Here is a 144,179-nt window from a genome sequence, read left to right as displayed (position 1 = left end):
TCTAGGACTTCCGAGGAACTGGGCCTGAGCCAGGAACTCTGTAGGTCTGGGCATGAATCTGGGACCTCAGAGGGAGTAGGCCTGAGCCAGGACCTCTGTGCCTGTGGGCATTGGTCTGGGATGGCAAAGGGAATAGGCAGGAACCAGAAACCTCTACAGGTCTGAGCATGAGTCTGGGACCTCTAAGGGAATAAGTCTGAGCCAGGTCTTCTGTGGGTCAGTGCACACCCATGTCTGGGAACTCCAAAGGATTAGACAGGAGCCAGAGGCCTTTACAGGACCAATCTCAAGTCAGGGACCTCTGCAGGAACAGATCCAGACTAGGGACATTTACAGAAACAAGTCTGAGCCACCATCCTAGGCTAGAGCAGGCCTGAGACAGAAAACTCCCAAGGGAGTGGATCAAAGCTTGGGAGTGCTGAGTGACCTCCAGGAACATGGTGTGAACAATGGGGTACTAGAACTGTTGCACTGACTGTACCATGAGGAACAACTATCTGAGCCTTGGATTCTCTGGCACCTAGAAGATTAATCAACAGAATTACAAGACAGCACCAACCACACCTATTAGAGGAAATGATGAGCAGAAAAGGTAAGAACACACACAACACCACAAAGAGCAACACGACACCAGTAAAACCTAAAGACCCCACAACAGCAAGACCTGAGCAACAAAATATAGATGAAGCAGAAGAAAATGACCTAAAAGTAACTCCAGGAGAACGAAATTCTTAAAGAGGAAATGAGAAATTCCCTCAAAGAAATGGAGGAAAAGACAAACAAAACAATTAGAAGACATCAGCAAATCCCTTAAAGAAAACCAAGAAAAAGCAATCAAACATATGAAAGAAACTCTTCAAGACTTGAAAACTGAAATAGAGACAATAAAGAAAACACATCAAGTGAATTATAGAAATAGAAATCATGAGAAAATGATCAGGAACTACAAACGCAAGCATGAACAGCAGAATAAAAGAGATGGAAGGGAGAATCTCAAGCGCTGAAGATACAATAGAGGAAGTAGACTCATTAGTCAAAGAAAACATTAAATCTAACAAAAGCTTAACCCAAAATATCCAGGAAATATGGGACATCATGAAAAGGCCAAACCTAAGAACAGCAGGTATAGAAGAAGGAGAAGAAGTTCAACTCAAAAGCACAAAAAAATATATTTAACAAAATCATAGAAGGAAAGTTTCCCAACCTAAAGAAAGATATACCTATGAAAACAGAAGAAGCTTACAGAACACCAAATAGACTGGATTAAAAAAAAAGTCCCCTCCCTACATAATAATCAAAACATTAAACATACAGAGTAAAGAAAGAATATTAAGAGCTGCGAAGGAAAAAGGCCAAGTAACATATAAAGGTAGACCTATCAGAATTACACCTGACTTTTCTCTGGAGACAATGAAAGCCAGAAGGTCATGGCAAAGTGTTGGGGGCCTTTTGTTGTCTGGGTTTCTGTCCTGCCTGGTTTCTGTCCTCCCACCAGGTCTCACAGCTGGTTAGCCCCAAAGAAATCACACAGAGGACTATATTAATGATAAACTGATTGGCCCATTAGCTCAGGCTTCTTATTAACTCTTATAACGTATATTGGTCCATTATTCTAGTATATGTTAGCCAAATGGCTCAGTACCTTTTTCAGCACGGCAGGTCACATCTTGCTTCTTCCTTGTCTGGACAGGACTGGGGAGGAATGGGCTTCTTTCTTTCCAGAACTCTGCTGTTCTCACTGACCTAACTCTACTTCCTGTCTGGTTGTCCTGCCTATACTTCCTGCCTAGCTACTGACCAAGCAGTGTTTATTTAAAACATAATTGACAGAATACAGAGTTGTCCCACATCAGCCAAGTGTCATGCAGACATTAAGAGACCACTAGATCCCAGCCCAGACTACTATACTCAGCAAAACTTTCAATCACCACAGAAAGACAAAACAAGATAGTCTATGACAAAACCAGATTTAACCAATACCTAGCCACAAACCCAGCCCTACACAAAATACTAGAAGGAAAACTTCAACCCAAGGAAGTTGGCCACATCAACAAAAACAAAGACAATTGATGGTCTCATAGCAGCAGATCCCAAAAAGGGAAAAACACATAAATTAACATCACCAACAATGCAAACTAAATTAACAGGAGGGAGCAATCACTGGTCATTAATATCCCTGAATATAAATGGACTCAACTCACCTATAAAAAGGCACAGGCTTTTTATATCTGTTTTGGTTACAAAAACAGAATCCATCCTTTTTCTGCACACAAGAAAACACTTGAACCTCAAAAAAAGACATTGAAGGATTGGGAAAAATAGTCTAATCAAATGGACCTAAAAAACAAGCGGGTGTGGGATAAATCTGGACTAGCTGAACATAGCGGACAATGAGGAATACTGAGAACTCAAGAACAATGGCAGTGGGTTTTTTAATCCTACTGCACATACTGGCTTTGGGGGAGCCTAGTCAGTTTGGATGCTCACCTTACTAGACCTGGATAGAGGTGGGCGGTCCTTGGACTTCCCACAGGTCAGGGAACCCTGATTGCTCTTCGAGCAGATGAGGAAGGGGGACTTGATCAGGGGAGGGGGAGGGAAATGGGAAGCGGTGGCGGAACGGAGGCAGAAATCCTTAATAAATAAATAAATTTAAAAAAATAAAAAATAAAAAAAATATTAAAAAAACAAGCGGGTGTAGCTATCCTAATATCTAACAAAATAGACTTCAAACTAAAGTCAATCAAAACAGATAAAGAAGGTCATTTCATATTAGTCACAGGAAAAATCCATCAAGAGGAAATCTCAGTACTGACCATCTATACCCCAAATACAAGGGCACCCTCATATGTAAAGGAAAGACTTCTAAAGCTTAAATCATACATTAAACCCCACATGCTAATAGTGGGAGACTTCAACACTCCACCCTCACCACTGGACAGGTCAGTCAGACAAAAAATGAACAGAGAAATAAGGGAATTAACAGATGTTATGATTCAAATGGACTTAATAGACATCTATAGAATATTCCATCCAAACATAACAGAATATACCTTCTTCTCAGCATCTCATGGAACCTTCTCAAAAATTGACCACATACTTGGTAACAAAACAAACCTCAACAAAGACCAAAAAAAATGGAATAACCCCACGTATCTTATCAAATCACCATGGTTTAAACCTAGAAGTCAACAGCAATACTAATTCCAGAAAGCCCACAAATACATGGAAATTAAACAATGCTCACCTAAATCATCAATGGAGAAATTAAAGACTTCCTAAAACTCAATGAAAATGACCACACAACATACCCAAATTTATGGGACACAATGAAAACAGTGTTAAGAGGAAAGTTCACAGGACTAAATGCCTACATAAAGAAGCCGGAAAACTCCCACACTAGTGAATTAATAGAACATTTGAAAACTTTAGAAGAAAAAGAAGCAAACTCACCTGAGAGAACTAGACAGCAGGAAATAGTCAAATTGAGAGCAGAAATCAACAAAATAGAAACAAAGCAAACAATACAACGAATCAATGAGACAAAGAGTTGGTTTTTGAGCAAATCCAGAAAATAGATAAACCTTTATCCAAACTAATCAAAAGGCAGAGAGAGAGAGAGAGAGAGAGAGAGAGAGAGAGAGAGAATATCCAAATTAACAAAATCAGAAATGAAAAGGAGGACATAACAACAGACACAGAGGAAATCCAGAGAATCATCAGGTCATACTTTAAAAACCTGTACTCCACAAAATTGGAAAACTTAAAGGAAATGGATAACTTTCCGGATAAATATCACTGAACAAAATTAAATCAAGACCAGATAAACAAATTAAACAGACCTATAACTGCTGAAGAAACAGAAACAGTCATCAAAGGTCTCCCAACCAAAAAAAGCCAAGGACCAGATGGTTTCAGCTAAGAATTCTACAAGACTTTCAAAGAAGAACTATTACCAATATTCCTCAAGTTATTCTACACAATAGAAACAGAAGGAACATTGCCAAACTCTTTATATGAGGCTACAATCACCCTGATACCCAAACCACAGAAAAACATTACTAAGAAAGAGAACTACAGACCAATAACACTCATGAACATTGATGCAAAAATACTAAATAAAATACTGGCAAATAGAATCCAAGAACACATCAGAACTATCATCCACCATGATCAAGTCGGCTTCATCCCACAGATGCAAGGATGGTTCAACATACAAAAATCTGTCAATGTAATACACCATATAAACAAACTGAAAAGTAAAAACCACATGATCATCTCATTAGATGCTGAAAAAGCTTTTGACAAAATACAACATGCCTTCATGATAAAGGTCTTGGAGACAGCAGGGATACAAGGAACATACTAAACATAATAAAGGCATTATACGGCAAGCCAACAGCCAACATCAAACTAAATGGAGAGAAACTTGCAGCAATCCCAATGAAAGCAGGAATGAGACAAAGTTGTCCACTCTCTCCATATCTATTCAATATAGTTCTTGAGGTCCTAGCTAGAGCAATGAGACATCAAAAGGAGATCAAGGGGATACAAATCAGAAAAGAAGTCAAACTCTCACTATTTGCTGATGATAGGATAGTTTACATAAGCAACCCCAAAAATTCTACCAAGGAACTTTTACAACTAACTCATAAACACTTTCAGTAATGTAGCAGGATACAAGATTAACTCAAAAAAATCAGTAGCCCTCTTGTACAGAGATGAAAAATGAGATGAGACAGAAATCATAAAAACATCACCCTTCACAATCGCCACAAGTAGCATAAAATATCTCGGCATAACTCTAACCAAAGAAGTGGAAGACTTGTATGACAAGAACTTTAAATCTTTGAAGAAAGAAATTGAAGAAGACACCAGAAAATGGAATGATCCCCCATGCTCTTGCGTAGGTAGAATTAACATAAAAATTTTACCAAAAGCAATCTACAGATTCAATGCAATGCCCATCAAAATCCCAGCAAAATTCTTCACAAACCTCAAAAGAATGGTACTCAACTTCAGATGGAAAAGCAAAAAAACCAAAGATAGCTGAAACAATCCTGTACAATAAAAGAACTTCTGGAAGCATCACAATCCCTGACTTCAAACTCTACTACAGACCTACAGTACTGAAAACAGCCTGGTATTGGCATAAAAACAGATAGGAAGAACAATGGAACTGAATTGAAGGCCCAGATATTAATCCACACACCTTCAAACACATGATTTTTGACAAAGAAGCAAAAAATATCAAATGGAAAAAAGAAAGCATATTTTAACAAATGGTTCTGGCATAACTGGATATCAACATGTAGAAGATTGAAAATAGAACCATATCTATCACCATGCACAAAACTCAAGTCCAAATGGATCAAAGACCTCAATATAAAGCCAGCCACACTGAACCCGTATATAGGAGAATGCTGTAGGACATCTTACAGCTTGTGGTTACCCGCCTACTGGGGCATGGCCTCTTATAATATATATGTTGATGCAGAGCATGTCTCTGTTCTCTTTCCTGGCCTCTCCCTCTGTTTGCAGATTTCAGTTTCTGATCACTGTTCCAGTAGAGGATTCTGATTTGTGAGTTTACCCCTAAACAAACAACCATCTATTTCTCAATTCTGAGCTAGTGTGCGATTTCTTTTAAGCTACTGTCCTCAGGAGAAAGTGTGAGGTACACTTGAATGCATGGGCACAGGAGAACACGTCTTAATTTTAACCCCAGCAGCACAGACACTGAGAGAAACATTTAATAAATGGGACCTCCTGAAGCTGAAAAGCTTCTGTAAAGTAAAGGACACAGTTAACAAGACAAGATGACACCCTACAGAATGGAAAAAGAACTTCACTAACCCCACATCAGATAGAGGTCTGATCTCCAAAATGTACAAAGAACTCAAGAGATTGGTCATCAAAAGAACAAATAATCCAATAAAAAAAAATGGAGTACAGACCTAAACAGAGAACTCTCAACAGAGGACTCTAAGTTGGCTGAAAGACACTTAAGAAAATGTTCAACATCCTTAGCCATCAGAGAAATGCAAATCAAAACAACTCTGTGATTCCATCTTAAACCTATAAAAATGGCCAAGATCAAAAACATTGATGACAACTTATGCTGGAGAGGTTGTGGTGGTAAAGGGAACACTTCTGCATTGCTGGTGGGAATGCAAGCTGGTACAGCCCCTTTGGATGTCAGTATGGCAATTTATCAGAAAATTAGGAAACAACCTTCCTCAAGACCCAGCAATACCACTTTTGGGTATATATCCAAAGGAGGCTCAATCATACCATAGGTCATGTGCTCAACTATATTCATAGCAGCTTTGTTTCTCATAGCCAGAACCTGGAAACAACTTAAATGGCCCTCAATCAAAGAATGGATAAAAAAAATATGGTATATTTACACAATGGAGTACTATACAGCAGAAAAAATAATGTCATTTTGAATTTTGAAGAAAAATGGATGGAACTAAGAAACATCATTTTGACTGAGGTAACCCAGACCCAGAAAGACCATTATCACATGTACTCACACACAAGTGGTTTTTTAAACATAAAGCAAAGAAAACCAGTCAACAAATCACAATCCCAGAGAACCTAGACAACAATGAGGACCCTAAGAGAGACATCCATGGATCTAATCTACAAGGGTAGTAGAAAAAGACTAGATCTCCTGAATAAATGGGGAGAATGGGGATCTTGGGAGAGAGTTGAAGAGAAGGGGAGAAGCAGAGAGGGGAGCAGAGAAAAAATGTAGAGCTCAATAAAAATCAATAAAAGAAAAATTTAAAAAATTAAAACAAAAAAACCCAAAATATCACAGTGGTGCATTATATTGATGACATTATGCTGATTGCATCAAGCGATCAGGAGATAGTAACCACTTTGAACTCATTGGTAACACATATTTATACCAGAGGATAGGGTGGCCGTGGCAGCTAGGGATGCTATTTGGAGTCTTTGCAGGCCCCTACATGTGAATCACAGAGGAGACCTTTGGGATTTTGGAGCAAGGCTCTGCCATTACCTGCAGACAATTAGTCTCCCTTTGAAAGGCAGCTCTTGGCCTGCTATTGGGCCTTAGTGGAAACTGAATATTTGACAATGGGACAACAATTTATCATCCAACCTGAATTGCCCATCAAAAGCTGGGTGATTTAAGCACACTAAGTCATAAAGTAGGGCATGCAGAGCATCAGTTTTATCAAATGGGAGTCATATATACGAGATTGGGCTCAGGCAGGTAGGTCCTGAAGACAAAAAAGTTAAGTATTGCAGGCTATTTGATCACACTGTAAAGCCTGAGATTGAACTAGAAATACATGTTTCTAGTTGGATTGTGGCTCAGCCCTAGCACACACCTTTAATCCAAGAGCTTTCTGCTTTAATATTTTAAGCAGGATTAAGTAAAGTCAACCATAGATTAAGAGGCAGAGCAAGCAACAAGTTGACAGGAAGTGAACATGATTACTAAGAAAAAACAGAGTAAAATGGAGTCAGGAGGATGGATAGAGAGACACACAGGAAGTAGAAGGGAGGGACACTGAGTTTGAAGAGATTTGTTTTAGATGGGAAAGAGGAGAAGCACTGGAGAGGTCTGTGGAGGAGGAAGGTCTGCTGGGTGCTTTCTCTGCCTCTCAGAACTAGCAAGTTTTCACCCCAGCATCTTGCTCCCAAACCTTTATTGGTAAAAGGCAACAATTAAGATTTTGATACAAACAACATTTGACACTCCACTGCACGGCACAACCACAGGGTCAGAGAAATCATGCCAGCTGCAGACAAACTGAGAAGCCATCAGATGTGGTAAGACACTTTGGAAGTCGTTAAGAAGAGACTTAAGTAATATTAAAAGGAAAAACCTTTCCCATGTTAAGGATGGGAAATATCATAACACCAGGTGTTAGTATACAGCATAGTGCTACTTTAGGTGAAAATAGAAGAAGAATATGAAAAACTAAAAGACTTATCTGAGATTGACATAATACCAATTATAATTACTGTCAGTCTGGTAATTCATTTTATCTTCAATAGCCATAGTGGGGTTTTTGTACCAACCATGAAAAGTGGATTGTGTCAAATATGAAAAGTGGACAGATAAGATACAAGCCTTAGAAAGCCTTATAAGTGTTTTGCTATAAATATGTCCTAATTTCTCCAAGTGGCTCCCCCTTTGTTCGCAGCCCTGGGGCTTTGCCATAGGCTCTCCGGATCACTGAGCACACAATGCTTGGCTGAGCACAGCATTGTTATGTAACAGCATCTCTGGCTTTGCTCATCAGAGCTTGTCAGCCTCTTGCCTCACTCTCCTCTCCTCATGACATGGTGTAAACTTTGGGATCTTGGTCTTGTCTGCTCTCAGTGGACTACATTTGCTTTTGTCCATGGCCCCCTTCCGGGCATCTATCTGGACTTGGGTCCTCCTGGGAGGTTCTCTCTGGCTATCTGTGCTCTGGGTACTGTTGTGCCCTGTCTGTTCCCATAGCCCGCCAAAATGGCGCTTCACTACCTCTGAAGTTGTGATTCCCAGGAAGGTCCCCCAGGGGATGGGTAGAAGTGATATGCCAGCCGAGATCACCTACAGCATGCGCTTCAGGGGACAAAGACACGTGGTCCACATGAAGCTCAAGAAGAACATGATTCCTGAAAATTTTCCTGTATACACTACTAACGACCAAGGAGCCGAGCAGGAGGACTACCCATTTGTTCCTCGAGACTGTTACTTCTACAGCTACCTGGAAGGGGTCCCTGGGTCCCAGGCCACACTAGACACCTGCAATGGAGGTCTCAATGGCATGCTACAGGTGGATGACTTCACTTATGAAATCAAACCACTGGCATCTTCTTCCAAATTTGAGCACGTAATTTCTCTGCTTGTGGTGGAAGAAAGATCACGTGAGTCTAAAAGGTGTAGAAACAAAGAGCAGGTGGCAGAGGCAGATAAGTCCCTTGAAGAGACGAAGCTTGTTGGGAGTCCCAGAGCAGCTCCAGTCTACTTGTGGCGCGTGCATGTGAAAGTACTACGAGTCCACTACACGATGACTTCTACATTAGCTAAGGCAATCAACAACTTTACCCGTTCGCTTGAGTTTATATTGGTTATGAACAGCCTATCAGACACCATTTACAAGCTAAGTGGCATAGCTGTCTATGTACGCGCTGTATGTATTTGGCAAACACATGACCAAATGAATATTGAACATAATAAGCATAATGATAGGGCCCTTGTGGTAGCATTTGGCACTTTTAGAGGAAATTTTCATAATCAGATGAAGGCATCCCTTTCAGTTCTTATAACAGGAAGGAAAATTGGAAATTCTGAATACCTGGGCTATCAGTCCGCACTGTGCAAGCAAAACCAGGCAGTGTCATATGTAAATGCTGCAAGCCGCCATGTGTTTCTGGCAGCAGTTGTTATGTCTCACGCAAACGGTCACGTTATTGGTTTAAAGCATGATGATGAAAGCTGTTATTGTTTCAGAAGAAGCAACTGTCTCATGCATGAATATCCTGTTCTCGTGGATATGTTAAGTAATTGCTCCCAAGCTGCAGTACATAAGAGGATCCATGAATGGGACGAATGCCTGAGTGAAAATCGTGTTCAATATGACAATTTTAAATATGTAGTTCCTCGCTGTGGAGATAAGAAGGTGGATGAGAATGAGGAATGTGACTGCGGCTCCTTGAAAGAGTGTGCCTTCAACAAGTGCTGTACAACCACTTGCATCTTTACTCAGGGCACTACTTGTAATATAGGAGGTTGCTGTAAGGAGTGTACATTTGCACCCATAGGAACTTTGTGCAGAGACAAACTTGGCATTTGCGATCTTCCAGAATACTGTGATGGAACCTCCCAGGATTGCCCAGAAAATTTTTACATCCAGGACGGAACTCCCTGCTCACCACTAGCAGTTTGCATGTCAGGAAATTGCAGTGATCGTAATTTGCAGTGCCAAGCTCTTTTTGGATATGAAGTTAGGGATGCTTCACCAGCATGCTATAAATTAAATATCAAAGGTGACCGATTTGGAAACTGTGGAGTAAAGAAACAGCGAGGCGGAAGCCAACCTCTCCCATGTCAAGATGACGGTATTTTTTGTGGACTGCTACATTGTGATGGTGTCAGTCATGTTCCTGGTGGTGGTGAGCACACTACATTTCATCACATAAAGGTACAAGACATCAAGGAAGAGCAGTGCTTTGGGTATGATGCGCACCACGGGACAGAAGTTCCGGAAATGGGGCTTGTAGTGGACGGTGCAACCTGTGGCCCTGGGAAATACTGTAAAGACAAAGCCTGTGTTTTTCATCAAACCTTGAATTTTACATGCAACATCAGCCACTGTAATTTCAGAGGGGTATGTAACAACAGAGGCAATTGTCACTGTGTGCAAGGTTGGCGGCCACCAAACTGTGAACACGTAGGAGCAGGTGGCAGTTTAGACAGTGGACCTACATTTACTCCAGAGCAAATGTTTCGAGCCAAAATACGTGTGAGTGTGAACAGGATATTACTTGTCTTATTTACTCGTATGGCTCTTATCTTGGTGTCACTTCTTTTTGGTGGAATTTCAAGAGCAATAATAACTACAGACACCAGAGGGAAATAATCTCCTATAAAAAAATTAATTGATTTCATTCCATACGAACTGGAGTCACACCATGAACAAAATCATGTCGATCGCTACAAGAAATGATCAATGATTTCCTCTGACAGCCATGTACTTTCCCAAGTCTGAGATTTTCATCATGAAATAAAATCACTGAGGAGTTAAAATTCTGCCTCTATGTTTAAATTTGCGCTTTATAATTGTTTCTTAAAATCTCACTTCCTCTCTCCTCTCCTTTCCCTCCCTCCATCCTCATTTCTTCTCTGCCCCCTCTACTTGTAAATGTGGGTGCAGATGCTTGTGGAGGCCAGAGTCACAGTTCTTGGAGCCAGAGTTGCAGGTGACTGTGGGTAACCCATCGTGGATGCTGAGAACCAAACTCTGGGTCTCTGCAAGAGCAGTAAACGTTCTTAACTGTTGAGTCTTAATATCACATAATTTATCATGTCTGAGGTTTTGTTTGGAGTTTAATTGTTTTTGTCTTGTTTGGTGGTGCTGAGCAGCACAGTCAAGAACCCCGAGCCTTACCCAAGCCAGGTAAATGCCCCGCCACTCTACTGTGCCCCAACATTTGGTCACATTCTTTTTACTCCTATATGTAAATCCATCTTTCAGATCATTTTTCATGAAAAAAGAAAACATTTTTATGATGTTCATGTTAAAAGTTTCCTAGATGCCTGTGTCAAATATGGGCTGCTTTAGTGCGTGCTACTGTGAGCATTGCCCTGGTCTGCTTGCAACTCTAGTAGATAATTCTCTGTTTTGTTGTTAATAGAAAATTAGTCTCAAGAGGGACATTTGTGAATTAAATGGATGCATGAATGAAAGAAACATTCACGTTTTTAGACATCAGAATTTATGTAGCGGTGCTGAACTTTGCTATGTGACAATGGGAAAATTCTTTGTTTTGTCAAATACCCAGGGATTGCACTCAGCATCTAAGATGAGATACACTCCCTCAAAAGTGTCAAAGTTGATGCAGTACCTTCAATAATGCTGGAGTAGTTTATGTGCTGAATATACACACTAGCTCCTACCATTGTCTTTAGGTTGTACAACGCCAAGAGCTATAGTTGCAGGGGAGTGTGTAACAAGAACGAGTCCTGTCGTTGTAGGTGTGGTTGGAAACCACCAACAGAGAGGATGGGGTGTAACATGAGGGCTGGCTTGTTGGGGTTTCCGTCCCGCCCAGTACCCCACAGCCGGCAAGTCCCAAGAAAATCACACACAGGTCTACATAATTTATAAACTGATTGGCCCATTAGCTCAGGTTACTTATTAGCTCTTATCACTTATATTAACCCATTATTCTGATCTATATTAGCCATGTGGCTCAGTATCTCTCTCAGCCGGGTAGATTACATCTTGCTTCTTGGTGGTCTTGGCAGAACTCAGAGGAATGGGCTTCCTCCTTCCTGGTATTCTCCTGTTCTCATCTCCCCACCTATACTTCCTGCCTGGCCAATCAGCATTACTTAAAACATGATTGACAGAATACAGACAATTCTCCCGCACCAATTGGGTAGTAGTGAAGATGGGGGCCTTCCACCTTATAGGCAAAAGGTTGAGAACCAGGATATCCATGCATCAGGCACTTATTCTGACACTTACTCACTTTGTTGTTTTTAAGGTTTCAGTGCCTGCCTGCTGACCTTTCTAAAGGAAAAGGCGGCCTTGTGGGAGAGAGGAAAACATCAAAAGGAGAATTTGAAATTAGTAATTCTTGTAACACACCAGAGGAAGTAACATTATGGAGGAAATCACTGTCTGCTACAGGAAGGAGTCATCGTGATTCCTGTGACAATCTCATACTCTCCAAGAAGCCTGGCCTTTTCATCTTGAAATGAACTCATGGTGGGCTTAGAAAATGGGCTTCCATATTTAAACTTCTCTCAAACATAATTTCTGACGGTTATTCTGTTTTCTTTGTTTTGCTTGGCTTTCTTTATACTGGACTATCCCGTGTCGTACTTCAATGCCTGCTTATGCTTCATTTGTGCATAGATAAGAGACAGCTTCCAAAGTCACAAGAGAAACTGCACACATTCTAAGGCCAGTCCTCCCAGTTTCCAGAGAATCCCTCACTGAATTTAAAAGGATTAGCACCTACCAATATTAATACTGCCATGGTATTTAAAATTGACGGTATTAGAGTTTTATACTTCTTCATTTTACTGCTAGTCTAAACTGGTAAGCATTTGGAAGGACGTATTCCAGTGATGTAGGGAGAAGCATGAAAGCATTTTTGTCTTAGGCATCTGGAATTTCAACAGTAGATCTGAACCTTGCTATGCAGCTACCTAGTCATATTTTCAGGCCTTGGAGGACAATATTATTATTCCTAGATAAATATACTTCAGCTACATGTTCCTGAAATAAAGACCACAAGTAAGGAAATGATGGAACATTCTAGGGACTGAATACACAGCCGTGTCTAGGCTACCTTCTCACTCTCATTCCTGGTCTGTGCTAACTGTGTCTATCCCACATTCAGTCTTTGACATTTTTACTGTTATGCCAGCACACAAGGAATCAGCAGGTATGATTTTCAATTATTTAATTACTTCCTGAAACTTCTCACGTTTGAAATCATAGGATCACATATGTCAATTCCCAAAATTACATAAACAGAGGGTGTGTAAATTCAATTTGCATGGCTATATGAAGTTTACAGATAAAATTTTGGTGGAAGAGTTTAGGACGAATCACTTCAGAAATAGTTTCACAGAATATATGATGGGCAATGAGAAGCCTATTCCCGCCTTTGAAGTCAAAGTCTTCAAGCAAATGCATTTTCTGAATCAGAGCTCTACTTTGGGGTTGCCATCAGAAGAGAAAGAAGGGTTAAGAAGCAAGAGAACCACTGTGGTTGACACTTGGGACAGTCGTTTTTAATCACCAACTTGAAACAATCTATAATCGGTTGGGATGGGCATCTCAGTGAGGGATTGTCTAGATTAGGTTGGCCTGTGGGCATGTGTGTGGATTATCTTAGTTTTGTTAATTGATGCGGGAAGACACATCCACTGTGGGTGGCACCCTTCCCTAGGAAGTGGGTTTCAAACTCTGTGGAGTGTAGAAGATGATCAGATACTAGCTAGTACTCCTGCACCAGCGCCCTGCTCTCTGCTCCAGACTGTGGACATCATATGATTCAATGCTTCCAGTTCTTGCTACCTTGACTTTCCTGCAGAGATGGACCATAGCCTGGAATTGTGAGCCACGCCAGCACTTAGGTTGCTTTCCCCAGGATTTCTTATCATAGCAGCAGGAAAGGAAGCTGAGACCATTTACAGCATTATAGCTTGTCCATTTTCTATCGGGCTCTGTGAGCTGCAACCTTTTGCTTGAGTGGCTCATGTGGAAGAAGAGTCATCTGTGTTTTCACTGAAGATACTCAAACATTAGTAACTGGGTTTGTGCCTGACACTGCTAGCTACAGAAACCAAGACAGGGTGGCCCTTTACCAACAAGACTGTATCCGCTTGATGCAGTGTTAGCTACTGAAACCACAGTGTAGCTACCTAGGAAGTGGTCATTTTGTCTGTGTTTGAGCAGGCTGTTGCTCAAGTGTCATAACCATAGCCCCTGAAACCATAAGTTTTGATGTGGGAGTCTGCTGTTTTGTGTTGATTTCATTGGTTAAATAAAGAGACTGCCTTGGCCCTTTAAGAGGACAGAAAATTAGGTAGGCGGAGTAGACTGAACAGAATTCTGGGAGAAAGAATCAGATTCAGGAGTTGCCATGATTCTCTCACTCCAGACAGATGCAGGTTAAGATCTTCCCTGGTAAGCCACCTTGTGGACTACACAGATTATTAAAAATGGGTTAGATCTGATGGAGGAAGGTCATTGGCTAATAAAGGAACTGCCTTGGCCCATTTTTTTTTTTTGGTTGGAAGATAGGTAGGGTAGGTGGAGTAAACAGAACAAAATGCTGGGAGGAAGAGGAAGTGAGGTCAGACTACACAGCTCTCCTCTCAGGAGCAGACGCCTGAGAGAGACGCCATGCCCCGCTCCCGGGATGAAGCTCCGACCCAGGATGGACATAGGCTAGAATCTTCCTGGTAAGCGCACCTTGGGGTGCCATACACAGATGATTAGAAATGGGCTAAATTAATATGTGAGAATTAGCCTAGAAGAGAATGGGCCAAGCAGTGTTTAAATGAATACAGTTTGTGTGTTGTTATTTTGGGGCATAAGCTAGCCGAGCAGGTGTCCGGGGTGTTGGGGACGCAGCCCCGCCGACCCTATTTACTACATAGATCAATATGTAAGCGCTAGCCAATAAGAGGATAAAACTAATGGGCCAGGCAGTGTTTAAAAGAATACAGTTTCCGTGTAATTATTTTGGGTATAAAGCTAGCCGTGCGGGCAGCCGGGTGCCGGGAAAGCAGCCCCGCCACTCATATTTCAACAAAGTTTCAGTTTCCCTCTTTTATAATAGGTGCTTACACTATTACTGAGCTGTCTTGTATTTGTGAAGGAGTTTTGGTTCCCTGAAGCTGGCTGTCTTCCTAGAGTTCTGATAGAGCTGTAAGCTTAAGTGTGCACGTTTTTCTGGTCTATTCAATATTATTATCTTAGAAATAGTGGAGTAACTAATGTCAGGCAGGATGTAATGTATTGAATGGTATTCAAACCCACAATCTATAGTCTCTCTTCATCTTCACCGTTCCACTGTTTCCAGAACTTTGATGCCTTCATGGGACTAATCTGTTTGGTATGTAATTTAGAATTTTTAAATTATTTTCTGCTTGGTACATCTGAGGATTGGACTGGGGACATCATGCACACTAGTGGCCTGACACTGAGCCATATTCTCAACACACAGTGTGTGTGCAGTGAATGGCAGAGCCTGCAAGGTGAAACTGCTCATGCCCCTCAAAACTCAGATGACTATGAGTGGGTCCCAGATGTCAAGCACTGAACATTTTATACTGTTGAAGTCTGGCTTGCTTTGATTTGATTGTGACTATGCTCTTATTATTCCCTTTGAAGTATGAGAGCACTTAATTTAGCTTTAATTTTTTTTAACTTTTCAACAATTTTAAAACAAACCAGTAAAAACCATGAAGCTTACACACTTTTTATTATGACACAAAATATTGATTACCTCAAGTCTTCATTTAAAATAAGCACAGGATAGCTGAATGTGTTAAGAAGCAAATCTGTTACTTGTGTATAAAAAACTCATCGTAGTTTTAAAGATAAGCTCACATTAACATGAAAGGATGGGAAAAAGTAGTCTAAGAAAATGAGATCAAGATACACATAGGTATTGCCATATTCATACCTGACAAAATAGACCTCAAGCTAAAACCAATTACAAAAAAAAATGAAGAGCACTTATAATAAAGGGATCAGGGAGAGGACAGAGTACTGGCGACTGAACCCAGGGAGGCACACGTGCTAATAGGTGCTCTACCACTAAGACAGGTAAAATAGACTTTTATGTCTCTGAGATTCACCGATATTTCCATGGCTGGACACAATAGGCATAAAGAACCCTCAAAGCCTAAATTGAGATTCTTCATAATCCACGCAGGGTTCACAAATGAGATGGCTCCCAAGTGACTCTTCTAGTCAAGGCCAACAACCACCCCCACCCCCCAACCCCTCGTCCAGAAGAGATGGCTGAGAATTTCCTGGGAGTCTAGGAAGAAAGCAGTGACTTTGCTTTGGGCAGTGCTATGGGTGCTGTGCTCTCCTCTCTTCTTTAAGTATTGGATGGGAGAAGACGGCCTCTCGTGTATCTTAGGCCAATGAGTGGGTTCCCAAGGAACTCCCTAGAGACTACTATGCGGCACTAGTGTTTGGGAGGACTCACATCTGGAAACCGGTAGCACAGAAGATTAGGGTGGGGCAGGATTTCAAGCTGTGGTGGGAGAAAGGATAGAGCGTCCTATGGATCAGAGCCTCTACAAGAAAGCTTTCACCGCAGGCACGCACTCATGCACACACGCACACACGCACACATGCACGCATGCCCTGACAGTACCATCTGGAAGGGTGAAAAGTGGCTTCAACAAATAGTGGACCAGGGCTTCCGGCTCCGCTTCCAGCGACTAGGCTCCCTTCCTGATTGCGAAGAGGGCTGTTGTCTGGGACGGTGATCTACACCCTAGAGCAGCATTCCATTTGCCCTAGATCTTGTCCAAGTGCTCTTCTCCAGACACAGGCAGACACAGGCAGCAGCGGCAGACAAAGGCAGCGGCAGATTCAGGCCCCAGGCGGCGGGGACCAGTGGGGACCAGCACTGCGGCAGATGTAGGCAGAGGGGACTGGCGGGGACTGGCGTGGTGGCAGGCACAGGCGGTGGGGACCGGGCGCAACACCAAGAGCAGATCGCCCCACTACAATTAAATCAAAGAGGTAGGCCTTTTGTTGGTGAGGTCCCTGGCAAACGGAGAGCCTGGTCCTGTGCCTGAAGACCCTTCTGAGGGGTGAGAGGGATCTTGGCTCCCGGCAGGAGCCAGGAAACAGAGCGAGGGCATTTTGTAAGCAAAACACCTGGCCAGCAGGGAAACATAATCCGGTTTTAAAGGACCCATTAGATAGCATAGATAGGAGGAGATGGGCAGGCGCCAAGGCAAGAATTCACCCAATAATCTGAAAAACAACATGAAAACACCAGAACCCAATGATCTTACAAGAGAAGGTCTTCAACACATTTACACAGAAGAAGTGGAGAAAAATTGACTTTATGAAAGCAATAGAGTCCCTTAAACAACATGTAAAAAATGCCCTTATAGAAATGGATGAGAAGTATAACAAAAAGTTTGAAGAAATGAGTAAATATGTACATAATACCCTGGGAAACCAAGAAAGAACGATCAAACAGGTAGTGGAAACAGTTCAAGAATTGAAAACTGAAATGGAAGCAAGGAAAAAAACACAAACTGAGGACCAGCTGGATATGGAAAATCTAGGTCAACGAGTAGAGTCTACAGAAACAAGCATAATCAATAGAATACAATAGATGGAAGAAAGAATCTCAGATTCTGAGGACACCATAGAGAAAATAAACGCTCTGATCAAAGAAAACTGCAAAGTCAACAAATTCTAACACAAAACATTCAGGAAATATGGGACACAATAAAAAGACTAAACCTAAGAATAATAGGAATAGAAGAAGGAGACGAGTCACAGATCAAAGGCCCAGAAAATATTTGGAACAAAATTATGGAAGAAAACTTTCCCAACATAAAGAAATATATTCCTTTGAATATTCAAGAAGCATACAGAACACCAAACAGACTGGATCAAAGAAAAACATCCCCTCACCATATAATAATCAAAACACAAAATATACAGGTTAAAGAAAGAATATTAAGAGCTACAAAGGAAAAAGGCCAAGTAACTTATAAAGGTAAACCGATCAGACTTACACCTGACTTCTCTATGGAAACCATGAAAGCCAGAAGGTCCTGGATAGAGGTACTTTAGAAACTAAGAGACCTTGGATGCAAATCCAAACTACTATACCCAGCCAAGCTATTGTTCACTATCAATGGAGAAAACAAGACATTTCAGGATAAGAACAAATTTAAACAATACGTAGCCACGAATCCAGCCCTACAGAAAGTAATAGAAGGAAAATCGCAACCCAAGGAATCCAACATAGCCAACACTGCCTACAATAACTGAGGCATCTAGCGACCCTTCACCAGCACAACTCAAAGAAGGGAGACACACAAACTCTACTACCAAAAACAATAAGAATAACCGGAGTAAACGACCACTGGTAATTAATATCACTTAATATTAATGGGCTGAGTTCACCTATAAAAAAGGCACAGGCAAAGAGATTGGATACGAAAACAGGATCTAACATTCTGCTGTTTGCAAGAAACACATCTCAACCACAAAGACAGGCATCTACTCAGATAAAGGGTTGGGAAAAGGTCTTTCAAGCAAATGGTCCTAAGAAAAAAACAGGTGTGGCCATACTAATTTCTAACAAAACTGACTTCAAACTAAAATCAATCAGAAGAGATCAAGATGGACACTTTATACTCATAATAGGAACAATTCATCAGGATGAAGTCTCAATCCTGAATATCTATGCCCCTAATATAGAAGCACCCACTTATGTAAAAGAAATATTACTAGAACTCAAGGCCGACATCAAACCACACACACTAGTAGTAGGAGACTTCAACACACCTCTCTCAGGAATGGACAGGTCAATCAGACAGAAACCTAATAGAGAATTAAGAGAACTACTGGAGGTAATGAAGCAAATGGACTTAACAGACATCTATAGAACATTTCACCAAAATAGGAAAGAATATACTTCTTCTCTGCAGCTCATGGAACCTTCTTGAAAATTGACCACATACTCGGAAACAAAGGAAACCCCACAGATACAAAAAAAATATCAGTGTCCACCTGTGTCTTATCAGATCACCATGGATTAAAGTCAGAAGGCAACAACAATGCTACCCCCAGAAAGCCGACAAACTCATGGAAACTGAACACTCAACTACTGAACCACACCTGGGTCAAGGAAGAAATCAAGAAAGAAATTAAAGTCTTCCTTGAATTTAATGAGAATAAAGAGACAACATACTCAAACCTATGGGACACGATGAAAACAGTGCTAAGAGGAAAGTTCATAGCACAAAGTGCTTAAAGAAAACGGAGAATGCATACATTGGGGACTTAACAGCACACCTGAAAGCCCTAGAAAAAAAAGAAGCAGACATGCCCAGGAGGAGTAGAAGACTGGAAATAATCAAACTGAGGGCAGAAATCAACAAAACAGAAACACAGAAAACAGTCCAAAGAATCAATGAAACAAAAAGTTGGCTCTTGGAGAAAATCAACAAGATCGACAAACCCCTATCCAAATTAATTAAACGACAGAGAGAGAACACACAAATAAATAAGATCAGAAATGAAAAGGGGGACATAACCACAGACACAGAGGTAATTCAGAGACTCATTAGATCTTACTACAAAAGCCTGTATGCCACAAAACTGGAAAATACAAAAGAAATGGACATTTTTTTAGATAAGTACCATATACCAAAGCTAAACCAAGACCAGGTGAATGATCTAAATAGACCTGTTAGTCGCCAAGAATTAGAAACTGTTATCAAAAATCTCCCTTCGAAAAAAAGCCCAGAACCAGATAGTTTCAATGCAGAATTCTACCAGAACTTCCAAGAAGAGCTAATACCTATACTCCTTAATGTATTTCACAATATAGAAACAGAAGAATCATTGCCAAATTCCTTTGATGAAGCTACAGTTACCCTGATACCAAAACCACACAAAGACCCAACCAAGAAAGAGAATTACAGGCCTATCTCACTCATGAACATCGACGCAAAAATTCTCAATAAAATACTGGCAAACCAAGAACACATTAGAAAAATTATCCATTATGATGAAGTAGGCTTCATCCCAGAGATGCAGGGCTGGTTCAACATACACAAATCTATCAATGTAATCCACCATATAAATAAACTGAAAGTAAAAAACCATATGATCATTTCATAAGATGCTGAAAAAGCATTCAACAAAATTCAACACCCCTTTATGATAAAGGTCTTGGAGAGATTAGGGACACAAGGGTCATACCTAAATATAATAAAAGCTATTTACAGCAAGCCGACAGCTAACATTAAATTAAACGGAGAAAAACTCAAAGCCATCCCACTAAAATCTGGAACACGACAAGGCTGTCCACTCTCTCCATATCTCTTCAATATAGTGCTTGAAGTTCTAGCAATAGCAATAAGACAACATAAGGGGATCAAGGGGATTGGTATTGGAAAAGAAGAGGTTAAGCTTTCATTATTATCAGATGATATGATAGTATATATAAGCGACCCCAAAAATTCCACCAAAAAACTCCTACAACTGATAAACACCTTTAGTAATGTGGCAGGATACAAGATCAACTCCAAAAAAATCAGTTGCCTTCCTATACACTAAGGATAAGGAAACAGAGAGGGAAATCAAAGAAGCATCACTTTTCACGATAGCCACAAATAGCATAAAATATCTTGGGCTAACTCTGACCAAGGATGTGAAAGATCTATTTGACAAGAACTTTAAGTCTTTGAAGAAAGAAATTGAAGAGGACACCAGAAAATGGAAGGATCTCCCTTGCTCCTGGATTGGGAGGATCAACATAGTAAAAAATGGCAATTCTACCAAAAGCAATCTATAGATTCAATGCAATCCCCATCAAAATCCCATCAAAATTCTTCACAGATCTGGAGAATACAATAATCAACTTTATATGGAAGAACAAAAAACCCAGGATAGCCAAAACAATCTTATACAACAAAGGATCGTCTGGAGGCATTACCATCCCTGACTTCAGACTCTACTACAGAGCTACAGTATTGAAAACAGCTTGGTATTGGCATAAAAAAAGAGAAGTTGACCCAATGGAATAGAATTGAAGACCCTGACTTTAACCCCCAAACCTATGAACACCTGATTTTCGATAAAGGAGCTAAAAGTATACAATGGAAAAAAGAGAGCATCTTCAACAAATTGTGCTGGAAAAACTGGATGTCAACCTGTAGAAGAATGAAAATAGATCCATATCTATCACCATGCACAAAACTCAAGTCCAAATAGATTAAAGACCTCAATATCAGTCCGAATACACTGAACCTGATAGAAGAGAAAGTGGGAAGTACTCTATAACACATGGGCACAGGAGACCACTTCCTACATATAACCCCAGCAGCACAGACATTAAGGACCTCATTGAATAAATGGGACCTCCTGAGACTGAGAAGCTTCTGTAAAGCAAAGGACACTGTCACTAAAACAAAAAGGAAACCCACTGACTGGGAGAAGATCTTCACCATCCCTGCAACTGACAAAGGTCTGATCTCCAAAATATTTGAAGAACTCAAGAAACTAGACTGTAAAAGGCTAATCAACCCAATTATAAAATGGCACACTGAGCTGAACAAAGAATTCTCAACAGAAGATCTTCAAATGGCCAAAAGACACTTAAGGTCATGCTCAACTTCCTTAGCGATCAGGGAAATGCAAATCAAGACAACTTTAAGATACCATCTTACACCTGTCAGAATGGCTAAAATAAAAAACACCAATGATAGCCTTTGCTGGAGAAGTTGTGGAGAAAGGGGTACACTCATCCATTGCTGGTGGGAATGCAAACTGGTGCAACCACTTTGGAAATCAGTGTGGTGGTTTCTCAGGAAATTCGGGATCAACCTACCCCTGGACCCAGCAATACCACTCTTGGGAATATACCCAAGAGAGGCCCTATCATACAACAAAAGTATTTGCTCTACTATGTTCATAGCAGCATTGTTTGTAATAGCCAGAACATGGAAACAACCTAGATGCCCTTCAATGGAAGAATGGATGAAGAAAGTATGGAATATATACATATTAGAGTACTACTCAGCAGTAAAAAAAACAAGGACTTCTTGAATTTTGCATGCAAATGAACGGAAATAGAAAACACTATCCTGAGTGAGGTAAGCCAGACCCAAAAAAAGGACCATGGGATGTACTCACTCATATTTGGTTTCTAGCCATAAATAAAGGACATTGAGCCTATAATTAGGGATCCTAGAGAAGCTAAATAAGAAGGATAACCTAAAGAAAAACATATAGGCATCCTCCTGAATATTAACCTTCATCAGGCGATGAAAGGAGACAAGACAGAGACACACATTGGAGCACTGGACAGAAATCTCAAGGTCCAAATCAGGAGCAGAAGGAGAGAGAGCATGAGCAAGGAACTCAGGACCGCAAGGGGGGCACCCACACACTGAGATAATGGGGATGTTCTATCGGGAACTCACCAAGGCCAGCTGGCCTGGGTCTGAAAAAAGCATGGGATAAAACCAGACTTGCTGAACATAGCGGACAATGAGGACTACTGTGAACTTGAGAACAATGGCAATGGGTTTTTGATCCTACTGCACGTACTGGCTTTGTGGGAGCCTAGTCAGTTTGGATGCTCACCTTACTAAACCTGGATGGAGGTGGGTGGTCCTTGGACTTCCCACAGGGCAGGGAACCCTGATTTCTCTTTGGGCTGATGAGGGAGGGGGAGGGAAATGGGAGGCAGTGGCAGGGAAGAGACAGAAATCTTTAATAAATAAATAAATAGAAAAAAAATAAAATAAAGGGATCAGGAAATCAGGAAAATTTAACACAGCTAAACACATGTGCACCAAATTCTGGTGCGCCTAACTTTAAAAAATCATGCTAATGGAGATAAAAACACAGATTAACACAAACTAACAATAGGTGAATTCAATATCACATTTTCTCCAATAGAGAGGTTATCAGTTGGTGGAGACTGCTCGTTTGTTCCCAGCTGCCCAGACTCAAATAATTACTCAGAAACTGTATTACTTGCAACACTGCTTGGCCAATAGTTGAAGCGCATTTCTAGCTAGTTCTTACATCCTAAATTCACCCATTTCTATTAATCTGTGCATTACCACAAGGTCATGGCCTACCAGCAAGGTTCCAACATCTATTTCCTCTGGTGATTACATGGCATTTCTCCCTACCTCTGCTTACTCTCTTCTCTATCTTCTTGGAACTCCCTCCGTGCCCTATTCTGCACTGCAATAGGCCCAAAGCAGCTTCTTTATTAACCATTGGTATTCATCGGATACAAAGGGAAAATACAACATCATCTCCCTTTTATGACTAAATAAAAAGGAAGGTTTTAACTTAAACATAGAAAGATTACATACAACAAAGCAGTAAGCAAAAAACAGAAATATACACATAACAAAATTGACCTTAAATTTGTATCAAAATATCATTTCAAAGTGTCCATCTCTATAGCATATCCCTCTGTAAATGTAAACAAACATTTATAAACAACCATTTAGGGAATTTGGGTATAGTTCTCTCCAAAACGTTTCCTGCTTTTTATTGGACAAAGTAATTTTAGGGGTTTACAGAGACCTTTCAGGGTCTTGATTTATCAAATTACACTAGTCTGGAAGGAATCCAGAGGTCCTCATTCTCTGGGGAAACAAAACTTCTTTTCCAAAGCAACATACCCTTAGACCCAAATTTTAAAGTCAAGATACCTTTAAAGTATGTATGTTGTTTTAGCTTAGCAGTCTGTACAATGAAATGTTTTTCTGTACTTAGTTCATTCACAGTAAAAAATAAAAAATAAAAAAGACAATAATATATATAATCCAGACTCTCCATGTATTTTCCATTTCTATGTGGCTTATTTTTTTCACTCCTTTAATCTATGAGTGCCTGTGTTCTGTCTCTTTAAAGACTTTGCTTTATTTTTTAACCCTATTTCTTTTTATAACTGTCTATACTCTTTTTCTTCTCTCTCCCAAGCTTATGCACATTTATCCAACACTGTGACCATTTAGAGGTCTTTATTTTAATCTGAATCTGTCTTTATTGTGATCTGTAATTATTTTCTGAGTAGAAGCATTTTTTTCTTAAATTTTAAGCAGACATGGCTAGGGCCAACTCCACGGTCCTTCCTCTAGGCTCTGCCCAGTCTAACATGATGGAGGCATGTTCACTGCCTCTGAGAGCCATGCATGTTGGCCCAGCTCCAGGAGTGCATCAGGTCTATGTCACAATTAAGCAACTAGTAGCACACTGCTCACAAACCCCATTTAAGAGCTCCTGAAAGGGTCAGAGTTCATGCTGCCAGCATGAACCAGGAAGCCTCTGTTTTTTATGTCGAGTCAGTAAGCCTTCTGTTAAAGGAGCTGCAATACCCCTGCTCACCACCAGTAAACAGAGCCTATCTGGAAAAAAAATGTGGCTACTAACAAGCTCCAATTGACTCCCATTTCTGTGAGTCTAGAAGCCTTTTTTTCTTAAGCTTTTTCAGGTCTTATGTGGATCTATGCCCCAGATGATGGGTGCCATTCTGTTGGCCAAGGCTGCTTGTTTGTTTCCTGGCTGCCCAGACCCAAAATAATCACTCAGAAACTATATTAATTGCAGTACTGTTTGGCCAATAGCTTAAGCATATTTCTAGCTCGCTCTTACATCCTAAATTAACTCACTTCTATTAATTTGTGCATCACCACAAGGTCATGACCATTTAGAGGTCTTTTAATCAGCAAGGTTCCAGCACCTGTCTCATCCAGTGGCTACATGGAGTCTGTCTGACTCCACCAATTCTCTCCTCCTCTATCTGCTTGGAAATCCTGCCTTGCCCTGTTCTGCACTGCAATAGGCCCAAAGCAGCTTCTTTATTAACCAGTGGTATTCAGCATACAGAGGGGAATTCCACATCAGTTATCTGGACAAACACAGAGAAATCTCAAAATTAGATGACATCTTACATGTAATGTACCTAACATATCTGCAGAATATTGTTCCTGCTTTAGCCAAAATTCTATTGCTGTGAAGAAACACCATGACCATGGCAGCTCTCTTATACAGGAAAGCATTTAGTTGCAGCTGGCTTAGTTGCGGCTGGCTTATACTGATTACATTATTTAATCATGGCAGGAAACATGGTGGCATAGAGGCAGACACAGTATTGTAGAGGTAGTTAAAAATTCTACATTCAGATCCACAGGCAGAAGGAAGAGAAACAAACACTGTGCCTGGCTTGAACATGTGAAACCTCAAAGCTCAACCCCAGTGACCCACTTTCTTCAAAGGCCATAACTACCCCCAACAAGGCAACAGTTCTTAATCCTTTCAAATAATGTCACTATCTATGAGCATAGAAAGGGATATTTTCATTCAAACCACTGAATTCCACTCTCTGGCCCCCTTAGGCTTGTATTTATACCATAATGCAAAACTATTTAGTCCAACATCAAAAGTCCCCAAAGTCTCAACACTGTTTAAAAGTCCAAAGTTCAAAGTCTCTTCTGAGACTCATGATAATCCCTTAATATAATCCCCATTTAAAATCAAGCAAAAAAAGGCAGATCACATACTTCAACATACAATGGCACAGAATATACCATTTTAAAAACGAGAAAAGGTAATGGAGTTAGGAAATGCTGGATCAAAGCAAGACCAAAAGCCAGGTAGGAAAATTCCAAACTCTGCACCTCCATGTCTGATGTCAAAGAACTCTTCAGATCTCCAACTCCTTTCCCTACTGTTGACTGCAGCACGTCTACCTCTCCTGGCTTTGTTCCACACCTGGTTAGCAGCTCTCCTTGGCAGGTGTCCCACAACTCTGGCATATTCCACATCTTGGGTTCTCTAAGGCAACCCAGGTTTCACCTTCACAGCTTTGTGGAAAGGTCCCTCTACCCAACACCAAAGAATATAAATGCTACTCGGCAGAACATGGAAACTTCTCAAAAATAGACTGTATGCTTGGCTACAAAGCAAACTTTAACTCTGATGGCTATTCTTGGTTGTCAGCTGGACTGCATCTGGAATTAACTAAAACTCAAATGGTAGAGGACACCTGTGAAGGATGTTTTCTCTTAAGTCATTTGAAGTGGGAAGACTCATTTCTAATCTGGACCTTTGAGCTGACAAGAGCCTCTTTTATCTGGGCCACACGTTCATTTGGCAGCCTATGGCAATGCCATGGAAGAAGGAAGCTCTCTCTCCTTTTGCCTGCTTGCTCTCACTCTCAGCCTCACCTCACAGGCTGAACGACTACTGGGTTCTTGGCGCTTTCATTGGTAGACAGCTATTGTTGGAGTAGCAGGACCAGAGCCTGTAAACCATTCTAATAAATAGATATTCATCCTATAAGTTCTGTACCTCTTAGCAGTGATTCCCTCCCTGTAGGTTGTTCCCACTTCAGGGGTCACATATCAGATAGCCTGCATATCAGCTATTTACATTATGCTTCGTAACAGTGGCAAAATTACAGGTATGAAGTAGTAATTAAATTCTTTTATGGTTGAGGGTCACCACCATATGAGGAACTGTATTAGAAGATTGTGGCATTGGCAAGATTGAGAACCACTGCTCTAGAGAGCCCCAACTAATATAGATTTGGGTACCAGAAGTAGTTATAGAGCAACAGAAGCATGAGGATGAATTTTTTAATTAATTGGAATAGGCATTCTAATTTTCCAACACCTACAGTTTCTAAGGCTCTATAGCTATTAAAGCTTCTCCCAAGGAGCTCAGAAAACACAGAAAGACCATGATGAGAATTATTTTACAAACTTAAGGAGACAAATTAGTTTGATTATCCTGATTCACAAATTGTAAGAGGCAACTTATTGGGTGATTTTCTATACAAAACTTTTAACAATTTGTAGAAAAAATAGGAAAACAATAATTGTCATTTCCTTCTGGCATCTCTGGATAATCAGACAAGGAAAAGACTGAGCACCCTCCGTGATCAAATGAACAACTTCTGGAATCTTCAAATATACTGAAGGACATTTAACACAGTGGTTGAATTGGTCAGCTCTACATGGGCATAAACAGTCGATCAAAACAGTTGAACGATTCCCAAATTCACAAGAGAGGAACTCAAGAGAGCAGGCCCAAGACAGGGACATCCACAGAAACAGGCCTGAGCCAGTGATCTCCACCAAAGCAGGTGGAGCCAGCGCCCTCTGCCAGAACAGGTACAAAGGGATCTGCCCAAGCCAAAGACCTCTATGGGAACTGGCCCAAGCCAGAGACCTCCATGGGAGCAGGTCTGAGCCAGGGACATCTACAAGAACAGGCCAGAGCAAGAGACCTCCATGGGAACATGACCTCCGGCAAAGACACTGCCTGCATCAATTACAGAAAGAAACGGGTAGGCCCCAATGAAAGGACACATTCAACAACCTAAAGAGCAATATAAAATACCAAAACCTAGTTGTCCTACAACAGGAAAACCTGAACATCCTAACCCAGAAGAAGCAGAAGAAAATGACTTAAATATAACTTTATGAAGATGATAGAGACCCATAAAGTGGAAATAAAAAATTCCCTTAAAGAAATGAAGGAAAAGACAACAAACATTGGAATAAATCAATAAATCTCTTTAAAAAGCCAGGAAACCCAAGGGTAAAAAAAAACCAAATAGGTGAAGCAAAAACTTCAAACAGTTCAAGACTTGAAAACTGAAATAGAATCAATTTTTTTAAAAACAGCACAAGCTGAGAAAATTGTGGAAATGAAGAATCTGGGTAAATGTACAGGAACTACAGACGCAAGCATAACCAACAGAATACAAGAAACACAAGAATCTCAGGAATTAAAGATATCTACATTCATTGGTCAAAGAAAACATTAAATCCAACAAATTCATAACACAAAACATCCAGAAAATCTGGGACACCATGAAAAGACAAAGAATACCTAAGAATAGTAGGGATAGAAGAAGGATAACTCTTGCTAAAAGGCACAGAAAATACACTTAACAAAATTATAGAAGAAAACTTTCCCAACATGAAGAAGGATATGCCATTGAAGGTATGAGAAGCTTACAGAACACCAAAAAGACTGGACCAAAAAAGTTCTTTTGTCATATAATAATCAAAACACTAAACATACAGAATAAAGGATTTTAAGAGATGCAAAGGAAAAAGGTCAAGAAACACATAAAGGCAGACCTATCAGAATTACACCAGAATTCTCAATGGAAACTCTAAACACCAGAAGGTCCCGGACAGATGTGTTGCAGATACAAGAGACCACAAATACAAGCCCAGACTACTATACCCAGAAAAGCTTTTGATCACCATCGATGGAGAAAACAACATTCCATGACAAAACTGTATTTAAACAATACCTATCCACAAATTCAGTCGTACAGAAAGTTCTAGAAGGAAAACTCCAATCCGAGGAAGCTAAGTGCACCCACATAAACACAGGCAACAGATAACCGTACACCAGCAAATCCTAAGGGAAACACACAAACACTACCACCAAAAAATAACAGGAATTAGCAATCACTGGTCATTAATATCTCTTAATATCAGTGGACTCAATTCACCTAGAAAAAAGACGCAGGTTAAGAGAATGGATACAAAAGCAGGATCCATCCTTCGGATGTTTACAAGAAACACTCCTCAACCTCAAAGACAGACATTTCCTCAGAGTAAAGGGTTGAGAAAAGAGTTTCCAATCAAATGTATCTAAAGAAACAAGCTGGTGTAGCTATGCTAATATCTAACAAAATAGACTTCAAACTAAAATCAACAGAAAAGATGGAGAAGGACACTTTATACTCATCACAGGAACAACCCATCAAGTTCAAGTCTCAATTCTGAACATCTATGCCCCAGATAAAACAGCACCGACATATAAAGGAAACATTACTAGACCTCTGCGGGTCCAGGCATGAGTCTTGGACCTCCAGGGGAGTAGGCCTAAGCCAGGACTGTGGGAAGTATACTTGAACGCATTGGCACAAGAGACCACTTCCTAAATATAACCCCAGCAGCACAGACACTGAGAGAAACATTTAATAAATGAGACCTCCTGAAACTGAAAAGCTTCTGTAAAGCAAACAACATGCTCAACAAGACAAAACAGCAGCCTACAGAATGGGAAAAGATCTTCACTAACCCCACATTAGACAGAGGTCTGATCTCCAAAATATAAAAAGAACTCAAGAAATTGGTCATCAAAAGAACAAATAATCCAATAAAAAATGGAGTACAGACCTAAATAGAGATCTCTCAACAGAGGAATCTAAAATGGCCAAAAGACACTTAAGGAAATGCTCAATATCCTTAGCCATCAGAGAAATGCAAATCAAAACAACTGTGAGATTCTATCTTACACCTGTAAGAATGGCCAAGATCAATCACACTGATGACAACTTATGCTGGAGAGGGCATGGGGTAGAAGGAACACTCCTGCATTGCTGGTGGGAGTGCAAGCTGGTACAGCCCCTTTGGATGTCAGTATGGTGATTTCTCAAAAAAATAGGAAACAACCTTCCTCAAGACCCACTTTTGGGTATATGTTCAAAAAATGTTCAATCGTACCACAAGGACATGTGTTCAACTATGTTCATAACAGCATTGTTTGTCATAGTCAGAACCTGGAAACAACCTAAATGCCCCTCAACCAAAGGATGGATGAAGAAAATGTGGTACATTTACAAAATGGAGTACTACACAGCAGAAAAGTGATGACATCTTGAAATTTTGTAGGTAAATGGATGGATCTAGAAGACATCCTATTAAGTGAGGTAACCGAGACCCAGAAAGACAATTACCACATGTACTCACTCATAAGTGATTTTTAAACATAAAGCAAACAAAACCAGCCTACAAATCACAATCTCAGAGAACCCAGACAAAATGAGGACCCTAAGAGAGACATACATGGATCTAATCTACATGGGAAGTAGAAAAAGACAAGATCTCCTAAGTAAATTGGGAGCATGGGGACCTTGGGAGAGGGATTGAAGGAGAGGGGAGAGGAATGGAGGGAAGCAGAGAAAAATGTATAGCTCAACAAAATCAATAAAAAAGAAACATTACAAAAGCTTAAATCGCACATCAAACCCCACCCCACTCCCCCACTCTAATAAGATGATCATGTGGTTTCTGTTTTTTAGTCAGTATGTGGTGGAATACATTTCTTGACTTATGTATGCTGATCCATCCCTCCATCACTGGAATGAAGCTGACTTGATCATGGAGAATCTTTTTGATGTGTTCTTGAATTCTGTTGGCAAGTACTATATTGAAAAATTCTTGCAGCTCTGTTCATCGGAGATATTGGCATATACTTTTTTGTGTTAGGATAAAAGCAAGTCTTTTTCTGATTTTGCTATCAGGGTAATACTAGTGACTAAGACCTTACATATGGGCCTTTTGGAGACTATGCATCCTGAGATGGTTGGTTTTAATATCAAGTCACCAAAAATAGGCTTCATCAGAGTAGGAGCCTCACCTAAAGAACTGTCGTGCCTGCCTTGATTAAAAGGACAAGGTCTACCTTTTGGTAGCAGCCCAGATCAAAGATCAAAGTTGGCAAGGAGATTGACCATCTTTTGTTCATTTGCCTTTCTCACTTGCCATGAAGTTTGTCATGGTGCTACTTCTGTTGCTGAGTCCATCATTGATGGAGCCAGCACTTCCAAGCTTTCATTGTGGACTAGCTAACAGCAGCTCGCCAGGAATCTTCTTGGTTTCTGGTGCCAGATTAGGACTACTGGAGCACCCTGCCTTGTGGATTGAGTAACTACCTATTGTTACCCCCAACCCCTCGCAAGACACGGCTAGCTTGGGACTACTCTGTCAAGGCACCCAGCCTCAAGGACCAAGTAACTACAGGTTTCTCAGCTTCTCAGTGATTTAGCAGTTATCATTTTTAAAGCAGACCATACATATGTGTGTATGTTCATATGTAATATGTATATATAATATGTTCCTCTGGAGAACCCTGACTAAAATACTCTGATCACAAGACTTACTGTTAGGTAAGTAGAGATGAGGCAGAAGGGTAGAAATGCATGACAAACAAAAGAAGTGTGGAAAAACCTATTAGAACTCTGCTGACATTGCACACACAAACCCCAAAACAAAACAAGATAGAAATCTGTAAGACTGAAGGAGAGAAGGGGGAAAACTAAATGATCATAAGTAACCCACTGAAGAATTAACCTGGTCTCGTCTCTTGTACTTGACCAGCTGTGAGTCTTTGTATTCCTGTTCATCTAATGTAAAAAGAAGCTTCACTGATGGGGGTTGGAAGATCCACTAATCTATAGTCAAAGATAAGAATTTAAAGAAAAGTTTATTACTATGCCTACTTAGTAAAATAGTATTAGACACCACCCTAGGGGCTAGTCAGTCTTGGGGTTTTCACCCAGTTAGTGGTTCCAGGCATAAGTTCTGTTTTGTGTAGTAGGCTTTAAATCCACACATAAGTTGTGAAGGAAAAGAGGAGGGGGATGGGGAGTAGGGAAGAATTTAGAAGGCTGGATTTGATCAAAACATATGCAGGTATGGAATTCTCAAAAAATAAAAATTTGGGGCAATTAACCCAGGTATATTTCCTCACACAGCACTGAACTATGCTGAAGAGCAAAATCACCATAAGCCCATAATGAATGTCAGGTAGAGGCTTTTCACAGAGGTACAGGTTACCGACTGCAAAACCTCCTAGGGTTAAGCAAAAGTATCATACTTCATGACAACCAGAGCTCCTCTCATCCATACAAAGAGAGGCAGAGCCAGAGTAGAGCTCATTTAGAGGGCTTGTCTAGCATCATGGCCCAGGGTACAATCTGCAACACCACATTGTAACATGAGGGCCGGCTTGTTGGGGTTTTTGTCCGGCCCAATTCCCCATAGCCAGCATGCCCCAAAGAAAATAACACAGAGGACTCCATAAGATTATTAACTGATTGGCCCATTAGCTCAGGCTTGTTATTAGCTCTTATCACTTATATTAACCCATTATTCTTATCTATGTTAGCCATGTGGCTCAGTACGTTTTTCAGCCAGGCAGATTACATGTTGCTTCTTCAGAGTCTGGGCAGGAGTGGGAGGAATCAACTTCCTCCTTCCCAGAATTCTCCAGTTCTCATTGCATCATTTCTACTTCCTAACTGATTTTCCCACCTATACTTCCTGCCTGGCCAATCAGTGTTTATTTAAAACATGATTGACAGAATACAAGAATACAAACAATTCTCCCATACCACTTCCCCCTCTTTAAAAAAAAAAAAAGGAAACTATCCATAGTCCATTTTTTGGGAATGTGGGCGTAGTATTCCAGGATACTTCCTGCTGGTTGGGGGCGCTGATAATCTTATGGGGACCTAAAGAAAATTTAGAGTTATTATCAAGTCCTGTGAGTCATGATCATCTCAGGCAGCAGTGTTGAACCTGTTCTGGATGAAGAACTCAGACATCTGGGCCACCTATCCTGCTGGAGATTTCTCAGGTGGTCTTCCTTGATCAAACTGGATTTTTCTTAACTCAGAATGAATCCACAGCCTCTCATTTTCTGTGGAAACAAAAGCAAAATCTCTTCTCCAAAGTAACATATCTTTTGACTTCAATTTGGAAGTCAAGGTATTTTCAAAATACCCATCTTGGATTAATTCAGCAGCATTTATAAGCAAATATCTTTTAGCAGCTGATGCTCCTTCCTCAGCATTCAAACAATTCAAAGAGAGCATAATAGCATACAGTATCAAGATTCTCTGTGTATTTTCCATCTTTGTGCGGCCTTATTTTAACCTCTATTTCTTTTATTTTTACTTTTATTTTTTGAGACAGGTTCTCTGTACATCTTTGTCCTGGAATTAGCTCTGTAGACCAGGCTGTCCTTGAACTCACAGAGACCCCATCCATCTCTGACTCCCCAGTGCTGGGATTAAAGGTGTCTGCCACCACACCTTAAATTTACAGAGGTCTGTGTGCCTCTGCCTCCTAGGCTTTGGGATTAAAAGCATGTGCTACCACACCTTGAACTCACAGAGATCTGTCTGCCTCTGCCTCCCAGGCATTGGGGTTATAGATGTGTACCACCATACCTTTTTTTTCACTTTAAGAATTTTAACCTTTAGCCTGCATATATTTTTAACACACTATAAGCCATTTAGAGGTTTTCTTCATCTTTGAATCCCTCTTTACTGTATATCTCTCTTTTCCTGACCACATGAGTATTTATGAAGAGGATTAAAGCCGTGGCTTTGATGGTTGGATCCAGCCCATTCCTTAGCTTTCTAGCCTCGTGGTGGAGGTACCGGCTATAGCCATGTTTATCGCCACAACTCTATGGCATTTCAAGGTCCCTGCCAGCAAGCAAGCTGCAACAGTATGTCCACAGACAACACTCAAGTCCTCTCTGTAGCTGGCCCTCCTGCCTCAAAGAGTCAAGAGTTTTCACTGGCAGGACAGCCCAGAAAGCTGGCATTTTTAAACGGTGCAGCTTTTTTTCCTGCTATGGCTAAAAACTGAAAAGCATGCCTTCAGCTTTTCATCAACACCACTTAAGTGTTTTGTGGCAGGACCTCTTAAAAGAGCTGCAGGGTTTTGCAGCTAAAGCTGAGTCAGGAAGCCTCTCTTAGATGAGAGTGCTTGCTTGCCTCTAGCAAGCAGAGCAGACCCGGGGAGTTGCTGCTACCAAGAAAACATGCTTTACTCTATCCTTTCCCAAGCTTTCTCAGGCTTTCTGTGGAAGCAGTTATCCATGTGGGCGCCATTCTCCACATACACTCAAGGTCATCTTTAGCTAGTTTGAAGTCAGTCTGTAATGCATGAGACATTATTTCAAAAAACAAACAAACAAAAAACCAAAACAACAACAAAAACAAAAGAATAAAAAAGAGTGAAGTCTTGAGACTTACTTTAAATCTGTGAGGTATGAGTGTGAACTGATGCTAACTTTTAATCCACACTGAATAGACAGCTATCAATGTATGTGAGAATATGCTTTTTCTAAATGTGTCTCATATGTGTATATGTGCATGTGTTGTCATATCAGCTGAGGCCTAGAAGCAGTGAAACTCCAGTAGCAACAAACATACATCATGATTTCCAAATGCTAGTCTCCAAACAATATATCTCCTTCACGAAACGGCTGTTGTCAAGGTTGGGAAGAATGGAATATAAACATCTTTCGGTGCTAGAAAGCGAGGAAAGCTCCCAATGCGAACCTGCACAGCAGAAATCTCAGGGATCAGCTCCCAGTGGCTAAAGTGACACAGCTTTAGCAGCAATGTATGGGCTCCGAAAGATTCCCAATGATAATAGCATAGCACTTGAAGAGGCTATTTATAGCAGAAAACCAACAAAGAACAACAGGATTGCAAAGTCATTTAGGTTCCATCCTAGAAAAAAGGTAAGAACTTCCGCTAAAGGCTAACTTGTGGCTAGATGTTTGAGGAATAACAAGAATTATTTACAAAACCTCACAATATAACTTAAAGGGGTTGGAAAGATGACTCTGGATAAAACATTTGCTTAGCAAGTATGATGGCCTGAGTTCAAACCCTCAGCACCCACATAAATGTTAAGTATGGCTAAATATGAGTGTATGCCTGTAACCCCAGCATTGCAGGAAAAGGTGGGGGTGGTAGGCCTTGGAGCTTGAGGTCAGTCAGCCTAGTCAAACAACCTTAGGAAGCTTCCATGTCTCAAGGGAATAATGAAGAACAGTACAGAAGACAGCCTGTTTTGCACATGGGTACACTTACCTGAACACAAAAGTGCACACACAAGCAGATACCATCACCCACTAATTCAAACACAAATAAAAATATAATGTATAAATGGAGATGTGTAGTGGAGTAACCTGATGAGCTTGCCCTTAACTAAGTGATCAACATTATTCTGAGACAGATGGGTGGCCATGGCACAAAACATCCTTCGTGTGGAACTTCTGTAAAACAGGCATGAACTAAATAGGAATATATTGCACACAGTGACACTAAACAAAATAACTGGCCTATACTCTTTAAATATTGAGCTCATGAAAAACAAAACCCTTAGGGCTGGGAAGGAGACAGTGGTGGAGTGCTCATGCAGCATTCAGGAGGCTCTAGGCTCAATCCCCATGATCATCAAGGAAAAAAAGGAAAGAAGGAAATAAAGAAAAGGAAGGAAAGAGAGAGAGGGAGAAAAAAGCAAGCAAGCGTAAAGGATGAGTCAAGATGAAAAAAGTAGGCAACTAAGGAGATATGGCAATTAGAATTTTGTTTTGCTGTAAATAACATTATTGGTGCTATGGAGATCAGAATAAGACGCTAGTTTAATTTTCATTGATTTTTTTGGAGAGAAACATACTAAAGTACTTGGAGAAATGGGCATATATGTCTTATATTTTTCTCACTGCTAAAACCAAAGTACTTCAAGAGAACTGTGCAAGCAATGGAAACAGAGAGGAAGAGCACCTTCATCTCAGGGTAGAGGGAAACAGGCAGGAGGGATACAAGTAAAGCTGAAGTAAGTAGATCCCTGAGGAACTTGCCCCCAGAGACCTACTCCTTCCATCTAGACCTCACCTCAAGCTTTTTTCCAGAACCTTCCAATATAGTACCAAACTTTCAATACATGACACTTTATATCCAAAGCATAGCGGCATGAGTATAAATGGATCAAAAATAAAAGGGATGTAAATGTGTGTGAATACCACACAGGCACACAGAGAAGCACTGACAGGGAAGGGGCAGAAAACATAAGCGTTACATATGAGGGGTTGGTATATAAAGGAGCTCTGTGCTTGTTTTACAAGTTCCCTGTACATCTGAAACTCTATCAAAACTAACAGAAAGAACAAACATCTCAAAGAAAACCAAATGCTTCAAAAAAGCAGAAACAAAGACATGAAATTTGTCTTGCCACTTTAAATAATAAGACACTTTCTACGGCTTAACTAGCAGTAGAACATTTAAGTGACAAACTTGGTGACAGAGACTGAAGAACACAGTACTTCACACTTTGTACTTAGATGATGAACTAAATAAAGACCACATTCCTGGAGGAAAACAACCTGATAAGACAGAATAAGAGCCCCAAGGATGTGGAGGGTGCAGTGACCCAGTCTACAGACCATGCATATGGTATTATAACACAAACAAGGTCACTGCAGCCTTTATATAAAATACAGAAAACTGGGAAAACTCCAGCACAGAAGTATTTAAGAAAACTGAGCTATAAATCTCAGTAATAATACTCAATACACTAGTAAACACCGGCAAGTGCTCATAACAGAATAACACAATAAAGAAAAAAATGTGAGAAAACTATTTAAAAAAGAAAACAAAGCAAACTGACAAGAGTCCATGGGATGATGATATCAATGAGCTCTCAATTATTCAATAAATATGTTATTGTAATACAGAGCAATATCCAAATACTACAAGACATGCTCAGTTACTGCATTGACATTTCTCCTCTCAGAGACAAGGAAAAGGCAGGATGAGTAATATATACAAATAACTTTATTGTTTTTAAGGATCTATATTGGTGTATCTGTGAGTTAGGTGCTCTGCCCATATCCAGTAGAGGAAAGGTTACAAAAGATACGTAAGAAATATTCACATAGAAATCCTGGGAGGAAGAACGTCCTTTTGGAAAAAACAAGTGCTCCACATAAATAAGAGGGCTGCGATAGTGTTTTAAGACTCAAGAGCCTCCCACGGTGCTGAGGTATAGTGACTGACAAGGAGCTTGCCAGCTTCTTTCGTGTCCGCTATTCACTGAAGTCTCATTCGTTTCTCAGGGGGACCTTTAGTGCTCACAGTCTGCTGAGCATTCTTCGTGCTCTCCTTCTCCTCGGATTTCACAGTTTCTGGTAGAGGCTCTGCCTCTTTCTTTGTCTGATCCACTAGCCATCAAAAGCAGTATTTGACAAAACGAAGGTGGAAGGAGAAATAAACACTGGTCAGTACTTACGGTTTACTCTTTTAAATTCATTTTGAATTGCTTATAAAGTTGAATATTTAGTTGTTTTCTCAGGCAAGCATATTTTAAAATTAATTTATAAGCCTAAATATTAATTAAATAATGCTAGCCAAACACATAGTATTAAAATAAGACATCATGTGTGAACAAGCCACAAAACCCGACTCTACGGCAACTTATCAGACAGCTCAACACCTGTTATTGATGATGAAACCTACCATCAAGTCACTGCGGCTTCTTTGCCCTTCCCCTTCTACCTAAACTCTACTTTTAAATGCTAGTATCGCTACCACAGAAACACTAAGTGCTAGCAATTCAAAGGAGTTCAAAGGTTAGGGGTGACAAACAATAACGGAACAGCCTAAAAAGACAAAGTAGCCACAGCTCATCTCACAGGCAGTTGCTGTTAGAACATTACACAGGCTGCTTGATCTCACTTCAAGTTCAGTAAGAACAGCAGATGAACCATACCTGGGACAGGCTTTTCTCCAGACTTTTGCTAGGATTTGAAAAACAGGAAATGGGGGAAGGAGAAGGAAAAGTCAAGTTAATGTTTCTTCTGAATTGTATAGTTTTAAATGACATACTTATGTAACTGCATAGTAAAATGACTTCATAAAGGACAATTATCATTTCCCTTGTTCTATCTTCAAGAACAGTTTATGAAATTTCTCTAAGCTAGCTGGGCAGTGGTGGCACACACCTTTAATCCCAGCACTTGGGAGGCAGAGGCAGGTGGATCTTTGTGAGTTTGAGGCCAGCCTGGACTACAAGAGCTAGTTCCAGGACAGGCTCCAAAGCTACAGAGAAACCCTGTCTCAGAAGACAAAAAAAAAAAAAAAAAAAAAAAAAAATTTCTCCAAGCTAACTTTCTGATCTCATATTCCAACATTTGCCTCTTCACCTCTTCACGATCACATAAGCATTATTATAGTAACATCCTTCACTACCTTTAAAATTCCCTCAATCCTTCATAACAATAATCAACACGTCTATGAAAATATACATTTCCACAAAGGAATTCTAAATTCCAGAATAACTGACATTAACATGGCCATGCATTCCATTTCCCAGTTGCTTGACTTCAAAAGCTCACGTGGTAGAATGGCAGGTGGATCTGCTACTAGACTACTTCTAAATCACTAAGTGGCATTACAGACTTTTAACACAGTGATAAGAGAACTCTATTACTACCTCAGCTTCCTCTCCTGACCATGCCAAACCCTCTACCACTTTCTATTCCTTCCGCTCATAGTCTTAACCCATTAACCTTTAAGAGCCTACATGTGATATATATTAGGCTGGGAATGCAGCAAGCAGAATAGAGAGCATGAGTTTCATATATGAGGTTTGTTACAACCAATTATTCTTTCAGCAACCTATGGATGAGAATATGATCTAAACACAGACCTCAATGCTCATATAGATTCAATAAGGAACAGAGAACAATGCTAAATGCATTCCTTTTACCCATTATCTCCATTAAGTCTTTTTAAACAATTCCTTCAGGGGTAATTCTTTTGCTAATAAAAAAAACCAATAGTTTAAAATTATACTTAAAAGACTTTCCAATTAAAAATGTGTCAAATCAAAATTCATAACACATTCTTATTACCTGAACAAATCTGGGAGGGAATTTTTGTCTGAGGTCAACAAGTAAAGCATCCACACGCTGTCTCTGAAAAATAGAGCTCGGTTCTTCTTTCCTTTTGGCTTTAGGTTTGACTTTATCTAATGAAATATAAAATCCAAATCAACATACTGAAATACTCAAACCATTATTTTAATAACACCTTTACTAAGACAACTCTTCAAATAAAACACAGCAAATATAAAAAAGAAGTTCCTAACTCTCCTTTACAAATGATGTTAAATTCTCATATTTCAAAAGCTGACATACCCCTCTCTTTTCGGTATTCAAGACAAGGTTTCTCTGTCACTTTGGAGCCTGTCCTGGAACTCCAGGCTGACCTTGAACTCACAGAGATCTGCCTTTCTCTGCCTCCAAGTACTGGGATTACAGGTGTGCAACACACTGACATGGGAGGTGATGTATGCTATGAGTATGTTTTATTGCCATTACTTAATAAAGAAGGAGCTATGGGCCAATGGCTTAACGGAGTAAAGCCAGGCTGAAAGAGATATATAGAGAGAGTAGGCAGAGTCAGGGAGAAGCCATGTAGCTGTCACAGGAGACAGACGCATCTGCCGGAACCCATAGAAACTTTGCCAGTAGGCCGTGACCTCATGGCGATGTACAGATTAATGAAAATGGGTTAGTTTAGGATATAAGAGCTAGCTAGAAATACGCTTAAGCTATTGGTCAAACAATATTGCAAATAATATAGTTTCTGTGTGATTATTTGGGGTCTGAGCAACCAGGAAGGAAGGAACAGTGGCTTCCGACCACACCACCGCCTGGCCACACCTGTCTCGTAAAAGATATTTCAGTTTCAGTATTTAACACTAACATTTAACACTGAAGGACAAACAGTTCTGAGGTTAGCATTCTTCATAATTACCTAAATAACAATACATACTGGCTTGAATGAGTATTTTAAGTGTACTGAATGATTTGCTGTGCAATCTACTAAGGACAAATAGAAAAGACAGGTTTTAGTTACTATGCTCTGTTATAAAGACAGTAATTAAACCAAACAAGAGAACTAGGAGTTAAAGGTCATCCTTAGCTATATAGCAAGCTCAAGGTTGACCTGCCTAGACTACACAAGGTCTGCCTCAAAAGACTGCAATTAGCTAGGGATGGTGATGCATATCTTTGTTCATCTTAGCACTTGGGAAGACGAGACCAGGAGAATTAAGGGTTCAAGGATACCCTGGGCTCCATAGGGAGAGATTTTCTAAAACACATTCATTTATTCATTCCCATTCTCTCTATGAAAAAAGCTAAACATTGTACTGAAAGGGAAAATTAGAAAACAAGATCATGAAGGCAAGCATAAAAAAGAATAATGATAGGGGGCTGGAGAGATGGCTCAGTGGTTAAGAGCACTGCCTGCTCTTCCAGAGGTCCTGAGTTCAATTCCCGGCAACCACATGGTGGCTCACAACCATCTGTAATGAGGTCTGGTGCCCTCTTCTGGCTTGCAGATGTACATACAGACAGAATATTGTGTGCACAATAAATAAATAAATAAATAAATAAATAAATAAATAAATAAAATTTTTTTAAAAAAAGAATATGAAAGAAATTCTGAAGTTACATGTGTCATCTGCTCTGGCAGAGAGAACAGGGGTAGGGGGTGGATGTAGGGACTGTCTTTACATGAAGGATTCCAAGTGACCATGCTCTAGACATCATAAGGTGGGTATAATTGCCCCTGGGTCAACTTTACTCCATTAAGGCACACTTTCCTACAACAAACAGTACTGCCTATACCCAATATTAAGAATCAAAGTAACTGTATCTGAAGGCCACTACACAGCTCTGAATACTACATAAAGGCCATCTTTCCTACACTTTATTATTCTCAAAAAAAGAAAATAAACTGATACAAACACATTTCTGGGCATAGGATTTTGGTAAAAACAGGGCAAAAGAACAGTCATTGATTAGTATTCATAAGAACTAAAGAACCTAGGGTTATGACAGGTGCTAACATCCAAGAATTAGAAAGTCACCTAGGGTCAGTGAGAGATACAGTGGACAAGGCACTGTACCTGAGACCTGAGTTTAATCCCAAAACACACATTAAAGGTAGATGTAGCATGAATTTTAATTGGTATTAACAATAAAAATCCAGAGTCAGATATAGGGGTTAATGCTAAAAGATCAGAGAAGCAGAGCTAGTTCTTACCTCTACCAAATCCTCAGACTGAATAGGTGATCCTGTCCCTAGGAATTCTCAGATGGAATGCTGTCTCTACGAAACCTCAGACTGAATGCTCTGAGCTCCTGTCTCCTCTCACCTCCTCCTGCCTTATATTCCTCTCTGCCCAGCCATATCACTTCTGTCTCCACCTCCCTAGTGCTATGTCCTAAGGCCTATGATCCAAAGTACTGGGATAAAAAGGTATGAGCTCTCTGTTCCTCTTTGAAACTGGATCAATCTAGTGTAGCCCAGGGTGGCTTTGAACTCAAGAGATCTGTCTGCCTCTGCCTCCCAAGTGCTGGAATTAAAGATGTGTGCCACCGTTGCCTAGACTCTATGGCTAAACTAGTGATTTAGTGCTGTGAGAATCCATTCAGCCAATAGCTGTTTGGGTACCAGCCCACTAGGGTGTGGGCTGAGGTAGTATAAACACAGACGGAAAGCAAAAAGTGTGTCGTCTCTCTCTGTCTCTCTCTCAGCTGGTGGTCCGTTCACAGCTCCCAGCATCCACAGAACAGAGGACCATAGCATCTTTCTTATTTTGAGTGTTCCCTAATAAACATTTGTTATCCTTTATTATGGGCTCTTGGGGACCTCGAACACCTACAGCTTAGCTCTGCACTCTGATCTTCAGGCAAGCTTTATTTGTTAGATCACAAACAAAATATCACCACAGGTGGATACAGAAAACCAACTACAGAGTTGTCCAATATCCACACATGGAACACAAGCTTACAGGCACATCACACACTTACTCACACACACAGATACACGCAATGTCAAAAGACAATCAGCAAACTCCCTGATCAAACAGGGATATAACTTGGGAGTAAGTGCTTGCCTAGCATGCTTAAGACCCTGGGCTTAATCCTTAAAACAAAAAGGAAAAAGAAGGGAGGGGGAGAAAAGGAGAGAACACAGTCTGGCCATCTGAAGAAAGGGCACCAAGAATAGTATCTCATCTCCTGACTTTGAAGACTAGAGGGCTCAACGGTTCCAAATTCCAAGGCAAACCAAGAAGTAAAAAATACCTTTGCTCACTCATCACCAGTTTCTCCTCGTTATGTGCCAAATATTTGAAAACTTTACATCTTTTACAAAGCTTATGGACATGTGACCTCATGGGCAAAACTAACAACTGTTCTGATGTCACTATCACTGCACCTATGACATGAACACAGGGGCAGTAATGCCATCATCTGAGAGATTAAAGCCTATCTCAGTAATGTCGGCGCAAACTGTTTTGGGGGGGCCTAGGCACTCTACTTACCTTGCTCTTCATGATCTTTGAAGTGCCACCAATACCCTTTGGAAGGATGATAGCGACAGTATGACATAGCTTCATCAAAAGCTGACTGAATACCATGTACTGCAGTGAGCTTGGAAAACAAAACAACAACCAACAAATTCTAAATCTCTCATGAGGTCGAGTAAAATGTCCTAAGTAAATATAAAATATTACATATGCAAAGCTAATAATTCCGTTTTCAGAATCTAGATTACCATTTGACTGGAGTTGTAAATAGCCATATCCCTTATATAAAATAATTAGCATTTCTATGTAAACTATGAATTCTCCAATAGTCTTTAAATCACCTCTAGATTACTTACAAGCATAAGTACTGTACAAATAGCTGTTACAATGTATTGTTTAGGGAATAATAAAAAGGGCAACAAAAATAATAGCAGAGGTGCAGTTTTCTTCCAAGTGTTTTTATGCATATTACTAATGATGTGGAGCCTACAGCTCTTCAGACTCTATGTATTATCATTGACTTGACCCAGAGTAAGTGCTCAAAACCCTCTAACAGTCAACATTTTATACCAGCTTACACAAAGCAGAATAGGGTATCTCGTTTAGAAGTTTGCATTCATGTCCAAAGAATGTAGAAAAAAATAACCAACGTGTACAGGCACACATCTGGAATCTTAGGACTTAAAAGATGGAGGCAGTAGGACCAGGGGTTTAAGGCCATCTTTGGACACATAATGAGTCCAAGGCTACTGTCTTAAAGAAAAAGATAAAATAAGGGAAGGGAAGGCAAAGGAAAAGAAAGGAAGGGAAAGGAAGGGAGGAGGAAGGAAGGGGAAGAGAGGGAGGAGAGAGGAAGGGAAGAAGAAAAGGAAGGAAGGCAAAGGAAAGGGTGAGGAAGAATAGGCAGGAAGGCAGGTAGGCAGATAGATGTGCAGGTAGGTGAAGACACGTACCACTCTGGAGTTGATCACTGATCCCAAGTCTGGTGCCTGATAGATGACTCCAGCAATGATATAGTAATCAGCCAGTGGGATAACTGAAGCAGCAGGAAAAAATGCTTAGAAACACATCTTGGACACAAACTGCTAAAAAATGGTATTTTCATAGAACAAACTAAACTTTGGCACTTTACTATATGGAACTTTAAGGGAAGACCTTGCAATTTCTCTCCAAGTACACAGTATGGGAAAACAGTCATACTGTTCTTATGTTACCTAGGATTGTTAACAGTTGAGTAGTTCCATGCAGTTCCACCCACAAAGCCTAAAGAGTTTACTCTCTGCACTTCACAGAAAACATACAGGACTTCTCAAATCCCAGGCACATCTGAATCAAGTTTAATCAGTTCAATGCATCTTAAGATTATTAAAATGAGATTATTACTAGGTCCATGTATAGATACATAGCACATTTTAGCAAAGCCAATGCTGTCAGTCAACCAAACCGGGACATAAGACTGAAGAACATGAGAGACTTAAAGACCAGAATGACGATATCTGATGTATACACTTGCCTCCGAGTCCCAGGACTAAGTCCTAAGGACAAAGACAGCTCTACTGAGCTTGATACCATCTTGTGTCATCACTATATCCTGAATGTTCTCAAGGAGCCTTGCTTATTATCTACAGTTCTGTTTTTCCCTATAGAGACTCTATACCTTCCATTTGGAAGGAAGACTTGAATTCTGAACTGTAACTTCTTTGGCAAGTTACTCTCTGGTATCAAAAGGACCCAGGGAAAAGGATGTCCCCCAAGTGTCTTTATGTACAGTATCTACTTGAGAGATGTCTCTCAGCAATACCACCTTGCTTTTCTACTTTGAATAATCTGTTCTGCAGTGAGACTCTTTTAAAAATCTTGAAGTGCCCATCATCACTAAAGTATATGCCTCAGCTCTGATTCAAAAGCAAATCTGAACACATTTACTCTTCAATATTGTTTCCTAAGCAAATATTCATTTGGTAGTAAAACCCAGGTAAGATTTTTGGTTGAATGTGTCATTTGAAGATACTCAGTAGATCCTCTATGGATTTAATAAAACTATATAGGCCATGTCTTTTATAAAGTATTAACTCAGAGACTGAGAGGAAATGAAAGTTATTCAGGAAGCTCAAGGTCCAGTGGAAACTCAACAACCGTGCTCACAGGAAGAGCTGAACTATCTGACTTCCAGTGCTAATAGAGCTTTTGATATACTTCTTAATTGTAGCTACACCTGCATGCCCAACTAAAACATATACCATGAATATGGTGGGAAACTGTTTCCTACTAGGAGTCTTCAATTCTAGTGGGCAGAAAATGCCTAAGTGATCAGTCCTCAAAAAAAGCCTTAGGCTCACAATTTCTAATGGCTTCCTGTTATAGAAATATGTATGATGTATGTAGGTGTATACGTATATGTATGTATAGAATCATCTTATGCTGACTAAAAAGCACGTTTGCTATGGATCCTCAAGAGATATTGACTCCTACAAAGTCTTTTCCTGTAGTTTATCTACTGTGTAGCCTTACCAGGCAACCATAATGAATTCTGGCCATGAGTACAATAGATACTGAGTCTGATGAGTACACCCCTACAAGTACTGGATATATATGTAGTTTATGGGACCTACAGAAACGGAACTCAGTGCAAAAAACAAACAAACAAAAAAGGCCTAACATACCAATTCCTGAATGGTACACCAAAATAAAATAAACCCCTTCTTTAAAAACAAAATAAAGCACACAGGTCAAAAAGTAAACAAACTGTAGTGTCTTGTACCTTGAGCAGGGGACTGCCGCTGTTGCTTCCGAATGATGAAAAGAATGGGCTCTTGGGCATGTAAAAGGATGTATTCAACTCCAACCATCTGACTGAAATGGAGACACAAAGAGATCTATGAATGATTCCTAAAACTTTGTAGGATACTTAAATTACCAAATAAATTACAACAGCAGTGTAAAAAGGGGACTAAAATTGCTTATGATTAATGTTAATAGTTGGCTATTGAATAAAACCAGCTATTTTCCTAGAGAGTTTGATGTGAGAGTCCCCTCTGTATGTTCTGAATATGTTTTATTACCATTGGTTAATAAAGAAGCTGCTTCGGCATATAGCAGGGTAGAATAAAGTCAGGCAGGAAATCCGAACAGAGATATATAAAGTAGGCGGAATCAAGGAGAAAGACACCCGCCAGAACCTTACCTTACTAGTAGGCCACAATCTTGTGGAGATACAGATTAATAGAAATGGGCTAATTTAAGATGTAAGCGTTAGTTAATAAAAAGCTTGACCTAATAGGCCAAACAGTGTTGTAATCAATAAAGTTTCTGTGTGATTATTCGGATCTAGGCGGCCAGGAAACATAAGAGCAGCCTCCGTCTACAACAGTTGGTATATAAACTAAAATGTGGGTTTTTATACAAATTTATACATTTATAAAATCCATAAAAATTCAGGAATTTAAATTTGGTTTAGTAACAATATGCTTAAAACTACAATAAGTTACCTTTAACAGCTATAATTACAGTATAGCAAGAGTTATTTAAAATATAGTAACTAAACATTATAAAACCACTGAGCCATCTCCCCAGCCTAAAACTTTTGGTTTTCCTTCCAAAGGTTTAACAGTGTCTGTCACCAATCACCACACACAGGTAAAATGACCAATCACTGCAAAATCTCTAGTTGGCAAAGGTGTTACCTTCTTAAAACAACTTACTTCAAGTGCTCTAATGTTAGCCTCTGCATCTTGACCACTTCATTATTACACGTCCTGTCATAAAAAGGATTGCTTCTTTCTGAAAAGTAATCTAGAACACTACCACTGTTCAAAATGGGGATCCAAGAGCTATCAACCCAAGAGATTCCCAGCAGGTTATCTACAGGAAAGAAACAAAAGAATTAGAAACAATGAATAACCTAATACAATGAATATCTACTATGTGTTATGAATTAATGATATAGACTCTGCCCTACGTACTCATAGTTTTGGCTGTGAGCCTAGCCTTTAACAGGTGAGCCATCTCTCCAGCCCAGGCCTATATACTCAACAGTCTAACAGAAGACAGAAACATGAAAAAAAGAACACAGTAAGGACTATAGTAAAGTTAGGTATAGACTAATTGTAAAAAGGCAAATGGAGGAACAAAAACACTTTCCAGAGGAAATGAAAATTACTTTTTCATGGGGCAGGAGGTGGCTTCTGCATTGTCTTAAAGAAGAGAGGCTCACCATGAAGAAATGGAGGGTAAACTATTTCCCAGTAGAGAAAACTCATACAAAGTACAAAATGATAAAAAATATATTGTTTATATATTTTGATTTTGAATAGTTTGATTGGGTAACAAAATGTTAAGATCTAGATGTTAAGACTAGAAATCTCCAAAGATTTTTTTTTTTTTTTTTTTTTTGGTTTTTCGAGACAGGGTTTCTCTGTGGTTTTGGAGCCTGTCCTGGAACTAGCTCTTGTAGACCAGGCTGGTCTCGAACTCACAGAGATCCGCCTGCCTCTGCCTCCCGAGTGCTGGGATTAAAGGCGTGCGCCACCACCGCAATGACTCAAAATTTTCCAAACACACCCACAACCACCAGTTTAAAGATCCTTCCATTGGCAAGCAAAGAATGTTACTTCTACAATGGACAAGAGGTGAAGGATTTAAAAGTTAAGAGGCAAATGGTGAGTAAAATCCCCTTTTCATAGCCATAATGTTTCAGATTCAGAGTAGAATTAAATCTTAATTTTTAAAAAGACATGGTTAGAACCAGAAACAGTGAAGACCTTCAGGTCATAGCACTCTAGGAGGCTAAGACAGAAGGATCAGGAGACTGAGGCCAGCTTGGGCTGTATATGATCCTGTCTCAAGAGACACAGTGAGTTAATTTTCTATAACTAAGGAGTTTTATTGTACACTGGCTATGATGATGATGTTTCATATCAGTACCTACAAAACATCACTAGAGTTAAGTTATAAACATCATAATGCTTATATAATACCGGTTGAAAAGCTTCACCTCTTCTATACTGCTACCCTGGGCATCTCTGAAGAAGTCAGATCTAACTTAAGGTGACAAGTAATTCTGTGCAAAATGAATCAAATGTAAAAAAGTTGTGACATGTAAAAAAAATTTAAAAAAAAATAAATTGTGCTTTATGTGTTCTAAAATAAAGGAGACAAACAGATGATGTATGCTAACGATTAAACCAACCATCTATATCTGAATATAGATATAGAAATATATACACATATATATATGTTACAAACATATGTATATAAAGATATATAGTCATAGTCAAAATATACAAAAACAGAAACGGTTTTCAGAAAAAGATATCTCTTCTAATGAAAAGAAACAAAGGGAAACCATGACTAAGATTTTAATTCTCTAGTTCTAACAATTTTATTTACTGTAAAACATCTATTTCTTTTAGCTATTTTAGGAGATTGACTTTTTTCCCTTAAAAATCTTTCTTATGCCTTATTTTTCTACCATTTACCAGGCAGAAGCCATTTCATACCCATATCTATTAACTAACAGTCGATAGGGAAGATCTTTAATTACACATACAACATTATGTGTTAGATGCCGGGCACACTGTAACCCGATAAATGTTAACTGTGACAGTGGTAGTGGTGATCTTTTCTCTGCTCTCATGGCAATTTTAATACACTGTTATTACTAATTCTTGTATCATAACCAGAAACTCAGAAATGTGCTCCCACTAAGTTGTAAGTTTTTATTCAGCAGGAAAATACTCATCAAATGCTTACAATTCACGACTGAAGGCCAAGACAAGTATGATTTACTCTATTAATCAATTTTTGTTGTTGTTGTTGTGTACCCCCTGCTCTGCTTTCCATCAGCAGCTGTCTTAGGAGACTGAATCTTGGAAGACTGTTCTGTAGACGGATGGACAGTTTATACCTTCAGGTCCATGAATGCTTTGGGAGTCTATGAATGTCTGGAATCCTACTGCCAAAATTGGATGCGTTCATACATGTTATGTAAAGGGAAGTAGGGGGTTTGTAGACTACAATAAACCTTCAAAGCAGCCCAGTTAATCACAGATCATTATCAATCAGTTTAAACAGCATCCTGTATCCAAGGACATTCACCTACAAAATACTTAACTGGAATGAAAAGTAAAGTCTTCGACTGGAAAAAAAAAATGTATTTGTCACACGTCAAGATAACCTGTGATCACAAGTTAATAAATATAACTACTACCAAATCAAACGGATTCAGTCACTTCTCACAAATGTAGTTTTCCAAACTATTTGCAATTTTAATCCATTCCAGGAAAGTCTTTTTAAGTTTTTTAATCTCTACCCTTGCCCCTGTACACTATTCTCCGCAGAGAAAATGATCTAATAAATACATACATAAATTAAAAGAAAGACAGATAGAACATGTCATCCCCATTTGATCAAAACTTTGCAGTGACTATGTCTTACTCAGAGGAGATAAACTTTACCCTACCCTACAATACTTCTCTAATTTGTCTTCCCACACCTTCTCACTCTACTTCTGGTGATCCCAGCTTCTCTGCCTTTCCTGTAAACAGCAAACATATTATAATGATGCTAACAAATCCAAATAATAAGTAAAACATTAAAAATTATAAATGATCAAATATGGGATCATAGACTACATTTTTCTCCTTTCATTTATTAGCAAGACAGCTACCAGCTTAGCATTCAGCAATATTCCACTGATAAACTTAAAACCTGAAATTCTTCACAACGGAAGACAGGTAAAACTGTGGTCCAGAAATACACATAACCACTACTTAAGTAACTACACATAAGCTAGTTGGAGCCTGAGTTCACCTAAGATAGCATGAGATATCTCAAAAGATATTTCATTTAAAAAACGAAACATACCGGGCGGTGGTGGCGCACGCCTTTAATCCCAGCACTCGGGAAGCAGAGGCAGGAGGATCTCTGTGAGTTCGAGGCCAGACTGGTCTACAAGAGCTAGTTCCAGGACAGGCTGCAAAGCTACAGAGAAACCCTGTCTCGAAAAACCAAAAGAAAAAGAAAAAAGAAAAATAAATAAACGAAACATGCTGATTCCAGTAACTCTAATTAATTAAACTCAATAAACATACAGACCATGGAAGTAGGTAGTGAACTTGCTTGTTGGGAAGAAAGGGTTCAGCGGGAGTGGGGAGGCTAAAAGAGGGTCATGGGTGGTTTATATGATCAAAACGCAGTATATGAATGTATAAAATTGTCAAGAAAAAAAAACCCAAAATATATACGAACAAAGCAAACATGCTACCCGAGAACAAGAAGCAATGAAGACGTTCCATCTCAATTTATTTATTCTCTGACTCAACAAAAATGACAATACCGCTACAGCCTGCCGAAGATAACTCCCGAATGATAAATGAAAAGTATTATAGGCTAAAAATTCAAACATTAATACGAAGACTTGGGGTTTTCTGTCCGGGGATCCGTACCTTATTCCACTTCTCTCTTCCCAAAAGCTATCCCTTCACCCCGATAACGCCCCAGCATCGTGGTAGATAAGGCCAAAACTGCTTCTAACGCTTCCGTTTCGACTCTTTTAACGAGACTCGTCAGAATACGGAAAAACTTAGACAACTTTTCGTCAAATTAGAGCCTTACGTTGTCCAGAAGCCACTCAAAAGGACTTGCGAGACCTCATAAAAGGGTGTGAAGCTGACCTCGGCGAGCTATAAAGCCCCAGTAGAATAAATTACCTCGGATATCGACCGCCGCCATAATTCCAAACGCGCTCGTAGAGCTTCCTTCCGGCGCACCGTAACGGTAATGAGTGCCGCGACGGAAGCAGCGGGTTGACGACCGTACGGGAAGCAAGGAGGGCAAATTTATTCTCTCGAGCGTGGGGACGGGTGTGGGAGGGAGTAGGAGCTAGTGAAAGGAGCCGAATTAAAGTTTTGCTATTGGACACCTACGAAGAGGAGAAAAGCGAAGCAACCGGTGGCGACAGAGAGATGGAAGAGGTGGGGCCCACAGAAGAGAGCCAGGAAGAAGGGAAGGGCAGGACCTGTAGACCCTAGTAGATCCTTACTAGAGAACGGAGGAGGGTAGCGTTGCAGTGCCTGCCAAGCTGGAACCCGCTGAGTCTGGAGGGACAGAAAGACGAGGAAAAACAAAAAAGTAGGCAAAGCGTCAGGACAGAACAGCGGGGAAAGTAATTCTATTAAGACATAAAGAGATTGAACAGAGTCCCGCCTCATGCACACCGCTGATATTCTAAAATTCTCCTGTAAACCGAGTCTAAGAGCCAAGTGGATAGCAAATTTGGAGCCAGCTTGGATTACATAGACAGTATTTTCAAAATAATAAAAACACCTCATGTGTATATAAACAAGCCGTTATTTAACAAAGAATTCAAAAGTCTTTGGCTTGCCTTTTTGGTTGAGCCCATTAAAAACCTAAACCAAGCCGGGCGGTGGTGGCGCATGCCTTTAATCCCAGCACTCGGGAGGCAGAGGCAGGCGGATCTCTGTGAGTTCGAGACCAGCCTGGTCTACAAAGTTAGTTCCAGGACAGGCTCCAAAGCCACAGAGAAACCCTGTCTCGAAAAACCAAAAAAAAAAAAACCTAAACCAATGAAAAACCTGAATTAATTTATGACTAAATTTTGCAAAATAGGAAGTGCTTCTGAGGTAAACTATTAAGAAGATTAAGGGAAAAGGAATGCCCCGAGTAGTGTCTGCTTTCCAGGTGGTCTGAAACAGGCAGGGAACAATTCTGTGTTGTGGAGACAGCATGGAAAACAATAGAAGGACTTTCTGTGTCTAATGTGACTTTGTAAAAGCAAAATGACGGAGATGCCTGCAAACAAGACAGACTCCCAAAATCTGAAGGAAGGAGCCTATATTTTCAAAACTAAGTACTACCAAGCTCCCACTCCCAGCATTTAACCATAACCAACAAGTAAGCCGGGGGGCTACTCATTTAATTGGGATTTTTCCACTTATAGACCAAAAAATAGCCCATTTTAAATCTCAGTGTAATAAAAGCATATTTCTTGTTCGCTTCCATTTTTTTTTTTCCAAGACAGGGTTTCATGGAGCCAGTCCTGGAAATAGCTCTTGTAGACCAGGCTAGCCTCGAATTCACAGAGATCCGCCTGCCTCTGCCTGGGATTAAAGGCGTGCGCCACCACTGCCCAACTCACTTCCATTTTTGAACTTGGAGTTTATCTGTGAAATGATGTGGAGGAAATTTCACTGATCTTGTTTCCTTGTGTCCTTCGAAGCAGATTAGGAGAAGCTGTGACAAAACACTGGGGAAGGTGGTAAACCAGATTCAATCAGACTCAGGAAGACCACTGGGTTTTGCAGACACTGGAAGAAATGTGATTGAACTTCCAGCTTAGAAAGATGCTTTAAAGAGGGTGAGTTAGAAGTGTTCTAAGACTCAAATCAGGGAATCTATTTAGGAGGTCATTGGAAACCAAAAGAGAGTGACTCCCGCAACCCAGTAGAACTGGCCCTGGAGGTGTATGTGTGGGCATGAAAGCAGGAGAACCGGCCCCACCCCTTCCTGCTTGCTGCTCCAGCCTAGGCAGTGCTGGAGAGCTCACCCTGGTGGTAAGGACTGGTAGTGAGGACAGAGCTGGTGGGCTGCCAGAACCAGGGCTATGAGGTGGCCACCCCATCACCCATTCCATCTATGATCTGATGGAGCATGTGAAGGGACCAGTCGTGCAGACCCAAAACTTCAGAATCACCACAACACAGGACAATAACAGGATATCCAAGAGGAGTCCCAGTGAGGGCCCAGCATCAATGGTGTAGCAGAATCCAGAGGCCTCAAACCAGACCATGATTCATAGCAATGAGCACTTGCAAGTAAAGATACACACACAGACTAACGTATATACTGTGTGATTCACTGTGTCACACTACAGCTTCTATGGGGAGATTTTCTTTTTTTTTTTTAACTTTTACTTCATCTTATTTGGGTGGGGTTTAGGGGCAAAGGGTGGGTGTGAGAGGAGAGGAAGATGGGTAGGTTCGAGATGCATGCTGTGAGAGCCACAAGGAAAAAAGGAAAAGAGAAAAAAAAAAACTCCTAAGATCTCTCCTGACCAGAGAACAATGCAGAACACACAACAAAAGCTCCCTTTAGGCTAATGTTCTAAAGAAAAAGGAAGACACATGGCTGTGTTCCATACGATATCCTTGAGAAAATGTTCTAGAAAGCCTGAAGTCTGTGTGAGATGTTTTTTCCTATTATGAGGAGGAATTTCAGGTATTTCGTAATATAAATGAAGACATGAAATAACCTCAGGATTGTAGCGGCAACACCTCTGAAAAGTCGTTCTGAAATCTCTGGGAGGGGGTCCAGTGACTCAGGGAGAGACCAGGTATCAAGATGGTTTGTGTGTTCCCAGAACATTCATCACTCATACACGCCATGCAGTACAGGACATTACTTCTGGAAAGAGCTGTTCACCTAGAGGCGGGAGCTGTAACTGTGAAATAATCCAGTCACTAGAGCTTTAACCTGTAACCCTACAATCCCAAATAAAATAAACCCAGTCCAGCCAGGCGGTGGTGGCGCACGCCTTTAATCCCAGCACTTGGGAGGCAGAGGCAGACGGATCTCTGTGAGTTCAAGACCAGCCTGGTCTACAAGAGCTAGTTCCAGGACAGGCTTCAAAACCACACAGAAACCCTGTCTCGAAAAACAAAACAAAATAAAATAAAATAATCCCAGTCCAGAAGGAACAGAATCACCGGCACCTAATGGGTGTCATTATTCTTCTCACTACAGAACATTCATCAGATATCTGTGAGGTTGGACGGCACTAAACTTCCAAGACCCCCATGAGGCAACTAAAAGCACCAGCAATGGCAAACTCGGTATTCAGAATCCCACACCACAGTAGACAATCCCAAACCACCATCCTGTTCCTTGCGATCAAGGTCTCTGGGTTGTGTAACTGAGTTTGGAGTTAGGGAGTGTCCTACTCATCTGTCAAGCGGGAGTCCAAAGTCAAATAGCTGTGTGTCAAGTGACAATCGCAGGAGGTAGCAATAACATGCAAACCTACAATAAACCCTTCTTAAGAACCTGTGAGTAGATGATTAGGCAGTTTTCTAAATAAGACTATCAAGGAGGGGGATGTAGTTCATGAAAAGTTTTTACAGCCCGATAAACCTCTCTGCCGACAATGCAATAATCCAGATCACACCAAATCAAACTGAATTAGAAAAAGCCCAGGTTTAATGAATGCCAGTGCTCCTGAGTGGGCTTCCAGTCCCCCAGCAAGGAGACGTGAAGAAAGACCAGAAACCACGTGTTTGTTCTCTGGGTTGCTGTTTAAATACCCTGTGGGAGTGGTCTTGAGTATCTCTGAGGAGGGGGTCATCATTTGGCAGGCTTTCTTGGGGGTGGAGTCTGGACTGAGGCAACTCCCAGTGGAGGGGCTTGGGATGGAACTTTCTACCCAAACATTCCAGACTTTTTTGGTTTTAGGGGTGCCAGGGGCTTGGTTGAAGCCTTAACCCAAACAGTTCAGTGGTAGGTGCTTCCCCTAGCATGGGCAAGACCCTGGGGTGCATCTCTAGCATTCGAAAGAAGTTGTAGCTAGGTGTGGTGGCTCACATTTGTAATCCCAGCACTTGTGAGACAGAGGCAGGAAGATCACTGCAAGTTCGAGGCCAGTCTGCTCTAGAGAGTGAGTTCTGGCCCAGCCAGGGCTACATACTGAGATACTATTTCAAAACCTCCCTTCCAAAAAAACTCCCTAGATTTAATTAATAATACATTTAATTGATCCTAATATTCTTATTGTCATTTTAACCTGGGTCTTATCTACATGTGGGTCTCACTGTTAGTCATATTTATTTCATCTTTTTCATGATTAAAATCACCAAAGATTTATCTAATTTGATTATATTTCTTTAAAAAAATCAATTCTTACCTTAGTGAATTCTAGTGTGGTTGTTTTTTCTCTTTCATTTATTTCTGCTCTTAATCCTGTTCTTTCTAATTCTTGTGACTTTTCCCCCTAATTTTAAAAAAATCAAAATTATCTCATTATTGCTCTTTTAATCATTTATTGCTGTAACTTTTCCTTAAGGAAACACTTTGTTATATACCTTGAGTTTGGTGCAGTGTTTCCCTTTTCATTTTATTTTGAGTGGTTTTTTTTTTTTTTGTTTAAGTCTTGACTCATTTTTTTAACCCTGAGTTTTTAAAAGAAAAAAAAACTTGTGTTTTTTAAAAATTTACAAATGTATGTAATTTTTAGTTTTATCTTTTTGTTATTCTACTTGCCTTGCTCTCAGAAAATATTTTCTGTGCAATACCTATCCTTAATATTCGCTAACTTTGCTTTGCCTCCTATGTGATTATGTTACAACTGTGTTTTGAAATAAGATTTTGCTGTATAGCTCAGGCTTGCTGTGTGGACCAGATTGACATGGCACTGGCTCAGCCCCCTCACTGCTGTATGGTGACGCCATCCCTGAGACATCTAAACTTCAGTGAGTACCATTCTCCTCTTCCTGCCATGACACATGCAGTCCAGTCCATGAGAGCAAACGTGTATGTGGGTGAGTAAGCGGGCGCGCATACACACGAGCACACAGGAAGAAACCACGAACATTTGCCTAGAATGTTCTACTCGTGTGTCAGCAAGAGTAAAACAAAGGACCAAAGTTAAAACAAAAAGGTTTACAGGTCTGCAGATGCTGACTGAAATAAATGTAACTTTAGTCAGAGAAGACTACGTGGGTAGGGAGAAAGCAGGAAACAGCGTCTGGGGACAGATGCTCCCCCTAGCAACTCTCCAGTGATATGTGAGAAAATTATAGTATGCTCATTCCCACCACTTCTTAGTAGTGGAAATGCCCAGGCATTCCCATTTTCCTGTTACTTTCTCTGGCTTGGTTGCCCGGTAACTCTGGCCCACCTTCCTAGTAATTGCATTTTACACCCTCCAGTCACCACCTCCTGCTGAGTTTCCTGCAGTTCAGATTTTTTATTTCTAAACCGAGGCTGTGTGGATGTAAGGAAGTCATGTTCTGTTCTCAGAACCATGCATAGACTGTGTTGATATAAGAATATTTACCAAGTATTTACTGATAGAAGGAAACTTATGGATTCATATTCAATTTCCTGCTGCTGGAGGCAGCCCATTTCCTCCGCAGATGTCTGTCTCTATGAATGGCTTTATGTGAGCTTGACATAAAATGCAAACTCATTGTGTATTTTCTCATAGCTGTCAAGAGCAAGATTCAGTGTTACTTCACAGGGTTTAGTTAAAAGATTGACCCTTGATAACAGAAGGGAATCGTGTTGAAGTGATAGACTTGGTGATAGAGCCCATTTTCTCATCCAATTATTTCCACGTTAGATGCAGATAGGAGTACCGATGCATATAATTTCCAGATAGGTAGTGTACTGTGTAAAATATAAAACCATTCTCTATATGTGCTATTACAAGCTAAGAATCCCCATCTGATTAATGGCCTAGTCACTGGAAGAAATGCAGTTCTCTTCCTTGGTCTTTCTTTATTCCCGAAACTGTTAGTTGTGATTTGGTATAAAATGGCCATGTAAATATTGTAATAAAAATGGCTATGTACATATTGTAATAAGAAGTAAAATGATTTAAGAGATATTGTGAGGATACAGGGGATCAGTCAACTATAAGACCCTTGAAGAAGTCAAGCATCTAGTCAACGTCCTAGTCAGCATCTGCTGTGGTGGATTCCATCCTCAGTCTGGTCTTTCCTTGCTCTCCTCCAATCCATCCTTTTTGGGCAGGGAAGGTTTATTCTGTACCCTTGTATATTTGAAGCAGATGACTTTTTAAAACATTCTATAGTGACTCACAGTTAAGAGATTGCCTTGAGCCTCAGAAGAGAATTTGGATTTTGGACTTCTGAACAACGTGGGGACTTTTGGAGATGGGCTAAGTATGCTTTGCATTGTAAGATGAATATGAAACACTTTTGGGTGAGGGGGGGATGTTTTCATTTAGACCAAAGAATGTATTTGTGTATCAAGTTGACAAGGGGTGGAGTATGTCAACCTTACTGGATTGAGAATCACTAGGGAGCCACACCTCTGGGCATATTTATGAGTGTACGAAGAGAGTTTAACTGAAGAATGAAGGAAGATCCCCCCTGAATATGGGCTGCACCATCCAATGGGGGAGGTCCTGGACTTTGATGCACCAGCACTCCTCCCTCTCAGCTGCCTACCTGCATGGCAGTGTAACCATGTGGCTTATGCACCTGCTGCAGAGTCCCTTGCATGGTGAACTATACACTCAAAGTGTGAGCCAGAGCAAACCCGTCCATCCTAAAGTTGCATTTTTTATAGACATTTAGTCACATGATCAAGAAAAGTAACCATAGGCATAGCAGACTTCGGTACAAAGATTTTGCAAAGGTGATGTCTTTATCTGCTGAACACTAAGAATATCTGAATAAACTTTAAGGACTCCCTAAATAGAAAAGCTTGTCCTGGCATTGGTGAGATGACTCAGTGGGTGAAACATTTGCTTTAAAGCCTGACAACCTGTATTCAGTTTCTAGAACCTCATAAAGGCAGAAGGAGAGAACTTAACCCACAAAGTTACCATCTGAGTTCCACACATGGGCCAACACATTCCATCATACATACACAATAACTAATAATAATAATAAAAGACATTTTTATCAAAAATCTTTATCATGACCTAGTAGTCCTTTGTTTGCTTTTTCTCGAGATAGGGTTTCTTTGTATAGTTTTGGCTGTCCTGAAACTTAACTCTACAGACCAGACTAGCCTCAAACTCAGAGATCCACCTGCCTCTGCCTCCTGAATGCTGGGATTAAAGGCGTGTGCCACCACTGCCTGGACATAGTTCTTGATAGAAAGAAGGATTCAAGGATTACTGCCACATCACTTCAGTATGTCTTGCTTGATCACACTCCATGAGATGAAATTGTGATAAACACTTAGGAATAAACAGACGAGGCTCGATAATGATGTTCCCTTGGCCATTCAGTATATATACTTGAGCTAATATAATTTTAGACATGAAAGTCAGTTAGTATAAAATATAACAACACTAAAATACAACTATATTGAAAAATATCAGCAAAAATGTAAATAATAGTAGATGCTTCCATATTTCATACTTAGGCCAGACACAGTCCTAAGCACAATGATGAATCTTTGCATCTAACTTCCCAACAACTTGATGAGACAGTCATTTTAAGTAGTCATCTTACACATGAAGAAATGGAAGTTTAAGAAAGTTACATAAAGTTGGGCGGTGGTGGCGCACGCCTTTAATCCCAGCACTCGGGAGGCAGAGGCAGGCGGATCTCTGTGAGTTCGAGGCCAGCCTGGTCTACAAGAGCTAGTTCCAGGACAGGCTCTAAAACTACAGCAAAACCGTCTCTCGAAAAAAAAAGGAAAGAAAGAAAGAAAGAAAGAAAGAAAAAGTTACACAAGTCAAGGACATCAATAATGGAGCCTACGTCTCCCAAAATCCTAACTCCTCCCCATTCTGTTATTTTGCATTTAGTACATTAAACACAACTGAAATCTGAACAGGTGGTGGCACACGCCTTTAATCCCAGCACTCAGGAGGCAGAGGCAGGCGGATCTCTGTGAGTTCTAGGCCAGCCTAGTCTATGAGAGCTAGCTCCAGGACAGCTAGAAGAATTGTTACACAGAGAAATCCTGTCTCAAAAAAAAAAGTTAATCAAAACTTGAGTATGATTTTCCTTGAGGAGTAAGGGGAATGAGCACATTGCTTCAGCTGGGAACATAGTCACAAACGTGAGAGGGATCATCTTCAAAGAGGACTAAACTTGTGGCGTTAGTGGGAGTGCTGAGACACGGTATGCATGATCCAGCTCATTTCAAACTGATTGGCATAGAAATTTTAACATGTTCCAGAAGGCCCTGGTTCATCAGTAGGGGACTATATTACAGAATGAGAATTCAAATGTCAATATGAATTGGATAGAATATATTAGATAGATATAGATATATTAGATATATATCAACTAAGAGTTCTTTTTTTTTTTTTTTTTTTTTTTTGGTTTTTCGCGACAGGATGTCTCTGTAGCTTTGGAGCCTGTCCTGGAACTAGCTCTTGTAGACCAGGCTGGCCTTGAACTCACAGAGATCCGTCTGCCTCTTAACTAAGAGTTCTTAACAATAGAGGTTAACAGAGACAATCAAGCAAAGACCTTGTTGTGAAGCAGGAGGGGATTGCTCCGTCCTGTCTGGATATGATCAGAAGAATGACCCATAATGGATGATGCCTTGGGGACCTGTGAGAGAGGCTCCAGGAAAAAAGGCAGAGGGCCTTTTTCCACAGGTGCATTTGGTTCCCTGGATTGTTCTTGGACATGATGTCATGCCTCCTGTGACTAATATTTATTCATATTCATATTCATATGAAGACATATTCATTCTTGTTGAATGTCAGAACATAGCTCTAGAGCCAAATTGGTTGGTGTACCCTGGATCTGGATGTCTGTCCTGCTTTTATGCTTTCCCAGATATAATCTATAGTAAATGTCAGGAAACTGTGTTTAAATTGGTCTGTCCTGAGAAAGTTCTGGGAAAGGGGCTGCTCTGTTAATACGCGGTATGTATGTGCTTACTGATGTTTATTTGCATGCTTTTCTGATCATGCATTTCTGAACTCAGCCTTCCTTGGATCATTGCTTTCTTTGTTCCATTCATGTATAAAAGCACACTGAAACTGAAGTGTGGCTGTCTGCAGCAATGAGCTATAGTCTGCCTGTTCTCCAGGTCCTCGAATCCCAGGTCTGCAGCAATGGGCTATAGTCCGCCTGTTCTCCAGGTCCTCGAATCCCAGGTCTTGCAGACACAGATCTGCACAGATCAGCCAAAGTTGACACCTTCCTTGCCAAGGCCCACAAGTGACTGTTGGGTATATGCAGAAGAAAAGACTCAGGAAAGGGAGGCTATCCTGACTTTTCACACATAAGATTTCCTCCCATGGCTTATGGATTAGTAACTCAGATGGGGAATCATCAATTCTGACTTCAGAAGAAAGATGAATGGTAAAATTCATTAGGTTTCCTGAATTAAAAAGAAAGAGTAATGTCTTCCAAGAAAATAATTAAACCACCATGGGTCTCATCTGTATGATTTAAAACTACGAAGTAGGTCATTACTTGGTGTCCTGAGATTAGGGTACATCTAGCTACTTGACAATCACAACCCATCTGTCCAAAATTAGTCAAATTGTTCTGCACACCTGGAATGAAAAAGCATTCATTTCATTTTAGGGTTGTCAATGTATTGTTGTTGGGTGTAATTCATGTGCATCTTGATTATTCATTCTGATTTTCCAAAAATGCTTGAAAAGAGAAAGGAATATACAAAATGTGTAATAAAGGTTCTCATTCAAGAGTTCAACGTCATAGAAAGAGGGGATTTGGATAGTGCTATGGTTTGATCTGAACACATAACCGCAGTCAGAGCCCCATCCCTAAAGGCTGTGGCAACTTTAGGAGGTGGCATCTAGAAGGAGTGCATGGGTTCCTGACTCACACTGTGCTCCCAGGTCTAACCACCATGTGAATAAATCTGCTGTATTCTCTGTCCCTGGGGTGATGCTCCACCTTCTCCACTGTGAGGGACTGAAATCCTGAGCCCAAATAAACCCTTCCTTCTTTCAGTGGTTCCTATCAGTTTATCACAACAACCAGACAACTAATGAGTTCAAATAGAACATTGTTGTCTCTACTTATAAAACAGGGAAAACAAACAGACATGTGACAAGCTGCCAGGTGTTGAGGAGGACAACAAGCAAAATGGAAAGTAACCATCAAATCTCTTGAATATATTTTCTGCATTTGTGCAGGCAGGGGGCAGAAAAGGAAGAAACTGGCTCCTAAGGGTTCCATTTTCAGAATGGCAGTGTGAAATGGAAGCACAGATGGAGAAATTGCCTTACTGCCAAATGTCCCTGAGTAAAAGGCTCCTAATGTTTCTTATTGATTTGTGGGGCAACAGGAAGGAAAAGGAAAGACTAGAAGTGAACAAGCACTGAGTCAGAATAAAGGACACCTGCCTCCAAAAACCCTCAGTAGCAAGGTCTTGGCAAAGGTACCAGGGAGTGTCTCAAACAGTATTCCAGTAGAGATGCCTCCAGATGCTGGACCTGATCTGTAAAATGCAGCTATTCACACTTCTGTCAATGCTGCATTAAGGAATAAAAAAGATTCTTCCTCTTGGAGTAGTTGAAACCAAGACCTAATCCAAGTTCAAATTCTCCACTTCTCTCCCTATGTCCTCCATCTGTCCTATTGTCTGTGTTCTGTCAACTGTCTGTTGAGTATGTCTGTCTGTCTGCCCCTAAGTAAGGGCTTTGTGCTCACAAACACATGGAAATTAAACAAAGTTCACCTGAATCATCAATGGATCAAGGAAAAAAAACAAAGGGAGAAATTAAAGAATTTCTAAAATTCAATGAAAATGACCACACAACATACCCAAATTTATGGGACACAATGAAAGCCAGTGTTAAGAGGAAAGGTCATAGCACTAAACGCCTACATAAAGAAGCTGGAAAAATCTAGTGAAGACTAGTGAATTAACAGAACATTTGAAAACTTTAGAACAAAAAGGAGCAAACTCACCTAAGAGAACTAGGCAGCAGGAAATAATCAAATTGAGAGATGAAATCAACAAAATAGAAACAAAGAAAACAATACAAAGAATCAATGAGACAAAGAGTTGGTTCTTCAAGAAAATCAACAAAACAGACAAACCTTTATCCAAACCAACCAAAAGGTAGAGAGAGAATATCCAAATTAACAAAATCAGAAATGAAAAGGAGGACATAACAACAGACATGGAGAAAATACAGAGAATCATCAGGTCATATTTCGAAAACCTGTACTCCACAAACTTGGAAAACATAAAGGAAATGAATAACTTTCTGGATAAACACAACTTACCAAAATTAAATCAAGACCAGATAAGCAAACGAAACAGACCTATAACTGATGAAGAAACAGTCATCAAAAGTCTCCCAACCAAAATAAATAAATAAATAAAGCCCAGGATCAGATGGTTTCAGCACAGAATTCTACAAGATTTTCCAAGAAGAACTATTACCAATACTCCTCAAATTATTCCACACAATAGAAACAGAAGGAACATTGCCAAACTCTTTATATGAGGCTACAATTACCCTGATACCCAAACCACAGAAAGACATTACTAAGAAATAGAACTACAGACCAATAACACTCATGAACATTGATGCAAAAATACTAAATAAAATACTGGCAAATAGAATCCAAGAACACATCAGAACCATCATCCACCATGATCAAGTCAGCTTCATCCCACAGATGCAAGGATGGTTCAACATACGAAAATCTGTCAACGTAATACACCATATAAACAAACTGAAAAATAAAAACCACATGATCACCTCACTAGATGCTGAAAAAGCTTTTGACAAAATACAACATGCCTTCATGATAAAGGTCTTGGAGAGAGCAAGGATACAAGGAACATACCTAAACACAATAAAGACAATATATGGCAAGCCAACAGCCAACATCAAACTAAATGGAGAGAAACTCCTTGCGATCTCACTGAAATCAGAAACGAGACAAGGTAGTCCACTCTCTCCATATCTATTCAATATAGATCTTGAGGTCCTAGCTAGAGCAATAAGACATCAAAAGGAGATCAAGGGGAAACAAATCAGAAAAAAAGAAATCAAGCTTTCACTGTTTGCTGATGATAGTTTACATAAGCGATCCCAAAAATTCTACCAAGGAACTTCTATAGCTCATAAACACTTTCAGTAATGTATCAGGATACAAGATTAACTAAAAAAAAATCAGTAGCCCTCCTGTACACAAATGATAAAAGGGCTGGGAAAGAAATCAGAGAAACATCACCCTTCACAATTGCCACAAATAGCATAAAATATCTTGGCGGAGAGAGAGGAGAAGCCTGGAGGGGAGCAGAGAAAAATTCAGAGCTCAATAAAAATATAAAAAAATATATAATATATAAAACATAAAAGAAATGGCTTTGTGCTATATTTATTGAATAGCACAGAAAAATGGAATGGGAAAAATGAGGGTTTTTTTAATTTAACTTTTTTTGAGACAGGGTCTCTCTGTAACCCTGGCTTTCTGTAACTCACTATGTAGACCAGTCTGGTTTCAAACTCACAGAGATCTGCCTGCCTCTGCCTTCCAAGTGCTGGGATTAAAAGTGTTTTCTTTTTTACAGAAAATTTTAACAGTTTTACAGAGGAAGAAGTTGCTTCCCTGACACAGAACAGCACTTAAAGCTGCGAGCAGACGCTATCAACCTATATCCACACGTTGCTTTCAGCGTTTATGGTGACTATTGTTTTCTTTAAGATGAAGGTCAGTTTACTGGCTTCTTTCAGTAAACGATTGCCACAACACAGACACACATACACACAAACACACACCATGCATTTGCATACATTATTCTGGGTTGGGGTATAAAAGAGTACATCACTTTAAGATTAAAGCTATGGGTTTAGATTAAGCTGTAAAAGCCATGCATTGTGAAAAGACATCATAAAAATCAGACTTTTATAAAAGGGTACCTTTTTTGGAATTTTATGCAATTACTAGGGGCAGTTGTTGATTTTCATTTATTTATATTATACTTTAGAAGGACAAAGACTAGACACAGCCTGGATAAAGAAAGAAGAAACTTACCGATTACCAACTCTACTGACTTCTCACACAATTGACTTTGAGAAAAGAGGGAAAGGGAAAAAAGAATGGGGATCTGAAAAATACTTGACCACCCTCAGTCTTCTGAACTTTGATATGTCTGCTTTCTCCACACCAGACCTCAGCATCTCCTCGACGATCAACCCTGGAAGGAGGCTCCTACGGGCTGGAATGATACTCATATGCCAACACTCCTACAAACCGTCTCTCTAATTTCCATTCTCATTACCTCTCACTAAGAGTATTGTCATAGACCTGCACTTACCATTCCTGCCTCTGGCTTATCGTCCCACTCAAATATCTGGTAAGTAATGAAGAATACAGCGCAGGGCACCTTTGAAAGTTAGATGCGGACAGTCAGTAACTGAGCCCATGGGAGAACAGTGTCTAGTGGCATAGCCTTTTAAAAAAATTGTTTATAATTTTTATTTTATGTGTATTAGTGTTTTGCCTGCGTGCATGTCTGTGTGACAGTGGCAGATCTTGGAGTTACAGACAGTTGTGAGCTGCCATGTGGGTGCTGGGAATTGAATCCAGGTCCTCTGGAAGAGCAGCCAGTCAGGGCTCTCAACCACTGAGCCATCTCTCCAGCTCTGTGATAGAGCCTTTCAAAAAGCCAAGCTCATCCATGAATTAATTAGGGAAAAAGAACACTCCGCTTCTTTATCCACTTCTTCAATAGGTAATTATGATTAATAACTATTAGTATGTATATTTACTATATCTGGAGTTGAAAATATTCTTCCTAATAATAAAAATGGGGGTATTGAAAGAGGAATTTCAGTGAGCATTTCACACAGATGGCATCCAGTGACTGGAAAGGGCAAAGAGGTGTTTTCTAGATGCAGGAAGAAGGGAGAGAGAGAGAAGGAAGAGGAAAGGAGATATATAGGCAAGACACACCCTGCACGTTCCACCAAGGTAGAAACCAAGAACCATTACCCAAGATTGACTTCTGACCTCCACACAAGTCCTGTAGCACATGGCACACACACGCACTTGTACTCACGAAAATATACATACATGCATGCAAGCATACAGAGAGATACAGAGGGAAAGGGGGGGAGGGAAAGAGAATACCCCGAATAGAAAGAAATACAGATACGGGCTCAAACATCAGCTGAGATGCTAGCTCAGCACAGCTGTTTCAAACCTACAGTGAGCTGACTCATCCAAACCCAAACACATGCTTGGCACTTTCTATAGACCATAAGCATTTGGCGTCATAACTTATCCTCATGATATGATTTCACTTCTGTCTACATCTCTAGCCAATTCCCAGAACCCTCGTGTTTCTAGCTGCAGAGACCTGTTTCACTTCCAAAAAGACCCAGTTACCCTCTGCAAGTTTTCCTCACAAGTCAGTCAATCACCCAACTTTACATCCTCATCCCACGCACGCACGCATGCACGCACGCACGGCCTCCAAACATAGGACGGAATCAGTGGATATGAGCTGAGTGGCTGAATGAGACTGAAGTAACTCTGAGTTCTCTGTTGCTTCTCATGTTGCCATCCCAACTCTTTTCCAAGCCCGGGAGAGCTCCGACTGAGAGCCTCTGACGCTCCTCAGTGGGTCCCTTTAAAGGCAGAGATGCAGGTAAAAGAATCCAGACCGCTCCTTTTTAGGGTCAGGTTCTTCCATTTACAAAGTAGCACTCGTCAGGAAATTGCATTGCTCCCTATTTAAACTCACGCAGAGTCACTTGTAGCCGGCTTCTGGGGGTGGCAGTAGCAATTAAAACCAATTACGCAAAGGCCTAATTTTGATAATCTTGTATTGTCAACAGATGACTCACAGTTTGGGCATCTGCAGCTGGGTAGGAGCAGTTTATGGAAAGACCGTCACCTTGGACCATGTGTTCTCGTTGGAGGCAGTGGAAATTGGCTCTCAGGGACGCACAAAGACTTGGGAAATCATTGTGCCCTCGTTACGTTTGAATCAGAGATGTCATGTGCTATAGGCACAAACATTCAGTATATAAATAATGTTGAAGTTTCATGAGAACCACGTTATGTGATTCTTTTTATGCAAAATATTCAAACCAGGCAAATCTACAGAGGTAGGAAGTAGCCTGGTGATCATCCTGCTGGGGAAGAGAGCTATGGGCTGTTGGGAATTCTCTGTACGGTGGTGTTTGCTTGGGGGAGCAGTAGAAATGGTCTAAACTTCAATTTAAGTTCATATAGTTCTCCCTTGCAGCCAGTTTCTGGGAGTTGGGTAAGATCTGCACTCTGTAAATATGCTAAAAAAGCTTTTGATTTCACACTATGGGTGGATTGAATGGTTTGGGATTTCTCTAAAAATGCCTATTAAAGCCGGGCGGTGGTGGCGCACGCCTTTAATCCCAGCACTCGGGAGGCAGAGGCAGTCGGATCTCTGTGAGTTCGAGGCCAGCCTGGTCTAGAAAGAGCTAGTGCCAGGACAGGAACCAAAAGCTACGGAGAAACCCTGTCTCGAAAAATCAAAAAGAAAATGCCTATTAAAATGCTTTCCTACTCTTTTTGTTCATTTGTTTGTTTTTTCGAGACAGGGTTTCCCTATAGCTTTGGAGCCTGTCCTGGAACTAGCTCTTGTAGACTAGGCTGGTCTTGAACTCACAAAGATCCGCCGGCCTCTGCCTCCCAAGTGCTGGGATTAAAGGCATGCGCCACCACCACCCAGCTTGTTCATTTGTTTTTTTAAGACAGGATTTCTCTGTGTAGCCCTGGCTGGCCTGGAACTCGCTCTCTAGACCAGGTTGGCCTCAAACTCAGAGATACACCTGCCTCTGCCTCCCAATTAAAGGTGTGTGCTACCACCACCCAGCTCTTCCCTTCTTTAAAAAAAAAAAATTAGGTTTTCTGTGTCTGAATCTAAGTCTATGCACCATGAGCACACAGCGCCTTCGGAAGGCAAAAGAGGGAACTGGATCCCCTGGAACTGGAGTCATAGGTGGGTGTGAGCTACCAGGTGGGTGTTGGGAATGGAACCAGGGTCCTCTTGAAGAACAGCCAGTGCTCTTAACCATAGAGTCATTTCTCCAGCCCCTTAAGAAGAATGTTTCCTTTCTTAAAAGAAGAAAAAAAAAAGGAGGAGGCGCAGACAAGGAGAGCAATTGGAAGGAATATAACTCAAGAGACCGGCAACAACAAAATCAGAAATAGTTCCTTGAACTAAAAAACCTAAAATTTCATTTAAAGCTTTTTTTATTTGTGTATTTGTTAATTTATGTATGTGTGTATATGTATGTAATGTGTGTGTGTACATGTTCGCACACTGGCACATGCATGTACTATGATATATGTGTAGAAGTCAGGACAACAGCGTTTAGGTCACAGATATCAAACTCAAGTCATTAGGTTCTAAATAGCAACCACCATTATTTTCTTACAGGTTCTGAAATTTCATTTTTAACCTTGATATTCCCAGTCCAAACATCATGGTGACTGCTCACTCTCCAGAATTGTCTAGGTTAATCTTCCCCAAACTAACCAGTGCCCTAAGGGCCTCACCTCTGCCAGCAGATGGAGTCTGAGTTGGTTTCTCTGCCCAAACCTGGTTGCTGTGACTAGGCAGGCGTGCCTTATAGGAGTCAGGACTCATTAGAAACTGTTTCCTAGTGCTGGCAGTGTAGCTGAGTGGCCCTGGGAATGTTCTGTCACCAGTACACATTCATAGCCCCCACCACCAATTAGACACTATCTCCTTACAGCTGCAAGCTTGAGGCCACAGAAGGGTCCCTAAGTACAAACGCACTAACTCAGCCATGTGGGCGAACCCTCAGGAAGACAGCCTGTTTGGTGTTTAGTAAGCACAGCATTCTTAGAGCTGCTCCTGCGAGTAAGGGTTAGGGTATGGCGGATTCACGTTAAAGGCTACATCGGACGAACAATGTGCTCAAGGGTAGCGCCTGCACTACGGGACGGTTCAAGAGCCAGGCAAGGGGCTGGAGATTGAAACACACAGAGACAGGGGCCGTCCTTGAAACAAAATACTGACTTTATTGTGCTCCGGGGGAGCTTATACAGGGATCCTTAACTGCTATCCACGCCCCAGCTCTTGGGATTTTCAGCTGTAAACCCACCAGAAACCACTCCCCTGCCATTAGGTACTCATGAGGGTCTCGTGCTCAGAGCAGCTGCAGACACAGGAAAACAAGCTGTTTGCTCAGTTAACTCCAAGGGCAAAGGGTCACAGAAAGTCAAGGGTCTGAGGGTCTGCAGCCCCAACATTCAAGCATCCCCTAGAGATGGTCCCCTGTGAAATGTCTCTGTGAAGGGACTAAGTCCTTTATTCTTGAAGGGGTGTGGGGGTGACTCATCCTAACATCTATCCTGATCAGCATTTCAGAAGTCAGGTGCTATATTGAAAAGTACCAACAGCGGCTCGTGGGATGCTTTGGTTGCTGTAATTGGACTACAGAAATTTACGTTCCAAGTAGATTCATTATTTTTTTCAACCTCAGAGCCACACAGAATGAGTCTCTACAGAATTATATTGCTTATGTCACTAACACATGTATCACACTTTATATTACAATTATAAGGTAAAATGCATGAGCCAGCCATCATCATATAAAATATTCATCAAAGTTAAGGCATTTAGATAATGGTGCCAATGTTGTGCCTTTCGACACTATGTGACTATGATACGGGTAGGAGGGGCCTCCATGACCTAGTGTCCACCCTGACGCAGTCTCTGACAAGCCAGGAATTAAAACCCTGAGGACAAAGGAGCCACCAGAGAACATAAAACCACAATCATAAAAACAAAAAACCTCAGCTTTTGACACCCAGAGTGATTGCGGTAGGTTGGAACAGTGGGGAGGGGAAGTTAGGGGGTGGAGCAGGCAGCGGGCTACAAAGATCACCATAGCAACAGGAATAGGCAGACCCCTTTGACAGCTCTTCCCTGATTGGTCCTTATTCTCATCTTATTTGCATACCCATATTCCGTTATCCAGAGCCAGCTGGTGCACCATAAATTTGAACGCTCTCGGGCCGCAGACGCAGAACATGCCAAGAACTTGATGGAAAAAGAGAAGGAAAACTGCCAGGGACAGATTTGGAAGCTCTCCACACCTGAGGCCCCTTCCCCTGGGCAGGGCGCAAGTCCTAGCTAGCCTCCAGGACTCTACCAGCAGCAGGAAGTAGGTAGACTCCTTCCTGCCTCAGCCTCCACGACCCTCCACCCCAGCTGCAGATGGGAACTCCTTCTCGAAACCTGCTTTTAGCCTTCCAGGCCTGCCAGAGATGAGGGGATGGGAGCCCTTCTGCTCCTGTTGCTCCTGTCTGTGACAGGCTTTCTGCCGGGGACTGTTCTTGATTGACACCTCGAGGCCTTCCAGAGCTTCCTGGATTTGTAACCCTCCTCCAAGCGTTGACAGGTCTCTGCTAGCACTCCATTGCTATAAAGACTTCGAGCTTGTCTTATTCGAATTGTCCATTCCCATATGGCAGTTTGTTTAAAGTTATCTTTGGGGGCTGGAGAGATGGCTCAGCAGTTAAGAGCACTGGTTTCTCTTGCACAGGACCCTGGTTCAGTTTCCTGCACCGGTTATCAGTCATCTCACACTGCCTGTAACTCTACCTGTAGGGGACCCAATACCCTCCTCTGGCCTGCATGGGCACCTGCACATACACACACAGATACAAATAAAAGTCATAATAAAGTAAGCCTTTATGGGGCTAGAGAGATGGCTCAGTGGTTAAGAGAACTGACTGCTCTTCCAGAGGACCCGGGTTCAATTCCCAGCATCCACATGGCAGCTAACAACTGTCTGCAACTCCCAAGATTTCACACTCTCACACATACATGCAGACAAAACACCAATGCAAATAAAATGAAAATATTTTTAAAAATAAGCCTTTCAAAATTAAGTTACCTAACCCATTTAAGGTTATTAATTCCCAGTTAATGATCAAGCTCCTGTTGTCTAAACATTCTTCACTGTCTGCCCACCCCATTCTTGGAGGGAAAACAGAGGGGAACCCAACTGGAGACAGAAGACGGTCTCTGCTGATCAATTCACTGGTGTGAAATTCATGTTATTTGACCTGAAACTGCTGGTGACTTGATCTTAAAATTCCCAGCCTCGAGAACCAGGGGAAATACATTTCTGTTCTTCATCAATTACTGCACATGTTACATCTTTAGGAATGGACTTCCTTGGAAATTAGCATCAAGAAGTGGGATACTGCTGTAACAAATACCTCAAAATACAACAGTGGTTTTGGAAGTAGGTAGCAGATGGTTTAGGGGACCATTAGAGATAAGGCCCAGGTGTCATGCACAGCCGCTGGGGGGCTCAAAGCACTAGAGAGAAAACCTGAAGCTCCTCCCAGGTATTGCACACATGCTAGTAAACATTTATGATCTTGTTAGAAATATGGGCAATTCTTATAAAGCCTCAGGAGGAAATGAAGACAAAGACATTGGAAACTAGAGGAAAAGGCCATCCTGCTACAAAGTGGCAAAAAACTCAGCTCAATTGTGTCCGAGTAGTTTGTGGGAGGCAGAACCTGGGCCTGATAAGTAGGCTATTTGGCAGAAGAACTCTCTAAGCAAAATGTTCAGAATATTCCTTGGCTTCTTCTAGTTACTTAGAGTAAAACAAGGAATATGTATGTGTGTGTGGGGGGGGTGAAATGTATAATCAAAAGGGAAATAGAATGCAAAGATCTGGAAATTTCATAGCTTGGCAGGAGAATTAAAAATAAAATATTTAAAAGAAAAACACCTAGGGCATAGTCGAGCAACTTTTTTCTGATGTTATTATGGTACCAGGTGCTATGCATCAGGACGACAGAAAATTCCTACTGACAGCTTTTCTGGAGACTGTTGTGACTGTCTCAGCCATCACCATCCCCAGATGTCAGGGCCTGAAGAACAGATCAGTTTCAGCTGGGTGGTGGTAGCCCACACCTTTAATCCCAGCACTTGGGGGCAGAGGCAGGCGGACCTCTGTGAGTACAAGGGCAGCCTGGTCTACAAGAGCTAGTTTCAGGACAGGCGCCAAAGCTACAGAGAAACCCTGCCTCGAAAAATAATAATTAAAAAAACAAAAACAAAAACAAAAAAAAACCAAAAAGATCTGTTTCCAATGAAAGGCCCTGGGTACCCACAGGACCTCACTGCTTGCTGCCCAGGGCCACCTGCAGTTTCTGCTCCATGCTTTCAGGTGCAGGTCTCTTTGGTCACCCCAGTCGCACCTCACCTGTGATGAGACACATCTCTGATGCCTTTCTGGAAGGCACAAGCAGTAAACTTGTCAGTCATTCAGTATCAATTCAGTACCCGGGCACAGCACAAGAATCTAGACGCAGTCTGCCTCTGAATGAACGCACCATGGGGGTCTCCTAGAGCCTGTTTAGAGGAGACTCTATGCTTTAGACTGAATGAGTGATTTGGTGTTTGTTGGGATGTAATGAATGCATTCTGCTTGTGAAAAGGATTTGGAAGATCAGGGACACAAATGATGCTCTGGTTTGAATGCCTTCAAAACTCTTCTGTTGCATTTAATCACCAGTATTACAGTATTAAGAGGAGGGGTCTTGGGGTATCATATAGCCATTTCCCTTCACAAGACTCAGGAAGTAAATTAAACTTACAAGTCCAGAAAGCCAAAACCTAGAAAATTCTCTAGCCCCTTCTCTTGAAGGTTTTTGTTTGTTTGTTTGGTTGGTTGGTTGGTTTGGTTTTTGTTGGGTATTTTTTGTTTGTCTAAGTTGTCAGGCCCTAAGCAGAGCAGAGTGGAAACACATCCATCCCCTTGCCATCCATGGGTCAAAGCAGCCCGACCACTATCACATTGCATGGGTTACATATTAACAGAGGTCCACTCCCCAACCCAGAGAGTGATCCCTGTCAGACAGGCTAAGTCATATCCTCCAGCAGTGGCCACATAGCACAGTCCACGTATTAACCACGTATGCTTCCTTGTAGTGCAAGACCTTGCCCGTCCTCAAAAGCATTTGAGATTGGACCCTTGTTTTGTGTGGTGGGACTGAAGCTGTGTTTTTCAGATCTCTGCTGTCTGTTGCCTGAAAGATGAGTTGACTTAGCACCCTGGCTTCCCTGCCCTCTCAACCCTTCTATCCGCTTCTCCTGCCTTCCCTAAAACAGGTTATATAAGCAGTAGCAATTGCTGAGAGGAGACTCTCCTACCAGCTGAGCTGCCTGCAGTAGACTTTCTGACTGACTGGGCTGCCTGAAAATTGGGGAGGAACTCCAGGGAGGCAGCCTTCGTGAGTCATCACCCTTGCTGGGGTAGGCTTTTCAGGGATGCGGCTGCCCCGAGTCATCCGTGCTTCCTGTAGATGAGCACAATCAATTCACCGGTTCCCTAAACTAGACCTGTACTTTCCCCGTCTGTCCTCAGTGCCCCGTCTGGGGTGAGTAAATGTTGGCCTGGCACACAGCAGGAGGTGCAGAGCCTTCCTTAAAGGGATTGGTGAAAAGGCTTCAGGATGCTGTTTGGTACTCTTTTGTCATGTAGAGGTGTCCAAGCAAGGCACCATCTTCTGCACGGAGCAGGTCTTTGTCACCACGTGCCAAACCTTTAGGTGTCTTGATCTTAGAATTCCAGCCACCATAACTGTGGGAATTTGGAGTTTATAAGTTACCCAGTCTATATTTGTTCGTTTGTTAAATTACCCAGTCTATATTTGTTCGTTTGTTTTAGTTTTTGGTGGTAGCAACAGATACCTTACAGTATAAGGAAGTGTCGGAAAGAATGAAAATAAATGAACCAACATGGCAGGTATCTCAGAGGTGGGATTGACAAGAACTGGGGCGACGCATGCAATGAATCTAGTTTGTTAGCTACTTTGCTGAGACACAAAAAACAGGTATGTAAGAATCTGGCGGGAGAGTCGGGTCTTGGGTGTGCTGTGTTTGAAGTGGACGTGGATCATCTACACGATGATGTCATCCAGAGACCTTCGTCTAAGAAAACTCCACACATGAGCTTCATGCTCTAGCAGCCCTTGGCCGTCCAATGGAGCACCAGAGTCATGAAAATAAACACAAGAGAAGGCTATCTTTCATCAAAGGGTGCATATCCTTCACCATCCTAGAATGGATATGAGCTGACTGCGTGCGTCATTCTGACTTCCCAGCCCGCCAGGCTGATGCAGAACTCCTCAAGCCTAGGGTGTTTGTTATGGAGAAAATTCCAGTTTCTAACCCACCCTGGCTCGCTTTCATTCTAGCCGGCTCACTGTTCCACGAAGAGTCCTCAGTACGATCACTACTCAGGCTACGTTCGCAGCTACGTTCGCAGATATTTGGACTACAGCGCTACATAAGTCCGTCCTTCCTTTCTTTCCAGCTGCCTCGGACACACACACACACACACACACACACACACACACTGTGGAAGGAAAGGCTCCCCGCCCCGAGGCCAGTGACTAGAATGGTGGTAATCCTTGGCCTAAATGTTGTCTGGTATTTAAAATTGTCTTAGACACTTACATTCAACTTTAGTGGGTGTACTTCAAATTTAACTACTATGAAACAACCCAGCCCCCTTTAGAGAGTACTAAAGGGCTCTTTCATTCGGCAACAAACCTCTCCCTATCACAACTGTGACTGAATATTACAGCCTCCCACTTGACAAGCATAAGTTCAGACAGTGTTGTTCATGCGGGCCTCACAACGACCCTGTCAGAAGATACAAGACCATAAGGCATCAACACTGATTTGTTTATTAATTAATTATTTATTATGCCACAGAAATTTCAATAGATACAATTCACTAACAATTTATTCAACACAACGTAATAAAAAGGATTTTGGCGTGATATCTTCCTTATAGTGTACCAGGCTTATTTTTAGGCCACCAGCCAGCTCCCAAGTCATGACACAGAGACTTCTTATTAGTTATGAATTCTCTGCCTTAGCTTAGGCCCATTTCTTGCTAACTCTTATAACTTAACCTGTTTCTCTTCCTCTACTTTTTGCCTTGGGGCTCGTTAACTTTTCTTTCTTTTTTTTTTTTTACTCAGATATTATTTATTTATTTATTATATATGCAATATTCTGTCTGTGTGTATGTCTGCAGGCCAAAAGAGGGCACCAGACCTCATTACAGATGGTTGTGAGCCACATGTGGTTGCTGGGAATTGAACTCAGGACCTTTGGAAGAGCAGGCAATGCTCTTAACCACTGAGCCATCTCTCCAGCCCTAACTTTTCTTTCTGTATGCCACACTTTTCCTGCTTCTTCCCCGTCTGTCTGGTGGCTGCCTGGCTGCTGACCCCAGGGCTGCTGGTCCCTCTCTTTCTCCCTCATCTTCTTCTTCTCTCTTGAGCCAAGGGTTTTCCTATTTAGTCTCTCTCCCTGCCAGCCTCACCCATCCCTCTCCTGCCTAGCTATTAGTCATTTGGCTCTTCATTAGACCAATCAGGTGCCCTAGGCAGGCAAGGTGAAACAGCAAGACATCTTTACATAATTAAACACATCTTTGCCTAGTTAAAATGATATTCTACAACATAACAGTTTATGAATTAAGTACTATTGGCATGTGCGTGTGTGCATGTGCATACAGTGGGTATGCATGTGGCCATGTGTGAATATTGGAGTGGAGGCAGGAGGTTGGCATTGGGTACTTTCCTTAGTCACTCTGCCTTATTTTTTGAGAAGGGTCTCTCACTGAACCTGAAGCTGGCTGATTTGGTAGATTGGCCAGTGAGCTCCCACAACCCACCTATTTCCATGCCATATGCCCTTGAGTGTTGGGTTACACCTCAATTGTTGGGAGCACTGAGGACCCGGCCTCAGGTTGTTATGTTTGTATAGCAAGTGCTTTACCCACCGAGCCGTCTCATCACGGCCCCCACCCCCATCCCCACCCCCTTACTTTCAGCACAGAAAACATTGGAATCGTAAAGATAAATGTTAGCTGCTGAATGCACACAGGTGCTTAATGGTACGCACAGTCAGGATTTGAACATGAATTAAAAAAATGCTTTTGGAGACCTCACTCAGCGTTAATCACCATGCCTCAGTTGGTGGCTGCTGAAGTCCCCCTTCCAAGCCTGCCACCCATTCGAAGATTCATCCATTTGTATGTGTTCCGTGGACTTAACGCATTTCACTACCTATAAACAATTAAAATTATGGGGCCAGGAGAGGGTTGGGGGAGTGTAGAGTGCCTGCCACGTGCCAGACAAGCATGAGGATCATAGTTCAAATCCCAGAATCCACGTAAATGCTGCGGTATGCGGTAACCCACCCGTAATCCCAGCAGTCCAGAGGTGAAGACAGGATCGTGGCTAACAAGACTAATAGAATCAATGAGCCCCAGATTCAGTGAGAGACTCTTCCTCAACAAGCAAGTTGGAGGGTGATTGAACAAGACACCTAGCATCAACCTCTAGCCTCCATAAACACACACACACAATATGTATAAATACATACACACACACACAGAGATGTGTGTGTGTGTGTGTGTGTGTGTGTGTGTATACAGTTTCAAATGCTTATGCTGCTTTTGTCTTTAGGATATTTAATCTTGGGAACTTTTATCATCTACCAAATTTCTTGTCAAGGCTCAACATTGGAAGCAGGTGGGGAGGGGAAGTAAACACATGCAGCTGCAGGCTGGGCCAGGCTCCCACTGCATAATCCAGTGACTCCTGAGTAGCAGAAGGTGCTCTTGTGAGGAGCTTCAGATGCATGAGGCAATATCTTCTTTGTCCCTTCTTTGGGCTCTTAGAAGCACGCCAAAAACCGAACCATCATCTTAGGGCTCAGGAGAAACTTCAGATTTACCAGGACAAAACTTAAAATGCCCCCCACCTCCCTTGGTCAGATCATAAAGGAGATAACCGTAGTGAAATAATAAGATGAAGGCATCTTAAGGAATCCTAAATGGACTGCCCAGTCAACAAGTCTCCATGCTAGCAGGTGAGAGACTTGGAGAGTAACACACTTGCTTTTCTTTTTTACGTGTCCTTTCTCTTAGGCCTCAGTACTGCCAATGACTTTGAACCAAGGCCCAGTGCATTCATACAGAGTCTGCACGCTGCTCTGGGCCTTCCCCTGTTCTCCACACGAATACGGGGTCTACTAACGCAGCACCTTAAATAACAGCCATATGAGAACAGGGCAGCACCTTTTCTTCCCAGTGCAGATGGTGTTTGGTGAAGACAGAGCAAATCTACCAACCCCAGTGCAAATTACTGGAGAGAGGTGAAGAAAGAAGGGAAGTAACTAATACATCCTCCTTAGGAGTGCAGGATAGGAAAGCTGTGGCCAGAGACCTTGTGGGAGAATGTGTACTTTCCCATATTTCTTATGCAGTATTAGCCTTAGGAATCTTATCGGAGAGCCTGAAGACTGCTTTATTGGAGAAATTCAGAGAACCCCAGAGTTCTAGTCTTGACGAGTCAAGTATTTTACACCCCGATAGAAACCTGTCTGGTTTGTGGGCATTTCTTGCCCCTGTCTTTCCCACCCTCAAACCCCAGTATCTCTCTCTCAGATGCACTCTGCAGTGCTGGGTCTACAGCAGCTTGGCGGCATAGATGGGGCGGATGATGATTGGCTATAAGGTAGGGAGATGATGGACTTGGCCAGGAGCTGTGCAGCAGCAGCACCACCACCACCACCACCAGCAGCAGCAGCAGCAGCAGAGCCTGCAGGCATCCAGATGCACTTTTGCAGCTCTGAAGAGATGTTAGATTTAAGAAAAGATAAATCAAGTCTGCCCTTCTCTGGGAGCACCACGGTTAGGAGAACACATGCCATTGTCATCTCAGGACAAGAATGACCCTTGTGATTCAAGCATTTGTGGTCAGTATGATTTGAGGCCCAGTCCCTCTCACTGAGTCTGAAATGCTTCATCAGTACCTTAGCCTGCCAGTCCCAATTTCATGCCACCAAAGGAAGTATGTGGTACCTGCCAGGCACTAGGAAGTACAGCGATATCAGCAAATGCTACATTGGCAAACTGTCTTCTTTCCCTTGCAGAGGCACCAAAGTGACAATACATGAGACAGAACAATACCACAGTGAGAGTGTTAATAGGCAAGCTGAGAAGCCACACACACGGACGCCAGTCATCATAAAACCAAGAAGGGATTCCAGCAAAAATGTGGTAATTTGGCACCAGCATCCTGTCTGTCCTTTCCTCTCTATGGCGCAGTGCTGAGCAGGCGCGAAGAAACCCACACTCCAAGGCTCCTCAACATGGAAACAAGACAACCCATGCATTCAGTGTCCTGCTTTATCTGGAGGCTATGGTTGCTGTCACAGTTGCCTATAAGTGCGGCATGACCAACAGAACCTAGCCAGTGAAAAACAAACGGTAACAGACCAAAGCTGCAGTTCTCCTAATCAACACCAGGGGGAGCAAAAGAATAGAAAAGGTTTGACACGTCCTTGAACCTCCAGGGCTACCTGATGGTATTCTGGTGCGGAAAAACCAAAGACACAGCTGCTCTTTAAATGTCCAAATATAGGCCCTAAACTTATAAAGTATCAAGATTAGGAAAAATGGCTCAATCGAAAGATAAAAAGAAAACTCCAGCCGGGCGGTGGTGGCGCACGCCTTTAATCCCAGCACTCGGGAGGCAGAGGCAGGCGGATCTCTGTGAGTTCGAGGCCAGCCTGGTCTACAAGAGCTAGTTCCAGGACAGGAACCAAAAGCTACGGAGAAACCCTGTCTCGAAAAATCAAAAAAAAAAAAAAGAAAAGAAAAGAAAAGGAAACTCCAGAAACCAATTCCACAAAAATATTTGCGCTGACTCCAAAAGTAAAATAATAATGATGATGATGATGATGATGATGATGATGATGATGATGATGATGATGATATCCAATGAACTAAAAGAATGTAATCCCAGGATTCTGATGCTAAGGGAGGTAGGCTTCAAGTTCAAGGACATCCTGGACTTTGCGAGGAATTAAAGACCTTCTGAGCTGCATGGTAAGACTCTATCTTTAAAAAACAAAACAAACAAACAAACAAACAAAAAACAGCCAAAAGAGAAAATAAGCAAATAAATGAAATTAGAAAGGTTATGCATAAGTCAAAAGAAAATAACAGCAGAGATGTAAACAATAAAAAGATGTAAAAAGTTTTTTTTTTTTAGCTTAATAACAGAATGACCAAATTGAAAAGTTATTATGTAGGTCCCATAGCAGACTGGTGAAGAAGAAGCAACTGAAAAACTGGAAGCCAGATCATCCAAAGAGATCACATTTGAAAAACACAAAGGAAGAATGAAGAAAAGCCAAAGACGGTCCGGGAAGCAAGTGATGGGTCACACCTCTGACTCCAGCGTCTTAGGTGGGGAGCAGAAGAATGTCACTCGGTGACAAGAACCTGCCTTACCTGTAGAAGGCCCTGGCTCAACACCTAACAGTGCAGAGAGAGAGGGGGTGGGAGGGGGTAATTACTGCATACAGGTTATTAAGGGGGACAAAAGGCAATTCTATGTTAATGGGTAAGCAGTTTGTGAAGATACAATGTATACAATTCGGGATGCAACTTGCAACATCAGTAACATCTGTAAAACGAGCTACAACTGAAGTTAAGCTGTCTGGGACCTAAGCTTGAATGATATAACTTTGTTTTATGCAATAAAATAAAACTGGAACATTGCACAAATCATTGAGCTAAAGCAGGAAGGACGTGGGACAATTTAGCAATCCCTCATTCTTATCCCCCAAGCTTACAGTGTTGCCTCATCCTTGCTAAAGTCCACCATCAGCAGAGAGGGAAAGGGCTTCTGTGGAGCGGGGGTCAGGGCAGGCACTGGAGGGTGGAGGGTGACAGGGTGATTTGTGATGGCCAATACTGATTGTCCACCTAACAGGACAAAACTCTGGGCATGCCTGTGAGGAGGCTTTGAATTGAGTTAACTGAGATGAGAGGACCTGCCCTAACTGTGGGCGTTCCACAGGCTGGAGTCCTAGATTAAAAACAAGAAAGGGAGCAGAGCACCAGCCTTCCTTGGTCACTATCTGCTTCCTGATTGAGGATACAATGTGAGTAGCCATCTTATTCTCCTGCTGCCGCCTCTTTCCCGCCATGTTGGCAATGCCCTCCCCCTCAAACTGTGAACCAAGACAAGCTCTTTCTTCGGGTATTTATCACAGCAGCAAGACAAGTGTCTGATACGGGGCTGGAACATGCTCAAAGTGGAAAAGAGCTTGCACGTCCAGGACCATGCTGTGTCAGAAGTAACAACTCACACTATCTTAAGTATAAATGCATCGGTTTGCTTACCCGAGAAGCCCATGGGTGGATACAGCATTCCAAACAGTTGGAGTTTAGCACCCAACTGATACCCCTCCAGCTCTGCCTCTCACCCACTTCTTTTTCACTTCTCCTTATTGTCCAGGTGCTAAGCAAGACGAACAAGAAGAACCTGAAGCCCGAAGCCTCCCCTACAATATTCCAAACGGAAAGTGAGCTTCCTCTCAGCACCTACGGTTTGGGGGATTTCCTTACCTGTGTGCCCTCCCTGAACTACAGGAAGAAGTAAGTAATGGTACTGGCTCTATCTAGAATAGGGGCCAGCAATGAGGATGGGGTGGGTGCAGGCAGTGAGAGAGTACCAGTGATTGACAGTTCTCCCAGCATAGGGGAAGTAAGAGTCTCCTAAGGACAGTCATTAGCAGGCGTAAATAATGAATATCATGGCCCCCAAGGGGTAGTACAATTGACAGTGGAGACAAGGAGGCTGGAAAGTGGATTGGGTGGTTAGGAGAGAGGAGGGAGGGCTGAGGGATCTTACTTTTCAAAATATAGTTTGGTGAAGTAATTATAAAATTAAAGGGAGATATGTTATTAGTCTTGAGAGGGGAGAAGATAACATGAGTTAAAATATGAAATGTACACTATGTCTAGATATGAAATAATTTAAAATCTTCACATTTCCTTATTTATTTATTTATTCATTTATTTGTTTATTTAGGTTTTTCGAGACACGGTTTCTCTGTGTAACATCCCTAGCTGTCCTGGAACTAGCTCTTGTAGACCTGGCTGGCCTCGAACTCACAGAGATCCGCCTGCCTCTGCCTCCCGAGTGGTGGGGTTAAAGGCGTGTGCCACCACTGCCCACATTTTCTGTAGTAGAATATTTGAAGATTATTCTGAGAAACATTAATGATCGCTTCATAATAAGAGTCCTGGGAACTCAAAGCAGTGAAAAGGAGACAGATTTATTTTCAGTTCTTCAGACTCTGGGCCTCAGCCTGGACAAAAGGTGAAAATATCTGGCGCGTCAGTTTGGCTTGAACAATTGTTTTTCTATTCCTAATTGCATTTCTCTGCTTCCCGAATTCCCGATTGGCTAAGCTCTTCACAAAGGTATGGGCTTCTTTGGGTTTAGTATTTCTCCAGACTCCCCTATCCTATTGGTTCAGGAAGCAAGACCTCATCAAATATACAATATCCTGGGGCTTGAGACACCTTCCTTTTTTAATACAGGGGCTGAGTCACGTGGCAGACTCTGAAACTGCTCAGCCCTGGAATGAGCAGACAGTGCAGGTGCCAGTTGCTAACCAGGGAAGACAGGGCCCCAGGGTCTCCTGCTCCTCTGTGATTCTCTGATGATCAGTACATGCACCCCATGCTGAAAACGGAACGTAATGATTTATGTCTTACATATGGATGGAGACAGATGATGGAAATGCTATATTCCTTCTCAGGTAAATTGTGCAGTTTGGGGCAATTAGCCGAACATCCTCAAAATAGCTTTGATTTGGTCCGCATGTGATCAAACCCTGAAAAGCTTCAATTTGAATGAACGAGGTTCAAATATCCATGTCTTGTGTCTGCTCAAGAAGCAGAACTGAAGGAAGAGACCACGAAGCACCAGCCGTCGCCTTAGGAGGTATGCCCGCTCCAGGATGAGTCTGCAAAAGGAGGAGGCTTTGAAGATCAGTGGACAGCGAAAGAGTGAGAGACTCCAAGAAGCAGAATCCATATCAAGACCCAGAGATGATTCCGAGCTGAAACTCTTACTGAGCAGGAGCAGCATGGACGGAGCGGGAGCAGCATGGACGGAGCGGGAGCACCATGCTACCACAGTTCTTTCCCTCCAAGTACTTCCCCCTCCCTCGCTTGCCTCAGCAGTAATGAGTTATGCCATGAGTAGTGCGACCACCCACAGGATTCTGAGGGGTGTGCTCATGGCCTGCCTGTTCTGGATGAAAGGTGAAGGTCTGATGCTGGCGTATTGAAGGTCCATGATCACTAGACACCGATTGTGGCTCAGTCATCCTTCTCCCAGAGGTTTCTGAGAAGAGGATACCTGAGGACCCCGATGGAGGAGAAATCAAAACACCACTTTACATGCATCTAAGTAAATGCCGTATTTGTTAGTTTGGGATTCTCTTTTTAGGGCCAGCAGCCAACACCAATGGCTTCCAAAGGACTTTCCCTCGTGAGCGAGGCACCAAAATGGCTTTACTTTTGATGAGAGATGCAAACAAAAAACATATGGGTGATTGTGCACCTGAGGAGGAGAAAGCAAGATAGGCAGATCCCAAAAGGAGGCCCTGACTCGGTTTACCTGTGCCAGCCAAATGAAGCAGAAGAAAGAGCTAAACTATGTAGGGGCTGATGCCTCTGCTTTTATAAATGTGGACCAATTCATCTCCTTGTATCTGACCAATAGACTGAGCAACACCCCACCCCGGCAGATAGGAGAAAAGAGAAAATCTGGGGCTTCCCCTTCCTCCAGCACCTGCTCTTTCTAGGGTGCACCATGGACCAGCATGCGAACTTATCAGAACATACCTGTGAACTTATCAGAAACATGGAGTTCAGCCCCATCCTAAATGAACAGCATCAGAGTGGACGGCACTTTTGTAAGATCCTCGTGCAATTCAAATGTGTGTCAAAGTCTGAGAAACATTAAATTTCTAGCTCCTAGATTCACTCTCTGCTCATTTCCTAAAATAATGCTTGGCAGATGGTCAATAATTAATGAAAGGATATTTGAGAAATTCTCGTTGGCACCTCTTTAATTGCATCTGAGGGAAAGCAAGCATTTCTGGGAAGCTAGAACACACGACAAATGGGTGGCCTAGCCAGACAGAAGCATAGTGAAAACAAGCAAATAAAATCATTCCAGGCACTGCCAAGTGGGACAGATGGGCATAGTAACTCCTTCCTCACACCCTCCCCTCATGGTCTTCCCTCCCTGCTTCACTGGTGCTCCCCTTCATTCTTAGGAGTGCTAAGGTCTTGTGTTGAGTTCTGCATTGTATGCAAGGAAATGTCACGTGGGTTCTCTGCTTCCTAAAGCCTGCCCTGCCCTTCAGTCCAAAATGGAAGGCAAGACATAGCAGGGAAAATGGAAAAGGCTCTTTTTCATGTCCTTATTCTTACCTTTAATTTTATAATTTTTTTTCTCTGTGTGTGTGTTTATGGGTATACATACATGTATGGCGTGCGCGGGTATGTGCACACATATATGCCGAGGTCAGAAGTCAGCATAGATCACTCTCCACCTTATTTCTCCAGACAGGATCCCTCACTGAACTCAGAGTTCACTGATTGAACTAACTAGACTGGCTGGCCAGAGAGCTCCAGACACCGCCCCTCCCCACACCGTCTCTGGCTCCTCAGCACTGGGGTTATATAGGCTTGCTTGCACAGCCAACACGTTATTGACTGAGCCATCTCCCCAGCCCTACGCCTTACCTTTAAATAGTTGATGTGACCTAATGTATGATTTTTTTTGTTGAGACATTACCAAATCCAAGGTCTGGATCTTTATTCAATATTTGTCATCTACAGCTCTGTCTACCGAAAGTACTTTTCTTGGGGCTAACAGTAGAATCTCAGAGCCCTCATTCCCAGCCTCTTTTTTCTGCTCAATCTGATAAACTGCTTGAAAATCAAAAGAGCCAGGAGTTGGCAGATAATTGTGAATTATTGGAGTTCTGCCACAACATCATTATGGGATCTCACCATGGTAGGACTTAAGGCTTAATATAGTTAGCATCTGCCAAAGACTTATACTGTGCTTCCCAACAAGCCCAGGGGTCATAACCCCACCCCCACCTAATGAGTGAGGAAATATGAGGTTGCCCAGAGTTGAATAACTTGCCCAGAAAGCAACCAGGATAGAATTCCAGGCCACACTGCCCTGAGTTCAAGGCTTCTTAGTCACTGAGCAGACAGAGTGCCTCGTTTGGTGGAAAACTGTAGGCTCATTGTGTAAGCAGAGGCTCTTTCCCCTCTGTAGTCCTAGCACGAGACTCCAGTGGGATTAAAGACAGCAGAGCACTTAGAAAAGGAACGTTCTATAAAACGCAGGTATAATTTAGGATACCGACTTCAGATCCAGTTAAAAGGCTTCAGTTCTCTACAAATGGTAACTACACATGTGAAAACATTCATCCTTAGCATGAAATATATCCCGGTTAAGATGATGTATATTTTTTATTATTTGCCAAATTCAAGAATGTTTATGCAAGTTTTACTTTTGTTACTAAGGATACTGTTTGTGTGTGTGTGTGTGTGTGTGTGTGTGTGTGTGCGCGCGCGTGTATGTTGGGAGCACAGGTTTGCCCCACCTTTTAAATTTGAATTACATTCTCTCTCTCTCTCTCTCTCTCTCTCTCTCTCTCTCTCTCTCTCTCAAACAAGGTCTCCCTTAGGTGAATCCAATTTGAAGCACACACTTACTGCCTGGCTCCTGAGTGTTGGGAATGTGGGCAGGAGCCACCACATCCAGCTCCGTCACATTTTAAAAATCAAACAAACAAACTGGGTGCTGGGGAGATGGCGGAGTGATTAAAGCACTAGTGAACACCGGGTTGGCTTGGGGGTCCACCCTTAGTGCCAGCAATTGGAAGGTGGAGACAGTGGATGCCCAGAGCTAGCTGGTTAGCCAGACTAACTGCTTCCTAGGCTCTGGGTTCAACTGAGATACCCGCCTCCGTGAAAAAGGATGGAGAACATCAATGAAGACTCCCAACATCAACCTCAGGCCGCCACCTGCATGTGCACCTGCATCCCACGCCTGTGTGTTCACACACACGGGAACACTCACATACACATGAGGGAGAAAGAGCACACTGACAGTATGTTTCAAGACTTTTTTTGTTTGTTTGTTTTGTTTTTCGAGACAGGGTTTCTCGGTAGCTTTGGAGCCTGTCCTGGAACTAGCTCTTGTAGACCAGACTGGCTTTGAACTCACAGAGATCCGCCTGCCTCTGTCTCCTGAGTGCTGGGATTGAAGGCGTATGCCACCACCGCCCAGCCAAGACTTTCTTGATCTGGGTATTAAACTCAGTGGTAGAAAGTTTGCCTGGCACAAATGAGGCCCTGGATTTGACTCAAAGCCCTTTAAAATTAACGTAATTTTAAAGAAAGGAAAATAAGTAATAACAGAAGAAGAAATATGAGTAAGTGTAAAGAGCGATGCAAGAGACTCTGGAGCAGCATTGCTGGGTTCAGAAACCAGATTTCTGACTGAGCTGAGCCTGGTGGCGCACGCCTTCAATCCCAGCACTCAGATCTCTGTGAGTTCAAGGTCAGCCTTGTCCACAAAGTGAGTTGCAGGATAGCCAAGGCTGTTACACAGAGAAATCCTGTCTCAAAAGAACCACACACACACACACACACACACACACACACACACACACACAGAGAGAGAGAGAGAGAGAGAGAGAGAGAGAGAGAGAGAGAGAGAAACAACAACAACAAAAGGCAAACAAAAAACAGATTTGCTACTTACTGGGAGTAGAATTTCCACAAGTCTCTGTGGCATGGTGTCCAAAATTAGCGTAGCAGCATTTATTTCACTAGACTATTAAGAAGGTAAAATGATTTATCTATAAAGTGCTTAACCCAGTATCTGGCATAGTGCACAGTAAAATGCTCTCTGGCTACAAAGCAATTGCTTCCACACCCTATGGTACAGATATACAATAAATAAGCCATTATATATAAGGCATAGGGGTCCAGTTCAGTGGTTGAGCACTTGTTAGTATGCATGACGCCCCAGGTTCAATCCCCAGAACTGCAAGTAAAAGAATATACAATCACATAAAACAAGAAGTTTTTTTTTAAGGTAATGAACTCTAAACATTGTCCCATAGCACTTATATTTGTTAAATAGAAATAAAGACTTTACCTAGAGTCTCTGGTGACAATGTAAGCTGGGGGTGGGGGGTGTTGACAGTTTTCTGTACTGCAGAGCCACAGGGCAGTCTGGTACCTATCACTGCCAGTCTTGCATACACCCAGCACTTCCCACATGCTTGTGAGTGATGTTGATACTGCTGGTCCAGGCCTGACCTTTGGAATAGGAAGCCTTCACAGCAGTGTCTCTGAGCCAGTCTTGGAGCTTCGAAAGCACTGGGTTACTGGATCTAAGTCTGAGTTTCTGTTTCAAAAGGCCTGGATTCTGACCTTAGAATTTGAATATAGTAGTGTCCCAGGAGATGCTGATGCTGCAGACAATCACAGTAGAGCATCTTTTCTATCTTAGCATCATAAATGACATGAGACCCTAAAAACGAATCTATATTCTTCACTGCCTATAAATCAAATCCAAACTTCATCCAGAAACTCCTGGAATTCCTCATTCCCACTGCCACAAAGTCAAGTCATTATGCCCTGAATACACCTGAGATATCAAACATCACAGTTCTAAGAACATTCCTAGCCTTGGCTTATATGTAGCTTCCTCTTGCCCACCCATTCAGGGTCCTCAAATGATGTTATCCCCATAAGGCTCACAGAGCACCGCAGCAGTTTCTGTTACTCCCCCAGTGACACTTTCCAACCTCTGCCTGGTCCAGTGATTGCTAATGGGAACTGTGTCATCCAGGAGGAAACTGGGCACTTCTGAGGTGCAGGGGGCGGGAGTAACTTGTGCCCGTTTTCATCTGCCTGCGGGCCTCATCCCATCTCCAGCACACAGTGGACACTCACGACTGAGAGAAAGAATGAAGGGAAGGATCCTCCCCAGGAAGGGCGCGGAACTGTCTAGTAATGGAAACTGGAACCCTGTGCCCGCCAAGCCTGATGACCCACAGTAACAGGTGTTTCCATCTCCGATTCTGTGATTCATTCTGCATAGCTGCGCACGCACATAGCGTAAGCACACACAGGCTCCTGGAATAAAACGCCGGGCACGCAAACGTGCACCCAGTGTCCTAGGCGCCCGGGAGACACACCTCAGCGACAACCTGGATCCACAAAGGGGAGGCCCTGCCACCTAAAATAGTAATGTCTTACTGCAAACAAAACAAGCAATGGCTCCTGTCTTTTTTCCCCCATTGCTCCCCGTTGCACCTTTCTTTTTAGTTCTAAAGAAAGCTGTTGGGGTGACCCCTCCTCCCGTCCTCCCAGACACACGCACCCCTCCCCCACTGCCTCTTTCGGCCACGGCGAGTCTCGGAAGGTTGGATGAATGAGAACTAGGGGAACCTTTTTGCCGTCAATCCTCCCCTCCGTTGAGCAAGCCCAGCTTCTTCCGGGTCAGCGACAATCATCACCACCACACTGTTCGGGCCTCGCTGTCCCCTGCACCACGGCCAGGCGAGCACAGGGTCCAGTAACCAGCGGCGGCTGGTTGCGGGAGCAGAAAAGGGCGGGGACGAGGGCGGGCGCCACCGAAGCGGGGGGAGGGAACTGGGAGGGGAGCGCTCGCAGGAGGAGGGAGCTGCCTCCGGCGGCAGGCTACGAGGATGGGAGTGCGGGGCAAGCGCGCGGCGCCCTGGGTCACGGCCGCGGCAGAGTCTGCCGGGCGCTAGGCCAGCGCCCGGCGCTTTTAAAGCCGGGATCCCGGCGCGCTCCAGGCGCGGGCGGAGGCCGGATGGAGAGGAAGGCGGCCCGAGCCTCGGGGAACCCTAACCCGCCCGCTCTGGGCGAGGGGCCGCGGTCCGTGCCACCACCGTGCGTCCCGGGCGGTGGAGGGGCCCCGGAGCGAGGCCAGGCTGGGGCGGCGGCCGAGCCCGCGGAGCTCATCCGGCGGGCGCACGAGTTCAAGAGCCAAGGGGCGCAGTGCTACAAGGACAAGAAATTCCGCGAAGCCATCGGCAAATACCACCGGGCGTTGCTGGAGCTGAAGGGGCTGCTGCCACCTCCAGGGGAGCGGGAACGGGACGCGCGGCCAGCTTCCCCGGCCGGAGTCCCCAAACCCAGCCATCTCTCGGAGGAACAGAGCAAGACGATCGAAGCCATCGAGATCGACTGCTACAACAGCCTGGCAGGTGAGCCGCGCCCCGCCGCGCCCCCTGCCCCTCCTCCCCCCCCCCCCACCTCCAGGGGCCCCGCCCGGCCGCGCGTCTGTCCCCTGCTCCGCCGACCTAGTCCCTCTGGGTCCCAGAGCGCCAGTGAGGTACACCGCGGCGCTGACTCCCTCCTGTGACAGTGGTGCTCCAGGGAGGAGACCTGGGAGGGAGGCGCTTGAGAAAAAGTGTGACTTTCAAGATGATGCCTTCCAAAGGCCATAGTCATCTCGAGTCTCTTCCCTTACATACATGGTAAATATTACCTTTAAATGGCTGGACAGACAGAGGGCGACCCAGCGGGGTCTGGCAGCGACAGCTACTGCTCACCAGTGAACCTGGGTTCAAAATATAGAGGCAGCGCCCAGGTGTGTCCCACAGGCCATGGGTTCTATGGGCAGTCAATGCACCTGTCTGCCCCACTAAGGTATCACCCGCTCCAAAGTTGATCTATGCCTTCCCTTCTGTATGCATCCGGTGGGAATCGGCCTTTCCCCAAGTTCTCTTGGCCTAGTAGCAAAGGGGATTTTTTTCAGGATGTCCTTAACAGCCTGAGCAAAATGGATTCCAAAAATGCTACTTTCTTCTCTCTGGGTCTTGCTGGTTGCTCCAGGTTGCCAATTCGTGGTAGGTAGATTTCTAGCCCTGCTGAATTCTTGCTCTTCTTCATGAGGTTTATCTGTTGGGCTAAAGGTGTACATTTTACAATGTACTTTAGGGGTGAGGCATATATATATATATATATATATATATACATACATGTGTATATATGGTATAAAATCTTTACAGTCTGTTAAAAAGGAGAGCTCTGGGTCTTTCAAAGGACTTTCTGTGAAATATGGGAAATGGAGGCATGAGCAACTTGCCTTACAGTGACAAAACCACTCTCCTCTTGTCCAACCCTGTGTGATGGGATTTGGCATAGTCAAACTTCCCTGGTAGAATAGAAGGACATTCGTTTCTAACCTTAGAAGTTGCCTGAACTAACTATGGACCTGTTCCAGCAAGGAGGAGGGGGATGACCGGTGGATGTGTCTGGTGGCTGGAAATGCCCCAACTAGGCTCTATTCAGAAGTGTAGACCTACTGTGTTCCCTTGAGCACCAGCCTCCCTCTGCCTTTACATTACTCCACGTTTGAGGTCATCTTTAGGCAAGCGCGCTACCGCTGTGCTACCATGCCCCTACAAGGGATCATCTTTACTAGGGTGAAACTGACCCTGGGGAGACACTTTATACGTTGTGAAGTAGTTTGCAAAGGTAAAGAATCAATACCAAGTCACAGAAATGGTGATATTGGTCGCAGTATTACAAATAATGGCACCAGAGAAGATCGTGGTGCTGAAAGATGGAATTCTGTGAGTCCGAAAAAGGACACTTGATTCCTCTGTTTCCTGAAGGTGGCTGGCATACTGGCTGCTGCCCTGGTGACTAAAGGGCAGAGTGGCTGGGAGCGGAGGCTGAGGCACTCTGGATGGCTAATGCAGTGATTTGGGGGTGCTAATGGAGCCTGCCTCCAGTATTAGCCACAGGCGTTCCAGAACCACATTCACCCCACGCTTCTGGCTACCAGCCAGTAAGTAGCACTGCCTGCCCTCCACCCCACAAATGGCTACATTTCCCTGGTGAAACTCAAGATGTGTCCTTGGTCAGGCCAGCCCAGTCAGGGCAGGGCTGAGGTCTAGTCAGCCCTTCTATCCCCACCACCCAAACACTTTGGAAAACTTCCCTGGTGACAGAATGGAAAGAGTTCCTAGCAGACTTTCCCTCAGCTGCCTTCTCTGAGACCCATCCCTTATTAATATTAATAACTTAGTATGTGTACTACTAAGTACCTACATGCACTTTTTGAGACAGGGTTCACTATGTAGCCCTGGCTGGCCTGGAACTATGCATGTAGATCAGGCTGGCCTTGAATTCAGAGGTCCTCTTGTCTCAGAGTGCTGAGATTAAAGGCATACAGCACCACACACACACACACACACACACACACACACACACACACTACTGAAAGAAATATAGCCATTTGCCTTACAGAAGGGTATCCCGAGGCCTCAAAGCCTTCCATCTCCAAAAACAATGCCTTTGCCATCAAACTTGATGCAGAAAGCCAGCATCTTCCAGACCCCTCCTGTTACCTGGTACCAGACTCTGGGGGACTCTCAAAACCCACATTTCAAAATTCTTTGGGGGAGCCCTCAGTCCTGGTCATCAGGAAAGAAGAACATACGAGACCTTGATTCAAGGCTCCGAGAGTACCACCTGATGTCTTCAGATCTCACATAACTGTGTGAGTGATGACAAGGTGAACAGTTTTGTCAGAGTCTACACAGTGTGTGGAACATTCATCACCTGGCAAGAAGGCTCTGCACAGAAATCACGTTGACGAGAAGCCTGACATTGTTCTCTATGCATTGTCACATGAAATCACATCAAATCCCAGTCTCTCAGAAGTTCCAGCTAGTAGCACATAGTCCTTTCTCGTGGGATTATCAAAGTAGTAGATACCTAGATAGATATTTTCTTCTAGAAAAGAGCAAAACCTTGAAAGAACTGCAGAATGACCTCTAAATCCACCTCCTGAAGAAATCTGTGTTTAGCTGGGGGGTAGTGGCGTACATCTTTAATCCCAGCGCTTGGGAGGTAGAGGCAGGTGGATCTCTGAGTTTGAGGCTGGCCTGCTTGCTCTATAGAGTGAGTTCTAGGACAGCCAGAGCTACACAGAGAAACACTGTTTTAAAAAACAAAAACAAAAAAGAAATCCATGTTGAATGTGTGCCTGTGCGTGCATGTGTGTGTGTGTGTGTATGTATGTATGTATGTTTACAAAGCAAGGCTCCTTGCCCTTCTGTTATACAGTAACATATTCTGCTCTTAACCCCACTTACCACTGTGTCAGAAGCATTTATATGCTTCATTAAAAATATTTTCATGAAGATTATTTTAAACATAAAATAAAAGATTTAAGTATGTATTCTTAGTTATCTTTGGTTAGAAAGGAAAGAAGAAAGACTCGTATTGTTTTGCTAGGGCTAGCACAGTGCAGGCTGTCCCGTGAGGTAGCTTTTACCCTGAGCCCTGGCTCACAGGAAGGAGGGAGGCAAGAGCAGGTTCATTCTGGCAGAGAAGCAGCTGACCCTTCCTTCCATCGGGGATTTGGTGGCCCCTGGACAACCTGATGATGTGGTTCTTAAGGCCCTGTCCTTCACATAGAGCCATATGTAGAGATAGAGGTGTGGCATTGGGAAGGAACTTAGAATAGCCCAGAAACACCTAGAGAATTAAAATGTGTTGCTAAGGGCTGCTTTCTCCAAACAAGCGGCTGTGGTGAGGCATCTGGAGAAAACTTGCACAAACCCTCATGCTCTGTCTACAGAACCCTCAAGAATAGCAAGGGAGATGCTAGGATGCAGTGAGAGGTGTTAGTCTAATGCCCATTTGAATGACCCTGGAAGCCCAAAAAGTTGTGCAGACTCTGCAAATGGTCCCAGGTTATTGCCTCTTCTGACTCAGATTTCATTTTGGATGGAGGACACTGGCTAGCTGTGCAAGGCTAGGGTTTTGCATGCCTTGTTCTCTGGGAAATTCAAGGGAATGGCATTTTATTCTTTCGGAATTTCAATAGAAAAGCTAATCTAACCTGCCCAGGAAGACTGAGGAATCTGAGCCTTCCTGAGGCCACAGAGCAAGCTTGCATTTGTCGTTGACCCTGAACAAGACACATGATTCTCTTGGGGCCTTAGAACCTTGTGAAGGATAGAATTTTTCCTCTTGGGGCTCTGGAGGCTGCATCTGGGGTATGGCGACAGAGGTGCACCACACATCACTTTATTGATATTTTCAAGACCCACGATTTAAATGGCAACAGTGGGGATAGGTGCCACTGGATCCCAACAAAAGCTGGAAATCTATGCCCTGATGTTCCTCATGGCCTGCAATAAACACCATTCTGTTCTATTGCTATTTCTCTACCTATGTAGAGCCATGTTTGGGAGATTTGTTTTCTCTTCCCAAAGGGTAGACAGTATCATATCAGTCTCAACTTTAGACCACAATATAAAAGGCCTAGGAACAAGTTCATACCAATAGAAATCCTGGAATAGTGCTCTCTGAAACCACCTTTATTGGTGCTAGTAGACATGTCTCAAAGTCATGGGGTCAGGGCTGGGCACACACTATTCAGAACTGTTCTAGTTGTTTGTCAACTTGACACACACAGGCCAGGATCATTTTCAAAGAGGGGACTTCAACTGACCAAATGCCCCATCAGGTCTGTGAGGTGTTTTCTTGATTATGATCGATGTGGAACAGCCAAGCCCAGTGTGGGCTGGCGGTCCTGGGTTATATAAGAAAGCAGGGTGAGCAAACCACAAAGAGCAAGCCATTAAGTAGCTCCCCTCCATGTCCTCTACCTTAGCTCCTGCCTCCAGGTTTCTGCTTGAGCTCCTGCCCTAGCAACCTTCCTACACAATGACCTGAGGTTGGGATGAGTAAGCCCAAATGAACCCTTTCCTCCCCAAGTGGCTTCTGGTCACAGTGTTCTATCAGTGCCATAGGAACCTAACTATGTCAAGAGCACAACAGGAAAATATGGAACTTGAGCTGGGCAGTGGTGGCACATGTCTTCGATCCCAGTACTTGGGAGGCAAAGGCAAGCCAGTCTCTGAGTTCGAGGCCAGCCTGGTCTACAGTTTAAGTTCCAGGACGGTCAGGGCTACACAGAGAAACCCTGTCTCTAAAAACAAACACAAGAATAAAAAAATAAAAACAAAAGAATATAGAACTTGTTCAAGAAGCAGGGAAATCATATCACTAATGATCCTAAAATATAAAAATTTTACCTGGGACATGACTGCAACCAAGTACTTGGAAGGTTAAGGAAAGAGGGTCATGAGTTCAAAGCTATCTCTCCTCATCTAACCTGGTCTATATAGTAAGTTTAGGGCTAGCCAGCCTGGTATAAATAGGCATTCAAAGTTAGCCAGTCTAGTCTATATAGTGAGTTCAGGATTAGTTGGTCTGGTCTACATAGTCCAAGGCCAGTCAGCCTGGTCTATACAGTGAGTTCATGGCTGGTCTACATAGTGAATTCAGACTGGACTGTCTCAAACCCAACCAAAACGAGGTAAAAGATAAAACTTTTCTTTCATAGTTAAATTTGTTTTTAATGCCGGGCGGTGGTGGCGCACGCCTTTAATCCCAGCACTCGGGAGGCAGAGGCAGGCGGATCTCTGTGAGTTCGAGGCCAGCCTGGTCTACAAGAGCTAGTGCCAGGACAGGCTCCAAAGCTACAGAGAAACCCTGTCTCGAAAAACTAAAAAAAAAAAAAAAAAAAAAAAAAAAAAAAAATTGTTTTTAATGTCATTACAAGTAAAGTAAGTTAAATTTTTATATTGGAAAGAATTTCACTGTTCATCTGTGTTCTTTACAATGTCAGTTTTAAATGAGACTATGACTACTTAGCTTGAATGTGGAATCAAAAGTTTCACAATTCATGTTTTGTAGTTCTTACAGGCATGCATAATTCATTCCTACTGGAACAGTAGGAAGGCTACACAAGTGAACTGTTTTTATTTAACTTCCTTATATGCATATTTTATGTGCAGATGCCATATGCACCCTTCACACAGGGTTCTCTGAAAAGTAACAAAATGGGACTGAACCATGGGTTGCCCTATCCTTCCCTTTCTGCCATTTCCAGCAGAAGTGGTTGACTAAGCCGAGATTCAACAGAAATAGGAGAGAATTGTGGTCGGATGTTTCCCTTCTACCCACCTGTTCCCAAATACCCAGAAGTTGCTTCCCAGATGATTGACTCAGAGGCTTAATATAAATGATAAATGCTCAGTCAATAGCTTAGGGTTATTAATCATTAGGTTTTACATTTTAAGTTAACCCATATTTGTTATTTACACTCTACCACATGGTGGTACCTCTATTAGCATGGACATTTATCTCCTGCTCCCTCTGTCTGTCTGGTGACTCCTGACTCCACCCTTCTCCATCCCATCATCCTTAGTTTGGTTGCCCCACCTATACTTCCTGCCTGGGTACTGGCCAGTCAGCGTTTTATTAAACCAATTCGAGTGACAAATCTTAACAGTGTACAAGAGGATTATCCCACAGCAAAAAATATGATTGGCTTCTATAGGACATTTGTGTTACTTAGAACATCTCCTCCCTCCACCCCCTGAATTTGAAGACGTTTCTGCTTTAAGGGAGAGTGTGTGGTCTCTTGGGTTTGCCAGTGTGTCCACTCTGTTATAGATATAACGAGTTATAGTTATAGATATTACCTACTCACGTTGAACTCTGCGTCGTGCATGGATCTGCCAGCAGTCTGTGCCTATGGGGTATTGTGAATTCATATGTGAACGGGGCTTTAGAGAATAGCACTACACTGGTCTCTGGTGCACGTTATATGGTGTCATCAAACCTCCCCTACAAAATGCAAACTCAAAATTGTTGAATGTGAAGAAGGCACCGGAACAATATAGAACCAAGCACTGGTTGCTTCTGAACAAGGGCCCTAGGCAGCTTCATAAGTGGTTTGCCTTTGAGGGCAACCCTCAATGAGACTGTAAGAGATGAAGGGATGCATCTAAAATATACAAAACTAGGTGTAGATGCTGAGATGAAGTTTAAAAAAAAGAGAGAGTATTCAACAAGAACAGACATGGACCCAGACAGCCTAGTATAGAGGTGGAGGAGTTACAACTGCGATTAACGGCAAAGAGGACTTCAGAGACTAGTAACAAATGATTACCTGCTGGCCAAAAGATGAGCTTTGGGGAAAGAATTTGTGGAGAAGGAGGAAAGAGAGACTCAAGGCCACTTTTTCTGGGACTGTCGTGCAGTAGCATTTGGACAATGTGTCTTAAAGACCTTCTAAATGCAGCTTCTAAAGCCATCTTCCAAAGAAAGGTGGAAGGATTAAATGTGCAAAACACATTCAGGAAAGACACTGGGAAGAACAGTCTAACCTTGGACTTTGGGCTGAGTCTCTAAGGTGAACTCTGAAGCGCCTTCGGAGGCCTCCATGGGACTTTGTCAAGCAGCCTCTAGGCAGAAACTCTTGAAGGGATCTTAAATCCAAATTCCCTACAGCCCAAATACTCAAGAAGGTCTGTGCAAGATGCAAAGATCTGACTGCTCTACAGACAGACAGGAAGAAACACCAAAGTACAGAAAAACCAAAAGTTGCTCCTGGAGTGTTAACAGTTAGGTCCCAGCTGCAGAGGGAAGGTCTCGCCATCCACTGTACTTGTTCGCCACCAGGCTGCACCTGTTCCAAACAGCAAGGATGAAAACTGGATGTCTCAAGCAAACAACCCAAGACTCCCTGATGTCCTGGAGTCAGATGCATGTTGAAATAGTTTTCTATTTCAGCCTAGATCATGGGTATGGCTTAGTCTCAATCACAGCACAGTAACATGTGCCCTAGCCCAGGCAACAGTGTGAGACATAAAAAGACCAAAGATGGGGGCAGAGAGATGGCTCTGCTGTCAAGAGCACTTCTTATTCTTTTTTTTTTAAATATTTATTTATTTATTATGTATACAATATTCTGTGTGTGTGTCCGCAGGCCAGAAGAGGGCACTAAATCTCATTACAGATGGTTGTGAGCCACCATGTGGTTGCTGGGAATTGAACTCATGACCTTTGGAAGGGCAGGCAATGCTCTTAACCACTGAGCCATCTCTCCAGCCCCACTTCTTATTCTTGAAAAGGATCTGGTGGCTCACAACTGCCTGTAACTTCTGCTCCACCAGGATCAATTTTACATTTTTGGGCTTTAGCAACCACGTATCAGACCCACAAAGACACATAATTAAACAATAATAAAATAAATCTTTTTTTAAAGGCCAAAGACAATCTGGCATCTCTAACCTCTGCAGGCATTGACTTAGGAACAAAAAGGTGCCTCCTTGAAATTTCTCTTAGTCCATCTGCTTTCTTCTTTTGCAACAACACAGCCTACATCTCATTGCTGTTAGAAGGATACACTTTGACATTTCTAGGGCAACTCCCTTGTCCATCCTTTTGTCATTTCTTCTGGAACTTATGCATCCCTTTCTGTGATTGTGTCTCGAGGAACTAGGTTTCTCATTCTCTGGAACTTGTGTGACCAGACAGAACTGGTGTGTTAGTGACTTTTCATGCTGTGACAGAGTCTGTGACAGAAACAAATTAAGAAAGGAAAGATTGACTGGGGCTCATAGTCCGTCATGCTGAGAAGGCGGGACTACGGGAGCGATTTGGGGCTGAGGCAGTGAGAGACTGCGGTGATTGGTTACAGGAGCTGCCATCAGGAAGAATGCTCAGGCAAAAAGGAGGGCTATATCCCATAATCTCTGTTCCTACTGCCCTATGTCTGTCAGCTACCTCCCAACCCCTCAGAACAGAGCCACCAAGTAGAGACAAACTGTTCAAACAGTTGAACCTGTAGGAACATTTCACATTCAAACCATAAAGCCTAAACACCCTCCCTTGTCAGTGGAAAGGTAACCTGGGTTTGTATGGTCAGAGAAAAATAAGCCTGTGTAGTTGGTTGTTTTTACTCTTTGCTCTTTGGGGGCCCGCCACCCAGCTCCCAAATAAATACACACACTGAGATTTACTATTACTTATAAATGTCCAGCCTTAGCTTGGCTTGTTTCTAGTTGGCTTTCTTAAACTATCCCATCTATCTTTTGCCTCTGGGCTTTTATCTTTCTTTTTTTTATAACTTTTTTAATTTTTATTTATTTATTTATTAAAGATTTCTGTCTCTTCCCCGCCACCACCTCCCATTTCCCCCCTCCCCCAATCAAGTCCCCCTCCCTCATCAGCCCAAAAAGCAATCAGGGTTCCCTGCCCTGTGGGAAGTCCAAGGACCACCCACCTCCATCCAGGTCTAGTAAGGTGAGCATCCAAACGGCCTAGGCTCCCACAAAGCCAGTACGTGCAGTAGGATCAAAAACCCATTGCCATTGGGCTTTTATCTTTCTATATGCCTTTCTTTACTTCTTACTCTGTGGCTTGCTGTATAGTTGGGAAGTTGATCCCTCAAGTCCCCTCCTTCTCCTTCTCTTGCTCCACTATCTCCTCTTCCCAGATTTCTCCTCCTATTTATCCTCTCTGCCCACCAGCCCTACCTATCCTTTCTCCTGCTTACCTATTGGCCATTCAGCTCTTTATTAGACCAACCAGGTGTTTTAGACGAGCAAAGTAACACAGCTTCACAGAGTTAAACAAAAGCAACATAAAAGAAGGTAGCACATCTTTGCATCATTAAACAAATGTTTCACGGCATAAACAAATGTAACACATCCTCAACTAACATTCTACAACATAAGCCAGAATGCAAAACTGTTTAACGGGCAGAGGGACTCGGAAGCCCACCTTGCCTCCCCCTCTTGGCGTCCTGCCTGCTCCAGAGTGTGTGGCTCCAGCCACGAGTTTTGAGTAGCTTCAGTGGGAGTGCTAAGAGCTGATGCTGGCTTCAGACACAGAAGAAATGAACTGCTAGGGAAGGTGCCCTGGGTGTGTGCTCTGGAAGCTGAGCGTGGCTGCTGTCTTCACAAGAGCCGGCCCTTAGGAACACAGCAGAAGCCTGGCCTGATGCAAAGGAGCCTGAGCTACAGAATCTGTCTCCTGTTTGCTGACTGCCTCAAGTCAAGGAGTTTTGCCTCTTGAGTTATGGGTTTCTAGTTTGTAAAAAGGGAGGGTTGGATTCTGGGACCTCTGAAGTCCTTTCCCATCTCTTACAGGTTCTTCTTTTCTGAATCGCAGACCAGTACACAGTGCTTCTGTGTGTCCTTACAGAGACCAGTCTCCAAAATTTATTATACAGGAAGGTTTAATGCAGAACAGCATTCAGTATGATGGTCCTCACTTGGATATTTAAGAGTCAATAACAGTCTTTGCATTTGAGATCATGTCAAATCAGAGTGCAGCAGTTGTCACCTTTGGAAACAGAGGCTAAAGAACTTCAGACAGAAGACAGACAAGGAACTCAGCTTTTTATTTGAAACCTTTCTGTAATATTGGCATTTCTAACTGTATGCTTCATAATGTTTTTTATTGTTTTTACTATTTATTTATTTATTTTTTGGATTTTTGAGACAGGGTTTCTCCGTAGCTTTTGGTTCCTGTCCTGGAACTAGCTCTTCTAGACCAGGCTGGCCTCGAACTCACAGAGATCTGCCTGCCTCTGCCTCCCGAGTGCTGGGATTAAAGGCGTGCACCACCACCGCTCGGCTTCATAATGTTTTTTAAAAGAAAAAATGAAAAAAATTATGAGCTCTCTTGCTTTCCTTACATTTGTCCCAAGGTAACTCAACAAACATTTTTCAGTATCACTCTTGGAATCAGCTATGTCTCGTCTGTCTTTGTCAGATCCTTTATCCCAGACCCTATGTTCTCTCTTATGTCCCCTGATAGGATCCAATCCACATACAGAGCTCAGTCCTGGCAGCATGATAGCTCACAGAGTAGGGAGAGGACTGCACATTAACATAAATTTGGATCTGGTGGCGAGACAGGGACGACTAGGGTCAGCGCTTGTGACATGAGTTGGTCCTGGACATTACTACTGTGCGTCTAGCATTTGGGAAGGGGTGGGATGAGTGTCCGGGATTCTTGTCTAGGGAATCCTGCCTGCTGCTGCCTCCAACAGAGTACCAGAAGGAGGCCTACACATTCATCTGATCTTTACTGGACACCTGCCATGGCTCTTCATCACCCAAACTTGAGCCACTCTGTTCTCAGACTGTGAGACCAGGCTCTGCTGGAAACCTGCTCTGCAACCTCAGGCAGATCATCCTTCAGAGGCTCGGTGGGACAGCTTCTCGCCAACTCCCCTTTCGGGAGCACTGAGCCACTAGGCCTTTGAAGGGCTTGTAGCCATCCTCCTATCTCATCCTTTGTCTCTGGGAACTGTCAGATTTGGGGACGGAAATGGGAGATAAGCCTCCCTTTTATTCCAGTTGACTCATCTGTGCTGACAGCTACGTATTCAAAGAACTTGGCTGAGACTGCCAGGCAACCTCTGCAACTCGGAGAAGAGGCCAAGGGACTTCATTGTCTCTCAGGATGTTAGGGATGGATATGGGGTGTCAGCGGATGGTGAGTTGAGGAGGGGTTAAAGCCAATATAAAATTCTGCGTGGATCCTGGTATTCATTAATGACCCTAAATAGCACCCACTGATGCTGTATCTGACCTGATTCGTCAAAAATTCTGACTTTGATTCTTACCATTCAGACTTCCACACCAGAAATGACCCCAGGGAGGCAGGGAAAGAAACAAAAAAGCCTTTGAGAAACAGGCTGGCAAGGGCAAGAGTTTCGGGGAATAGATCCCAGCCAAACTATAACATCTCACAAAAAAAGTCACCCTTGGCCTAAGACTGAATAGCCTTGGGGAGCCTGGCCAGATCTGAAAGTTTTAGTCATACTAAGTCAAAACTGAGCACTTTTCTCGAATGGACCTGTCATCTCCAGATTGTAGAGACCACAGAACTCTCAGAGATTAGAGTAGCCTCTTCTCTGATACCTCTACAGGGAGGGTTGTGTGCCCATGTGTGTTGGGGGGTGGGCACAAGACACAGAGGCAATCCTGAGCTGCACAGCAGGACCCAGCAATGGACAGGGCTGAGTAATAAAGGAAGATTTTTTTTTTTTTGTTTAGCATAAGGCCATAATGCTCTTAACCTCTGAGCCATCTCTCCAGCCCCTTTGTTTAGCATAAGGGTCTGCATTTGAATCTTGACTTTTCTGTTAACCCGAACAGAGCTCAACCCCTGAGAGCTACTTTGTTCATCACTGCAAGGGAGTAAGATGCGTACGTACCACATGGGAATGCCATGTGGTTAAAGGACGTCAGCACCTACACCCTTCACTGTGCCTGACGTGCAGAAGCTGATTAAGACGAGGGGTGTGTGCAGAGGTGGCAATATTAGTGTCAGAGGAGGGAAGTATATGGGAGGAGATGAGGAGGATGTGGCAAAGGAGGCTCTAGGAGCTTGAGAAGGAGATGAGAAAACTCTAAGGACAAAGGAGGGGTCACGAAAGCTTCACCCCCTAAGCAGTCCCAGGTAGGAAAGATGAGCAACATGTATCCAGCCCCTTTGGTGCTGATGTGGGGAGGCTGAGTGAATGAAACATTGACCAGATGTTCTCTGAGAGTCAGCTAAACTCTGCCAGAACCCCCTCTCCTGGCCCCAAAGGGTCCAAAGCCTGCACCCCCTTCTAGCGTCTCAGGATTGAAGGATGCACTCAGGAAACACATAGAAACTGTTTGGTAGGCCCTGGGGAGATGGGTAAGTGGGTAAAGTACGGGCTAAACAGCTTGAATTCCAGAGTTCAGATCCCCAGCACACATGGAAGTTCTGGCAGGAGTGGTAGCCCACCTTGGGAAATGAAGACAAGATTATCCCCAGAGCAAGAGTCCTACCTAGACTACTTGAATCATGAGCTCTGGGCTCAAGTAAGAGACCTTGCCTTGATGTATATTGTGGAGAGTGACAGAGGAGGACACCAAAGTTAACCTCTGACCTCCCATACACACACACACACACACACACACACACACACACACACACACACATTTAAAAAAAAAGGAAAGAAACTGCTGGTTTCTAGACTGTCCTGGGCCCCAGGCTGACACTGTGTAAGAGAATGGGGCTCAGATGTGTCTGGATGTGTCTGTTCTCCTCCACGTTCCAGCCTCTGCCCCAGGGTTCCCCAGTGTCTTTCTTTGAACTGAACCAGCAGGGAAAGAACTACAGGCAGGTGGGTGCTCTTACAAATCAGACCAGTCTCCAGCTGTCCGACAGCAAGGACTTGATGAAATGAGAAGAGACATTCTGCCATCGTTGAGTTCCCTGTAGGTCCCTATAGAGCTTAACAAGAAAGCAAGTGGGATGGGAATGGGGTGATGAGGTGGAGTGGGGTGATGATGATGGAGTGAGATGATGGAGTGGAATGATGATGGTGGAGTGATATGATGGAGTAGGATGGTGATGGAGTGGGATGCTGATGGAGTGAGATGATGATGGAATGGGATGCTGATGGAGTGGGGTGATGATGGAGTGAGATGATGATGGAATGGGATGCTGATGGAGTGGGATAATAATGGGGTGGGATGATGATAGAGTGGAATGATGATAGAGTGGGATGCTGATGGAATGGGATGCTGATGGAGTGAGATGATGATGGAGTGGGATGATGATGGAGTGAGATGAGGAGTTGGATGATGATGGAGTGGAATGATGATAGAGTGGGATGCTGATGGAATGGGATGCTGATGGAGTGAGATGATGATGGAGTGGGATGATGATGAAGTGAGATGAGGAGTTGGATGATGATGGAGTGGGATGACGATGGAGTGGAATGATGATGGAGTGGGGTGATGATGGAGTGAGATGATGATGATGGAGTGGGATGAAGGAGGAGTGGGATATGTCAGGTACCCATAGGAGAAGTCATAGACAGATGCTGCCTATCTTCTACATTTCATGCAGGCACCTAAACCCCAAAGCTTCCTCCTAGGCTGAGGATGGAGACAGCTCTGGCCTGGCTGGGTATCCTGGGAGTAGGAGAACAGTGCATATGTTGTCCCTTGGATCGCCTCTTGGGTGTTTGAAGATTAGGATGTCCCCAGTCCTCTCAACCCAAGACAACCCTAAGGTACTGCCCTATAACCAGACAGCATTGTCTGTGTGGAAACCCTTCTCTCTTTAACAGAATAGAAATGAATATTTGATTTTTCTTCATGTCTTGTTTTAATGGTTTCTAATTTTAAAAAAAGTATTGTAGTCACTGGAGTTGCTGAAAGTATAAGAAATTACAGTAATAAATGAAGAATGATCATCAGCCACCTCACTTCAAGGTTTAGCTTTCTCCAGTTTGTCAGAAATGAAGTTGGTCTCCTTTGGCTTTCTCAGTCCCACAAGGTGCTACTCAGGACCCCTGGGTGTCACCAAGGGCAGCCCAGTCCTCACTGCCATTTCCTTTCATACCTCACTAGTCTGTTGAGTTACTCTAGGCTTTACTGGGGCTTATGGAATGCGCAAAGCATTTCTGTTTCTTAGGAATATTTTTTATTATTTTATTATTTTTTTTTTTAAAAAGAAAACAAACTATCTTTTTTTCATTATACATACCAATTCAAGTTCCTACTCCCTCCTCTCATCCACTCCTCAGAGAGGGTAAGGCACGTTGCTTTAGGGAAGGCCCAAGGCCCTCCCTACTATATCTAAGCTGAGTAAAGTATCCATCCAAAGAGAATAGATTACCAAAAAGCCAGTACATGCAGTAGGGATAAATCCTGGTGCTACTGTCAGTGGCTCCTCAGTCCACCCCAGCCATGCAACTGTCAGCCACATTCAGAGGGACTAGTTTGATCCTATGCCTGTTCCTTCCCAGTCCAGCTGGTGTTGATGAGCTCCCATTAGCTCACACAGACTGAGTGGGTGTCCCCATCATGGTCTTGACCTCTTTGCTCATTCTCACCCTCCCCCTCTTCAACTGGACTTTGGGAGCTCAGGAATCTTCTTATTAAAACTTATCCACTATCACACTATCAGGAATTAATTATTAAACCCTTACTTTTTGGCAGGTTCCTTCTACTTGCTATGCTTATGCCTCCTTTTTCCTCATTTCCATGTCCTAGCCTCCCCCCAGCTCCTGACATTACGTATGCAGAGCAGGTTGGCTGTATCTTGTTACCTTGAATTACCTGGTGCCTACCTTCAAGCTTCCACACACTTACCTGAGACAGCTTGTTGTTGGGGTTTCTGTCCTGCCCTGTTCCCGCAGTCGTTAAGTCCCAAAGAAATCACACAGAGGTCCACATTAGTTGTAAACTGATTGGCCTATTACCTCAGGCTTCTTATTAACTCTTATAACTTATATTAGCCCATTATTCTTATCTATGTTAGCCACGTGGCTCAGTACCTTTTTCAGCAAGGCAGTCACATCTTGCTTCTTCTGTGGCCAGGAAAGGACTGCAGAGGAATGGGCTTCCTCCTTCCCAGAATTCTCCTGTTCTCATTGACCCGCCTCTACTTCCTGTCTGGTTGTCCCAACTCTACTTCCTGCCTGGCTACTGACCAATCAGTAAATTATATTTATTTAAAATATAATTGACAGAATACAGACCATGGTCTTACACCAGCAGCTGATGAAGATAATGGGGGGGGGGTGATTTCTTGCCTGATGGAGAGGCTATTTTTTAACAGCATTTAGGGCACACATTTTTTCATTCTCCATTTTCCACCAATATTTTTCATTTGAATATTTTTGGTGTCATTAAGTTTTCTTCTTCTCTACAGTGCTCCCAGCTGCACCCATTATTAATTTAGCTAGCGTCCTACTAGTTGATATTTGGGTTATTTTAACAATCTGCTCTGATACTCTGCTGCCAGGAAGGCTGTGTGTGGCTCTTCCTGTTTCAGCTGGGCCTGTTAACTCCCCCCCCCCCAAGCATCTGATAACATGGCAGAAGGCCAGTGGGAGAGACAATGGGGCAGAGGAGATGTCACTGGAGTTACTCAAGAGTGGCAGGAAAGGTTATCAGAACAGAAAGGTTTGGTTTTTGTTGTTGTTGTTTTGATCTGTCTTAGTTACTGTTCTGTTGCTGTGAAGACACACCATGACCAAGGAAACACCTACAAAATAAGCATTTGATCGGGGGCTTGCTTACAGTTTCAGAAGATTCGTCTATTGTTATCGTGCTGAGAGTACGTGGCAGGCAGGCAGGCAGGCAGGCAGGCAGGCAGACACAGTGCTGGAGCGGTAGCCGAGAACTTCACATCCTGATCTGAAGGCAGCAGGCAGAGAGCTGCAGCTTCTTTTTTCTTTGTCCTCTCTGTAGGCTGCCACGGGAAGGGTGTGGCCAGACTAGAGGTGGTCTTCTGACCTCAGGTGATGGATGTACAGTGGGTTCAGATAGCTGAGCCTATAAGAGCCCTTCTCATTCACATCACCACACCATCCCAAAAGAACAGGGGGGAAGTCTGGCTTCTGATTTCTCCCCATCCCTGGCTCGGGGCCAGACAGGGCTGACAAGGGAAAGCTAGGATCAGGTGGGTTTCTCTTGAGTATTTCTGGTGGTTGTACCTGTCATCACACAGGTGAACTGATCCTTCCCAAGGGTTGACTGTATTTTGTCCACTTGAACTCACCCAGCACCTACCTCCAAGCTTCCAGAAAGAAGCGTGGGTATTAACATAGACTCGGCACACACAGTCCTGTTGCCCTTCGTGCCTCCCCTGCCTTCTCTATCACAATGAGATCAAGAGTGAGTTTTGGGAACCATGGTTGTGATAACTTGAAAGAGGGCTGCCATGGCAACCAGGTAGGGCCCTCCTCGGAAGCGACGTGAAACAGTCACCAAAGGCTGATCTGACCTTGGGACTTGGTGCTCCAGCTCTCTTTGGTGGATTCCAAAATCCCATAAATGCTGTTAACATAAGCCTTCCCCAAGAGGATTCTACACTGGCTCCTTCGCCAGCCATTTATCGGTTGCCCCGTCATGCTGCAAATCCAAATGGAGGTTAGCTCCAGGAGCCCTTGCAAACAGCAGAAATCCACAGATCCTCTTGTTCCTTATGTGATATGGTATCATATTTGTATGTGACCTCCACACATACGACTCTCGATTCCTTACGTGACCTAAAAATGCAGTTGCCATGTGCATAGCTGTAGTAACTGTCTTCGGGAATACTGACTGTGAAGTCTGTATGTTACACACTTTAAAGTCTGTTCAATACGGAGGCAGGTTTTTTTTCTTTTTTTTCTCCCTCAAATATGTTTGACTGACAGTTGAACCTACACAGACAGGACCTGTGTAGGAGGGGATGGCTTGCCAGCAGAGCAGATATGAAGAAAGTATCTCTGGGTGCTTTCCTTATGACGCCCCCGCACAGGCCACAGGAAGTGAGTCCTTTACCACAGACCTCTGACCAGGATCCACAGTGACAGTGAGGGGGGAACAGGTACCAAAAGCACTGGGCCATCCAGCTGGAGGCTTCAGAGAGGGGAAAATGGCAGACTGGTGATAGCGAAAGTTCTAAGAGAGTGTTCCAGAAACAAAAGAGACCGCAGAAAGGCTCGACAGTACTCGTACTGAATCTAGCGGGAACCTGCGGTCGTCTGTAAAAGCAGGAGGTCCGAAATTTGGGGTGATGAAATCAAAACCTACCCCCTTGAGATAAATATCCTAAGTGTGTCCTGAGTGTGGGGGTGGCGGCAGCATAGAGGGAGACCCTTCTGAATGGTTGGTAGGAGGAGACATATTTCTGAGAACAAAGACATAGCTACTTGGAAGGCATTGGCTCCCATCTGGTCGTCCTCCTGCGCACAACCATTCCCCAATCTGGTCTTGGAAGGGACCATTGGAGGATAGCAATTCCAGGTTCCACGTCCGTGGGTATCGCTTGAGTATAGGTAATCCTGGGTGTCTCCCTGCTGAGTGCAGAGCTTAGAAAGTCACTTGACGCCCAGATCCCTACTGATCATGACCGCCGCCATGACAGGTGCTGGGGGAGGATTTAAAAAGCCTTGACGCTCGTCTAGAAGAGCAGGGAACGTGTCTCACAAACAACGGCAAAGATGGGCATCTCCTGTCTTCAGGGTGTGACTGTGAAAAGTAAGCTTTAACTACGAGGATCCATGCAATGGTCACATCTGCAGACACGATTTCACTAGGAAGAGATTCCCACGACACTTTCTATACGAGCCTTACCTGGAGGCGAGAGTATGTTGCAATGCACAGACCTTTCTGTGAGCTGCTAATAGGAAGGGAGGGGAAGGGGTGGCACCTGCTCTTTAAAAGGCCGTCTCCGAGAAGCTAAAATTCACTTTACACTTAGTAGCGAGCGACCAAAGGCACATTCTCTCTTACGACCTAGAAATTAAACTCTGAGGGGTTTACTCAAGAGAAACCAAGGGGAAATAACTGTTCCCATCAGCTTTATCCATAATAACTCACAAGTCATAAACCCTACGGTGGCAGAACCATTCTGTAACTTAATTTTAACAGAGGATTAAATATAGCTCAGGTGTGCCTCAGATGAATGATTAACTGCGTATATCCGCACCACAGGATACTATTCAGACATGAGAGGGAGTGAACGATTGATACATGCGACAGCTTGGATCTCAAGGGAATTACGTTGGTTAAAAATAATTCTAAAAAACGTCACACCATATTACTCCCTCTTCTCCCCTCCCCTTCTCTTTCTTTTTTCTCTTTCTGTTGTTTAGTTTGTTGGTTTGTCTTATAAGAATAGATTTCTCTATGTAGCCTGGGCTGCCTTTGAACTCACTGTGTATCCTGGAACTCACGGCCCTCCTACCACTGAATGCTGACTCCTAGGACTACAGAACACATCTCTCATGCCCAACCCATACTGCAGTTTTGAAATGAGCACTCTTAAAACGTGGAGAACAGTTGGACAGCCGTTGGGGAGAGATGACAGGAGGAAGGTAGATAGATGTGTGTATAAGAGGTGACTGACAGGAAGTCCTGGGGTCTAATCCTGGATTGACAAACACTTCACTTGATGGCCTTCAGCAAGTGACTCAACTTCCTTGTATCTCTGATTCCTTATCTGAAAAATGGACAAAATACTAGAGCATGCCTTGGAGGTGGAGGTCAGGAGCACCTCGGGTGAGTTCTTAGAAAGCAGGTCTAGCCCTTTGTGCTCACTCTAGATCCCCTCTTGTGCTGCCTTCCTGAGAGGGGCATGGCCACTGGTCACTGACACATACCTGGATTCTTCTGATCTCCCCCGTGCACCTTGTCCTGTCCCTTCTCTACCCGCTTCTCTAAATCAAGAAATCTCATCACCAAGAGAGTAACCAGGATGCCAGGGTTTGACAGTCTGAGAACAACTATTTGTCTCCACATGCAGATTTCCCAGCTCTAGAACTTGGCCATCTGAAATCTCTGTCCCTTGGCTAGACCTGGAGCACCCAATGACTGTCCTGGGCTTAGCAAGCAGCTGGGTGTTTCTTAAGAAATGCAGTCCTGGGGGCTGGAGAGATGGCTCAGCACTTCCTTTCTCCCAGAGAACTCATTCAGTTTCCTGCATCCCTGTAGGTGTCTCACAACTGCCTACAGTTGCACATCCATGTGATCCAGTGCCCTTTCCTGACCTCCATAGGTACCTGCACACATATGGTGTATACACACACACACAACTGGAAATAAATCTTTTTTTAAAAAGAGAAGAAACACAAAATTGTAATCTCAGTTATTCAGGAGGCTGAGGTAGAAGGATCACTAAAAGCCTGGGCATTTTAGTAAGATTCTGTCTCACAATAAAGATTAGAACAATGACAACAGATGTTTGCATGGATGTGGAGAAAGGGAAGCAGCTGTGCACTGCTGTACAGTGTGAGCTGGTGTACAAGCCGGTGCAGCCACTGTGGAAATCGCCATTGGCAGTTCCTCAGAAAACTAGGAATGGATCTACCATCTGCTAACTATACCACTCGTGGTTATATACCTAAGGGACCCTCTATCCTACTATAGAAATACCTGCTCATTCATGGTCATTGTTGTTCTAGCCACAACAGCCAGGAAATGGAAACCGCCTAGAATGTCTATCCACTGATTAAGGCATAATACAAATATGGTTCATTTGCACAATGGAATTTTTTCAGCTATTAAGAAAAAATTATGAAATTCACAGGTAAATGGATAAAGCTGGAAACAATCATTCCGAGAGAGCTAACCCGGACCCAGAAAGGCAAATGTTGCATGTTTGTTTTCTCTCATTGTGAATGTTAGCTTTGACTCCAGATATGTGTATTTCACTTGGAATACCTATAGAAGTTAGGAAATATGGAAACATGGGGAGGATAGTTCAAGGGAAAGGAGATAGACTACAGGGCTATAAAGGGTTAAAGAGAAATAACAGAGCAGGAAGGATTAAATTGGAGGAAGCAAGGGGAGGGCTTAGTAGAGGAGGGAATGTGGGAAGGAATAAATAGCACCAAAGACCTTAAGAAAAAGTCGTTTGGAAACCTACTACTGTAGATGCTTCCTAAAATACACACATACAGAAAATGTTTAAGTGGAGTTACCCTATAACAGGGAAATAATTCCCCTGCTAGATACCACAGGCTAATAGCTAAGAAGCCCGGTGCCAGGGATAGAGTTACTTCTTTTGAAGTAGTTGGCCAGTGGTGTCCCATATACTCCCAAACATTATAGGATGTTGTCACTGCTCTTGACTACCATCCTCTAGAGCTTGCCTTTAAAACCTTGTTACTGAAGATACCACACACCTGAGTCATAGATCATGGGAAAATCAAGCTGGTACTTACCTGCAAAACTCACACCTCCCGGGTAGTTTTTACAGCTCTGGAAGGTGTCATGTACACCACCAGAAGGGTAATCATCCGTTTCACCCAGATGTGAACCTTGAAAGCTACGGTAATGACCAGCCTGGCAAGATATGCTCTCTCGTTCAATAGTGGCAGGAATACCATGGGAGTAACCAGCCATTTTCTCATTTGACTAAAAGCTTACTCCACAAGATGAAACCCATCCCTGGCATTTTGTCTGGGCCAAGAACCTGTGACTAAACATGTTCCAGGCCCTGAGGGAAAAATCTACTGTTATTCTGCAAAATTGACATAGTATTAAGCCAGCTCCTAATGATTTATCATTATACCCAGGGGTGCATTGCTCAACTGGCATCAGAGGGGTTCCTTTATGTAGCAGACAGTGATGAACAAAGAGAGACTCACAATTGGTCCAGGTGCAGAGAATGAAATACTGAGGAATATTCAGCCCTAAATGGTACATCTATACCCCTCCTCCCAGGGCTCATGGATCATTGTGGAGGGCAGGCAGAAGGATGATAAGAGCTGGAGGTGGTGGGTGACTCCAAGGAAACCATGTTCTCCAGACACATCAGAGCTGCTGCACATGGGAACTCACCGTGGCTATGAAAACATGCACAAGACCTGCGCAAATTCAAGCCAGCATGGAGTGGGGAAGTGTGTATAAGTCCCACTCCTACCCGAGAAGCTACTGGAAAATGATAACTGCAGGGGGGTGATCCGTCTTCTGTAAGGGCATGGCCCCTGGTAGATTGACTGCAGGGGAGTGGAAGGCCACACGTCCTAGAGAAATGGGCAGCACAAATTATACTTCACGGATGAGGGGGGAAAGGCACAAAGATGGGTGGGTAGAGAAGGGGGTGTAGGTATGGGATGAGTTTTGGGAGATAGGGATGAATGTTACTAAAACACATTGTATGAACTTCTCAACAAAACTAATTCAAAAATTCAAAAAAGAACTAAATGAAAGAGGGGTGGGCATATGGCTCAGTAGTAAAGTACTTTCTTAGCACGTGTGAGGTTCAGTTCCCAGAATCACACAATGGCAACATCAAAAGAAAGGTATAGTTCTCAAGTGCTAGAATTGGGGGCGGAGCACACGTTTAAGAGGTCCCTGTGGTCCTTGGAGTCCTGAGTCTGTGGACATATGGTAGAAGGATCCCCACACCGGACAAACCTCTCTGGGCGGTTTTAGGAGGCACACTCTCAAGACCGCGGATTTCTCTAGACTTCAGAACTTACTCTTGACTGATGCCTTTTCCACCCTGGTAAGAAGCCTACAAGGAAAACAGCTAGCGACCACAACTACCTCCATATTTACCATTTTTCAACACTGGGATGCTGAGAGATGAGGTGTTCTAACCCAGTGCACAGAATGAATCATGCTGGAAACATTGTAGTCACTGACTCAGAGGATACCAAACTGACCTGGCAACTGAATGGGGGGGGGGGGGGGAGGACATGACTGCTCCTAGGTATGCTGGAGAAAAGATTTTATTATAGATATGTGGGTGAGCATAGTCAGAGGTGGGGACATCTGGGAGAGTCCTGAGTGGACAGGACCCTGAGTCACATCAGGAAAGTGGGGAGGGGAGAGGAGAGGGAGGGGAGCCAGGTGCAGTAGCTAGGAGGCCCAAAAGAGAGCAGGTAACAAAAGTGACTGGATTGTACAGGGAAGGGCAACTGGGGTAAGGGAAGCCCAGCCCCTGGGCTGGAGAAGTTAGGGTAGAAGATGAGATCTGACAGCCAGGAGGACCTAGTTACAGGTAGGGCTGAGTGATGAGGGAGAACCTGGTCACCAGTGTCTGCTTTGATATGCTAACAATAGTTTACCCCCTGCTACAACTGTCCGCTATCTTCATAGGCTCTCTTATGCCTTACAGAGCAGGGGACCAACTATTCAAGTTCATCTTTGTTGCCACAGCCTTTTAGGCTCCTCGCTCTTGTGTTGTTGGGTCTCTGGGGGAGTTAAGTAGTTTGGGGTCCAGCCATAAAGCTGTCAGCCATCTGGGACTGTGGAGACCCCTTTATGACAAGGAAAGGGGCTGTGGGCAGGCAGTAGAGTCTGGGGTTGCCCCAGGCTGATCTGTAAAAGAGAAAATAGGCCCAGAGCTCCCTATCCCACTCCCCAGCCTCGTCCTGTCTTCCTGGACTCACAACTTCTTTTTAAACTGTTTTCTGTACTTACCAAACCCAGTGTGGAAAATACACTTCTGGGAAGAAAGCTTGTGGGTGAACCAAGCACCCAGCCTGGACTGGGGAGTAGCTGGGGTGAGTGGGACTCTGTACATACTAGACTGGATTTGGGGAGTAGCTGGGGTGAGTGGGACTCTGTACATACTAGACTGGATTTGGGGAGTAGCTGGGGTGAGTGGGACTCTGTACATACTAGACTGGATTTGGGGAGTAGCTGGAAAAAGTGGGACTCTGTACATACTAGACCTCAAAACAAAAACAAGAAACCAAAACTGAGTGGAACATTTGTGTATGTGGAAGAGAAAATCAGTACTTTTGTGAAAAGGTAAAATTGGGCTTTCTGACCTGGGTTTTTTTGTTGTTGTTGTTATTGTTTTGGTTTGGTTTTTTTTTTGAGACAGGGTTTCTGTGTAGCTTTGGAGCCTGTCCTGGAACTAGCTCTTATAGAACAGGCTGGCCTCGAACTCACAGAGATCCGCCTGCCTCTGCCTCCCGAGTGCTGGGATTAAAGGCATGCGCCACTACTGCTCAGCAGAGGTGGCATCCGTAAGAAACAACATTAAAGAGAATCAGTGTTTATCCCAGCACTATGATATACATATACACATACCAGTGATATATGTGTATACATACGTTTTACCACAAACAAGTGAGTTCACAGGCATCATTATCCTTTTGAACGCAGGTCGTACCCTGCCAGTGTGCCCCAGAGTGGTACCTGCCAGTGTGCCCCAGAGTGGTACCCTGCCAGTGTGCCCCAAAGTGGTACCCTGCCAGTGTGCCCCAGAGCGGTTGTAATCTTACCCCGGTCATTAAATACTCTGAATGTCACCTGTCTGGATCTGTCACTCCTTCTGCCTTACTGCTGTGCCAATGTTCATTGAAATCATTTTAAAAGCAGATCAAATGTTTTGGCACATTGGGTAAAAACTTCCTCCCCGAGAACGTAAAGGGTGCTCCTGGGCTACAGAAGAATAACAAGCAAAGGCTTGTTGGCTCTATAAATTACCTTGACTTGCAAGCCTTAAAGTCAAGGAAACAGCTTATCACACTGGAGCCCGAGGATTCAGGTCAGGGGGTCAGTAGGGACAGTTCCTTCTGAAGGTTGGGGAAGAATATTTCTCCAAATCCTTGACAGCTTCAGGCTGCACTGGGTCTTCCTGTGGCCTTTCTTCATTTCTGTCTCAGTGTCTGTTCATGTTTCTTTTTATAAATACATTTGGATTAAGGCCTATTCCAATATCTTCTCTTTTAAAAGAATTATTAATATTACATTATTTCCCCTCCCTCTCTTCCCTCTAACCCCTCTTAGGCCTTCCCTCAAATTCATGGCCTCTTTTTCTTTAATTAGTGTTGTTATGCAAGTGTGTGTGAGAGAGAGACAGAGAGAATAAATATATGAATACAACCTGCTGGGTCCGGTTGGTGTTACTTACATGTCTGTGTATTTTAGGGCTCACTTCTTAATACTGGATAACCAATCAGAGGGCTCATCCCTGGGAATGACTGATCTCCCTGTCTCAGCAGTCCTAGTTGAACCCTTGACATGCCCCCCTCCGTGCTGGGACATTAGCTGGTGTTGGGATTGTTCCGCTCTTGTTTAGGCCGCCATGCTGTGGAGATTTCGTGAAGATAGCTCCCCAGTCATATCTAGGCACACTCTCCTAGCAGACTTTCTGCTCCTCGAGCTCTTAGAATCTTTCTGCCCTTTCTTCCTTGACTGTTCCCCGAGCCTTTGGAATAGGGGTGGTGTGGTAGCTGTGTCAACTGGGGCTGGGCACTGCATGACCACTCTTCTCTGCCATCTGACCAGTTGGGGCTTTCTGGAATGGTCTCCAGTGATCTCCTGATTAAATTGGCACTCTCTCTTTTTTTTAACCTCTAAGAAAGATTACATTTGCAGGTACTGAAGATTATGACTCTTTTGGGGAGGACACAGGACAACTAACTCAGAGTAGCGAAGCAGATGTGTAGGCAAGGACTCTCTTTTCCTCCCAGCCCTAGGAGCCCTTTCCTTTCCACCCAGTTCCCACTTCTCTTCTACTCTTCATCTTTAGCTAAGAGTTCTCACTAGTGAGTCCGTGTGCGCAAACTTGTTCTTCCTCTCATTTGATTTCTCTTCATCTCAAGCCAGTTGGTGGCATCTTGCCCAGGCAGTCACTATGCCCCAGATGGATCGGGAAAAATAACAACAGGACAGGTGCCAGTGAGAGTGGCTTCTCATAGGCTGGAGCCTGCGGCCTCAGTATGGTTGCTTTGGGGAATGTCAAATGGAAGATCTTCGTTGTCCAGGAGGCTACCCCAAGCTCCTTACATCACCAATTCTCTAATTTTTATGAGCATAATTGTCTTTGTGGAGCTGAAATTGCCTACCAGCTCTTTTCATAAAATAAAACCCCAACCACTCAAGTAGGGGGTATAGGAGGAATCTGTGATCGGAGCATGATTACAGCTTCCAAATTCACCCTGTAAATCATAGCAGCTACTGCCAGCATCACCAATTAGACTCGGCAGAGTGTTCCATCTGGGTCTTCTGAAGCATGGGTGAAACTTATCTTAATTCCTTATTCTCCATTGCCTAACCAACTCTAGACATGTTCATTCAGACTTCTCAGAGGCCTTAGAAATCGGAAAGCTAGTGTTATGTCCTCAAGGAGGTTCTTAGGTGGTTGTTACAGATGCTTGGGTCCATCATCATGTGTCCAGTGAAGATGTATCTCCCATCATGCAACTCTTTACCACCAAGTAACTACTTCTTTAGAGTTCACACATGCCTTCCTGGGCCGAGGATATAGGTCAGTAGTAGAGTGCTTGCCTAGTATGTTGAAGGCTCTGGGTTTGACTCCTAGGACTTTAAGAATAAAAATGATGGATAGATAAATAAGTAGGTAGGTAGACAGATGATGGATGGATGTGGGGGTGGGTAGATGGATAGACATACAGGCGACTTGTCTTCTCGATTTAATGCTTGGTTTAACAGATTTACTTCAAGAAAGAGCCTTCCCTAGGGGAGACCTTGCCTTGGAAGCTCAAACTCATCTCCAGTTTACACACACACACACACGCGCGCACGTGCACACACGCACACACACGCACGCACACACACACGGGGTGGGAGGTTATCCACTCAGGGATGGGGGTAATATGTCATCTTACCTCTTGACCATTGCCTTCTTATTCTGACCTGTAGCATGAATTCCAACTGCTGTTAATATATAAAACCCAGAGTCAGATATTAGGGGAGGAAGTTGAAGGATCAGAGGAGCAGTGTGGCCAGCCACGGGAGAGACCTTTGACCTCTACCAATGCTCAGACCAAAGGGGCAATCCTGTCCTCAGACTGCACTGAGCTCCTGTCTCCTTCTGCCTTACAGTCCTCTCTCCACCCAGCCATGTCACTCCTGTCTCTACTTCCCTATGCTGGGATTAAAGACGTTGGATCCCAAGTGCTGGGATCACCTTTGTGTGAGCTCTGTTTCTCTTCTAGACAGATTCAATCTCTTGTAGCCCAGAGTGGCCTTGAACTAACATAACTGCCTCTGTTTCCCGAGTCCTGGGATTAAGGTGTGTGCCACCACTGCCTAGCCTCCTGTGGCCTAGCTCTGTACTCTAATCTTCAGGCAAACTTTATTTGTTAGACAACAATATCACTACATTGACCACAATCCCCTAAAGAAGATGCTTCACTCAACAGGAAAGATGGAATTCCTTTTGACAGGATCCGGGAAAATAATTGTGTTCTTCCATGAAGAGACCAATCCTTTTTTTCACAGGATGCTGGTCTAAAAGGATGGTAGAGACTATTTAGTAGAGTGTAGGCCCCTTGTTTAGCAGACAGGAAGTTGAGGCCTACAAAGAGAAAATGATTCTTGTTCTTTTGGTTAGAGGCAAAGGTGGGTCAGCCTAGGAAATACTGGTCTATGCCACACGGCATAATTCAGCTTTCATTCAAACAGGGGAGCGGGTCGCAGCAGAGTGAGCGGGTGCTTTTCCTCAGCAGAAATTTCCTTGTGACAGACTTGAAGAGGAACAGCAGGGGAGCAAAACAGGGTTTTCCCAGCGCTATCTGGTTCCACCCAGTGTATGTAACACATCGACCCAGGCCTCCTGTCCGTTGGCTTCCGTTTTAAATGAATATCCTGAAAAGCCACACTTACCTCATAATAGAAAAGGAGGTCTGGGTGTCCTGGGTTCTTGCTTTTCTTTTCCAGCTTTGTTTTTCTCTCAGGCTTCCCTGGGTTCTCGGCTCCAGCCTGATGTGGCTTTTTGGAGTCCCCCAGACAGTCCCTGCCACTGCGCATGTGTGCTCCCTCTGCCTGTGTCTGTCTGTCCTTCCCCAAGTCTCTCTTTCTCTCTTCCCACCTGCCTAAAAAAATTTCCTTAGTTTCTCTTAGACTAGTCAGTCTCAAACAAGAGTGATTTTACCTCTCCAGGGGATATTTAGCAATGTCTGGGACTATTTATCAGCTGTCACAGTTAGTGCCTGGGTGAAGAGAAGCCAAGGGATGCTAACCATCCCACAATGCCCAAGACTTTATCTATAATAAAAAGTTACCTGGCTCCCAATGCGCAGAATACTGAGGTTGGAAACATCCAATATTTTGCTTTTCGACTTAAAGGTCACCCTTCCAGGAAGGCCTCCCCTGAGGTGGTAAATTGGGTGGAGGCCCCTCCCATCATCCGCAGGTGTTTCCACTCTCTCCTTTCCCTCATAATCTAACCCCTGCTTCCTGGCAGCCTCCCAATCCCCGGAATGGACCAGGGGTACCCCAAATTTGACACTGTAATATGACACTGTCAGCCATAGCTAAGCCAGGGACATGTATGGCCTGCTAGCCACAGGTTAAAAACACCTGGAGTAGAAAGTGCTTTGGCCCATCCCCCCACCACACACAACCGCTGTCCATGTCCATAAGGCAGACTTTCACCTGTTGCCCTTGGACACAGTAGCCTGCAAGGTGTTCTTTCTTCCCAGGAGTGGTATAGGTTTCTGAGAGCTTCAAATGCAGATCCTTCACGATTCTGGCACACTCTGGGGAGTCTGGCAGAATGGTCTGATATCCTATTTCTACCCCCTTGTAGTTGAGTGACCTTCAGCGAGTTGCTTAATTTCCCTGAACTCAATTTCATCTTTATGAAGGACTATAAAAATAAAACCTGCTCCATAGAGCGGCGGAGATTTAAAGGCATGCGCAGTATTGTGAGGTAGTGAGCCCAGCTCTGACAGCGAGCCAAGGAATGCATTACTGTAAGGAGGCAGAGACGGCTCGGTGTGGAAGAGCATTTGCTGTACAAGCGTGAGGACCTGAGTTCAGATCTCAGAACCCGTATAAAGCCAGATGTGCTCGTTTGCATGTCTGTAACCATAGCACATGTGAGAATGTGACAGAGACAAGACCTGGTCAGCAGCCCAGCTACAGGTTCAGTGAGAAACCCTGTTAGTAAGGGAATAAGATGGATCATGCTAGACCACACACCCTACATCCTCTTCTGCCCTCTGCACACACACAAACAGGTGCTGATATCTACACACGTGTGCCCATATACCACACTCTTACACACACCCTTACTGTGAAGAGGGTCCCCTTGCAAACTCCCAGCGTGCAGAAGAAGAATGAATGGTTGGTGGCAGCCTGTCACCGTATTCCTCAAAGTTGCCTACAAATGTCTTGTCTTACTATAGATGTATTGCATGTGCCTGGAGAATTCCCCAGCCCAAGCCGAGGAGTGCCTCTATATCACCAGCAAGTAGGGCTCGGGTCATCTCCAGCCGCTCACCCTCTCCACCTGCATACTCTTTCAACCCCAAGCCTGGCACCCTGGCTCCTTATCTGGATTCTACCTCTCAAGTTCCACCTTCTGCTTCGGCCTTTCTCTGGAAGGCTGCCCACTTCTCTTCTCCCTGGGCGCAGCCTCCAGTGTGAGCAGGGGTTCCACACCCTGTAACCAGCCTGGCCCTGCCTCCTATCAGGTCTGAACCTCGGTCCACAGCTAGGTGCCCCAGTTCCCATGGGATTCCCTATGAAGGAATTAGAAACATTTTTATGAGCTGAGGGCCCAAATAGCCCACTGGATTTGCTTTTCCCTTGTAGGGGCTGGGAGAGAGTGAGGTTTTCCTATTTCCACCCTCCTACTTTCTTTCTCTGCTGCTTTAGACATAAAAAAGAAGGGAGGGAGGGAGGGAGGGAGGGAGGGAGGGAGGGAGGGAAGAAGAAAAACCATTTTTAAAGAAGCAGAGGTCCTTCCTAGACTTCCCAGGTCAGAAGTGTGTGTTGAGCGCTGTCCAGCAAAGGCTTCAGACAGGGCAGGTACTGGGAAGCTACACAGGGGAAATCCTTCTGCTCTGAGAGCAGATGTAAAAGTCTGATGTAGGAGCAGATGCAGGAGCCCACAGGCCAGTAGGATCACATCCAGGCACACCCCCTTTCAAAGCCCCTCCCCATCAGCATAGCCTGGGACAGGGGAAGGGACAGCGGTGTCCAGGATCCTACTGCTAAATGTGGGGGGTGGAGGCCGTGGCATCAAAGGAGCCTCTGGTGGACCAACAGCTTGTGATTCTGGGTGAACCGCCACCCCGAGGGTGAGCAGTCAGCTGCCCCTGCTGACTGGCTTTTGGCTTTCTGCCTAGCAGCTAGGAAAACCTGGTGGGTTGGTTTCTAGATCTCGTTCTCATACCCTCGGGTGGAGAGTTTGTGTGGTTCACCTGAGAGTCTGCGAAGGGATGGGGTTTGGGTTCAGAATGTGTGACGGAAGATTACTGAAGGGGTGGAAACAAGTGAAATTAGAACCCTTAAGATTAAAGCTGGGCATGATGGCACAGGTCTCTAATACACTCTGGAGGCGGAGGCAGAGGCAGGTGGGCCTCTGTGCGTTTGAGGCCGGCCTAGTCTACATAGAGAGTTCCAGGCCACCCAGCTCTACACAGTGAGACCCTGTATCACACACACACACACACACAGACTCTCTGTAATCGGAACACCAAGAGACAGCTGCACATTGGCCAGCAGCCTTCCAACTCCCTTCTCAGGCTGGCCATAGGTGGTCCACTGTCTCTATTTTGGTTAGATTTGTGGAAACAGACAGACACCGTCCCACCCCGCCCTATCTGCAGTCCTTCCAGTGCGTACAATGAGCCTCTTTGCTTAGTCAGCACTTACTATGGCAGAATCATCTCAGCAGGCTCCCAGTGATGTGCCCAGGACCCTGAGATGGTTCAGCCTCCTCCAGACACATTCCCACTCTGTCCCAGCCCTGTGGCTCAGGCTAATAATGAGAAAATCCTTCAAGGGATGATGCTTTATTCAAATATGGCTAGTTACAGAATGAGCACCTGCCACCCTTAGCTTCAACACCTAGAGCTCCATGTCCAGAATGGGTCCTGTACGAGCTGGCCACCAGCCCATCAGAAAACTCCCCCTCTCGGAGAGAAGCGAGAGGGAAGGAGAAAGACAAATACCTGTCTTGACAGAGGCTGGGGGACAAGCTGAACAGGGCTATAGTGAAGTTTAAAAACATGATCTGAATGCTCCTTGCATGCCAAGCCGTGTATTAAGTACTTTATGGTCCTTATTTTGTACCCCACACCCATCAGTCTGATAAGGAGGAATCTAGGCCGGGGAGCCAGCCATTAGTTTAAACCTATCCTTGCCTCTTGAACATTGTGTACTCTCAAGAACATTCTTACATTCTTAAAGGCTCAATTTGCTTATCTGTAAAATGGAGTAATAACAGTACTGACACCGTAGTATTCTGAGGATTACATCAGATAAATGCATATAAAATGGTAAGGCATGTCTCCGGTGCAAGGCAAGCAGTCAACAAGTATTAGCTGGCCTTATTACCATTGCCTTTGATAGCTTCTTTCTTGGCCTTCTGCAACAAAGTCCCATAAACTAGATGACTCCAGGTCACATAGCTGTGTTGTCGGATAGTTCTCGAGGCTAGGAGTCCAAAATCAAGGTGGCGGTGGGTTGGTTTCTTTGCAAGGCTGTGAGGGATAGACTTGTCCCATTTTCTGGAGTTTGCTTCCTGGCCCAGCCAGATTCTCTTCCCTACATGTGGGAGCCTCAGGCATTCCTTGCTGCTGTCACAGCAGGCCGTCTTCTGTCTGTATCCCTTCCTATTGTTCTTCCCTGTGTACCTATTTCCCCTTTATAAGAAAACCTGTCGCATCATTGGGGCCCACTCTAATGACCTGCTTTTAACATGATTACCTCGAGGGAAATCTTGTTTCCAATAAAAGTCACATTCTCAGATACTGACAGTTGATAGTACCCACGTATCTTTTAGAGGAGATGTAGTTTGGTCTATGACATAAGGCTAAGTAACATGTTTAGTTACGTGACTTGTTGGTGATGGAAGTGGTCCTCTAGCCACTGATTTTTGGAACGCAGAAAGACTGAGGCAGGGGTGTCTAGTGCTGTAACATGACAATGTTGTCATCTCTAGATGGGTTGAGCTGCACTCACGGCTATCCTGGGACCCATGTGGGCTGTGGGCCACAAGCTAAACTAGCAGGAGCTACTCAGACCCCGCCAGTTTTGGTAATGGCGTTTTCTCTTTATTTTCCCTTCTTCCACAGCTTGCCTGCTCCAGGCCGAGCTGGTAAATTATGAGCGAGTCAAGGAGTATTGCCTCAAGGTCCTAAAGAAAGAAGGAGAGAACTTCAAGGCCCTTTACAGGTCTGGCGTGGCCTTCTATCATCTCGGGGACTATGACAAAGCTCTCTACTACCTGAAAGAAGCAAGGACCCGACAACCAACAGGTGAGACAGCTGTCCCTTCTTTCTCAGCACAGGCATCCCTGACACTTCCTGGGGCCTGCTCACTGCAGAAGACACATCTGTGGCTGGCAGAACTAGGTGGGCCCAGGAATAGGGAATAGAAAACAAGGCCTCAGGCATAGGTAAGACTTGGAATGAGGAGAGCCCATGGTCCATGCCTTCACCTGGGGTCTGGTGCTCAGGGACCCTGAGTACCTCTTCTCTTCAGATACACTACAGAGTTGAGTTTTGTCTTTCCCAGTTCAAACCTGGGTCTTGTCACTGATTCAATAAATAGATACAGAGTTTTTGCTATGTAGCACAATTTGTACTAGGTACCAGGGATGCAGATGAGAAGGTGCCTCCTCTTTCCCATAAGTCCGCGGTTGGCTGGCAAGACAGATGTGAACAGAAACTTTTGATGCTAAGGGTAGCATCTTTCAGGAAGCGTACACCGACTTCTCTAATCAGATCACATTCCTTTACATAGTGTATATTAGCTTTCCCACCATCCATTCATTCCCTCAGTGTTTGTTAAGGTAGTGCAGTGCACCAGGAACTAGTCTAGGTGATGGTTACATGAGCAGTGAGCAAGAAAAGGCTGCTGCTGTGCCCAGGGTCCTGTTCTTATGGTCCTAGCATTCAGGAAGCTGTGGCAAGAGGATTGCTTCAGCCTAGGATTTCAAGACCAGTCTGGATAACACAAGAGAAAGTTACTTGTTTTATTTGGGTTTGAGTTTTGTTTTGGGTGTTGATGTTTGTTTTGAAACAAGGTCTCACTGTGTCAACCAGACTGTCCTCAAACTCCCCATCCTCCGGCCTCAGCCTCCCAAGTGCTGGGATTAGAAGTGTGTGCCCCCACACCCAGCAAGGAATGTTCCTTTCAATGGAGGAAGCACACAGACAGGGAGATGGTGCCTTATTTAGCAGCAGTAAATGCTATGAAAGAGATTAAGCAGAGTTAAAGGAACACTGTTTTAGAACAGGTGGTCAGAAAGCCTCTCCGACAAGGTGAACCGTAGGCAGTGACTTGGCTCGGTGTTATTGCTCGTGTGGCGGATTCCTTAAGATAGCAAGAGTCCCTCCAATCCATATCTCTAAGAACTTCTCAATTTTCAAACATCAAGCATATTCTTTGTCTTTTTAAAGACTACTTCTCCATAGTTATAAATGGTTTGCTTGTTTTCTGTGCACAAAGTGTGGTCTGCCGACTATATTGTAAGCAAATTTGGAACCAAAAGCAAGCTCTTCCAGCAGAGTTGTCTTGAGTACCTGCGATGTGTGCCAGTACAGAATGGATGCTATGCCTGGGGACTTTAAGCATGATGCTATATCATTTTTACTTCCACGAGTAGGTATCCTAGGCAGCAGTGTGGTCCATATGCTGTGGTAAGTGCTGAACTAAACGATTCTAGCCCACCATGAGCTACTTAAGGGAAGGACTGGAATTAGGAGAAAATGCTTCAGTTGAGAAGTGGTTGTCTGGCTGTACTCACAAAGACAAAAATAAGCATGGAGCAACGTCCTTTGAAGCTCCTAAGTTAAGAAAAACAACACATTCGACTAATGTTCACTGATCACTATGTTAAGCACTTTTTGACTTCCCTCTTCTGGCCCTCACAGCAACTCTATGTGAAGGGTATTATGAGTCCCAGGAGAATCAGGCTTGGGCAGACATGCCAATCACTACATGTCTCCTTGAGAATTTTTATTTCTTTATTTATTTTGCTATAGGGTCTCTCTCTACATAACCCTGGCTGTCCTGAAACTCACTCTGTAGACCACATTGGCTTTGAACTCACAGAGATCTGCCTGTCTCTGCCTCCCAAGTGATGGGGTTTAAAGGACGTGCCATATGCCTGGCTCCCTGGGCATCTTTATGTTTCCAGGTGCCAGCCTTCCTTTTGCCATAGTGAGGGTCGGGATACATTCCTTGCAGGCTGCAATAAGAACTAGATGAGACAATGAAGGCTGAAAAGGCCTAGACCAAGGGGGCACAATGGTGTATGTACACCTGTAGTCCTAAGAGCCTGGGAGTCTGAGGCAAGAATATCACTTGATTCCAGGAGTTCAAGGCAAGCCTGAGCAACCCCCTCCATTAAAAATGTTTTGTTTGCTTAGGTTTTTGAGACAGGGTTTCGTGTGGTCCAAGCTAGCCTCAGACTGGTTATGCAGTCAACGATGACCTTGAATTGAACCTCAGGTTTGCGCCTCCCAGGTGCTGGGATTTACAGGTACTTGCCACTACATCCAGCTGTAAGCAACATTTTTTCTTAACTCAAAAGAAAAATCACAAAGTAGATATGAAAAATGAACATTGTTTCTTGAAAATGAGACACAAGGGTAGGGATTTTGGCTTACCTGAGGGTTAATGCCAAGCAGACTCTCAGCTGACTGAGACACAAGGGTAGAGACGTTGGTGGCTTACCTGAGGGTTACTGCCAAGCAGGCTCTCAACTAACTGTGCTGACACCGGAACCACTGAGATCAGTTCTTGCCCACCAGGTCAGGTAACCACAGTAGACTGGTTCCATTTGCTAGGGAGAAGCCATGAGGAAAAGGCCGGCATCTGGTTACCACCTAGGCAGAAGGGACCCTGACTGAAAGAGTCTAGTCTGTCACCAAGCTTTAAACCCAGCTCTTGCCCCCGTCTTTGAAGACAACACCATAACCCATGCTGGGAGGTCCCTGAGCTGTGTTTTCTCTCCCTGCAGACACCAATGTGGTTCGGTACATCCAGCTGACGGAGATGAAGCTCAGCAGATGTTCCCACAGGGAGAAAGAAGCCATGTAGCCAAGAGGCCTCTATCAAGCCACACCCATGCCTGACGAGGGACTTCCAGGCACCCTTGGTGGAGAGTCCCCGTGTGGATTCTCTCCCTCTCTCCCCAGTTCCTCCTGTACTCCTTGTCCTTCCTGTTGCTCCCTGACTCTGTCTACTCCCAGTGCGAGGTGAGAGGCACTCTTGGACCTTGGCGGGTGGCCCAGATGTGGACTTAATTCTCTTTTCCAGCAGACCAGCAAATGGGACAGCTGGGGAAGAGTCTCATGAACTGGGGACAGCACTGTGGCTTTGACTTGGGCCAATGTTTCGGAGCCTGGCAGGTGTGCAGAGCCAACGGTCTGGAACCTTCTACACCTTCTTGATGAACCAGAGCATCTTGAGGAAACTGAAAGGAACCTGGGGCTGATGAATGGGAGAAGCCTTTTTGAACCAAGGCTGAGATTGTGAATTCCCTACCCCCCTCCCGCCAGTCACCTGGGCTCCTGCCACACACACTCTTACTTGTCTAGGCTTGTACTTTCTTCTCTCGCTCTGGGAGGTCAGTTCTTTGCCAGGCAGCTTCACATGCCATCAAGTCCCACTCGCGGTGCCCTCTGGTGACCACACATACCATTCCCCTGCCTCCCAGCCAGCAGGCAGCTGTGACAGCAGAAGGGCAGGGTGCAATGGGCCAAATGTTGGGAGCAGAGCAGACTGCGTAGGTGACAGAGGAGGGAAAGATGACGCCACGGGAAGAATGAGCCTTGGGTGGGCTGAGGGACTGGACTGACTAATGGAAATAAAAACTAGCTCCCAGGCATCAGTTCCTGTCCTTTCTGTTGAGAGCAGCCCACTCCCTCATTTCCTTTCCCTTCCCGTCCCTCAGGCAGAGTGGCCTGCAACTTCCCCTAAAGCCAGTGACCGTTAGCCAGGACTAACCTTCATGGTGGCCACAGGCTTTTGTGCTTTGAGGAGTCAGCTGGGATGGTGGAGGGTGCCCCAGGATTTGGCTTTGTGAGGATTTGTCCAGCCCCCCTTTTTTTGACAGAATTGCCTGAACTCAATATCTAGCACATAACAAATTTTTGTTGAATTGATAAATTTCGACTGCAGACTGAATCTCCTGCCTTAAACTGATTGGATCCCAGCCTGTTTCTCCGGACACGTATGCTTTTTATGCTATGCCATGTTGAAACATCTCTTGTGGGGGGCTTGCAGTTTCCCCACCACAGTGCAATATAGGATGCAGTCCCAGTCTTCACGGAGACAGGACAGCTGAAAAATCCATATGAGATTATTACCAATGACACCACTAATGTATAGGACGCTTCAACATTTCCAAGGCACTTTCATGTCTTTTTTCGTGTGACTTAGTGAGACACTGTTGTATAAAATTAAAATATCTACAGATGCAATAATGTTAATAGTTAGGATTTATTAAATGCTCTGTCTTCAGATCTCTACATGGACAATCTCATTTCTTTCATATAATCGCTTTGTGAGATACTATTCCCAGGTGATGACGAAGAAAACAGGCAGAAAAATGAACTTTCTTGAGGTTGCACGGCCTTACGGGACATGACTAGGACCGAATCAGAGCTGTCTGACTTCAGAGCTCTTGTGACTAACAACTACCCTGTGCTTAGCTGCCTCTCTGTTGGACAGGAACAACTATTTGAGTAGAAAAATATTTGCATTAAGTTAGGGAATGTTCAATGCAGTGCCCTGCCCACCTTATATTTATGAATGCAAGATAAAAAGAGACCAGAAACCAGAAACCCCAGTGGCTTGAACAGTGACCGCCAGGAGAAGACAACTAAGACCCAACAGTAAATCTGTGTGTCGGTCGCTCTATTTGCTGATGGGGTGGCATGAATTGGAACAACCCACCTGGCCTTCCTCACGGTGTGGCCAGCAGCGAGAAAGGATCACAATTATAGGCAAAGACAAGAGAGAAACATGAGTTATGGGTCCCGAGTTTAGTAGCTTTGCCACTGCAAGACCCAGTCACTGCTGAAGGGCCCAGCAGCCAACAGCACAGGTTTTATCCACATAGCTCCCCAAACACTTTCAATGGGGGCTGCAGGAAGGTGCTAGAAATATCCAGAAGTCCACAGTGACTCTGGAGAAGAAGAAAAGGAAAAAGCCATTCCAGGTACCACATTCCCTTTTCTCTCCCCGATTTCAACCGTATCTTGTATTCTTCCTCCAAAATGACTTCACATGACCCCAACCCCAAACTCCTCTCAGACCTGGCATATGCCTATGCCCATCCCCTCCACCCCCAATGCCATCCCCAGGCTCAGGTTTTATAAGTTGACAAACTATTAGGCTCTGAAGGACAAGAATGAGGTCAAAGGTGATCTACAGAATGAGTTCAAACTGGCAGGTTTCCCTTTGTTTTTCAATGCATTAGAAATGATTTATATACTTATTCCCAACAAAGGGGCATGAGAGAAGTCTTGCTTGGATGTTTTGGGTCAGAACTATACTCACAGGGATCACTCCCAAAGAGAATGCTTGGAAAACACAAGGAGATGAGGATAAATGTCTAGCCATTGTCTTATCCAGTGACGCAGAGAAACAGGCTCACGGGAACTCTTATTCACGGTGATGTTCCCCACAAGGAACTGCCCGGGGTATTAGTTAACGCTAAGGGGTGGCAGGGTTGACGTTTCTGCTCATTTATTGGCAAAGTCTTCAGAGGGCTGCATAATCTCCCTTTTCCCCCAGCTCCTTAAATCAACGACTGTACTCTAATTACAGACTTGATGGGTGTCTTGGTTGAACTTGTGTAGACACTCGTCCTGGATCGAACTGCACTGTGTGGACTTTTGTGAGAGACCCCGCGGCATAAAACTTAGACTTTTCTTTGCGCTACGAAACCGGCCCACATGTATTGTAAAAATTTAAGGAAAGTTAAGGATGAAGCTCAGCCCCTCACACAACCACATTTTTATCCTTTCGGCACATTTTTTTCATTTTTCTTGGTATAAATGTGTGCGCACACTCTCACTGATTTTTGTTTGTTTTTTAATGAAGAAAACTGGACCATGCTGTATATAGTCTTTAATAACTTACTTTTCAAATGTGTATTTATATTTTAGAATATGCAATATATGCACAGGTATACAAAATTCAAATAGTACATGAACTCTGTAGTTGGAGGTGAATTTTTCCCTTGTCTGTGCACAGCTAGTTTCCTTCTGGTTTCTTGTGTACCCCACTAAAGATAAGCATTTTTTCAAAGAGATGTATATGTTCTTTTATTACTCACAAGTGGTTAGCACAGCAGATACTGTTTCCTCTGTTGCTTTATTTCTGTAACACGACATGGGCATTTTTGGATTTTTTTTTCTGCAAGCATCTTCATGATATGGGTGGATCTTTATTTTGTAATCTGTCTACAGATTTGGATGAGTGGTCCCAATCTTTATTGTAAATAATGTTGTAACCGACATTCTTGTCGCTAAATTTTGCACATGTTTGTGACGAGCTCCTTGGGATATAATCCAAGAAGGAAACTGCTTGGCTATTTTCAAGGATTTTGTCACCAATGCCCTGTGGAAAGTTTGTACCAAAAACACTGTCCTGTTGCAGCCCCCAGACTGCCCTGCTCTCTGGGCCCTAGCAAGCACTACACTAGGTATTATCTTTTGACAATTTGATAGGCAAATGACAGTTTGTCGATGGTATTCCAACTTATTGCTTTAACTTTCTTTGGTTACTGGTAAACAACTTTTTCATATGCTTACTGACCATCTGTATTTCTTTCCTTGTGAACTTTCTATTTATTTAATAGTGATGTGCTCGTCATTATCTGTGTTTATCTTTATTATCTGTTTGTAACTTTAAGAATATTATTTTCATCAAGAAATCCTACGGACATGCTTTCCAAGAGCTTTGCTTTCATTTATGGTGCTTTTTGACATACATAAATTCCTAATTCTGCAATTAATCTGTCCTATGTTGCTAGCTTTTCCCGCCCATGTCTTAGACCCTCGTGTCTAAGAGGCAACCCAAGCAGGTGCTTCCACAGCTTCAAGATGCGTGGTCACTTCTCATGGCTCCTTGACATAACGCGCCAGGTCTTTCCTGTACCTTCCTCTAACTTCAGCAGGCTCACCCCGGCCCTCTGAAAGTATCCTCCGGTCCATAGTCATGTCACTGAGCCACTGAGCTGGGTCTGTGCAGCTTTGCATTCTGGCCCCTGTGCCTTGTGGGACATTTCTCACACTTCACCCCGTCTTTGCCTTGTAACTCTTTGAAGCGCTGACCCAGGGTCACTCACCAAACCCTAGTGTACGTTCATAAAACAAAGCCTCCCTACCTCTGTGAGGTGTCTGCCACCACTGGTCAGAATGTCCTCTTTAAAGTCACCTCTCTCCTTGCTTGGGTGTTTGTTCCCCAAAGCAGGTGCTCGGGTTTCTTTGGAGTCAGAATGTCTGACATTGTAGGTGTTCAGAAGCTGCAGAGCACAGGACCTGTGGTGGATGAGCAGTGGATTCGGCGGCCGATATTGCTTGTGGTATAAGGTGGGGCTGGACTAGATCTGTGCTTTTGAGAAATGAGAACTTCCTGGAAGACTTGGGCTGGCAAGGAAGCCGTGCACTCCAACCCTTACTTTCCCAAACACCGTAATCACTTAAGCTTTTTAAAAGTACAGGCTCTTGGGTTCCACTTCAGACCTGATGAATTACAGAATTAATGCCCATGGCATTAGAGTGTTTACAAAGTTCTGATGACCAGGCACAGTAAAGGGCCAGCACTGAAAAAGGCCAGCAGAGTCGTTCCATCGCTTCAAACCACGTGACGTCTTACAGGGGACAGGTGAAGCTTTATCACAGGTAGTTACTTAACTTTCTGGCTCTCTTTTTCCTAACCCACATAGAAGGGTATTGTGGGGATTAGGAAACTGGCTCCCAGCTAGTGTCCGCAACAGAGTGAGCACTGAATAAACTATCATTCCCTTCCCACCCTCTTCAGCCTCAGTTTTCCTCATTCATAGTGTGACGGCACCTCTATGCCTGTCCTCGCTATTCTTACACTCGGCACTCTTGTGTAAGTCTGGCCAATTGGGCTAAGTTCTTGGGAGGGGTGGTGGTAGGAAACAGAGCAAGCCCCATAAGGAGTCTTCAGGTCCTCTCCATAGTAACCAATGGGAAACATTTGATGACTTTCAGAACTCGGTGTCCTCTGGTCATACCCAAAGAGCACAGTTTTCTTCCTGACAGCTCACCCGAGAGGACAAGCAGTCAGGCGCCGGCACCACGCTGCAAGGAGGAAGCCACTGTTAGGGAATAGAAGGGAAGCTGCCCACTCTTCTTCCAGTGCCCTTGGTATCCCCATCACAAGACCATTGTGCAGACAAACTCCTAATGGGGCAGCTGCTTTGAGTAAGATGTTCCAGCCTCTGTATCCAGCACCAGGCACCCGGGGCAGGTGGCAGCAGCAGGGAGAATGCACTCTGTCCATCAGGCATGGCATAGTTCAAATTACCGAGTCAGCATGAAAAGTCCCACTCTAAATGGACTGAAATTAGATTCTATTAAAAACCGCAGGCAGCAATGCCTTCGGCTATTAATATTTGCTAAGACATCGGAGAGGGAAAGGAGGGAGGAGGCCTCTGAAGAAGGTTGGGCTGCAGCTGCTGGTGATAGGAGACCTACACTGGCCTGTTTTTGAAGTCTCAAAGAATGTTAGGCATGAGAAGGAAGCGTGAAGGGAAATAGCTGTATCCTCTTATACACACACACACACACACACAAGACTAGTCACATCCAGTCTGATGACCTATCCAAGGTCACACAGCTTGTAAGCAGTTCAGTCAGAACTGGAACTCGGGCTAGTTTCCTGCCGACAAACAACACTTCATTAATCACCTGGCCTCCATAGGCCCGTATTTTAACTGGAGGGCCACAATGGTTTTTGGGATCTCCTGGAACCAGCGTCAATTCAGAACTAGTATCCGAGAGACCCCAGAAAGTCCGGTTGTTTCCTTTTCCCCTGTTAAGTCCTGGCTCAGGTAGACAGTGTCAAGAGACACCCAGTGTTGACCTCTGGCTTCCACATGTACATGTGCACACATGCTGTGTTTGTGGTGTCTGTGTATATGGGTTCACTGTTGCTTCCAAACATGAGGTCCTAAGCACTTGGATGGAGCCCGACATTGTCAGTTCTCACATCTCTGCCTCTTTATTCTGCCTAGAATGGCACTGTGAATTAGAAACATAGTGTGGACCAGCTTATGTCTAGTAGTCCCAGATCCAACAGTAAAAAGAAACAGAGGAGACAATCTTTAATAATAACCATAATGATAATGATTTAATAATAACCTTTAATAATAATAATGATAAGGCAGCACAAATTCTAATTGTTCTTAATAAAAACCTGGAGTCAGTTATCGGGATGAAAGCTGAGAGATCAGAGAAGCAGTGCAACCAGCCACTAGAGAGACCTTTACCTCTGCTGAATCCTCAGACCAAAAGGGCAGTCCTGTCCTCAGATTGTGTCCTCTGACCGCATCCTCAGACTGCTGCCTCAGACTGCAATAAATGCCTGTCTCCTCCAACTTTATATTCCTTTCTCTGGCCAGCTGTATCACTCCTGTATTCACCTCCCTAATGCTGGAATCCCAAGTGTGAACTCTCTTTCTCTTTTAGACTAGATCACTTTTGTGTGGCCCAGAGATCTGTCTCTCTAGTCATGGGATTAAAGGTGTGTGCCACCACTCCCTGGCCTCTATGGTGCCTTAGCTTTGCACTCTGATCTTCAGGCAAGCTTTATTTGTTAAAACACAAACAAAATATCACTACCTTAGAGTCAAAAAAAAACAAAGCTAAGAAAACTGCCAAAAATATTCAAAAATACATTTTGCAAAAGAAGTACAACATTAATACTCCAAATACTGCCAATCATTGCTGGAAGAAAAGATGCCTGAATAAGTAGAAATATATATATCTCATTTTGATGATGGAAGACCTAATTTTTCCTGATGCCAGTACTTCCAGGCTGATCTGGAGATACAACACTCTTCCTATGATTGACAAAATAATCCTAAGTTTCATATAGAGAGTCAAAGAATCTAGAACAACCAATCTAAAAACAAAACCAAAAAAGGAACAAGGACCGGAGAGACGACTCCAATCATTAAGAGCCCTCCTTGCTCTTCCTGGGGATACAATTGTGGTTCCCAACACCTATTGGGAGCTGTTGGGGGCTATGGACCCCAGACTCTGAATTTCTTGTAAACAGCTTATTTTCCCCTGTTCTGAGCCAGCCTGCAGCTGCTCTGAGCACGAGACCCTGATGGCAGGGGAGTGGGTTCTGATGAGTCTGCAGCTGAAAGATCCCAAGAGCTGGGGCGTGGCCAGAGCCCTATATAAGCTGCCCGTGAGCACAAATAAAGCTGGCACTCTGGTATCAAGGATGACGCATGTCCATGTCTCTCTCTGTGTCTCTATGTGTTTTTAAGTCTCCAGCTTGGTTCCCGGCTCGCATACCCTCTTGAAGTGGGATGGGCGCTATTGGACTTTCAGCTTTTTACAAGCACTCACGTGAGACGGTTCACCACCTCCTGTGACTTCAGTTCCAGGAGATCCAGGACCTTCTTCTGGCCTCTGAAGACACATGCACATATGCCCCACAGATAACCTCTCCTTAATAAGCTAAATATTACTAAAAGGAATACAGGATCCACATCTGCTTCCGAAGTTTTATGTAACAATTAAGACCACGTGAAGCTAACACAATGAGGGACAATGGATCAACAGATCAGCAGAAGGGAATGAGGATCCTAAAATAAGCCCTGGCATTGACAGTAAACTGATTTTGTACAAGGGTATCAAGACCATTGAGTGAGGGGAAAAAGGTGTCTTCTCTACAAATGGTGCTTAGCTGACAAGCTGCCCTCTGCCAGGTGAGACCATCTGCCTCACGCTACATACAGAAATCCACTCGCCATGGGCTGCAGGCTTCCATGTCAGTGCCAGCATTCTAAAACACTTGTGACTCAGGTTAGATAATGGCTCCAAAGCAACACATAAAAACAAAACAATGATAAACCAAACTTCACTGAAGGTTGAAAATGTACTTCAGAAGATGCGTTCCAGAACTGACAGCCCGCAGGTGTGGGGTGGGGGATGCTGCAATTGGTGTTGACTAACAAAGAACTTGTATCTGGAATGTATAAAGTATTACAACTCGACAATGAAAAACAGCATGATTTTAAGAAGGGATACGGGATCTGAATACACGGTACTGCAAAGGAAATAGGCAAATGCCAATACCCACATTAGCGGATGATCAATAACACGAGCGAAGTGCATTTGAAAACCACAGTGAGCTACCACTTTGTGTCCCTAGAACTGGGTCATCAGATGGGCAACAAAAGGTACTAGAGCAAACAGATTCACCCTATGACCAGTTGCATCCATTTACGTAGGGAAGAAGGGCTTATTTTGATCTCCAGTTTAGAGGGTACAGTCAGTCCATCATGGCAAGAAATACATGGTGGCAGGGCTGGCTTCTGTCTCTGGCACCAGGAGCTTTAGGAGTGCATTATTGCATCTCCGAAGATCAGGAAGCAGAGCTAGATCAATCTCTGCTCTCAAAGTCCATCCCTATGGCTCTGCACCTACCATCTAGGCTCCACACCCAAACCTTTCTGTAATCTCCCCTGCCTTACTTAGGGTTTCTATTGCGGTGAAGAGACACCATGACCACAGCAATGCTCATAAATGAAATTTTTTTCATTGGAGCTGGTTTACAGTTTCAGAGATTTAGTCCATTATCATCATGGTGGGAAGCTTGTCAGGGTGTAGGCAGACATGGTCCTGGAGAAGTAGCCAAGAGCTCTGCCTCTGGATCCACAAGCAATAGGAAGAGAGAGTGAGGCACTAGGCCGGGTTTGGGCTTTTGAAACCTCAAGTCCACCCCAGTGACACACTTTCTCCAACAAGGCCAAACCTACCAAAAGTACCACTCCCTATGAGTTTATGGGAGCCATTTTTTCTTTTTTTCTCTTTCTTCCTTTTCTTTCTTCCTTTTCTATCTTTCTTTCTTCCTTTTCTTTTCTATCTTTCTTTCTTTCTTTTCATCTTTATTTCTTTTCTATCTTCCTTCCTTCCTTGCTTCCTTCCTTTCTTTCTTGGTTTTGTTTTGTTTTCCCAAGGCACAGTTTCTCTGTAGCTTTGGAACCTGTCCTGGAACTTGCTCTGTAAACGAGGCTGACCTCAATCTGAGGCCTTTAATCCCAAATTCTGGGATTAAAGGCATGCGCCACCACTGCCTGGTAGGGGTCATTTTCTTTCAAACCACTACACCCCTCAAAAGATGTGAGATGGTTAAAAGCTGTCTTCAAATCATCCCCCCAGTTTCTCAAGCCTGGACTCAAATATAGCCATGTCTGTTGCCTCAGTAAGCCCAAGAGTTGAGCAATTACAGGGGAGACTGAGTTGTGTCTGGTTAAGTCCCTCAGATGACTGACAACTGGAATAGTCTCTGAATGCAATCAGAGGACCAGCAAGATCTGTGATCCTGGATTCTTCCAGCACAACTCACTGATGTCCAAGTGTTGAAAACATGACTCTGTGAGAGGCATTAGCCCGGTGTCTTATCACTGTTCTATTGCTGTGAGGAGACACGATGACCAAGACAACTTACAAAATAAAGCATTTAATTTGGGGCTTGCTTACAGTTTCAGGGAGTCAGGCCATGACCCTCAGGGCAGGGAGTGTGGAAATCGACAGGCAGGCATGCAGCTGGAGCAGTAGCTGACTACTCACATCTGATAGGAAACTTGCAGGCAGAGAGAGAACAGGCCTGACTCAGGAATTTGAAATATCAAATTCCCCAGTGACATACCTCTTCCAACAAGGCCACACCCTTAATCCTTCTTAAAGAGCCTCACTGGGGACCAAACATTTTAACATAGGAGGCCATTCTTGTTCAGACCACCACAGCATGGAAACAATAACACCCAGCAGGCAGGTCCTCCTGAAGTTTATATCCAAGATACCTGAATGCATATGTCCACATAAAAGTCTATACATAATAACCAGAGCAATGTTATTTATAGGGGTCAAAACATGAAAACAACCCAAATGCCCATAAATTTGCCAATGATCAATAAAATGTGGTCAAGTCACACACGATCCAGAGAGCACGAAGAAACGCAGTACTGACATGCTACGGAATGAACTTGACAAGACACTGAGTGAAAGGAGCTGTGGGCGCCTTGTACACTGTGAAGATGCCTCTCTGCCAAGACACCTTCTGATTGGTTTAATAAAGAGCTGATTAGCCAATAGCTAGGCAGGAGAGGATAGGCGGGACTTCCGGACAGAGCTAGGAACTCGGGGAAGAAGAGAGGTGGGATTCACTGACCAGACACTGAGGAAGCGGCACACACAGCGGAGGTAATGAGCCCCGTGGCAGAACGTAGATTAATATAAACGGGTTGAATTAAGTTTTAAGAGCTAGTTGAGAACAAGCCTAAGGCCAAGCTTTCATAATTAATTCTTACTGGTTATGATAATTATCAATAATTATGGTAATAATGAGTATTATTAATAATGAATCTCCATGTCATTATTTGGGAGCTGGCAGTCCAAAGAGAGTCCAGCTACAGAAAGAACCTGTTCACAGCCCACCCCATATTACAAGATTTCCAACTTACATGAAATTTCCAGAAGAGGCAAATGACAGAGATAAAAAAGAAAATAGCAATCTCTTAGAGGGCAGAGCTAAAGGAATGGAGGGAACAGGGTTGACATCTGAGGGGTGTGGGACTTTGTGTTGAGGTAATGAAAATGTCCTACAATTGATTGTGTTGATGAATACACAACTCGGCAAAAATATTATTAGTCATTGAAATGTGCGCTTTTAGCAGGTACATTCCATTTCTAACATCAGGGATTCCTTTGCAAAATCAGAAATTCCTATGAGTAGAGTAACATATCAGTGATCTTAGTCCACCATGTTACTCCTAGTAAATTACGCCTAGGGATTTCAGTCCTTCCTCATGGTCTATTAAAGCCATTTGGTTTCACTTCCCCAACCCACACCTAGCTGCTGACTGCCTCCACTCCATGCTACCTCCAGATCTGGTCATCTGTCTAAGCTAACCTAACAGCAGACAGGAACCACCAAGGAGCCCACGGTACTTAACTAGGCAGTCTGCACTCTGCAGCTTAGCAGCTGAGACGCCCTGGCCGCAGGTGGCACCGGAAGATAATCCTTCTTGATGGACAGGATCCAGATCTATTCGGATTAAATGACTGTGAAGAGAAAATGGCTTTCCTCCACTCTCTCAGGTTCTTTGGCTGAGCTAGGAATTAAACTGACAAAAACCATATTGACTAATGGGAGAAAGCTCATTTTAATTAGTCACTAAAGGCCTCCAAAGAATATGAGACTCTAGGAGAGCTGGATGATTAGACCACAGAAAGGAACAGAGATCGGAGGTTCTGGGGGCTGCGGGACTGATTGAGAGGATGAAAAGAAGAAACTTGGATTAAAAAAAAAAAGTTGCCTTGTTATGTAAGTAAGAGTCTCTCAGGGCTGGGTGATGGTGGCACACACCTTTAATTCCAGCACTGGGGAGGTAGATTTCTGAATTGTAGGCCAGCCTGGTCTACAGAGCAAGTTCCAGAACATCCAGGGCTACACAGAGAAACCCTGTCCTGAAAGAAAAAAAAGAAAGGAAGGAAGGAGAGTTAGCTCCCTCGGGTGACTAATACCATCTAGGAACATTCATTTTGTGATCTATAAAATTATTTTTGAGAGAGTCTCTCTATGTAGACCAAATTGGCCTCAAATTCACAGAACTCCTCATAGCTTTGTCTTCCAAGTGCTGGGATTAAAGGCTTGTGACACCACACCTGGCCTTTTAAGAATAATCATAATCATATAACGTATATGTGTGTGGATTTCTACACACAGTATAGTGCCCATGGAGGCCAGAAGAGCGCATCAGATCCCTTGGAGATGGGGTTACAGTCAGTTAGGAGCCACCAGCAGCAGGTGCTGGGAGCTGAACTCAGGTCCTCTAGAAGAGCAGCAGGCGCCATCTACGACTGGGCCATTTCTGGAGCCCTCAGTGCGCAGCTCTAGCTAGTGAAGAGTTAGATGAAATCTCTTTTTAGAAATTTGTGTGTGTGTGTGTGTGTGTGTGTGTGTGTGTGTGCGAACAACTTTTGGAAGCTAATTCTCTCCTGCCATGTGGGGTCAAGACATTAAATCCAGGTTGCCAGACAAGGGCTTTTACCTGCTGAGCTGTCTTTGCCAGCCCCTGACACAAAAAGCTTTAAAGACAAATTCTCAGAGATACCTTGTGTATGTGGCTTCTCAAAATAACCATTTAATAACCACTTTGCTAGAGATGTGTGTTCTGGGGTGACACAGCCTGCTCCCTTGCGGTCTTACTTCTTAAGAGACGGCATATTGGGGGACAGAAGTGGGGACAGGACCCCAGCAGTGGGATGTGTGCTGGGAGAGGACCCAGTTTAGGAGAGGGACTGAGTCACACCTGTGGAAGACAGCACTCAGCGGCAGGAGGCTCCAAAGGAGCATACCAGTCACTCACAGGGAAGGCCCTGCCTGCGGTTTCCAGGGTCCTCTCCCTGAGGGATCCTGAGCTAAAGCTATTGTTTGGATTTAATGCTATGCTTTGTTTCATTTTGTTTGTTTTGCTAAGTCCTAAATAGAGTCTGGCAGCTCGTAAGGAAAAACAATTTTCCTAGATTTAGAAGCTGCTGGGACCATGAAATGATGTAAAATACTTAGTTTCAGCCGGGCGGTGGTGGCGCACGCCTGTAATCCCAGCACTCGGGAGGCAGAGGCAGGCGGATCTCTGTGAGTTCGAGACCAGCCTGGTCTACAAGAGCTATTTCCAGGACAGGCTCCAAAACCACAGAGAAACCTTGTCTCGAAAAAACCAAAAAAAAAAAAAAAAAAAAAAAAATACTTAGTTTCTTCCCAGCTCTCAACCACAAAGCACTGGTGTAGGCAGAGAACAGATGAGGGGGAGGGGCAGAATACTGTGAACTAGGTTCTCTCAGTCTTCAGGGAAACACTCTAGTAAAGGTCACCTTGTAAAAATACTCCTTAAATGTTTACTTTTGATCACATGAATGCATAGTATAGAAACTGTATTTCTTTGAAATACAGGCAGACTTAGAAATGCAGGTGTAGCCAGGAGGTGGTGGCGCACACCTTTAGTCCCAGCACTCAGGAGGCAGAGGCAGGCGGATCTCTGTGAGTTCGAGACCAGCCTGGTCTACAGAGCAAGTTCCAGGACAGCTAGGGCTACACAGAGAAATCCTGTCTTGAAAAACCGAAAAGAAGGAAGGAAGGGAGGGAGGGAGGGAGGGAGGGAAAGAAAGGAAGGAAGGAAGAAAGGGAGGGAAAGGAAGGAAGGAAGGAAGGAAGGAAAGAAAGAAAGAAAGAAAGAAAGAAAGAAAGAAGTGTACGTGTCTTATGACAGAAAGCATAAACCTGGATCTGCCATGTTTGGGCTGGATTTTAACTTGTATCAGACTTCCTTTGTTTTTATTTCATCCAAAGATGAACAAGAATTATAAATCTATTAAGATGTCAGAATTAGCCAATGAATATTTTAAAAAATACAGATCAGGTGAGGGTTATTCTGTTTTAGTGTTGCCTGGGATGGAAGCAAGGACCTCATATCTGCTAAGAAAATGGTTCGCCCTGAGCTGAATCCTCAACCCTAATAACTGCTTTAAAAGCCAAAATTTACACACAATTTTATAAGCCTATTTTATCCGATTCTTAGGGAATGAAATCGGAAGAAGCTGTAACTACAGTCCAGCAGTTCAAGAGCAGCCTGGGCAACATAGCAGGGTGCTAGATCACCTCCTAAGAGAAAAAGTTATGACTGGAATGTGAGGGATTAGTGAACTGTTCTGTGATGTGTTTGCTCTTACTCTTTTGACTTTTTGAGGGGCCCAACACCCAGCTCCCAAAGAAATCACACAGAGAGGCTTATTCTTAGTGAGCAATGCCCGGCCTTAGCTTGGCTTCTTTCTAGACAGCTTTTTTTAAACTATCCCATCCACCTTTTGCCTCTGGGCTTTTTCCTTTTCTTACTTCTGTATATCTGACTTTCCTTCTTACTCTATGGCTGACCCCTGATGTCCTCCTCTCCTTGTTCTCTGACCCCTGATGTCCTCCTCTCCTTGTTCTCTTGCTCTTTTTTTCTCCCAGATTCTCCTCCTGTTTATTCTCTCTGCCTGCCAGCCCCGCCTATCCTTGCTCCTGCCTCGCTATTGGCCATTCTGCTCTTTATTAGACCATTAGGTGTTTTAGACAGGCACAGTAACACAGCTTCACAGAGTTAAACAAATGCAGCGTAAACAAAAGTCACACACCTTAAAATAATATTCCCCAACACTGAACTATAAGACGTTTATGGTTTTACCATCTATAAATTCCGGGTACAATGTTAGCTAGACAAATTAGTCCTTTCCAGGCTGTGTGTCTATTTGCGTACATTAATATGCATCAGAACATTGGTTTGGTCCTAAGGTAGGAACAGACTTCTTTCTTGGCCTAGAGATTTGAGAGCACCTGAAGGAATATGGATGGAGGCAATGGTGATGGACAGAGACTCCGAGGTCAGGCATAGTCTCCAGTTCATAGAAGACTGATGCTTAATAGAAAGTTCTATAATAAGGACAGGAAGGGACTTTAAAGGGCACACCAGTGGTGTAAGTGAGGTACTGACTTGCTTGTAGTGAAGCATGAGGTAACCTGGGACACTAAGCCCCTCCAAGTTCGGCCTGAATTACACAAGGACTGGATCCTCTGGCTTTCTTCATTCCCCGTCTACTTTTTGCAACCACAACTACCATTTGAACCACTAAACCCTGCTGTCCTCACCTTGAGACAAACCCTACATGTTGCGGAAATATATATATTAGTTTTTCGAGACAGGGTTTCTCTGAAGCTTTGGAGCCTATCCTGGAACTAGCTCTTGTAGACCAGGCTGGCCTCAGAGATTCGCCTACCTCTTCCTCCCGAGTGCTGGGATTAAAGGCGTGCGCCACCACTGCCCGGCATAGGCTGAGCTTTCATAATTAAAAATAAGTCTCCATGTCATGTTTTGTGAGCTGGCAGCCCAAAGAAAAATCCATCTACACCTACACTTGCTGCATGGACACGAGTTTCAAAGCAACCTGAGGCTCTTTTGAAAAAGGAAGAGCAGGACTGGAGATTTAGCTCATTTATATAACAATGCCCCAGGCCCTGGGTTCTATCCCCAGGACCAAAGAAAAAGGAGGAGGAGGAAGAGGAAAGGAAAAGGAAGAGAGAGAGAAGAGGAAAGGGAGCTATGCAAGTTCAACAAGCTGAAACCATCTGCTACTCACTTCGCAGCTGAGCATCACAGAGTGAGTTGAGCAAACACTGGCCACAAACACAGCATGGACTTCGTTCACAGATTTTCTGAGGTTCACTGTACAGAAACCTTAGGTCTCAGTAGAGCTGCTGGGGGCTGACAGGTTGTTGGTTTCCTGGCAGGTGACAAAAGAGGAATTTTTAATAAGACTTAATAGAAGGTATGCGTTAGGGAATGTCTAGTAAATCAACTAATATAGATATTGTCCAGTGTCCAATGATCATAACTTATGTTGACTAAGACTCCCTCTCCCTCTCTCTCTATATATATATGTATTTTATATATATTATATGTATATATACATATATGTGTTTCTGTGTACATATATGGAATGCGTCGAGGGCATCTTGGTAATATGCCTTTCCACAGCATTGTTCTCTATTCGAAGACTCAATTATTGGAAAATAAGCTCCCTAGAGCCACATCCTGCCATCTTAGCACTCTGGAGTCCAACCCTAGCTACGTATTGAGACCCTGTCTCTAAACCTAAGGGAAAGATGGGAAGAAATGATTTAAGATAATAAGCCTGCTAAAGTATAAACTTCATTTAAAATTATAATGCAATCAGACCTTGCTTTGTCTCAGACCGAAACAGGAATAATATACCTTGCAGGTCAAGGGTTCTGGTTGCAGTTAAGATGGTTAAGAATAAGTTCCTGATTGTCCTATGTTAAGTCCTTGCAAGTTAAGGTTTCTATTGGGAATTAAGAAGTTCCTGCTTGTGCTGTGCAGGTTGTGAGGCTTCTGTTTGTAGTTCAAGAGCAAGCGCCTGTTGGTCCTTGCAAGGTAAGGTTTCTATTTGTTGTTAAGAACAAGTTCCTGTTTCTTAGATCTGATGTAAGAAGCTTGCAACCCCATTCACAGGATAGACAGCCTTACCTTTGTTCCCTGCTTTTCATTGTAGCTTTGTAACAATGTATAATAGCCAGCTCTCTCCCCTGGGAATACCTTATCTCTCCTATAAAAGGGACCTCAAGAAGCCAGCAAGGGCTTCAGGGTGAGAGAGTTGGCTGGCCAGTCCTGGTGTACCCCAAAATACAGCTTGTTTTAACTGGACAACTGTGGATCTGGTCTTTTCTCCTCACAATTCTCAAGTTCAACAAGAGTCCAGGCTGGTGACCTGGAACTCACTGTATAGCCAAGGACAACCTTGAACTGTAAGTGCTGGGATTACAGGCATGTGTCACCATACCTGGTTTATAATTAGATTCTTTTTGTTTATTCATATATTCAGTGTGTGTGTGTGTGTGTGTGTGTGTGTGTGTGCCCGCGCGTGTGCGTGTGTGTGTGTAGTTCACAGGACAGCTTGCAGAACTGGTTCTCTCCACCTACCGTGTGGGTCCCAGGAATCTGAACTCAGGGCAGCGAGCTGGACAGCAAGTGTCACTTCACTGAGCCCAGTGATCTGCTTCTCAACAGCACCTGATGGCATTCTGTCCTGCGGGGAATCATTTAATACCCCTTAGCGCTTCCTCTCCCACCCCAACTTCGATGTGCCATGAATCCTCTGATGATCTTATGAAAATGTGGATTTTGATTCAGTCCATCTGGAGCGAGGCCCAGGGTTCTGCCTGCCATGATCCCAGCTGGTCTGTGGCCTGCACTGTAACAAGGAGGGTAGGGAGTGGCTGCCTCCTGAGCGGAAGCAGACATTCTGCAAAGTTGGAGAGTTCCCAGCCGCGTACCCAATTACTCCTTTGTCCGCATCCTTATCTATGATTGCTTCTCAACAGCCTACAGGACTCTCAAGTGGCATGGAGACTTTGGGATTTCCACCCTCTGAACATCCTAGGAAACAGAATAAGGACTCCCCTCCAGCTCGACCCTCTTGTTAGCTAAATTCTTCTTTGTACAACTCCAACCCATTCCTTGTCATCCGTACCCCCAACCTATCACTTAGTTCTTCCTCTCCCTCCCTCCAGGGTAATCCAATCCTAGCATAGGAAACAGCTGCAGCTGTCCTGTGCCAGCCTGCGGTTTGATCGTCTCAGTCGGCCTGTAAATACTGACGTATGAAGCAGTTATTATTTTAGCCTCCGTGTGGGTTAAATGTATTGCCTAAAGCTATGTGATAAAGTAAAAAATGCCAAGAGGTGAATCCAGGCTGTTCTACTCCAAAGTCCAAGTTCTTGGCCCACCGCAATATAGAAAGTTGGGTCCTAGAATGTACCTTTTGTGCTCTCTCTCTCTCTCTCTCTCTCTCTCTCTCTCTCTCTCTCTCGCTTGCTCTCTGATGACAAAGGGTCTCACTTCCTCTCCTCAACCTAAATTAGATCTGCTAACTCACTCTGGCTGCTTTTCTCTCCCCTTAACCTGGACTAAAACTGCATTAAACTTCAGACATCTGCATAACATGTAAGACTTTTACTTGGAACATCTTCAGCACTTGAGGGGTTGACCAAACCAGCCTCTGAGATTCCCACCCTCTCCTTCCCAAAACTTCCAGGCAAACCCCTCGGGGCTGCCTTGCCACTTCCTCCCATCTGTGGCCTTCCTTTCTTCTCTAAAACTCAAAGGTATTTTTCAGAGAACACTATGAAACCGTTTATTAGTGTCTTCCCATGCAAATGGGGCTTTAGGAAGTTGGCATTGTACACCTTATCTCAGGAGCTATGGTCTGAGAGATAAATGGCTGTTCAGGAAAGGAAGCAGCAGGGATGGGGGTGGAGGTGGGGGGTGGGCGTGTTCTGATAGTCTGAAAGAATATCAGAGTTACTCAGTAAATGTTTGCTGATGAGCCAATGAGAGAATGGTACCTAGGAGTCCACTAGGGACCTGTGAGAGAGCTCCTGCAGAAGAGCTGGCCTATTTTACTGCCTTCCATGCAACGCTAAGAAAAGACAGTTGAAGGTTTTTTTTTTTTAAAAAAAAAATAAATGATTCGTTTATGGTGTTGTCCTTCCTCTCTTAGCCAGATGGGTTGGTTTTACCTTTGGTTAGATATTTTTAAAAAAAAAAACCAAAATACTCACTCAACCAGATGCCACTTAAAAAAGAAATCTATAGGGTAGTGGTGACACACACCTTTAATCTCAGCACTCTGAGTTCAAGGCTCACTTGGCCTACAGAGAGGATTTCAGGAACAGCAAGGCCTGTACAGAGAAACCCTGTCTCAGAGAGAGAGAGAAAGAGAGAAAGAGAGAGAGAGAGAGAGAGAGAGAGAGGAAGAGAAGAGGGGAGGGGAGGGGAAGAGAGGGGAAGGGAAGGGAGGGAGGGAGGAAGGAAGGAAGGAAGGAAGGAGAGACAGAGAAAGAAAGAAAAGAAGAAACTTATGGTTGAAGTAACATAGCTAACTGCTTATTCAGACTTGCACAGAGTTCAGAGTTCATCCTTCTGGCACTACTGTGTCATCCTTAGGATCTGGCCTCTGATTTCTGGAGCACAAACAGGAATGGGAACTAGGACCCAGATAACTTATTTTATTGAGACAAAGTCTCTCTGTATATCCCAAGGTCTCCTCAAATGCTGGTGTGACAGGTAGGTGCCACCATGCTCAGAAAAACCTAGAATTTTTGATGGTAGGTCGCACCGCCTTATGTGTGTCATTATGTGCCCACAGCTGTCTGTGTAGCTCATTTTCCTGTCTCCACTCTGAAGGTCTTCACTGGTCTGGATTATGGGAACTATGACTTGCTCTTCTAAATGTGAGCAAGCAAGGTAACAGCAAAGGAACTTTTTATACCCTGGGGAAGTCTAAAATTTGAACAGAAGTGAGAATAGAATAGAATAGAATAGAACAGAACAATGTAGGAGAACTCCCTGCAAAGCCAGTGAATGGGGCCAAGTAGCCAATTTTTTCTCATCCATTGAAACATCTCAGTATCTCCTGGAGTGGGAACCAGAGCTTCTTGACTATGAAGTATCTGATTATACACAGAAAGAGCAAGATAGAGGAGCTAGCATGGGTGTGTAGTAGGAAATGTTTGAGCTTTCATACAATAAAATGTGGAATAAGTATGGTAAATGCTCAAGCCCAGGCATTTAACCCGTAGAGCATCATAGGTCAGAGATGTAGCCCAGCTGGTAGCATGCTTGCTAATATGCACCTGGGGTTTAATCCCTGGCACCACACAAGCATGGTGGCACACACTCACAGTCCAGCATTTGGGAGGTAGAGACAAGAGCATATAAGGAGTTCAGGGTTATCTGTGACCCTGTAGTGAGACTGAGACCAGCCTTGGGGTATCTGTCTCAAGTAAAACACAACATGGAATCGGGCTAGAAAAAGGGGTTCTTATTTACAGAACATTTTTAAAGTGATCTGGATACAATCTAGGACTCTTTATTTAACAAAATCTCCAGCTGTTCAGTGCTGTGTTGAATATGCAGCTGTTAGTACACGTCTGTGCCCTCAAAGGCCGAGGTCGTACGTGTCTTGCTTACTTTTGCATTCTGGGTGATGAGTCAGTAAAAACCCACGGGCTCTCATCAGTTAGGAGTAAGCATTTGTTTATTCCTTAACGATTTTTTTTATGTGTATGGATATATATCTGTGTACTACAAGTGTATCTGGTACTGATGGAGGCCAGAAGAAGGTGTCAGATTCCCTAAGACTGGAGTTACAGACAGTCGTAAGCTGCCATGTGAGTGTTGGGACTCAAACCTCGGTCCTTTTGAAGAGCAGCCAGTGCTCTTAACCACTCCAGTCCCATAAGCATCTGTAATAAATATGCATCTGTAATAAAGATGAATAAATATTTAATAAAGATGAAGGGCAAGAAGTTGGATAGCTAAAACTGTTTCTACAAATCACCTGCCCTAAGTGGCCCCAAGGAAAGCCCAGCCTTCCAGGACCCCACTGATCTGCCTATGCAGAGTTCTACCATCTAAGCCACTAGCTCTACCATCTAAGCGTCTAGTTCTACTGTTGGGACCATTTGGAGTCCTGGCCTCCGGCTGCTCTTCCCTGCTAGAGATCTTTACTTTCCTTCTGATTTGAGCTACTGAAAGCTGTGTCAAAGTTGTTTATCAGCTCTGCTTTCTGAGCACGTGTTGCCTTGGCCTTGAGGATCAGAGGACAAGGTTTTCACCTGCTGGCCCACCTGACTGTGTTGGGTATATAAACCTCCATGGTGCTATTGAATAAATGGCTTCTTACCAGTGACTAGAGGTCCGTGTCTCTATCTCCAGCCCCTTGCCCGAAGCTCGCAATCTGTAGGGTAGCGCATAGACCACAGACAGGCGTCGTGCGCTGCACTCTCCCATCTAAGCATCTAGCTCCCCCATCTAAGCTTCAAACTTTTGCATCCAAAAGCCAGTGTCCAAGTGGTCACTAATCCTGGAGCTGTAATTCTGGCATAGTTTGTTCACTGACTCTCAGTTGGGGGAAATTAAAACAGAAACAGTATATAATATATGATATTCCCACTGATGACCCCAGAAAGAGTAGCTGGAATAAAATCGTCTCCAATGCATGGGGTTGCTCAGAACAAACGGTGTCAAGAACATGGTTCCTGCTCAGTTCAGGAGGCCTGAAGGGGAGCTGGGAACTGCCCCATCTTTGACTCGCAGGGAACAGCTCCTGGGCTCTGTGTGACCACAGCAAGGAACCCACAGCTCAGGTCATATTGTCTCCACAGGCCCTTCAACCAGGCTAATAGTCCAAAAGATGCAAGTGAGGGGGCCTGCTGATGCCCTCAAAATGGACATGCCCACTTCTTCCCAAATAAAAGCAACACCTTTCCCCAGTCACACATATAGTCCTTCAGCTGACAGAGAAAGTCAAATGGGAACTCTGCAGGTGCCAACTTCCGGCCTCTCTGCTGCTGACTCACTCCGGGCCTCCCAGATCAGTGTCTTTGCTCAGGCTCCGAACTTAGGCCTGGTGACAGAAGAGTGATGGATTCGCAAGCCTTTCCTAGGAATCTAGCTCAAAAGCATCCTGTCCGTCATTGTGCCATCTCAGGGAAAAGCAAGTCATCTATCTTTCTGGATGCATAGGAGACCAAAGCGAAAAGAATGAGGGACACGAAGACTCTGAAGCCCAGGTAACAAAACATGGGGTAGGGGAGGTTTCCAGCAGCTCATAAAGTGTCATGGCCCTTGAATCAACCGGAAGAAACCAAGTCTTAGACTCAATTCAAATTTAGACTCAATAAATTTATTATTGTTTGTTTGTTTGATTTGATTTGATTTTCAAGACAGGGTTTCTCTGTGCATCCCTGACATTCCTGGAACTCATTCTGTAGACCAGGCTGACATCAAACTCACAGAGGTCCACCTGCCTCTGCCCCCCAAGTGCTGGGATTAAAGGCATGTGCCACCACCGCTCTGCCAAATGAATTTATTTACTGCTGGCAGAAAGGCGACATCCTTCGAGCCGATACAGTTTCCATGTGGAAGGGGGGTTACCATGAGAGGTTTTAAGGCGGACATCAGAAAGACATGCGTTCCAGCTGTTCATGGAACCCATAGCTGGGCAGGAACAGTGTTTTACTCCCCTCAGTTGTTCCCGCTATAGAGTAACAAAAAGCCCATTTCATCCCCTTTTCATAGCCGCAAGCAGGTTTTACAGAACCAAAGGCAGCTGGCAATACCTCACAGCCCATTATTCTATTCTTAGCTCACCTGCAGGCTACTAGGACCTCCAGTCTTTCCAGAGCAAAAGGTCAATGACCCTTCAGGGATGCCTGGCTCCATATTAAGTCTCTTCAGGCATCACAGGACCTGTGTAAATTATTACTTTGGTTTGAGCACTCTACTGACTGGTATAGAGGTGCTCATTTCTGGGCAGGCGAAAACACAGTGCCAGCAGGTTAGGGCTGACTGTCACATCTGCTTGTAAACCCACTGAGGTCCCTGAGGGCAGGGCTAGGAATCCAACTTCAGTGTCTACCTCTGGGTCAGAAGCACACTTCTCAATGGGACAGCTCCCTCCTGGCTGGGCCCCCTGTGTTTGTCTCTAAGGAGGGAAGAGACTTTGGAGCTTCCCTGTCTGGGTCAGTCCCATGGGACCTGCAGCCACATCCCTCCCTGCCTGTTCCTTACAGAACTGGCCACAGAGCCTCCCGACCTCAGTAGCCAAGGCTGTGACTCCAAGCAAGTCCTCTCCATAGACACAGGATGGCCCCTGAGCAAACTGACAAAGGCATGCTCTGGGGTTGGGGGTAGCAGGAGGAAGCCAGTGTGTGCGTGAAGTTGTATCTCTGCACCCGGAGTCAAAATTGATGTCACTGCCAACAGGCCAGGGACAAATTCTATCAGTTCTACTTTCAAAATTTATCTAAAATCTGACCTCTAGACAGACTCCTTGACTTCCACAGGTTTCCAAAGTGAACCCATTAAAACTCAATTCAGGCCAGGCGGTGGTGGCACGCGCCTTTAATCCCAGCACTTGGGAGGCAGAGGCAGATGGATCTCTGTGAGTTCAAAGCCAGCCTGGTCTACAGAGCTAGTTCTAGGACAGCCAAGGCCACACAAAGAGGCCTTGTCTTGAAAAACCAAAAATAAATAAATAAATAAATAAATAAATAAAATAATAATCTCAATTCAGCTCGTGTCCCTTTTCATAAACCTTCAAATGACGTCCTCCTCTCTCAGAGCAAAAGCCGAGTTCCCTACAATTTCACTGCTACAGTGTTCAACATAAGCACCAGGACAGTGTGTGGCCAGCAGATACTCAACAGACACGTGTTCAAAGAAAGAATAAATAAAAAAACCACTTAGGTGCTTACGCCTGTAACACAGTAGCCCTGACTTGCTCCTAGCTGGGAACTGGGGTTCAGGCCCCAGTCAGTGACATCTCTGTCACCCCAAATGAACCATGAACAGAGTCATTCCCATTACTCACTTCCCTTTGCCCTATCCCTTCTGAGACAATTCCTTACCCACAATGCCCTGCTGCAACCCAGTGAAGCTTGTTTTGAATACAGCAATCGTTCAACAGACGGCAGCACTGGCTGCATTTCAGCCTCTGTGGAGTTTTTATCTGCTCATATGAGCTAATGTGCATGTGGACGGTACATATATGTGCAGATGCGCTCCCCCAGAGGTAATAGCGGGATAGCTTTCTCAATCATCTATTTTTCTACCTTGATTTTTGAGACAGGGTCTCTCCCTGAACTTGGATCCCACCATTTAGGCCAGGCTGACCGGCCCAGAGAGCCCCTGGATTATTCCTGTCTCTACCCACCAGAACCGGAGTGATAGGGAGCTATCACCCACAGGCTTGGATGTGGGCGCTGGGATTTGAACTCGGATCCTCCACAGGCTTGGATGTGGGCACTGGGATTTGAATTCAGATCCTCCACAGGTGTGGATGTGGGCGCTGGGATTTGAACTCAGATCCTCCACAGGTGTGGATGTGGGCACTGGGATTTGAATTCAGATCCTCCACAGGTGTGGATGTGGGCGCTGGGATTTGAACTCAGATCCTCACATTTACACAGCACACATTCTCCCCACTGAGCCATCCCCTGGTCGCTACATTATCCTGTTTTCACATGATTGTGTGAACCTAGAGACCACATTGAACATTCAAGTGTCTGTTTTCACTTCTTTGAGGCTCTTCCCTCTGTGCATAAAGAGGGCTCTGCTGGAATGCAGGTACTTGGGATACCTCACCCTCCACTCAGCAGGCCACTTCTGACTGGTCAGGCCAAGGCAAAAACTGGACCTAGTGGATTTGGTCTGTTCCTTTTTACTAGAAAGACAGATCTGAATGCAGATATATGTCCTTGTCTACGACCATACCACCCGGAATGTGCCCAATCTCGTCAGATACGTGTCCTCTCCACAAGGTGGGACAGAAGCCCCAATATCTGGCCACAGGTACCCGGGCCAATGGGTAAG

At 43.7% G+C, this 144,179-nt stretch overlaps 3 protein-coding genes across 5 annotated transcripts; 2 read left to right on the top strand and 1 right to left on the bottom strand.

The window, feature by feature from the left end:
- The first annotated feature begins 8,390 nt into the window (after positions 1-8,390).
- LOC121452477 (disintegrin and metalloproteinase domain-containing protein 21-like) lies at positions 8,391-10,616 on the top strand. Its single transcript, XM_041658653.1, has one exon. The coding sequence runs from the start codon at positions 8,391-8,393 to the stop codon at positions 10,614-10,616; it is 2,226 nt and encodes a 741-aa protein (XP_041514587.1).
- A 25,801-nt stretch (positions 10,617-36,417) lies between these two features.
- Positions 36,418-49,974, bottom strand: Med6 (mediator complex subunit 6). Of its 3 annotated transcripts, none has more exons than XM_041658225.1 (8): positions 49,696-49,846; positions 45,688-45,847; positions 44,748-44,839; positions 42,940-43,022; positions 42,002-42,110; positions 38,514-38,629; positions 37,370-37,397; positions 36,418-36,821 (listed from the first exon to the last, which is right to left on the bottom strand). In XM_041658225.1, exons 1-8 carry the CDS (start codon positions 49,715-49,717, stop codon positions 36,691-36,693), a joined length of 741 nt encoding a protein of 246 aa, XP_041514159.1. In that variant the 5' UTR covers positions 49,718-49,846; the 3' UTR covers positions 36,418-36,690. The 3 variants fall into 3 exon arrangements, with proteins under 3 accessions (XP_041514159.1, XP_041514160.1, XP_041514161.1); XM_041658226.1 differs by having other exon boundaries at positions 49,601-49,722; XM_041658227.1 differs by lacking the exon at positions 38,514-38,629 and having other exon boundaries at positions 49,696-49,974.
- Positions 49,975-85,145: 35,171 nt separating this feature from the next.
- Positions 85,146-123,869, top strand: Ttc9 (tetratricopeptide repeat domain 9). Its single transcript, XM_041658224.1, has 3 exons — positions 85,146-85,891; positions 117,028-117,210; positions 119,922-123,869. The coding sequence occupies exons 1-3, from the start codon at positions 85,495-85,497 to the stop codon at positions 119,999-120,001; spliced, it is 660 nt and encodes a 219-aa protein (XP_041514158.1). The 5' UTR covers positions 85,146-85,494; the 3' UTR covers positions 120,002-123,869.
- Positions 123,870-144,179: the final 20,310 nt, after the last annotated feature.

This window comes from Microtus oregoni, unplaced genomic scaffold (genome assembly GCF_018167655.1).
Source record: "Microtus oregoni isolate MIOR12 unplaced genomic scaffold, Mior012 000009F_ref0000495, whole genome shotgun sequence".
Lineage (NCBI taxonomy): Eukaryota > Metazoa > Chordata > Mammalia > Rodentia > Cricetidae > Microtus > Microtus oregoni.
The sequence above is the reverse complement of the archived record's forward strand: the minus strand, read 5'-3'. Positions and strand labels throughout refer to the sequence as shown.

Excerpts from the sequence above, each read along its gene's own strand:
- LOC121452477 (XM_041658653.1), top strand. The coding sequence starts at position 8,391 with ATGGCCCCCTTCCGGGCATCTATCTGGACTTGGGTCCTCCTGGGAGGT.
- Med6 (XM_041658225.1), bottom strand. The coding sequence starts at position 49,717 with ATGGCGGCGGTCGATATCCGAG. Across the intron at positions 45,848-49,695 it reads GGCGGCGGTCGATATCCGAG|ATAACCTGCTGGGAATCTCT; the intron begins GTAATTTATTCT and ends TCTTTCCTGTAG. Across the intron at positions 42,111-42,939 it reads CAGTGATCAACTCCAGAGTG|CTCACTGCAGTACATGGTAT; the intron begins GTACGTGTCTTC and ends TTGTTTTCCAAG.
- Ttc9 (XM_041658224.1), top strand. The coding sequence starts at position 85,495 with ATGGAGAGGAAGGCGGCCCGAGCCTCGGGGAACCCTAACCCGCCCGCT. Across the intron at positions 85,892-117,027 it reads CTGCTACAACAGCCTGGCAG|CTTGCCTGCTCCAGGCCGAG; the intron begins GTGAGCCGCGCC and ends CTTCTTCCACAG. Across the intron at positions 117,211-119,921 it reads AAGGACCCGACAACCAACAG|ACACCAATGTGGTTCGGTAC; the intron begins GTGAGACAGCTG and ends CTCTCCCTGCAG.